This window comes from Chroicocephalus ridibundus, chromosome 1, assembly GCF_963924245.1.
Source record: "Chroicocephalus ridibundus chromosome 1, bChrRid1.1, whole genome shotgun sequence".
Taxonomy (NCBI): Eukaryota; Metazoa; Chordata; class Aves; order Charadriiformes; family Laridae; genus Chroicocephalus; species Chroicocephalus ridibundus.
This window is the reverse complement of record NC_086284.1, coordinates 76,233,722-76,354,083: the sequence shown is the minus strand read 5'-3', so window position 1 is coordinate 76,354,083 and position 120,362 is coordinate 76,233,722. Positions and strand designations below refer to the sequence as shown.

At 41.9% G+C, this 120,362-nt stretch overlaps 4 protein-coding genes across 10 annotated transcripts; 1 reads left to right on the top strand and 3 right to left on the bottom strand.

Moving 5' to 3' along the window:
- The first annotated feature begins 3,196 nt into the window (after positions 1-3,196).
- On the top strand, positions 3,197-86,084 carry CYFIP1 (cytoplasmic FMR1 interacting protein 1). Of its 3 annotated transcripts, none has more exons than XM_063340148.1 (31): positions 3,197-3,419; positions 24,016-24,139; positions 24,307-24,396; positions 25,794-25,871; positions 26,673-26,774; positions 28,003-28,184; positions 29,443-29,539; positions 29,679-29,807; positions 31,140-31,244; positions 31,419-31,510; positions 32,749-32,866; positions 34,664-34,786; positions 37,239-37,364; positions 37,654-37,820; positions 39,200-39,347; positions 41,219-41,372; positions 42,602-42,758; positions 43,501-43,597; positions 43,950-44,026; positions 44,118-44,226; positions 44,789-44,908; positions 46,053-46,252; positions 53,252-53,339; positions 66,205-66,348; positions 67,967-68,057; positions 77,981-78,111; positions 80,678-80,750; positions 81,931-82,025; positions 83,192-83,430; positions 84,335-84,482; positions 84,964-86,084. In XM_063340148.1, exons 2-31 carry the CDS (start codon positions 24,023-24,025, stop codon positions 85,126-85,128), a joined length of 3,762 nt encoding a protein of 1,253 aa, XP_063196218.1. In that variant the 5' UTR covers positions 3,197-3,419; positions 24,016-24,022; the 3' UTR covers positions 85,129-86,084. The 3 variants fall into 3 exon arrangements, with proteins under 3 accessions (XP_063196218.1, XP_063196226.1, XP_063196236.1); XM_063340156.1 differs by lacking the exon at positions 41,219-41,372 and adding an exon at positions 40,767-40,914; XM_063340166.1 differs by lacking the exons at positions 3,197-3,419; positions 24,016-24,139; positions 24,307-24,396; ... (10 more) ...; positions 37,654-37,820; positions 39,200-39,347 and adding an exon at positions 39,378-40,914.
- On the bottom strand, positions 57,134-62,891 carry LOC134522186 (fibronectin type III domain-containing protein 9-like). 2 transcript variants are annotated; one of them, XM_063349594.1, is made up of 2 exons: positions 62,510-62,891; positions 57,134-59,898 (listed from the first exon to the last, which is right to left on the bottom strand). In XM_063349594.1, exon 2 carries the CDS (start codon positions 59,760-59,762, stop codon positions 59,091-59,093), a length of 672 nt encoding a protein of 223 aa, XP_063205664.1. In that variant the 5' UTR covers positions 59,763-59,898; positions 62,510-62,891; the 3' UTR covers positions 57,134-59,090. The 2 variants fall into 2 exon arrangements, with proteins under 2 accessions (XP_063205664.1, XP_063205743.1); XM_063349673.1 differs by having other exon boundaries at positions 57,134-59,864.
- Positions 86,085-87,909: 1,825 nt separating the features above from the next.
- NIPA2 (NIPA magnesium transporter 2) lies at positions 87,910-98,683 on the bottom strand. Of its 4 annotated transcripts, none has more exons than XM_063340195.1 (8): positions 98,446-98,683; positions 95,696-95,752; positions 94,340-94,400; positions 93,768-93,990; positions 91,998-92,054; positions 91,131-91,221; positions 90,335-90,495; positions 87,910-89,465 (listed from the first exon to the last, which is right to left on the bottom strand). In XM_063340195.1, exons 4-8 carry the CDS (start codon positions 93,904-93,906, stop codon positions 88,828-88,830), a joined length of 1,086 nt encoding a protein of 361 aa, XP_063196265.1. In that variant the 5' UTR covers positions 93,907-93,990; positions 94,340-94,400; positions 95,696-95,752; positions 98,446-98,683; the 3' UTR covers positions 87,910-88,827. The 4 variants fall into 4 exon arrangements, with proteins under 4 accessions (XP_063196265.1, XP_063196271.1, XP_063196277.1 ...); XM_063340201.1 differs by lacking the exon at positions 98,446-98,683 and adding an exon at positions 98,170-98,352; XM_063340207.1 differs by lacking the exon at positions 98,446-98,683 and adding an exon at positions 97,919-98,082.
- Positions 98,684-101,767: 3,084 nt separating this feature from the next.
- NIPA1 (NIPA magnesium transporter 1) lies at positions 101,768-117,362 on the bottom strand. The gene is given in 9 exon segments (XM_063340179.1): positions 101,768-107,073; positions 108,356-108,516; positions 109,755-109,845; positions 113,715-113,762; positions 116,982-117,147; positions 117,149-117,214; positions 117,217-117,297; positions 117,299-117,319; positions 117,321-117,362. Coding segments are annotated over 9 exon segments (1,188 nt in total). The 3' UTR covers positions 101,768-106,561.
- Between the last annotated feature and the right edge of the window lie 3,000 nt (positions 117,363-120,362).

The window sequence follows — 120,362 nt, the reverse complement described above, 5'->3', positions numbered from 1 at the left end:
GTTCCCATTGAAGCTCTCAGGCTGCTGTGGGATTGGATTCTTCCATGGATTCCTGTGGGCTCTTGCGGAAGTTTTTCTTTCATTGACTTTGTATAAATACTATAAAGCCCACAGAAAGAAATTAAAAATAAAATGAAAATAGCTGGAATTTGGGAAGTAGACTTGTGGGTATATGTGGCTAGCACAGTGTCTTGAACAAAGGCTTTAGCTAATCTTCAGACAATTGCATTAAGCTTGTTATCTGATCTTCATCTGGTATAGGTGTAAGGTACATAAATTGCCAGGAGCGTGATACATTAGTGTTATAATCTCACTAAAGATTGTTGACAGACATGGGTTAAATACTAGGTTTAAATAAATACCACCCAAGAAAGGGCTGTTTGAGATTCTAAGTCTAGCCATTGGTCTCATAAAAACCACACCAATCTTCCCGTGGATAGGAGATCAGTTAATGGCTTGATGAGGAATACGTGGATACATACATCTTCAGCTAGGCCCAGAAGGCCCACGTTGAGCGTGGCAAGGATAATTAAGAAGGGTGATATGGCAGAGGGAGAAGCAGGTCATGGAGGCCTGCTGAACCCCTTTAATCAAGTACTGTTACTGCAGTATGTAAATTGCACAAAAGGGGAAAGAGGAGGGAGTCATGGGGGCATTACAGAATTAAGTCAAGCAGCTGGAATGGTGTGATGTGGGCTCTTCCAAAATAGTTTTGATAAGCATGCCTCAAGTTACATGGGAACATAGATGTCCAGATGGTAAAATGCGATTGTTCTCTAATTCCAATATCAAATAATGGGAAAGCAGCACAAATCATGACTAGCTGCATGTCATCATCAATTATCATCAATATGGTTTCTTTTATCTGACCTTATGGGTAGCTATAAACATGAGTATGGGAATGTCGGTAAAGAGCAGATTGCTCCAGCAGCGGGGAAGTCACTCCTTTACCCACTCAATTCCTTTAGAAGGAGCACAGCAAGACCTGGGGCACCAGCCAAATCCTCAGGACGAGCTGTCATCACTAGGACAGCACAGTGCCTGTTGTCAGCATCTTGCTTTCCTGCAAAGCAGCTGCTCCTGGCACCAGGTGGCTTTCGGCAAGGACGGGAGCTGCAGTGGCAGTCTTACACCAGAGCACTGCAAAGCGTCACCCATCTGGGGGTCAAGCTCCTGTTCACCAGATCTCACTGGGAGCTTTTGACTTTGCTTGGGGCAAGTTCCCCATCCTTGCTGCTCCTCCATGGCTTGATAATGGAGGTCTCTCTGCTGTTGTTGGTCAAGTGGCCGCATTAAGACAAGGCTGTTCTGAATTTGCACCTACCCAGGACAAGGAAACAAACCTGATCCTGCGTTATGAAGGTGAGTTGTTTTTTACTTAAGCAAGCTCGTTGCCCCGAGCAGGGTTTGTGGAAAAGGGTGCGGGATGGATTGTGCTGAACAGTACCAGCTGTCGTTTTAGAAAATGAAGCATCCAGCTCTGGTTGTGTTTTACAGTTTTGTCTGAGCTGGGCTTGGAAGCTAGGCTGATACGGAGCTGTGATGGGGGAAATTCATTTGTTTGGTATATGCACTTGAAATATACAAACAGTCAAAGAAGGATAAGTAGCCACATCCTAGAAAATAAATTGTTTCACAGAAAAGACTATATTGCAGCGCAGGGGAAAATATGACTGTGAAGATGTGCCTGTGATATGATGAAATGGTAACAATAACATTTTGAAATGATGCGTAATTCTCCACAAGCTGTGGGAATTCTTGATGATATGATTAGAGGATTAGAGACTACTTGAAATAATGAGAATTAGGGGGTTTAGCAATTCATGCCCACTTTCCAAAGGCCTTCTTGTAGATGCTAGTACAAAAAGGCTATTTAAGGAAATTTAATACAGTGGAAATTTGTTTGGAAAAAAACAATAGATGAAGTAAAGGACTAATTATTCTGTTCTCAGCACAAAAATCATTAATAGCACAGTGTCCCACTAACAGCTGTTGAAAACAGAGACCTAAAATTGCTTGCTGCAGCCATACTGTGTAGTTTGCTGATGATTAGAGAGGATTTTCAAGAGTAAATAAAATGCTGGGTGCGTTAAAGCAGTCAAATACAAGCAAATAGGCTTTGAGGAAAAATTGTTTGGAAGTTCCCATGCGCTTAGCTCACTGTAACCCCTACATATTGTAGATTTGTGCATTCTGTCTGCCATAAAATATTGGATGGAAAGAACAATCTTGACAAACTTCAGTGAAAAAGAGCTGGCAGTTTCACTTTGTGGTACAGCATCAAGTCCATTAGATGAATCTTGAAGCAATAAAAGAAAAAACTTTAAATGGGAGAAAATTCCATGGACAAGGTAAGCAAAGTTTAAAATGAGCAAGTACGTAGAATCATAGAATGGTTTGGGTTGGAAGGGACCTTAAAGATTATCCAGTTCCAACCCCCTGCCATGGGCAGGGACACCTCCCACTAGACCAGGCTGCTCAAAGCCCCATCCAGCCTGGCCTTGAACACTTCCAGGGATGAGGCGTCCACAGCTTCTCTGGGCAACCTGTTCCAGTGTCTCATTGGAGTGTCTCTGGGCAACCTGTTCTGGTGTCTCACTATGTTTTTCATAGTGAAAAATTTCTTCCTAATATCTAACCTAAATCTACCTTCTTCCAGTTTGAAGCCATTACCCCTCATCCTATCACTACATGCCCTAGTGAAAAGTCCCTCCCCAGCTTTCTTATAGGCCCCCTTCAGGTACTGGAAGACTGCTATAAGGTCTCCTTGGAATATACGTGTTTGTTGTGTTTTACAGGAAAATAAAAGCGGGAGGTTGTCAACAGCCGGTGGGAAACAGCCGTTCTTTTTTTTTTTTTTTTCCTATTTTTATTTTCAGTGAACAGTGGCATTTCGGATACGAAAAGGAGATCCGTGTGCACCCTCTAGAGGACATTTTAAAGGCTCTTTCCTAGGGGATACCCTTTGCTGCTTCCAGGTTACATCCCGGGGGGCTCTTTCCCTCGCCATCCTGCCAAAATTGTGGAAATTAATAACGCCGGGACGCCGGTTTTCCATGGCGGAGCGTGTGTGTGGGAGGACGACGGCTCTCACGGCGGTGCCAGAGGGAACTGGGGTTCTCCGGGAGGAGGAGGAGGAGCCGGAGCCTGCAGGGGAGGGAAGGGGGCGGCAGGTTTGGGATGAGGCGGGAGGAGGAGGAGGAGCTGGGGCGGCAGGAAGGGTGTTTCCCTGCGCAGCTCCCGGTTGAAGTGACTCAGGCAGGAAACTCCCCGCCAGGCGCGGCCCAGGGAGCGGGAGCCGCTGGGCCGACCGCGACCCTCGGCGGCGGAGGGGCCGAGCGAAACTCCCGGACGCACGGACGGACGGACATACAGACAAACAGACGGGACGGGACTCCTCCTGAGCCGGAGGCGAGCGGGTGAGCAGCGCTTCCCCGGGCTCGGAGCGGCCTGCCCGCGGGGTGGGGGCCCGTCCCTGAGGCGGCGACGGCGTCTTCACCCACCCCCACCCCCCCTCCCTCTCCGTTTATAGGCGCTTTCTCTGAGGCGCCGGACGGTTCACCGGCCCCGCCGAGCCGGCCCGGCCCCGGGGAGGCCCCACAACCCCCGCGGCGGGGCGGACCCGCCCCGCCGCGGGGGTTGTGGGGCCTCCCCGGGCCGGCTCGGCGGGGCCGGTGCCGGGCGTCGCCTCAGAGGCGGCGGCGGGAGGGGTGCCTTGTGAGGCGTCTCGTCGGCGGGGCCCTCAGGCGGGCCCCGCCGGTGGGGGTGAAAAAGCCTGAGGGGTTAATTAACCTGCAAGTTATTTTTTTTTCCTTTTTTAGTCCATAACGCAGAGGTGGTGGGAAGTCTTAGGCTGTCTGGGAGCGGATTAGGTGGGGCGGGGGGGAATAAAAATAAAAAGCCCCTATGCAAGTTCGTCCCGCTCTTCAGGTAAAGGAGATGATCCAGCGTCTGTCTGCGGACATCGAGTAATTTCCTCTTGAGGAAGTTGACTTTTATCCTGTTGAAACAACTATGTTTTAGTGAGAGCAGCAGTGTAAGCAGGGAACTCCCCGGATGGATGGTCCGGTAGCCCTTCCCTCTTCAATGAGCAAAGAAATGAAGACAGACATGTGCTTATAGAATCATAGGATGGTTTATGTTGGAAGGGACCTTAAAGATCACCTAGTTCCAACCCCCCTGCCATGGGCAGGGCACCTCCCACTAGACCCGTCCAGCCTGGCCTTGAAACCTCCAGGGATGGGGCATCCACAGCTTCCCTGGGCAACCCATTCCAGTGTCTCACCAGCCTCACGGTGAAAAAATTCTTCCTAATATCTAACCTAAATCTGCCCTCTTCGAGTCTGAGGCCATTACCCCTCGTCCTACCACTACGTGCCCTAGTGAAAAGTCCCTCCCCAGCTTTCTTATAGGCCCCTTTCAGGTACTGGAAAGCTGCTATAAGGTCTCCCTGGAGCCTTCTCCAGACTGAACAACCCCAACTCTCTCAGTCTGTCCTCGTAGGAGAGATTTTCTAACCCTCTGATCATCCGTTCCGAGTATTCCTGTAGTTCATCAACAACTCTGCTAACCGTCATTGCCTTTCAGTCGGCACTCATTGCCTTGATTTTTTTTATTCCTGCCCAGTTTGATGACAGGTTTGAGTAGCATTTAAACATGTAAATGGTTGTTTGTGCCAGGGAAGCTGTTAGGAGGAAGTTGTCTTTGTGGGATGTAGCCAGTCTGCCTGAAGTGATGGCTGGAGAGTTTGCGTTGGAGGGGGAGGAAAGCTGTCTGAGCGAATTTCTCCTTAATTAGAAGGTCATACCACGCTTTGCTGTAAACTGTGGGAAATTGAAAGCTTAGGCTAATGAGCAGCTCCGGTCCTTATTGCATTCCAGTTACTTATTTGCCATAACTTCATTACAATAAACTTACTGAACACGTACACATGCAGTGTTGCTGGTTAGCATATTTTTCAAAATGGAACTTCTAATAATACTGTAATGCAGTTCTGTGATCTCTGGATTATGTTTATATTATTGCACTTATACAAACTGTTCCATGCTCAGACTGAGTATCTCTGAGCTATATATATTGAAAATGCGTTGTTAGTCCTTATTTCAATGCTCTGGTTCTTGACTTTATCTAACTCCTGCTCTAGCTTTTTAAAAACTCTTTGGCTTTTTAAACACTGAGCTTCTCCTGATTTAATGTAAAAGGCTCTTTTAAGCATTCCCAGACGACTGGTCTGTGAAGTCTATCTGGTGTAGGCAGCCAGTGTCTCTGTAGCTGTGGGGAAGGAGGTGGAGGACAAATTCGTAAGCAGCCCGAACAGCATTGACGTACAGCAGGAAGGCTTAGTCCCGGTATCATCAAAGCTTGCTTGGCTTGCCCTCTCAGAAATGTACAGTAGTCTTTCTCTGCAGAAGCTTACTGTTTGTTTGGTGGGAGTTTTATGGTTTTCTTATGTTGGTGGGTTTTTTTGTGCTTTTTTTTTTTTTTTGTAAAGGATGATGTGATCGATGGAATATCTCAGTTGTACTTTGTGGTTTTCAGATTGCTACACCTAACTTACTTATATATTTATTTTGAGAATAAACTTCTTGAGATCTTATAAAAATAAACAAGGCACCCTTCAAATTGTGCTGCTGAAGATGAGTAAGACTCTGTGTGTTTTGCTTACAAACCTTGGGTTTGGTCAAGTCCTGTTGAGGGTTATGGTGAAGAGGGTGGAGTGGTGCTTGAAATGTGTTCAGCAATGTTAACTTAAAAATTCTCACTTAATAAGATACCACAGTATTTAAACTGAAGAGGAGCTGAATTACATAAGTTGTTTAAAAAAAAAATAATCTACATTATAAGAAGGGGAATGTTCCACAAACAGTCAAGACTTTTCAGTTCTTAACTCCCAAATGTATGATTTAGAAAAGCTGCTAGTCCTTAACTGATGTACCCGCAATATCCAAAGCAGTCATTAATAAAATTCTTGTTTCTTCAGTTTGCCTTAGGTGAAAATCAGCCCCTGGGCTTGAACACACAAATTCTCTTGACCCATTACACAGACTTCAAAGCATAATTAAATATTTAAAAGATACCTGTTCCAGCTGTGTGTTCTATGTTAAAAGTTTGCCTGATATACTCCGTAAGTTTTGCTTAGTGCTTTGCTTATTCATTCTGTGAGAGAGGTGCCGTGGACGGTGGCTCGCTCCCGAGGGTAGGTTTCACAATCTTGTCGTAACTCTCGGAATCATCTGACTTTTATTTTGTGTTTTGTTTCTTGAAGATTTCAAAGATATTCAGGCTGAGGTGGAACCTTCAGGGTGGTTGGATTTGAGCTGCGAAGTTGGAACAAAAAGATGGAACAAAAAATCCCTACAAAGCTCCTTTTGTTGGATTCAGTTTTATTCATTCTTTGGCCTGAAAGCTGCTAGAATTGCTTGCAGTGCTACATAAGAGAAAATTAACTTTAGCATAACTTCCACGCATATTTTATGCGTGCATCAAGATAGTTTCATTTTGCAGTCATTGCTCTACGTTCTCAGGGCAAGTTCTTCATGTGGTTCCTTTGCTGTACCAAAAAGTAAAGTAAACTTTAATGTCAGGCCACGTGTTACGTCACAGTCAATCAGAAGTCAGCTGTATGATTGACTTCACTTCTCTTGAAACAGTGATGCTGTGAGTTTCTGAATTTTTGTTGTTTATATATTTTTAAATAGCTGTACTTACTATGGCAAGCCCCAACTTAGTGAGCAATTATTCTTGAACCAAATTAAGCGCTTGTTTACCTAGGGGTGCTGCAGGAGCTTGACACAAACCAGGAGTGAATGGCCAGTGAAGTGGTTTGGGTGGATCCATACCTGCACTTGGGAATGTGATTCATTTAAACAATCCTGAGCTTCTGTTTGGACGTGCTCTCAGTTAGATCGTACAGAGAAGGAGTAGTAAATATAACAGATTCGGAAACTATTGATATTTAGAATATGTAATTTGTTACAAGTAGCCTGTGGCAGACCTTACTCCTGTACGGCATTTTGTTAGTTACTGGCTACAGTGTTATTTGAATGCATAACAAATGAAAGCTACTTACATTTGTCCTTTTTTTCATGCTTGTGTGCAGATCTGATATAGTAACATGAAATAAGGACATTTCAACATGGTGAAACATGGTTGTATACCTGCAAAAACTTACTGAGAATTTAGTAATGATACTTACATTTTAAGCTACAGACATCAGTTTAGGATTCTTCTTTACTATACATCTGCCCTTAGAAGCTGACATTTGTAGGGCTTGGTTACACTTTGCTCTGTAATACTGATAACTGAGAGTGTGTATTGATTTGCTTGTTTTAAGTATAATTCCATTAATCCACATCACCTGTCTTTCTAGTGGTAAAATTAACATACAGTGCCTCTATGAGTCTTGCTACAGGAAGGCAGAGGGTGCAAAACAGCAGAAAATCTTTCTGTCTCTTGGCACCAAAAATGTTGTAACTAATCTTTTGGGTAGCTGTTTCTTATCTCTCCTAAACACACCAGCAAAAAACACTGAAGCTTGTTTTCTTGATAGGACTTAAAAGATTTTCTCTGTGTCAGTATGTATTGTTTATGCTCTACCTCAATTATGTCTGTAAATATATGTGCGTTCGTAAATGTGTGCATTGTGGAGAAAATACTTTCTTCAGAAAGTTCAGTATTTTGGGGGAAAAGTGTCAGTCTGTGACTTCTAACTGGAAAAAGTAGGACGGTGGTAAACGTGGGTATGGCACAAGTAATTGCCAGGCACTTACCACCTTGGTAGCAATCCCTCCCCTCAGGCTGATCGTCAGCAGGACAGCAAGTGGATTTACAGCTGTGTAGCCTTTCTAGAGAAAGACCGTTGTGGGAGAGGTGATTTAAGGTTGTGGGCAGCAGACATGAGAGCAGATCTGGCTGGGGGTGCTGGGGAGGGAGCCCAGCTCTCCGAGCCTTACTGGCTGGGAGGTGGTGGTCCTTGCTCCCGGGGATGGCTGGGAGCAGAGCTTGTGCCCTGGTGCCACATTCTTTCCCAAAATTTTCTGTATCTGTTTTCATCCTGCCAGACCCCTGCTCCTGCTGGCAGAGACCCAAATGGGGCATCAGTGCCACAGCCCAGTGAGGCCCTGAGCTGAGGGAGGGCTCTTAAGGTGGAAATCCCTTCATAGCTAAACGAGTTGTTTGCTGAGTGCTCCCTGTTTGGGACTCAGCCAGGTGTAGATTTGCAACCCTCCAAGTCAGGCAGCAAGGTCCTTCTTAAACTCTTCTCAATAACCAGAGAGAACTGAAGGTGAATGTGGTGGCCCTTCAGTTTGGTGGTTGCTCTGTGGTTCTGTGGGTGGGGGTGTGGGTGGGTGTGGGTGTGGCTGGGACAGGTGCCCTGGCATAGGCACAGCTTAAAGTGAATGTCCCGTGCAAGAGGGGAGGTTCTAACTGCTAACTTTAATAAAGCTTTTCTTATTTCAAGTAATTGGGTAACACATGAGGAACTGATACTTCTGTTCTTGCTTTCATTGCGAGGTAAATGCCAGGGCAGCAGGCTCTAGTGCCCCCCTTTCCCTGGGTTGTGAGTGGTCCTGGTTTACAAAGCAGTTACTTGTGGAGTGAAATTGCATGATTTCTCCATGTTTGGACCAGATGTTGGGAGATTTCCTCAGCTTAATGGTGTGTCTCCTAAAAAGCCTCTCACAGGGCTGGTTTCTGCAGGTCTGCTTTTCAGGAATGTTGGTCAATAGGTAGTAGAATGACCAAGCAACTTTTTAAAGCCAAGGATTACTAATTTGGAGCAAAAAAAAATGCCATTCCCCTTCTCCTCCTTCCACCAAAAGACATCTGAAGACTTCAGACAGCGTGTAGACTTATGCTTGTTAGATGACATTCCCTACAAATGATTATCAGGGTTGAGTCTCAGTAATGTTCTTATGAATGAATACAATAGTAAATATAAGAAAAAAAAAAATAAATGGCAGTCTTCATTTTAGAAACAAATACTCAGATTTCAAAACCAGTGCTGTGGTTTTATTGTTAGGAAATGAGTCCCAAGAGTTGACATGCTAAGTAGCACATCCAGTTGTGTAAGTGGTACAAAGAGCTTTCAGAGATGCTTGCCTTTATGCACTACAGGTATGCAAGAGATTTGTTTCCAGGGTCTAGGTAAAAATATGGTATTGCTGTATGTCACTTTAAAATACTTCAATTCTGGTAGGGACATGGACACTTTGTTGGCAGGAAATAAAAATGCTATAGACCTGAACTTGATTTGTAGTCTTCTTTCAATATAGCTCTAATTATTTTAAGTGGATTCACTGACCTATATTAAATCAACGAGGACAGTGCACTGAATTATATGTTTTGGATGTAAAGTTCAGGTAAACTATCATGACACATTGCTCAAGATAGATGTGGATGCTTATCAGGTGATACCAGAAGTAAAGCTTTTGATGAATTTTCACTGAAACTGCATATTTTCATATATAGTATAACAAATGAAAGTATAAAATGTTATAGATGATGAACTCATTTAGAGGAAAAAGAAAGCTGAAGAAACTGAAAGCTAGTTGCTTATTTCCTTTTTCTCCTTCACCCTGTCCTATAGTATTTCCTTAATTTTTTTTAAGAGAACTATTAAACTATAACTTGCTTCTTGTCTGATTCTCCCCTTCCTCCATGAAATGCATGTGGTGGTACATTTTTTTTTTATAACAGCTTCTGAAGACACTCTTTTTTTTTTTAATACTCTAATTTTGCAAAAAATTGTACATTACTTTTGAACTGTGTTGGATATGAAATAAAAATCTGCTTTTAAGCATGAATAAGTACAAATTTGCCTAAAATATCTTCACACCTATTTTTCAGATAAAGCAGCATACATTTTTTGCTTCAGTGAAAGTTGAGGGACTTCTATTGCTGATTTTGGTAAATACTTTCAGGTAGAGGGAAGGAGTAGGAATGACAGCACGCAGCCTCTGTTTTGAAGAGTCATTATTATTGAAGCCTTTGTTCATGTTTTAAACTTAAATTTTAAGTCAGTGCCAAAGTCAGAGTTTCACCTGCAGGTTTGCATTGAAAAAACCTGCTGGGTATAATTAATGCCTGCCACGGCATTGGGGGCTTATGCTGTAAGATGGAGATGGATGTGTAATGTGGAGGCACTATGGAAGGGAGATTTGGGGGGCTGCTGCTGGGCTGGCCCAGAAGTGGCGAGACTGACCCTGGAGCGACCATGTCTGGAACTGGGCTCAGGAAGAGAGTGCTATCCTCACCTCCCCTGAGAAAACAATGTTTTCTTCTTTATTTCTCCCCAGTCTTGTGAGATGAAAGTACAGCTCAAGAACTCGCATGCTTAAATAAAGAGCTTGTCTAAGGCTGAGGGGTTGCATTATTGCTTAGATTGAAAGACGCCAGACTCTTGTCGTTCCATCTTTGTGGCTCATCTCCTTCACCTGTGATGTGACAGACTGGTGCTCAGCCCAACATCCACTGCTCCTTTCAGCATATGCACACAGGTGTGCCCTTTTTGATTAAAGTAACCGCATTCCCCCCCACCCCAAACATAAAGGACAACCAACTAAACCCACATTGAATAGGCATGTGGTAGCAGTCTTTCTGCAGCCTGAATGGTGCTGTGTCTGAGCGATGCCAGGCTAACTCCATGTGCACATGCTTTCTCCTCTTCTTTCTGGCGTGGCTATTGGTCTTGCTTCTTCCTTCCTTGTTCTCTGCAGAATCCTTACACTGTGAATCTTACCTTTGCTAAGAAATAAGAGCTTTTCACAACTGCTGAACATGCCATAAGTGCTGTGCTGCAGTGCTGAACTTAAGTCTTGCCCAAAGCAATGCCATGGAGCATTGCTTCAGAACACACCCATGCAGCAGCAGGAAGAATCAGAAACACAAGTATGGAAGAAATGTGCCTTGAGGACAGCTGCAGGAGATGACAGCAGCAGCGCAGCAAAACAAGAAGGTTAAACAACAGGGGAGGGGAGGAGTGGACTGGGTGAGAGGAGAACAACATGAAAAAGAGAAGGGGAGTGAGTTAGTCAACAAGCAGTAAGAAGAAAGAACTGGAAGTTGAAGGACAAGCAAAATGTAAGTTGCAGTTGGTGCAACTCAGAGATGTAATATCAGGGAATATTAAAGGGCTGAGGCAAATAAGTGTAGCAAAACAGATCTCAGCACACCTAATCTGGAATGAGACAACAGTTAAATCTTTAACTTCATTCCAGCCTGGAGAGAGGCCAAACGTTGCAAAAGGGGTTTTAGTACATATATAAATTTAGGATTAATACTTTTTTCCATGTTCACTCAGAACTAACTCAGCTCTGTAAGAATTAATTAGTAAATCAGCACAAAACCCCTCAGCCATCTAGCCCCACCAATAGATGATTTTATATTGGCAATTTATATGTTGGGGTTCAGGCTTAGATACACAGATAAAACAAACCAAGCAAAACCCCTCTGTGCATTTTTCTTGTAGCACAAGTGCCATTGCAGAGGGGGTTGCATGCTGCAGACCAAGGTGCAGTGACAGCCCATGCCATCCTTGGGGTGCCTTTGGGGCAAACTTTGCAGGGTTAGGCTTCTCCCATATAACTGTAATGGATTCTCAAATAAAACAAGCGGGGATGAGCAGAATCAGCTTCCCATTTCTGAAGTGTGTGCATCGCACTACGCTTGAGATTCCTGCATGGGGATAGCACTTGACGCTGCATTTTACCATCAGGAAGTCGCATCTCTCCTCCAAAGCTTCAGGATGTGGAATGGTACTGCACATGCATAGCACTAGCCGGGCTGCCCATCAGCGTACCTGGTGATTGCTAGCTGCATTGTCCATGCATTTCTGCTGGCTGCTAACACAGCAGGAAAAGATAAACCCACTCTTGTGCTCACTTGCTCGCAAGAATATAGTGACTCCAGCCTTGTGCTGTGATACAGGAGTGCTAGGCTTACATGCTGTTCTCTAATTGTGGGAGAGTTTTCCTACTGATGCTTTAAAAGGGAGTATGTAGTAGACCTGTACCTGCTGGCAGGCATCAAGAAAGGCGATTCTGTCCTACCGTGGCTCACCAGTCTTGGTGTAGGCTTTGTCCAAAGAGCCTGAGAGTTTCCGTTCGTAACCTGTTGTGACAAAAGGCCTTCCTGTCATTGGGAATGTGCTTGAATTCATCCAGGACATTGGAAGGGAACACCTATAGTTACTTGACAAGCGTGACCGCTTGTCATCTGAGTGCTGGTGGTCAGTGTGTCAGCGAGCCATTTCAGCTACATGACAGCATCATTAGGAGCGGTGTCCTCCTGACCTTGATTATCTTGTGGGAGGGAGGAACAGTACTGACTCATGAAAGCGTGGCTTTTAGGTTTCATAAATGGCGCTGCCATTGCTTACTGAAGTATCCAATACTGCACAGAATTTGGTTTTCGAGGCGGGTGTATCACTGAGCGCTTGAACCTTGGTTGCACAGTTATAGCGTAGGTATTGCTTGTGTAAATAGACAGGGATTGCCCGTCATGATGTTTCCCTGCAGGGGACAGAAGCTGGACAGGTAGCAGTGTAGGCTGCTTTAACGAAGAAGGTTGCCTGAAAAATTCACATATGACTGAATGCAAAGAGCTTTTAGTTCGGGAAGTTGAGTTTTTTTTTAAAAAAAAAAAAAAAAAAAAAAAGAATTTTCTGCCCTTTAGCCTTACATTTTCCCCCAAATCTGTGTCTGCTCTTGGAAGCCTGCTTCCTCCCCTGCACTCCTCCAGTGGCAAGACAAAGCAGTTAAATGTGAGCCACATGGCCCCATAGGAGTCTAATACTAAATTAATTGTTTCTATTCTATGGCCATTCTTCTGAGACTTGCTATGGTGCTGGGATAATTCAGTGCCGGAATTTTTGTTTTCTCTTTTTCTCTTCTTGAGCCTTTTTTAATTCCAGTCGCAGATGTATTTTTGAAAGCTTAGCAGTATGTAGATCTGTTGCACAAAGGACTGTCAGCTGCTGTTTGCTTTCTCCTGTCTTTTACTTCAATCAGGCTGGCCAGTAAATGATGTGAAAAGCATTTTTCTTTGCTCCTTCAGTTTATGCAAATCTGTTGCTTAGGAACGGAGAGGAGCTCCAGTCCCGAAAGGAACATCTTACGCTGATCCCCTTGGCAAAAAGGCGGATTGTGCTGTCCAGAGCATGGAAAAAGCATTCAAACGGAGAAGATCCAGCACATCGCTGTTCTCTGAAGCACTTTAGTTATCAATCTGTTAAAATGTTTTCTGCTCACTTTGAATTGATAGGTATGCAGTTAAATGGCTGAGGCTTTTGAAGTTTAATTAAAATAGAACTAAAAGGGATTTTTTGAGAGAGATCTTGGAGGCTTGAAAGAAAAGTGAATATTATAGTAATCACTGTGCTGTTCTTGGAAGAGAAAATCCATTCCTTTTGTTAACTCTTCCCTTCACAAGGGTCTTTTGTGATCAGTTTATGGTTTAACTTGACTAGGAACATTACACAGAATATTGAATCAAATTTTCTTCATAGAAAAATGATTTAATTGATTTTCTGCAAGCCAGTAACATAGAAGAATGGCACAATGGAACAGAAGAAACCTGAAAATGTTGTGTTGCTATAGGGATAAAACTTAACTTCTGCTGCTGTGCAGACCCAGTCTGTTCCTGTGGGAATGTTGTCATTAGTTCCCATGGAGTTCACCGAGATTGGACCTATAGACCCCAGTTCAGCAGGCCATTCAAGCATCTCTTTAAATTTATCTCTCTTTTAATTTCTCTCCTTCTGTGTATGGACTATAGAATGCCTTTGTTCTGCCTTTTTGAAGGATATGCTTCTCTTCTCCCTCTTTAACTGCTGTACATAGAGTTTTCCTGATTCTCATCATGGTGTTCTGTCCTGTAAAGTAGGGTAAGCTTTGCTTTATTTATTTATTTATTTATGCCTGTTTTAAAAAGACAAAACAACTCATGTGGATGCATATTTCAATTTATGGATTGCACAGCAATTATAATCTTCAGTATCCATGCCAGGCTTGAGATTTTGTTTTAATTTAAGATTCAAAGATGCTTTTGCAGACATAGGAAAGAAGAGAGGCAATGTCAAAGGAAGTGCTGTTTAAAGTGCAGACAGACTTCCTCTTTGTCTTATTTTGAGCCTGGGAACATGTACTAGCACTTGGAGATCAAATGCATCTATTTAAAAGCAAAATGAAAAATATGTGTCCAGTGGACTGCAAAAAGGCACAGGACATCCCTTCCCAACACCTGTTTTCAGTCAAATGAAACAGTGTTCTCATCTGCAAAGTCATAAAATATTCTAAAATTTCTGTAATCCAGCAGATCTTTGTTAGTCGTTTAAACTCCACCTTAATTATCTCACTCCTTGGCATGATCCTTCGCCATTTTTTTGGATATGAAAGTATTTTTTCCACTTACAAATTTCAGTGTTTGAGATCTTTTTGGGTTACGTAGAGCATGGTCTTAGCAAAACCAATTCCCTGAAGATCCCAAAACACCTCTGCTTTCTTGGGCTGTATTCTCACACTAATATTAGTGTGTGTTTTATTGGTGTTGGATTCAAGAGCTTACATTGTACCAGGTGCACCTGTGGCCCGTTCTGTGCAGCAGGAGGTGGGGACTGCCGCAGCATCTCTTCTTGTCCCACTTGTGCGGTTGCACTACCACATTGCTGAACATACTGTGGGAACTTCTCCCGCAGTGGTGGAAGAGAGAGAAACAGGTCAGGCTTTGCTGATCCCAACTTGGAGCCTGTCCTGCGGCCCCCGGCTGCCAGCTGCAGCCCCAAACTGCTGACCCAGCCTTTTGTGACCCCGGGGGCCCCAACCTCTCCTCTCGAGCGGTGGGAACTTGCCCTGCAGTTATGGCGGCTGTAGGATATGTTTTTCCTGAATTGTGTTCAGGCCGTTTGAAGTGTAACTATCTGCATTTTGAATAGATTTATGCTTCTTTTAAACATCAGGTTTTCTTGGAGCTTGTGGTTAAACGACTGAAAAGATAAGCTTTTGAGAATTTCTTAATTTTGTTTTTTCTGAGATGTGATACTTGTGTCCAAGAATGGTGAAGTAAATGAGTCCCTGTGGTCTGACTTGTACAGTTTGTAAAAATGAAGAGTTTATGATAATTTCAGTGCTCTCTTTTGTATCTGAATGGTGACTTTGTTTTATGCTTTGTTCCAGGAAAAGCACTTGCACTGTCTGTGTTGGGCTCTTGTGCTTCTCTGTGCTCCCTGTTGCTTTTCATTAATTACGGAGGGAGGTTAGCCAGTGGTGCTACTTCCCTGTCTCTTCCCACCCTGATATTCAGCGTGGCTCAACTCTTTACCCATTTAGCTCTTCCTACCTGCCCAGCCAAGTGTTGCTGGAGGTACCGGTGTGTGTGTTTGGGGCAGGGAGGGAGGGGTTCGGTCAAAAGAGAAGGCAGCGGTAGGTGGGCTGCTCTGAAGAGGATGGGGTTTGCCCCATCAGGAGCAAAACTCAGGAGAGGTTTGCTCTGCTGCGGCTGCTGTGGCGACAGCCTAGGCAGCTGGTGGTTCGTTCAGGAGCAGATGGGATATGTCTCATTTTTCAGCACCCATTTTCAGAGTCCATCCAAAAAGTGACATTGAACGAGTGGAGGGAAGTTTTTCATCCATTGCTTTTTCATCTACCACTACTAGCATGCTGCAGCACTTTATGCCAGGGTGGCTTGAGGACTCAACTGAACACAGCTGAACAGTAAACTTGTTTACTCTCAGACTATTGGGGACATTCTGGTAATTGGGCTGAAGTTAAGCTGAAGAAGGTGCAGATCTTTTATGTCATTGTCTCATTCATACTTTTTTTTTTATTGGAGGTTAATGATAAAAGGAAATCATCATCCATGAACAGCTGAGCCGTTGCTTAAATGAGGTGAGCCTTTGCTCACCTTATCAGCTTGAGTGCCCTGGGCGGCGAGGTTGGCTGCTGTGCCTCCATATGCGATATCAGTGCTGGGGAGAGGTTCGTTCCCTCTCCGTGGCATTGCCTGCTCACTCCTCAGGTCTTCCCCTTGCCGTGATATCAGCTAAACCCTTCTTTTGTTTTCCATTAAAGTTTACCTTCCAGGGCACGAGATGAGCATGTGGTAGCAATAGACCTAGTTGTGTCCATCTCCTGATCTTTCCGGTGTGCAGCAGTATGGCAAAAGATGTGCTGTAAGGCGCTGACAGTAAAAACCACCTGGAAATTACCCCCCGCCATGTTTCAAGTGCTGGCTTACAGCTCTACCAGTTGTGCGAGGATAAATCCTTAAAGATTTCAAGGTGTGGGTGCTTAGGTGTTCTCAGGTTGTTGAAGCTTTGAATGAGTGATGCAAAAGCTAAAATGCCTGTCAGCTATAGGATTTAGATTTTAATTATTTTTGTTTATTTGAGGGAAGTTTAGTATTGTTATTCCTTTTTCCAAAAAGGAGAGCAAGGATTGCCATAAAGTGAATGCCTCTGCTTGCTATGTAATGGTCTAAATCAGTGTCTTTTGAAGAAAATTTGCTTTTGCTGTAGCTTGATACTCTACTTTTTTTTTTCTTTTTTGACCAAAGGACTGAATTGTACTATTTATCTGTTTTCTGTGGGAATGGTCACTTGACAATCTCAGTCCAAGGAATAATGCCAGTTTGCAAGTAATTTAAATGGCATATGTACTTGTACCTATCCAAGGAATTCCTTCTTATTCTTTATCTATGTATTTTCAGGATACTCAATATAGCTTTCTATTTTTTAAAATGTTTTGTGATGACATGATACCATCCCTGTTATCTCCTGATCTTGTCTAACACAGCCGTTGAATTTCATCTGATAATTTTTATGGTGAAAGGCTTTATTTTTCACCTGTAAGTAGATATTATCAAACCCAGTTATTTGAGGTTGAACTTTTATGTTGGAATCTACATCTTTTTAAAGCTCAGCTGGGTAGATTCTTAAGGCCGTTGGAGGCTGGTTTTGGGGAAGTCTTGGCCAAATGATTGTGGCAGAAGCTAAAGAGGAACTGCGTGGTAATTTCTACATTTACAACAAGGTCTCAAGAAGCCTACAGTTACCTAAGTTCATTTGCTTTAGCCGCATTTATTTTTTTAAAACTTGGTTGCTAGTTACAAGTTGGATTGTTTGTGCCGTTGCTGAACACATGTAAGAACTATCTCCTATCATCAAGCATCATTTTCCTGTTTTAGCTATTTATAGACTGAGTGCCTGAGTTGCCTTTTGATCTTCTTTTTGATAAATAATTTGACCTGCTTATCTCTGCCACTGGAAGAAATCTTAAAAACTCAAAGTTTTTTTTGTATCTACTCAATTGCCTAGAATTTGGGGGAATTTTTTTAAACTTTGATCTTGAGAGATGAATGGCGTTACAGCAGTCCTTTTTCTCTCAGAGATTCTGAAGTTAATGCTCTTTTCTCTACTTTTTGCTCTCTCAGTCAGTACCTTCTGTTTTATTATTTCTTCTGGTCACTTTTTAATTTTTTTGTCCAAAAGACTTTTTGCCATAATTTGCCCTGTTCATATTTTTTTTTTACAAATAGTCTGAAACCTCAGGAGGCCTAAAAGAGCAAGGCTGAGAGGTGCATGCTGGGTGTTTTCTAATATGCTTGGAATTAAGAATATAGATTTTTTGCAAAGACTTCAACATTATTCTGTAAGGAAGGAGATGTGAGAACAGTGTTTTTACTAGGATTGACCTCCTCTTGTCTAAATACGAGAGCAATGTTGTGAGCAGAGAACTGCATAACACGCAGTTGCACAGCTTTGAACAACAGTACAGAATTATGACATTTTAAAAAGAGTGGCAAATCTTTTGTCTGAGTATATTTCAATAATAAGCCAGCTCTGAAGCTAAATCAAAATGTAAACAACGCTTAAGAGACTTTGAGGTCTGGTGCCTTTTTTTTATTTTGTTTTTCTTGTGGACAACATGATGGAGGTGGCGCAGTGAGCTTCTCTGCAGCCCAAGCTCTTCTGAGCAGTGTCAGGCTCACTCAGTGCTCACCTCCTTTGGAACCAAAGAAAAGGAGAATGTCTTAATTTTAGCTAGCCAGTGGCCTGCATTAACTAACATACTCAAAAGTTTCCCTAAAAACCCTGTGATTGATACCTCTGATCCTTGGACACGGTGGGACTTGGCATTGTAAGGCTGAAGCTAGTCTGTGCAGGAGACAAGGATTTTCTTGATTTGAAATCCAAAAAAAGGAGCTGAGAATCAGCACAGATGCTACTGTCTCCTGCTTAGAAAGCTGGGTGTGCTCATCAAACACCAAAATTTAGCAAAACAGCATGCTGGCATATGTGATTCTCTGTGCTGGAGAGAGGATGTCAGATAATGAATGGTATTTAATTAAGTTGTGTACATCCAGGAAAATGTGTTCTTGGAGTGCATTTTGACTTTGCTGCTGTAATGACGTGTCCTGGTACAAAGATAACAAAAAGAAAAGGAGGATTATTTCAGAAATAATTCTTATACGTCTACTACCTGAGAAAATCCATCCTGGAAAATCTCAGGTAGGTTCAAAGCTGAAACGTTGTAGAATTTAGTAAGAAAGTTCTTCTCACAGCTTGGGTAAATTTACTAGTATAACTATAATTATCAGTATGACTACAGCGTTTTAATCTGTTCTCATTTAGCTAAACTCCTAATCAGAGTGCAGCTTCTGAATTTTTTAAGTAGGTCTTTGAAGTTTCTGATGTTCTCTGCCAAAAAGGAGTCTGTTAAAGTATTAGCTCTCCAGCCCAGTAATTTCACCTGTAAGAACTCATAATGAAATGACTCTTAAGGAGACAAAACTATCTAATTTTCTGTCTTTGGAATTTTAGTTTTCTTAAATTAATTTTTATGAGACTTAGGAGGAAAAAAAAATCTGGTTTTGCCAGCCCTCCATCGTTGTACACTAGAAACAGACATCTTTTGGAGCTGGTTTTACTAACAACAGCAGCAGAAAAGAAAGGGGGAAAAACCCCCAGACTTCAAGGAAATCTTTTCTGTCCTGGTCCCAGGGCTTCCACATCAGGCGCGGATGTGGCAAGGACCTTGTGGTGGTGTCACCTGGCTGTGGGACATTGTCTTCCGGCTAACATGGTGTGAGCGTGGCCAAGCTCCGGCTGTTTCACCACTGCCGCTGTTGTCAAACCTCGGCTGCTCACTTCTTGGGGCAGAGGGGAAGGGTGAATCATGCCCTCACAACATTTGCAAATGTCTTAAAGCTGGGCAGGAAGGAGATGCTTCCTCTTTCACGTCTTGTGAGGTACAAGGGTGAAAAAGCTGGAGAACAGGAGCATTGAACTTGGCCAATGAAACACTGAGCATGTGTATCCCTTTGGCAAAATTACAAAGTGGAACTGTCAGTGAGCAACCTTGAAACAAGAAGGCTTTTGTAACAGTCTGTGCCCAATTGCTTATGTTTTCCTGGTTTGAAAAATGCTGATCTGTCTCTGGGAAATCATGCCGAAGGGCTTGGAGAAATGCACCTTCCCCTGTTTCTCTTCACAACCCATAGGGCAGCGGGGAACTTTTGTTTCTTAGCTTGTGCCTCTGGCCTGGCAACAGGGGTTTTCCAGACTTGTGCTATTGAGTAGATAGCAGTTTAAGTGAGATGGGATTTTGGTTTTGCTTATGCTTTGGTTTCTATTTTTAAATTTTTTTCCAAGTATTTAAAAAAAAAATCCACAGATATTTTAATGTCTGATAGTCTGAATTTAGAAAGCTGATGCTGGAGGATTGCACTCCTGTGCAATTGTAAATATTGAGGCCAAAAGCGTGCAGGTGTGCTTTCTGAAATAGCACGTAAGGGGATTAAGGGCTTCTGGTGCTGAGGAGACACAAGTCAGGACCCGGCTTTTGTGAATGCCCGGCTCTCTTCTGGAGCAGGGATCTGAGTCATTGATGGACCATGTTTTGGGAATGTGTGGATTGGGGAGAGGGTGTTGACACTTTCCTTGCACTCAATGACTGCTCCCCTTTATGCGAATAGGTGCAGTAATTTTTGGTGTAGAATGGGCAGCCATTTTTAGCTATGGTTTTTGGAGCATGGGTAGAGCAGTTTTTTGTAGCATGCCCCTGTTGCTCTTGCTTGGAGCTGCCTAGTGGCTGTGTGCCTGTCCTGGGCTGCAGCAGGGGAGAGGACTATGGGCCCTTTGGTCCCACCATCGACATGTCCCACAGTAGCCACACAGCCAGGTGATTCTGCTTTGCTGGAGAGGCTAGAAGGAAGAAAAGTTACAAGTTGGAAGGAGCCTCTCAGTTAAACTAATTCAAGTAATGTGTTGTGTTATTTCCTTTTTTCGCTAAAGCTTGATCTATAGATACTCAGACCAAAAATTAAAATATTATTTATTTGAAATGACTTATTGGCAACTCTCTTCCATTTTCTCTAGGATAAAACTGTTGAGTGTCTGACCTCTTCACAGGACTTTTGCTCACACGTAGAATTTTTTTGGCATTTGTTTATTTATTGAAGGGAGGACTCTGGGTTTTGCTGCTCTCTAATTTGAGAATAACTGTGGTTCTTGTGAAGGAGTTTGAGATGGGTGTAAGCAGGTGCTGGGCAAGCATCCTGGAGCAGGTCTGCCAGCTAGCACTCCTGTCAGTCCAGTCCTTCCTCATTTTTTGGCAGGGATCATAAATTGCACATTATGGGTGTTTATTTATTTATTTTAACCAAACCGGATATGCTCAGGCTTGAAGAAGGGTTTGGGCTGGGGTTTCAAGAAGCAAAAGGACCCTGCACCATTTTGATGGTGGTTGTTTGAAGTTGTTGGTGAGCTCTCTCCATACCTGGTACGCCAAGCTTTGTGGCGATGGCTTGGGATGCAGGGTTGCTCTCTGAAGGTAGATGGATAATTACTTCTGGCTACTTCCTTCCCTTTGCTTTGGGTTTTGGTTCTTTTTTGTCAGCTGAGCCTCTTCTTGGTGGTAAAGCTGTTGTTTTGTGGGGCTTTCCCCAGGAAACCATAATTAGGTAAGAGAAAGTGAGGAGGTTTTTCTGCCAGGCCACTACAAGTGCAGCAAATGGTGGGATTGCCAGCCTGTCCTGGGAATCTGATGGTGAGCTATCAGCAAAGCTGCGGCGAGATCTGCTCATCTTCCCCTGCATGTGGGGATGGCACGGCTCCGTGGGGGTGACATGTGCTAGGCAGGGTCCTGCTCCTCCAGAGTGCAGTGCTTGGTCTTCCTGCCCTCCTGGTTAGAGCCAAGGGCAGTGCTTGACTCCTCCTTTCACAGTAGGTGCATTGTTTTACTCTGGTAAATGTGGGAAAATAACTTGCAAAGCCCTATAGAAAAAAAGAGACAGCTTGATTAGAGGTGTTACCTTAAAAAAGAGCATTTTTTTACTTCACCGAGGAAGATGAGTAGATCATTATACAAAAGGGGATGATTGAGTTGTACTATCCCATGCTTTCTTCCTAAAATTTCTTCTTGTTGCCGTTCTTGATTCAAATCCTCCATGCAGTGGCAGCAGTTAGAGGTTTATGGAGATCATAGAAGCATAGAATAGTTTGGGTTGGAAGGGACCTTTAAAGATCATCTAGTCCAAACTCCCCTGCAATGAGCAGGGACATCTCCAACTAGATCGGGTTGCTCAGAGCCCCATCCAGCCTGGCCTTGAATGTTTCCAGGGATGGGGCATCTACCACCTCTCTGGGCAACCTGTTCCAGTGTTTCACTGCCCAGTTTTTGTAAAAAATTTCTTCCTTCTCTCTAGTGTAAATCTACCCTCTTTTAGTTTAAAGCGATTACACCTTGTCCTATGGCAACAGGTCCTGCTAAAAAGTTTGTCCCCATCTTCCCAGGCTGGATGGGGCTTTGAGCAACCTAGTCTAGTGGGTGGTGTCCCTACCCATGGAAGGGGGGTTGAAACAAGATGATCTTTAAGGTCCCTTCCAACCCAAACCATTCTATGATTCTAGGCCCCCTTTAAGTACTGAAAGGCCGCTATAAGGTCTCCCTGGAGCCTTCTCTTCTCCAGGCTGAACAACCCCAACTCTCTCAGCCTGTCTTCACAGCAGAGGTGTTCTATCCCTCTGATCGTTTTTGTGGCCCTCCTCTGGACCTGCTCCAACAGGTCCATGTCTTTCCTGTGCTGAGGACTCCAGAGCTGGACACAGTACTCCAGGTGGGGTCTCACCAGAGCAGACTAGAGGGGCAGAATCACCTCCCTCGACCTGCTGGACACGCTTTTTTTGATGCAGCCCAGGATACCGCTGGCTTTCTGGGCTGTGAGCACACGTTGCCAGCTCATGTCCAGGTTTTCATCCATGAGTACTCCCAGGTCCTCCTTCTCAGGGCTGCTCTCAATCCCTCCATCCCCCAGCCTGTATTCATACTGGGGGTTGCCCTGACCCAGGTGCAGGATCTTGCACTTGACCTTGTTGAATTTCATGAGGTTCAGAGTGGCCCACTCCTCAAGCCTGTCCAGGTCCCTCTGGATGGCATCCCATTCCTCAGGTGTGTCAGTCGCACCACTCAGCTTGGTGTTGTCTGCAAACTTGCTGAGGGTGCGCTCAATGCCACTGTCTATGTCATTGGTGAAGATACTGTACAGTACTAGTCCCAATACGGACCCCTGAGGGACACCACTTGTCACTGATCTCCATCTGGACATTGAGCTTTTGACCACTACCCTCTGGATGTGACCATCCACCAAACAGTTTGCCCATCAAATCCATATCTCTGCAATTTAGAGAGGAGGATGTTGTTGGGAACCATGTCAAAGGCCTTACAGAAGTCCAGATAGACGACATCCGTAGCTCTCCCCTTGTCCACTGATGCAGTCACTCCATTGTAGAAAGCCACTAGGTTGGTCAGGCAGGACTTCCCCCTGGTGAAGCCATGCTGGCAGTCTCAAATCACCTCCCTGTCCTCCATGTGCCTTAGCATAGCTTCTAGGAGGATCCATTCCATGATCTTCCTGGGGCAGAGGTGAGGCTGACAGCTTGGTAGTTCCCGGGTTCCTCCTCTCTACCCTTTTTAAAAATGGTTGCAATGTTTCCCTTTTTCCAGTCACTGGGGACTTCACCTGACTGCCATGACTTTTCAAATGTCATGGAGAGTGGTTTGGCAACTACATTAGCCAGTTCCCTCAGGACTCTGGAACGCATCCCATAGGCTTATGTATGTTCAGGTTCCTCAGGTGGTCACAAACCTGATCTTTTCTTACAGTGGGAGGGACTTTCCCAGTGCCTGCCCTGTGGTCCATCCACTCGAGAGGTGTGGGGAGAGAGGTTGCCAGCAAAGACTGAGGCAAAAACGTTGTTGAGTACCTCAGCCTTCTCCTTGTCCATTGTTACCAATTTGCCAGTCTTGCTTATCAAGGGGGGGATACCCTTTCTTTGACCTTCTTGTGTGGGGGTGTGTGTGTGTACACTTTCTTTGACCTTTGGCATGACCCTGAGGGGTTTTGTGCTTCTCATGACTTTCTACTCAAAGAGGATCTGGATGTCCTAGAACATGAAACAGTGGAGACTGCCAGCACCTTGTGACAGCCAGGTCTCCTGAAGATGGGCTGGTAGTATCCTTATCTGTAGATAAGGGTTTGAAGAGTCGTCGGCCCAAAACTGAATCCTTACAGGAAAGTTTTATACCTGTGCTTGTTACTGGATTTTTCTGTGTTTATTGTAACTGAAGAAGACCACAGAATAACTTTGCCTCTAGTTTAACCAGAGAAGGTTACATAGCAGTCTTCCTTTCTTTACTGTGTGTTAGATAGATGTCACCCTTTCCTCTATTTTTTGTGTATTTCTGGTGCGTGTCCATGGGGGAAGAGGAACATTTCTCAACTCATAAAAGTAAGGAGGAGGATGTTAGTCCTAAAAGTCTTTTTTGAACTTGTGTACTAAAACCAGATGGGTTTCAGTTTGACTGTTTCCCTTCTGTTATGGTTGAAGGGAAACTGCACATTTCCCACAACATAAGTTGCTCCTTGCTCTGCATATTACTCATTTGTTTTCTGTGGGTATAATAACATATATGTATGTGTGTATACATATCTATATGTACGCATGTATTTTTTAACCAGGTGCAAAATGACTGCTCAAGTAACACTGGAGGATGCCTTGTCCAATGTGGATCTCTTGGAAGAGTTACCATTGCCAGATCAGCAACCGTGTATTGAACCCCCGCCATCATCTTTGCTTTACCAGGTGTGTTGTCCTTGCAGAATTTTTCCATTCCCCATTGCTGTTAAGAAAAAAAGTATGTGCTTTTAAAAAAAACAATAAACGATCAAACCAAAGTGTGTTTAATTTGCAATATATATATATTTTTTTCCCTACCAAGGATTAAATTCTACATTTTGCTTTCTCTGCAGCCAAACTTCAACACTAATTTTGAAGACAGAAATGCATTTGTCACTGGCATTGCAAGATACATTGAGCAAGCTACTGTCCATTCTAGCATGGTAAGTAGATGTTCAGATGTGTACTTTTGTGTTAACTTGGAGTAAAAGGAGAGGAACATATCTTCTTGCATTTCATTATAAGAATTGTGATCACAGAAAACCAGAAACCAGGTAACCTACAACACTTCCAGGAGGCAGTGAGATGAAAAAGTGTATGGCTTTTCTTTTTTTCATACATGTACTTCTTGATAATTTTTAAATGGTCTTTCTTCTTGATCAGACAGTGTTGCTTAAAAGTCTCTTGCTTTCATTGTGCATTTTTCCATTATTCTGAGGTGAATTGGTTGTATTGACAGCTAACTGCTGTAACTTGAGTGAAATATTACCTACCATCCTCCCAAATATCCACTACTTCTCTGTCAGTTTACTGGTGTTGAAGGGTTTTGTTGGCTTCCTCACTGTGGAGCGTGTATGTTGGTCATTTATTGGCACGTTTTTGTTAAGGTAGTCTGTGGTTTTTAACAGTTCCACAGTATAAGATAAGACTTCATATTAGTAACTCCATCCATCTCTGATGGTGGTGCTGCAGGAACTTTGCAGGCTGCAAGCACTGGTCTGTACTGAACTTGTCGTTGTTTCATGCACTCTTGGAAAATAAGGAATGATATGTCTTGTAATTCTAGAAGCCAGTTCAGAAAGAGTTGATTGAGCAGGTTAAGCACCTGATTACATGCTACTGAAAATTATGTAAATTTACACCAATCTACTCTTAAAATTATCTGACAACTCCTTAGCTTGTTTTGATTGTTTGGAGATGTAGGCCCTCTCCTTTGACATGTAAAAAAGGATATTGCTCTGCATGTGCTGACTCTTTCATCCTTGACCATTCCACCTGCAGTACTGGAGTTTAAAAAGAAAAACAAATATTCCCCCTCCCCCCCCCCATCTCAGATTAGCATTTTTATTTCTAGATTGCAGTGTCTTTAGTTTTGGGAAGAAAGAACGACACAAAAAAAAATATGATCTGAGGAGGTCATTTTTGTCATTAGGTAGGCATAATTGCTGCAGTTGTTGATTGGTGATCTGGTAGATGTTTGTTGGCTTACGGTATGAAGATGATGACGTGAATTCTCTCAGAATTAGGTTGGGTGCTAAAACAGATGACTGAGAATAAATGAAATTTTTTGTAGCTGTTGGGTTATAGCCAAGCTGGACATCAGTAACTGGTCAGGTCTAATACATATAATATGCCAGATGAGGCTATGAATTATGGTAATATTATTTTACATACATACAGTATGATGTATCATTCAGCTTGCAATATATTTGTGTTTGTACATATACATTCTGATAAGAGAAATAGGTTTGTTTGGACAAGGTTTTGGAATGATGTTAAGACCAGTGGATTTAACCCTTTGTATTACAATGCTTAATTATGCCCAGTGTCTTTCTTACAGAATGAAATGCTAGAAGAGGGTCAGGAATACGCAGTCATGTTATACACATGGAGAAGCTGCTCAAGAGCCATTCCTCAGGTAAAGGATGCAAATTAAACTGTTGTGCATTTTGTGAACTTCTGTCTTGTTGTCGTCTTCTTGACTCATGAATAGGCAAGCTGGGCATGCCATAGTGTCTTTTAGCACTTGGGGTCTAGTTGGTCTCTTTTTAAAGTTAAAACATTTAAGTTTCTAGACATCCTAGGTAGTAATTTTCTGAATGTCAGAGCTATGCAGTGTTTTATTGACCTGTATGCAAATTAAGACCCTGTGAATAGGTGAGAAGTCCATAGGCAGCCTCAGGTGTCTGGGAATGGTTGTATAGGGGTGGGGTGAGAAGAATATTAAGATGCATCAGAAAACTGAAGAATATTATAGCCACAATCTGACACCTGACTGATTTATAAGGAGTTTGTAATGCAGTTATTTTTGTACTGAAATGCAAGGAAGGATTATCCTGTGGTTTAAATATTTAGATTGGAAATCAGGTAATCTGTTTTAATTTCTGGTTTTGGCCCTATTTTAGCATATGACTTTCAGCAAGTGACTTAATAAGGTGGAAAAAATATTGTCCTAACGATACAGAGGTGTTTGAACACTAAATTATTTGCCGTGAGATTTTCTCTCTATTTGTAACAGAGGGAAAAATCTTAGAATTTTTTTTTTTAAACACATACAATCTTAGAAGACTAGCATAAAATTGCCAAAACCGGCAATTTATGCCTTAAGTTTGTCTCTTTAGGATGATAATATGTTTTCTCAAGTTGTCATTGGGGATCTTAGTTTCTGAGGCTTTATCAGGAAAAGTTCCAAGTGTAATATCTCTTTAATTGTCCTCAGGTCAAGTGCAATGAGCAGCCTAACAGAGTAGAAATTTATGAGAAAACTGTGGAAGTTCTGGAGCCAGAAGTCACAAAACTGATGAATTTTATGTATTTTCAGGTAAATGGAATGGAAACAAATTTGTCAGTAGGCTTGTATTTTTATATTCCTGTTTTGTATGCTTGATATTGTGTGCTCAGATACCTAACCTAGTCATTATACTTGGAAAAAAAAACACTAACGCATATTGTCTCACAGAAGGGCAGAATTTGTAATGCCTATCTTAAAAACTTCAGGCAATCTCCATTAAGACTTTCAGCATAAAATCAAAGATAACTGCATATGGTCCCTAGGTAGCACATGGGGACAGTTCTGGCACTTTAGGAAGAAAGGAAATAGAAAAATGATATGTTTCACATGTATATATAAAAGCGTCTTGGCACAGAAACCATTTGTTGGCGAGTGAGGGATCCACAAGTCTGGACACCAGAGCAGCAGGTGCAACTTTGCTATGGAAATTCATAACTGAGGCAAGCTCACCCAGTTGTCGTGACCCGCCAGCCACCCAAGCTACACGGGGCACTGGAGAAAAGCAGTCTGTCTTGCTTTCTCCTCCCATGCTGGCAGCTTGCCATTTGAATATCAATGGACTGAAGATGTTTCCAGGCATTAATCGGTGGGAGCCAGAGCAGCTAGAGCCCCCAAGCACACAGGAAGAGGAGACTGAATGAAATGCACATTTCCTGTCCTCTTCCCCAACTGGCGGATCTTACTGACTACCAACAATCTCCTTTTGTTTAAGGAGATTAGTGCTCTAAGCTCAGAACAGGTTCCTCTTTACATTCGAAGTTGCTGTGTTTTTTTGTACTTGTAATCTTTATCTCAGATGGCCCTGATGTGCTCTTGGACATAAGCCCTCAAATAAACATGTGGCAGGATGATTTTGCAAGTTGGCACGTACTGCTATTAATCAGTGTGCTGTGGGGTATTTTGTTTTAAGAGAATATACCTACAATCTGCCTCTTAATGCATGTACGCTCTCTCACTGAAGAAGATGAAATCACTTTTTTCAAAGGGATTTTCAACTTTTATGACTTCAATTTGCAAAGAATAACTTTGCCCCTTGTGCCAGGCAAGCTCTGTGGCAAAAATCACTGGTGACACTTGTAGCACACAGCAAGTGGAGCTGGAAAGTCTGTGCTGACGCCTTGTTAGCTTTGCATGCTTTAAACGTTTTTCTGCTTCAGTGGCACTTTTCATTGGACTGGCTCCAGTTACACGATGAAACTTTTTTCCTGGAAATCTCATGGCTTTTATTCCTTATTTCTTCTCTTTTTTACCCCATTAGAGAAATGCGATTGAACGATTTTGTGGGGAGGTGAGACGCTTGTGCCACGCAGAAAGGAGGAAAGATTTCGTGTCTGAAGCATATCTGATCACGCTGGGCAAATTCATCAACATGTTTGCGGTATTGGATGAGTTGAAAAATATGAAGTGCAGCGTGAAGAATGACCATTCAGCCTACAAGCGGTAAGTGGCAAGGAGCAAGAGGAGCCGGGTTTCTGCTGCCAGGATACAGGCCTCCCCACGAGGTGGCAGCAGTTGCTCTTTTTCTGACAGCTTTCTCTTCAAAAGTAGTCTCTTCGTGTGTGGGACAGATTACCTTGAGACTAGGGATGCAGTGTACACTAAATGTAATGAGTATATTTAGCTCAATAAAGCTTTTCTTTTTAAGTTTGAGAGGAAACTGGCTTTCTGGTTGCTTCTGGCACTTCTCTTCTGTTCTGTCCTATCCTGTCGTATCCTGTCCTAGGCATCCACTTTTGACATTTGTAGATGAGAGTTGTTACACTTGTTCTTAAGACGTTTCAGCTTTGCCATTCAAGGTGGTTGTGATCACAGGTGTAGCAGAGAGGAGAGGAGGGTGGGATATCAGTGGCCAAGTTTTGTGCTTGAGCTGCCAGATGGTATTGGGTGTCTTTCGTCGAACACGGTGGTCAGAGCAGCAGGGGAAGCTAGTCTGTGCCAGCTGTAGCATCTGTGGTCTTTCATAAAAACTATTCAGGCAATGACTAGCCAATTTGATCTGTGCTGCTTCCACTTACATGAGATTTCATTTCTACCTTTACCAGTAGTTACCTTTTGTAGTTGTTGTTGTGCCTGGAGACCTGTTAAACTTACTTGGTTTGCGTGTTTTTTTTCTTTGGAGACATGCTTCTGGAGGACAAACTCTGTTTTCTGGCAGGCTGACTTTTCCTGAGTTGTTGCATGGCTTGGGTCTACAGAGCCACTGCTGCCCGCATCAGTTGAGAGATATCCCAATGGTTTTTGTGTTGGGTTGGATTGAGTCTTTTAACTAAGGTGCAGTGGGAATTTGGGATTAATTAAGTCCATATCTCTCTTATAGTGAACTCTCACCTGTATTTTCAGCTGTTTGCCTAAATCTTCCCTTTATGTTTTATGAAACAGGCTCTTGATACAGATTTTTCAAGTCTGTGTTTGGATAACTTGCTTTTGTAAAGCTGTGGCAAAAAAGTACTGGCTGTCTCTTTCTCTTGTGTTCTCTTTCTGCTTGATTCAGGAGTTTGGAGATGGGAGATGCACTGAGGTTGACAATCCTGTACGAGCAGTGAATAATATACCACTGTACTGGCAATTAGAGATGTGCTGACAATTTACAGTTTCCCTTGTAGATTTGGGGACGAGTGTCTTTCTGTTAAGAGGGGACAGATTTGGTTACAGGCAGTCCTGCTGAAGGGAAATGCTGTTTTTTCTTCTGTTTTCAAAGAGCCGCTCAGTTTCTGCGGAAAATGGCAGATCCTCAGTCCATTCAAGAATCCCAGAACCTCTCCATGTTCCTTGCAAACCACAACAAGATAACACAAGTAAGCTTTCATTGACTTTTTTTAACGTACCCAATGCTTTACAAAACTATTAAAAGAAAACTCTTCCAGTTTGGTAGTAACTGTTGTTCCCCAGGGAGTATAACTAGTTGACTAATATCCTTTTCTTCTTTTTTTCCAGTCCTTACAGCAGCAGTTGGAGGTGATCGTTGGCTATGAAGAACTGCTTGCAGATATTGTAAATTTGTGTGTGGACTACTATGAGAACAAAATGTATCTAACGCCTAGTGAGAAACATATGCTTTTGAAAGTAAGTTTCTTTCTGGTACAAAATTAAAAAAGAATTGTTCAGGCAGGACACAGATGTCTGAATTCCTGGGGTGTGTTTTGTAGGTGATTTTTTTTTTTTTTTTTTTAAGAAAAAACCCAAACGATATTAACCAAATAACTCAATTTATTCCTTTTTTCTTTTTTTCCTCTCCATTGCCTTTTTATTGTATTGCACGTTAGAACTATTTAGAAAGTTTCTAATCCATTTTTGTTTTTCATAAATTGAAGTTGTCCCAATTGAAATGCAGCCTTGCTAGGAAAACGGTTCTATGGAATTGTGTTTCTATGAAGTATGATAACAGAAAGGAACTACTACGTTTTATTTTTAGATATGTGGCAAGTTTGTATAAAAAGCTTTTGGAGGTGAGACCGTGTATCAAAGATTTCAGGGCACAAGTATTTTGAAATTAGGGATAGTAGATAAGTTTAGTTAGCTGGAGTATATACGTGTAATAAGAGAGTGTTGGGCAATATGAAGTTGAATATGGTTGATCTTATCAGCTGCATGTCTTGCAGTGGAAGAAAATGTATAGAGTAAGAATTGAAAATTTGCCTCATGACAAATATTTTGAGTCACTTCAGCATTTAACTTCTGAAGAGCTCTGTTTATTAGGACCAAATGGAAGCATCCTGAAACAATACATGAACTCTAGAACATTTGTATTCTATCTCCAAGGATGTCCACCATGTATTTCATATTTAGGCTTTTTGTTCGCTAAACGTGTGCTTAGAACGTATTAAGTGGCTAATGGTCAGCTCCTACTACTGTGAATACTGAATTATAACTTTATGTTAATGAATAATTTGGTCAAAATGTAATTAGATTTTTTTTGGATGCTTCTCAGCTCTTGTGTGTATAATTCAGAGATATGCTGAAAGCCGTAAAAAGCAATAGCTCAGAGATGATAGGCCTAAAATTCTGTTACAGATCAATTTGCACATACAGAATTTTAATAAAATGGAAGTGGAAAAAAAACCTGTCTAAAAATAGCCAGACTCTAGTTTCAGTGAGATTTTTTTGTATGTTAAATCTTTATACAAACAAGTATAACTGGGATACAAACAAGGATAACTGATCAGGCTAATGTTAATGTAAAAACTTATAATATACATAAAAGAATACTACAGAAAGCTATGTATTTGAAAATATATTCTGTTTGAAGGAGGGTGGGTGTTTCAGGACTTTTCAGGTCTTTTGAGGAATAATTTCAAACATTAATTTTTTTTTTAATGATGTGAAGAACGGTCTTACTGCAGCAGGTTTTTCCCTCTGAGGTCCTTTTGCAGAGAGGTTTGTTTTTTTCTTTTTCAGGTTATGGGCTTTGGATTGTACTTGATGGATGGAAGTGTCAGTAACATCTACAAGCTGGATGCAAAGAAAAGGATAAATTTAGCCAAGATAGACAAGTTCTTTAAGGTTGGTTAAGATTCGATCTTAATATGCAATTTCAAAGGTAATTCCCCTTTCATTTTAAATATAATTAAATAGAATAAAGATCACTTTGGACTAAATTATAGGTAAATAATGTTTTCCTTTCACTAAGATTTGTGTTTAATAACTTATCTAATTTGATTTATTCCCTGTGTACAGCAGTTGCAGGTTGTCCCACTGTTCGGTGACATGCAGATAGAACTTGCAAGATACATTAAGACCAGTGCCCATTACGAGGAAAATAAATCCAGGTAAGGACAAGAAGGAAACAAATAGGGGAGTGTCTGGGCTGGGGAAAGTCAGATCCTTGGAGTATATTTTCATAATCATCCATTAGTCTGTGGGTTTGTGGTAATTGCTTTAATAGGATTTTCACTTTGGTCTACTTTTTGGCGTGGGTATTTCCCTATTAATATACTTCGTGTAATAGATGCAACTAAAGAAACAAGTTGTTTAAAGAACTTTCTTTGCTGCTGAGCTCATTCTTGCATCTGTGACATTTCTTATCACCTGGGTTGGAGGAAAATGAATTTTAACTTACACTAATTTCATTTTTATTTTTTCCTTTAAATATGAAACTTTCTTTAAAAGAAATGAAGGATTTTACTAAGCAAGGTGAGCAGTAGTAGTGCATGGGTAAATAGGCATGTGTATATTGTATATGGAGCAGCAACTTAGCTTTTTCCCCCTCTTTTTTGTTTGGCGAGGCGTGCAGCACAGCAAAATGGATGGAAAATGCAGCCAGGTTTTACATAAATGGTTCCATGGTTTATGGTTATTGCTTTGGTTTGGTGAACATTTCCATGCTCCTCCAAGACCTTCCCTCCATGCAGTTACATGAATTTAGAATGCGGTGCTTTGCATTTTAATTCCTGCAGAAAAAAAACACATAACTTGCATGTAATTGCTAAGAGAAAATCAACAGCAGCGGGCCTACTGAGCTACTAAAAATATAAGGCTGCTTAACATGACATTCCTGGTAGCATGTCTTTTGTGTCCCTCTTGGTAACATGTTGATAGTATTTAATAATGCCTTTTTTTTTTAATAGTTGGGAGCATACTGTAGGTTCTTCATAGTTAAATAAGAGTAATGAAAAACAACCTGAAGGTAGCTAGATGTATCTTGCAGCCTATACCTATACTTCTGCCCTGCCTTTCAATACTTTTCAGTCCTGTCCCTAAGTGTGCGCTCCTGAACAGAGGATTATTTCCTGTATTTCATAGCAGCAGCCTTTAAAAATACAGAAAAGAAAATAAAAAAGGTTCTTTTTAAGACTTGGAAGAAGTACTGTTTGAAATCAGAAGGGCAATCCATAACTAATGGATTGTGAAGGGACAGAGGTAGAGATGTGAGGAGAGGAAAGGCCTCAGATAGAGAAGGAAGATATGTTTTTTAAGTCATGCATTGTGATTCTTTCTTTGCAGTATCAGTTGTACTGTTTATTGCCTAAACTGATTTAGATGGGGTGTTTCTTGTCATCTTAAACAGATGGACATGCACGTCTTCCAGCAGCAGTCCCCAATACAATATATGTGAACAGATGATCCAAATCAGAGAAGACCATATGCGTTTCATATCAGAACTGGCTCGTTACAGCAACAGTGAGGTGTGTGGGATTAGAGCTATTTATGCAATTTTTACGTCACTGATTAACAGTTTTTGTTAACTATCTGAAGAGCAGGTAAACCTCAGGCTACGTAAATAACACAGCTTGATCACCTGAATCAAGAAAAGCTGACTGTAGGGCTAGGACCCAGTCTCTGCATGATATTTACACTCTTTAAATTTACAATAGTAATGATACATCATACAAACTGCAGTATTCTTCTGCTTATCTATCTGTCTAGGATATGTATCCTAGAACTTTTGGCATGTCTCTTTTGGAATAGGTTGTCTAGCCCTTACTCCAAATGGGTGCTCATAGCAGTTTAAATGAAACTAAAAGTTAAGAGATTAGCTAAAAATAAAAAATTGCATATGTATATACACACATCTATACATATATAGAACCTATAACATATATATATCATTAGTGTCTTGAATTCACCTGCAAATCACAGAATGGTAGGCTTGGAAGGGACCTCTGGAGATCATCTAGTCCAACCCCCCTGCCAAGTCAGATTCACCAGCAGGAATGCGTCCAGGTGGGTTTTGAATGTCTCCAGAGACAGAGACTCCACCACCTCTCTGGGCAGCCTGTTCCAGTGCTCTGCCACCCTCAAAGTAAAGAAGTTCCTCCTCATGTTTAGGTGCAACTTCCTATGCTCAAGTTTGTGCCCATTACCTCTTATCCTGTCACGAGGCACCACTGAAAAGAGCCTGGTTCCATCCTCCTGACACCCACCCTTTAAGTATTTATAAGTGTTGACAAGATCCCCCCTCAGCCATCTTTTTTCCAGACTGAAGAGACCCAAATCCCTCAGCCTTTCTTCATAAGAGAGGTGTTCCAGTCCCCTCATCATCTTGGTAGCTCTCTGCTGCACCCTCTCCAGCAGTTCCCTGTCCTTCTTGAACTGGGGAGCCCAGAAGTGGACACAGTACTCCAGGTGCGGCCTCACCAAGGCAGAGTAGAGGGGGAGGATGACCTCCCTTGACCTGCTGGCCACACTTCTTGATGCATCCCAGGATGCCATTGGCCTTCTTGGCCACAAGGGCACATTGCTGGCTCATGGTCGTCCTGTTGTCCACCAGGACTCCCAGGTCTCTTTCAGCTGAGCTGCTCTCCAGCAGGTCAGCCCCCAACCTGTACTGGTGCATGGGGTTATTCCTCCCCAGGTGCAGCACCCTACACTTGCCCTTATTGAATTTCATAAGGTTCCTCTCTGCCCAGATCTCCAACCTGTCCAGGTCTCTCTGTATGGCGGCACAGCCTTCTGGTGTGTCAGCCACCCCCCCAGCTTTGTGTCATCAGCGAACTTGCTGAGGGTGCACTCCATCCCCTCATCCAGGTCATTGATGAATATATTGAAGAGGACTGTGCCCAGTACTGACCCCTGGGGAACACCACTCGTCACTGACCTCCAGCTAGACTCTGTGCCCCTAATCACAACCCTCTGAGCTCTGTCTTTCAACCAGTTTTCTATACACCTTACTGTCCATTCATCAAGCCCACTCTTCCTAAGCTTCCCTATGAGGATGCTGTGGGAGACCATGTCGAACGCCTTGCTGAAGTCAAATATTTTGGTGATTAGGGGTACCAGTGGTTTCCATCACTTGACCAAAGTCTGTAAAGTTTTAACTATGTAAGTCTCTGGAAGAAAAAGCTGATATTAATGCAGGTGTTGGTACCTGATGCTGTTTTAATGCTTAAAAGAAATCTATGTAGAAATTTGTCTATGGATGCTGGATACAGCATGTTCTGATGTGGGTTTGGTTTTTTTGTTGTTGTTTAACAATGTGCTAGGTGGTGACTGGGTCTGGTCGACAGGAAGCTCAAAAAACAGATGCAGAGTATCGGAAGCTCTTTGATCTCTCTCTCCAAGGCCTGCAGCTTCTCTCCCAGTGGAGTGCACACGTCATGGAAGTGGTATGTTATCTGGGGAATAAAGCCAGATGAAAAGGAGGCAGTTTGGTGAGGTTGGACAGGCTTTGCTTCAGTGGCATGAAAAACGTGTGTTGTGTTTTGTTTCCTTAATTCCCCTCTTCCTTCTTCTTTCACTCCTTTTCTCCTCCTGCTGCAAACCACATTCTCAGAGGAAGGCACATGAAGTTCTAAGAAGCTATGAGTAATGTCGCTGCTTTGAAGCTCCAGTAGCATGTATGATCTCATACAGTACATTCAACTTGTTATATTTAAAGGATAGGTGATCACCTGTAAGCCTTGACCAGGTGCTTTTATTTTGCTCTTGATACTTACGTTTCATAGACTGACTTCATTATTTTCCTCTAAATGTTGTTTAAAATTATGTTCTGTTAGAAATATCCATACCAACATTCAGTCACACAGGAGGCAATAAAACAGCTTCACCTGGCTACGTTTAGACATCATCGCTTAGTAAAATGAAGCATGTAAGGTCTTAAACAAAGGCACAAAAGTGAATGGAAAGGCTCCCTTTGGCTTTAGATTAGGCTTTTAGTCAAAAGGAAAGTAAATGTGGGGAAAGGAAAACTTGAGAGGAGATAAGGGAGGGGAAATAAAGAACCTGCAGAGTTGTTTCTCTGTATTTTAGTAATTTATTTTTAAAACAGATGCCAGTCAGAAAAGTGACTGTTTTTATTTTTTCAATAAGAAACTGCTTCAGGCAGAAACTGAAGAGGAGGATGCAGGAGTCCTTTTTGTGCTGCAGACACTTAGATAAACGCTGCATCTTACCTGCACCAAAGTGTGTTCTAGGAAGGGTTGAAACAGATGACGTATTGTATGAGAGAAGCCAGACGTGCTCCTCGTCTGCCTCTGATGTCTGAGGGAGCATCAAGCCATTTGTACTGCGTGAATCCAGTGCGGTCACAGTGGGCATAGATAGAGACACGGTTTTCTTTCTCTTCTGTATTTTTAACTGCCTTTTCTAAAAGCCAATAGATGAGTCATGCTTTTTCCTGTATTATTCTATTCCTATTTAAATCAACAGTGTGTTTTATGGTGAAAATATTATTCTCCTTTTCTCCTTCTTAAGAGAGGTTGCTGTCATCTATTTCTGGCCTCTGCCACTTGCAGACTTGCTCCCTTTATTTCTGTCACTGCAAATTGCTGCATTCAGGCTTCTCTTCACAGTGACAGTCTTTCTATTTTATTATTTCTCTGTAGAAATGATGTAGAAACTCTCTCAGCTCTGTTTTAATCCTTCCAGTTTCAGCACATACTTTCTCTGAGGACCACAGCAGGGTTTTTTGCCTGTTATCACTGCTTTTCTTTGTCTTTCTGATTTATATGGATTCTCTTAAATACTTCTCACATAAGTTCGTGCTCACCTTCTCCCTGTCCTCCTACTGAGGATTTATTCTGATCTGGAGTATCCTACTTATTTACCTGTCTTCTGCATTCACTCAGAATCCATGAACCTTGTTACATGCATCATGTTCAGATAAAAAGTTTCAGGATACATTTGATGTCCAACTTAACCCTGTGAAGTTGATGCCCCCAAAATACATAATCTTTGTTTAATAATTTCCCCAGCGTCCTCTGTGTAGCGCTTGGGTTGCAGGGTGTGGTGCTCTTCTTTGCTGTAGGCAAATTGGTGCAAATACTAATCCATTATAGCAAGCAAATTTATATTGCTCTGTAATCTAACACTTATGCAAAGATAATATCAGTCAGACCTTACTATTTGCTGAACTCAAACTGTGAGAAAATTGTATTTGAACGTGACTAGGATTTTTCAGTGGATGTACCCTGATGGATATTAGATCAGCCTGACACTGCTCAGGAACATTTTGAGCTGTGTTTGCAGTGACTGAAAAGGCAGTATTTAAGAGAAATGCATGCTGTGCAGATGATACTGTCACAGATAATGCATCTCTTTCCGTGTCTTTAAGCCTAGTAAACATTAAAAAAAAAACCCCAAACCATGTAGTTTTCCAGTTGTCTTTTGAATTCTATATGTGAATATTCGGCCAAGTTGGAAGCTCCTTTTTTTGTGTGTGGGTGTGATGGATTTTTTTGTTATGCTTTTGAGGTGTCTCTGTGTTTCTTGTGCTTGAAGTGGAGAAGAAGCTTTTGCCTATGCTAGCATTTGCTCAGTAAAAAATACTCTGAAGTGCATTACCTGATGAGTGTGTATTGCATTTTTTAAGTTAGTACAGGATTGCTGGCTTTAAAGAAAATTTGTTAGGCAAATTATTGTTTGGCATTTCCACTAGATAATAGTTTCAGAATTTATGCAGGTTTTGAGAATAGTACAAAATATTATTTTTCAGATATTCTTGAAAACACTGAAGTATTTCTTAAAGTATGTTATTTGTGTCCAGCTGGGTTTTGTGTTTCTCAGTCCTTTTATTTTACCCCCATCTTTTTTCTCCCTATTCTGCTGTGTGAACTGCAGTATTCGTGGAAGCTGGTACACCCAACTGACAAATATTCTAATAAAGATTGTCCTGACAATGCGGAAGAGTATGAAAGAGCAACAAGATACAACTATACTAGTGAGGAGAAGTTTGCTTTGGTTGAGGTAAGATAAACCTTTTTTTATGGGGATTTTCCAAAGATTAATTCTATACAAAGGAGAACATTCTCTACAAGCGTTTTCTATACCCAGTGCAAAAAGACAGCATGCCCTCTGTTGACTCTGAAAGAGCATTTTTTCCTCCATTCAATATGTAGGAGGAGTACAGAAAAACTATCCTTTATCTTTTGGAACTTGTTAATTCCCCTTTTCTCATTTTCTGTATTTAAAAAGGGGGTTTTAAAACAATTATGCAAACAAAATAAGAAAAATACACATTTTTTTTTTTTTGCAGGTGATTGCCATGATCAAAGGTCTTCAGGTGCTGATGGGAAGGATGGAAAGTGTTTTCAATCATGCCATTCGCCATACCATTTATGCAGCTCTTCAGGACTTTGCCCAGGTCACGCTTAGAGAGCCGTTAAGACAAGCCATTAAAAAGAAGAAAAATGTCATTCAGAGGTAGAATTCTTCTTGTCATCTTCTCCTATATTCTTTCTCGCAAATCTTACTATGTTTGTTGCAGAACTGCACAGCTGTTAAATTTTGCCTCTTCAAGTCTGTAATCCCTTACTAGTCTGTCTGGTACTCAAAGTTAGCATAGCTGAATATCTATTGGAAGCTGAAGAAATATGAAGTCAAAAATGAATGGCTGCCAGCATGGGTACAGTGAGCGTCCAGGCTGTCTTTAGCCCTCTAGGAGTACTGCAGGAAGCCTTGTGTTCCTTGTTTATTTTTATTTTAAGGAAAGCTAAGTACTGTAACACTGGAAGCAAGACTAGTATTTTTATTTTGAAGAAAGGTGTTACTGCCTACCTTCTTTATGATTCCAGTGTTTCACACTCTGTAGTCTTATCTCTGTGCTCTTAGCATCCTGCCTTCTTTCTCAGCCTCTGCTGCTTTTGGCTTATTAGCCTTACACTTCTCTTTCAAGTGCTCCATCTGCCCACACTGATTGGTGGCATTTCCTGACCTTATCTTTTTGTCCCTAATTGTTTGCTTGTAATCTTGACTTGTTTACTATTTGTTCGTTCCCACATTTCATTGCAAAATTCTTAGAGGTGAAAGTCTTCGGCTAATTAAGCTATTGCTAAATGCTCCGACTGCCACAAAAATCCAGTCAGAAGCTAAAAATTACTCCAAACAAATTATTCCAAAATCATCAAGTTTGCGGGGAGAGTCTTTTTGTGCCAGGGGCTTTCATGAAATAGGGAAGTAACACTTTCTTGCCTGCTCAGATCTGGGAGGAGACATTTGCTTGATCATTCAGCACGCCACAGGATATGGCTGACTGTGTTTCTGACAAGTATGTGAAGCCCAGTTCAGTATTTGGATTTAGAAGTATGAAGCTGTTTGTACAAATTTTCGCTGAATTCTGGAGTTCTGCTGGAAACAGGAATTCTGCTGCTTCTTTTCATTTCAAGCCAGAATTGTCTCTCTCTTTAGTTTGGTTAATAATCTGCTTTGGTTTGATGGAATAATCTGCTTTTTGTGGTTTAGGAGAACAAACTGGCTTGATGCACTTGGTAGAGATCCCAGAGGTGAATTCATGACAGGTGACTTTTGTCTCTGGTGAACCAGTTTCAGAGGTCAGTTTTCTTCTGACAGAGGAGAAGAGCTCTGGACCATCCTTTTTGATAAATAGTGTGGAGCGATTGTTTGGTGGATGTGGCGTTCTTGAAGTTGTTGGCGAAATCATTTGTGGTTGCTCTGAGTTACTCCGAGCTCCTGAATGCTCTTGCAAAGTTTCTGTGCTTTTGGAAGAGTGCTTAAAAAAAAAAGTAAAATGTTCTCATCAGTGCACTTGGATACTGGTCTAAAGTAGTGTGAATTGTGTTCAGTGTTTTGCAGGCCATCAGAAAGACAGTGTGTGACTGGGAAGCGGGTCATGAACCGTTCAATGACCCAGCTCTAAGGGGAGAGAAGGACCCCAAAAGTGGTTTTGACATCAAAGTCCCAAGGCGTGCAGTGGGACCCTCCAGCACTCAGGTATTTTCCTGTCTGGTGGTTGTGGTATCTGTCAGCAATTATTGCATGAAATGTTTTCTCTCTGGCCTGAGCTATTTAAAAATCACAGTTTTGGGTTGTTCTTTTTTAAAGCTAAAAGTCTACTCTGATTAGATTTATATTTATAAAATTATATATACTTAACCAAAATCCTCTGTTGCTGTCATTTTCTACTGACGCATAATTTTTCCACTGTTCAGTCTCTTTAATTTGACTTCCTGGGAAGAAATATTTTCTCATTGAGCTCATAATGTTTTTTAAATAATATTTTTGAACTATTTGAATTATTTATTGACTGACTCCCATCTCTGGTATGGCTGATGGATTTTTTTTGTTGTTGTTAAATCCCATTACTCAATAGATGTCTATGTAGTTTTAAAATGTGTTTAAAACATAAATGATTGCCTGTAAAATATGGGAGAGTATTTGACTTCTAACAAGATCCCTCTTACTGTTCAGTAACGAATGATAAAACTGCCCCCTAAAATCTATTTAATCTGCTGCTGCTGCTAAAACAAGGTATTTCAAGTGTGTTTTCTGTGGTAGTCGTTGAAATCCCATACCTAGAGGCTCGTTCTTGTTACCTCCATATAATTATCTTTATTTTCTTTGTGGATTTGTTTGGAGAGTGTATGGTCTGGTACTCATAGCTCACCTGAGAAAATGAGGTACTGAGCACTTTGGGTGAAAAATTGAAGGCAACTGTGGTTTGTAAAGACAATTTCTTAATACCTAAAATCTGTGGGGAAGAGAGCATGTATGGATAATAATCTTGGGTAATAAAAAGTTGCTTAAATTATGGTATGATGGGTTTAATGAAGATTTTGTTCTGGGAATTGGAAAAAAATGGTTTGCTTTCTAATTTTCTGGGGGGAAAAATTAAATATCACCACCAGTGCTTCTCCTGTGCTTGGTACATTTAAGGGCTTTGTTTCACTGGCTGCAACAGGCTGTTTGGGAGTACATGGTTCTGTCTGCTTTTTCTGCTCTTGGGCTGGCACACTCGTTTGTCTTGGCTGACAGGAGGAAGGGACGTCAAATATATGGATTTTAGATAGGTTTTTTTCAGTTTCATGCAGTTCTAAAATGGCTGGTAATGAATGAATGAATTGGTAATACTTGGAAATCTTCGCAAAATCATTTGAGAAGCTAATGGCTCTCTGAGCATCCTCTAAAATGAACGGGAACTTTTCCCTTCGCTTGAGGGAGCGCTGGATTGCAGTGATTATTCTGAACAAAGAAACCCTTCTGTATGTCCTCCTCTGCATGCTTACTGTGCTGCTTTTCATCTTTAACAAACTAACACGTTTTCTCTGCTTCTGTTTCCCCTTCCTTATTCACCCATGTGTTTTTATTAACGGATTCTCTCTCCCCTGCCTGCCCCTGTCTGTTGGTTTTTAGCTCTACATGGTTCGCACTATGACAGAGTCCTTAAACTCTGCTGAGCTGTTGAAGCAGCTCAAGTCTCTGGGATTGGAAAAGCTATTGCATGTGACACACAAGTTTCTGAGGCAGTCCTACATCTATCCGCCTCTTTTAAACTTTGGTGGTAAGACATTACTTATTACTTTTACTTTTTGTGGTGATGTGAACTGTTCCACTGCAAATGGTCTGCTGCTAAGTGTCAGTGGAGGTCCCCTTGGCATGGGTAGGTGTTTGTGCTGGTGTGTAGGCTAGCGTTGCATCTGTTCCTCTCGCCTGAAAGGCTTTTACCCACACAGTGCCAGTTTTCAATTTGAAGTGGAGCAGTCGCTTACTGATAGTAATTCTCAGTGTTGCTCAACTAATGTACCATGTGTATTTTCCTTTTTTCCCCCCCCTTTCCACCACAATTGTTTCCTTTAATGATACAGCTTTACATGGTGAGAACTATGTTAGAGTCCCTCATTGCTGACAAAAGTGGTTCCAAGAAAACCTTGAGAAGTAGCCTTGAGGGGCCCACCATATTGGACATAGAAAAATTCCATCGCGAGTCTTTCTTCTACACTCATTTGATAAATTTCAGTGGTAAGATACGTAGATGATCAGTGTCCAGCTTAGCATGTCCTAACACCTCTAACACGACCTGGAAAATGTTTCCGATTGCCTAAGTCAACTTACCTTTGGTCTATTTATCAAAAGCCTTGGTCTGTCCAAACTTTTTCTGAGACGTGATATTCAATATTGTGGTGGGATTTTTATTTTGACTTGTTATACATTTGTTTATAACGCGTCAAATTTCATATCGTTACCTCCCTTTTCTATTTTTTTTAATGTACATATTTATATAAACAAGGGACAGATAAGCCTATACACATTGAAATTTTAAAAAGGAAGTAGTTTTTGTGTTTTGGGTTTTGGGGGATTTTTTGTTTTTGTTTTAAGTGCAGAGGCAACAAATTCTCTGTTGTGGTAAATTTGATGTCATTTCACTACTCTTACTATTCAGTTAATTGTAATCGGAAACATGCTGTCCTAAAGAATTCACCTACTGACATTGAATGTATCTAGTCTTTGTCATCACCATGCTGTGTTGTCTTTCATTTTTGTTTTGCTGCCAGACTTCTTTACCCTCAGAGAAGGGGGAGCCTGTTAATGTCAGTCATAATGCTACTGGGGAACAGCGCTTCAAAAGGTCTTCAGAGAATCTTATTGTAAAAAGTTAACTCCAAAAAAGTTTCAGTTTTCAAGTCTTCTGCAAAAGAAGGCTTGTGCTGAGTGTTTTCTGGAGAGGTGGGAAGCACACCTCCGTGCCCTTGACAGCAGCCTTAGAAACTTTTTGTTTTAATCCTTCCTTTGTGTCTCTGTCTGCCATTTCCTGCCCATCTAATCAACAGGAAGATGTGGAACGATTCAGTCCTCCAGAGATGGTACTGGTGGATCTGGTACAATTTTGTCTTCTTTGCCTGCTGCTTCCCAAGTTCAGTGTACGACTTTCTCGGCTCCCAGCTGAGAAATTAAACGAGAAATCCCCCTTTACTGGTGTACATGGTTTTTCTGTTTAACTGGTAGTCTGGCCCACTTCCACATTTTGTTCTGTAATAAGGCACCACTTTGGGGGCCAACATGGAGTTTAAAACTCTTTGAAAATGTCATGGGCTTTATGTTTTGAATTTGGTTTACATATTTGGTCTATGTATAGCTCTAGTGACTCACGCCTGCTTTTTTTGTTTCACATCGCATCATCAGAATCACAGTTGTATTGTTGCTGATGTATTTCTATAAGAAGTGTAATTCTCCCTTATTTATTCTAAAAGAGACTCTGCAGCAATGCTGTGATCTGTCCCAGCTGTGGTTCAGGGAATTCTTCTTAGAGCTAACCATGGGCAGAAGAATCCAATTTCCCATTGAGATGTCCATGCCTTGGATTCTGACGGACCATATTTTGGAGACTAAAGAAGCATCAATGATGGAGTAAGACATATGCTCTTCCACTCAATGATTATTCTTAATGATTGCCATTCCTTATTACGATGTGACTTTTTTAATTGGTTTTAACAGGCAGTCACTGAGAAGGTATTTTAAACCTTTATAAAATTCTCCTCTTACATTTTCCAGTTTCCAGATTCTCAGAGTTTTCTTTTTGAAGTGAATAATTGAAATACGAAACCTTTCATATAAGTATCATTGCACCAGTCGAATATGTTATTCCCTGAGTGAGTTCTCCTTACTGACTCCTCAAAGATCACAGAATTGGAGGGGTTGGAAGGGACCTTCAGAGATCATCTAGTCCAACCCCCCTGCCAAATCAGATTCACCTGGAGCAGGTTGGACAGGAATGCATCCAGGCAGGTTTTGAATGTCTTCAGAGAAGGAGACTCCACCACCTCTCTGGGCAGCCTGTTCCAGTGCTCTGCCACCCTCAAAGAAGTTTTTCTTCACGTCAAGATGTCAAATATAATGCATAGTGATAAAAGCATAGTTCCATGTTGATTGAAAGCTACATCTAGAAAACAAGTTTCAGGCTGTATACTTATCTCTACAATTTCTTGAACTAACAAAAGACTTTCTTAAAGGAGAAATTGTGATACTTTTTATATAAACTCAAATAAACATGATTTACAATATTGACTGGCTTACATCATCTTGACTGCACCATCCTAAAGAATCATAATTTCTATAGACATGTAACTTTTCTTTATTCTTTTTCATTCAGGTATGTTCTGTATTCTTTGGACCTTTATAACGACAGTGCTCATTATGCACTTACTAAATTTAAGAAGCAGTTCCTCTATGATGAGATTGAGGCAGAGGTAAAGTAACCTTAGCTACTGGAGAATCATAGTCTGTACCCGAATGTGAAAATGATGCTAAAGGCCAAGACCTATTATAAGAGATTCAGAACAGTTGGAGATAAAAAAAAAAACTGAGAAGAAAGACCGGAAGATGGGTAACTGGTGGGGTGATACGTTGTGAGGAAACCTGTAGACCTGTGCAAAATGCCTCACATGAATGCTGAAAACTGAACATCATCTTTTCTTGTACTGGGAAATTTGGATGCATTAACTATCTTAATTACATTTGATAAACAATGGGAGGTCTTGGATAAGCTCCCCTCTTAATTTCAAGTATCTCTAAATGCACTTTTTTTCTCCCCCCCCAAAGGTAAACCTATGTTTTGACCAATTTGTCTACAAGCTGGCAGACCAAATATTTGCGTACTACAAGGCAATGGCTGGCAGGTACGTATTCCAGTAGAGAATTTTTATTCATGCATTTCTGCTCTGCTTTCCTGTCTAATGTACTTTAAGTGTTTTCTTCCTTTCTTAATAGCCTGCTTCTGGATAAACGATTACGTTCAGAATGCAAGAATCAGGGAGCAACCATTCAGTTGCTACAGTCCAACCGCTACGAGACACTGCTGAAACAGAGACATGTCCAAGTGAGTTAACTCATACTCTGTTGTATTCGAGTCGCTTGGCAATTTTCCAATGGTGTTGATTTATGTAGGTATATAAAACTCTTTCTGTGCTATATGTTCTGTCATCTATGTGGCATAACTGACATTTGGGATCAGCTTTTTTGTCATATGAAGGATAAATTAAAAAAAAACTTAAAAGATCCTGTTTTAGTGCAAATGTCTGTTGCAGTTACGCAAACACAAGCCAAATAAAAATGTCACGTTTGGTAGCGTTGCCTTCCTAGTAGTGTCTTTCACCAGTTCTCAATATATTGTCAGCACAATGTCATGGTAGCATAAAATGCTATATAAATACTTAGATGTAAATGCAACGTATGATTTTACTTCTTTTTGTGAGAATTGGGATGTAAATTGTAGTACCTCATTTGTTCGTGAATTTATAATTTTTGTCCATCTACTTTGTTTCTGTGTGTTTGGAATCCAAGTTCACCATAGCTGTTAATCTTTGGAGTCTCATATCCTTGTACAGCTTGTCTTCTAATTTGACTTCCAGTTTGAAACTTCATAGCGTTTTTTTCTTTAGCTTCTTGGTAGGTCAATAGACCTGAACCGATTGATCACTCAGCGAATTTCAGCAGCCATGTACAGGTCAATGGAACTGGCAATTGGTCGATTTGAAAGTGAGGATTTGACTTCCATTGTGGTGAGTGTTGTGTTGCAGTTCTGCCAGAGCGCTAACACTGCAGTTGGGGTCTAGGCGCTATTTTGGTTTGGTTTGTTTTAATTTATTTTAATTTAATTTAATTTTTATTTCTTTTATTTGCATTGAGAATGATAGGCATATAGCTTTTTTTTTTCCCTCCACTTTAAATCTGTATTTATTTTTTAATGGCAGAAGCAAAAAAAGTTTTCTCCAGTTTTGCTAGAAGTCCTCTAAGTATTCTCTCAGCAAATAGTTGTACAGTCACTCCTGAAAGGAGGAGAGGCTGAATGACTAAGAGGCAGACTTGTTTTATCCTACACCTTAGTTAAATATATATAAATGGGAAATAATTTAAGCAGTGTTATTAGAAAAATAACAACACTTTTCCCTCTTGTGTTTTGTTTTAATTTTTCTGTAGGTGTGAAATCGTACAATGTTATGGTAGACGTTTGTTTGGTTTACAAAATCTAGATTGACAAAACCTCTTAGCAGAGAAGCAGCTTAGTCTTGCAAAAGGCATTCTTTTAGTCACCTTCTTGTCAAGAGGAGAAACATTATAAAAGGCATGGTTGTGTAGTCTGCAGCTAGTGACTTCCTGGATACCTTCACAACATTTGTAAAAATCTGGTCTGGTCTTTCATTGTATCCTAGTGCATTCTTCCCTGGAGTAAACCATGAGAAGAATTTATGGTAAATATGGTGTTATCCCTACTAGTACAACTACATAAGTTAGTTCACCAGTTGTCCTACTGAGCAGAAATCACTTCGTGACAGCTTGTAAAGTAGGAAATGCAGAAGATGCTTCTTGACCGATGCCTGAACCCATTTGAATGTTGGATTTTTAACTTTTTCTCAGTGGAAGAAGGTTTGGCATAGATCTGTGTTTGAGACCCATCTGCAGAGTGGAACAATTTTAATGAATACCCTTGAAGTCTCAGGAGGTTTTGGTTGGAGATGGTTACAAAACAATCCCAAGAGCACTGATTCTTTCCAGCTCTTATCGTTAAAGTAAGAGACTGGGGGAGAGTCAGTTGTTCATTTTGACTTTCTAGTCTTCTATTTGGTCAAGGTTATTGATGTACTTTGTTGAGTTCTCCACTTTATTAAATGCACTGCTCACTTTCTCTCCTCTTGTTTTTTGTAGGAGCTGGATGGCTTGATAGAGATAAACAAAATGACTCACAAGCTTCTGAGTAGATATATGACCTTGGACAGCTTTGATGCCATGTTCAGAGAAGCCAATCACAATGTGTCAGCCCCTTATGGAAGAATCACTCTTCATGTCTTTTGGGAACTCAATTACGATTTCCTTCCAAACTACTGCTACAATGGATCCACTAACAGGTTAGCATGGCGGCCTTTTGTTTGCAGCAGTTCTTCTATCACCCTCCTGCAACTTTTTTCCTAGCAAATGCCGACAAGTCCATCTCCATTCATTTAGTGTGTTTTTCATTTCTAGTGCTTTACTTGAAACGAAGGAGCATGAGTCATTTTACTAAGTACTGTCAAATGTATGAAAGCCTGTTATTTGTCCACAGAAGTAGTCAAATGTAACTGCAGCATCCAAATTCTGACATTTTAATGACTTAGCTATGATATACTGAAAAATAAAGTGTGTGCAAAAATGCTGTAAAGTGTGTGTCAGGAAAATATTTTGGTAAACAGGATCCTCAACTATGAGGTGGTGGAAATAAAATTATATTCCTGATTCTGTGTTAATGTGACAAAAAGGATTGTTTACTGGAAAAGGGAAGAGTTCAGTGTTCACTGCAACTATAGTTGCAGACTTTAAGGACAGTGAGTAATAGAAACAGAAAGGTAGGATCTAAAGTTTGAATGAGTGGAAGGCGCAATCCTTGAGACTTTGCATTTCTGGGCTTCCTGTTTGTGTGTTGTTTTTAAGATTGATGTTGCTTTTAGCCTTTACTCAGGTTTTGGTTAAAGCACTGTGAAGTGACAGTAAAGTGATATTGAATAATTGAGGTGTAGGAAGAGGAGGAAGCCTGTTCTCATCTTTCACTGTCTCCTTGGAGAGTTTTCCCTGTCTGACATCTTCCGTGATGGTTATGTTGCATTTTAGATCCAACATTCTGTCCGGGGGGGGCGGGGGTGGGGGGGGCGAAGTGTGTTTTTTGGATTAAGTTTTAGGCAAGAAACTTCTGTTACATGAATCTGTCTACATAGGAGAGTTGAATGGATTTCCGAGGAAGCTACTGAGCAGTTGATGTATCTGGAGATCAATGCTGGAATATTCAGCGTGATGTATTAAGAATCATACAAGCATAATATTAAAAGAAAATCTTGATGAAATGCTGATCCTTCACCTGTCAGCTTTAATGAAAGACACTCAACAGCTCCTATAACAGTCCAGTCTCTGTTCATCTTAGCTATAAGGAGTGCCCTACTGCAGACCACAATGCTTGGGAAGCGAGCATGGAGCACTGAAGGAAACTTTGCAGGATCCTGTAGGACTGTTGCTTGTCTATTTAAAAACTGTATGCACAAATCGAGTTAGGCTGATACCCAAGCACATTGGGTAATTAATTCAGGATAATTTATTTAAGAAATGATAAAGGGAGCCAGATCTTAGGCAGTGTGTGTACCACGTGTCCAATTTAATCACAGAATTGCTTTGGTTTCAGTCAAAACCAGCAGTGTGGAGAGAATGAATGTGTGTGGTGCACATGCTATGTGCTGCCCTTTGATATTTTTGCTAGAAAAGGGAACAGGGAGTTTCTAGCCCTTTCCTAGTTCTTAAATACAGTCATTATATCTATTGCTGCCCTGCTGTTAGCATGAACTTTAAATTGATGAGCTCTCTCTGCATTCAACTGTACAGGTTATTGTGTGCAAATACAGGAACACGCAGTGAGGAGCTCTGTGAGAGCTGCTAGTTTAATTTGTGACTCTCGATAGGTAATGTCTTGCATGAAAGCTATGTGTAAACAAGGGAAGAAAAGTAACAATGAAAGGCTGGAAGAGAAATAAGTACGATGAAAAGCAGAGAAGTTGCTCGGTTGGTGAGGGGTTGGAGGTAGAGCTCCTGGGAAATGTGTTAATACCTGTGGCTTGCTTCTCATTAATTTGACCACAGCCTAGGTGTAAGTGTCCTTCTTTTAAAGTTAGCGTATTGGCAGATTAACTTGTATCCAGTACCTTTTGAAGCTCTTTTCCCAAGAATGCATGAACGTGATGATTTCAAACATTTGTAAAAGAGTGCTTAGAAACCCTGTAGGTTTGATTCAAAGGCAAGGCTATTCACACAGAAGTATTGAAACATGCTGCATGTTTAATTATTTGAGATTTAGGAATTTTTTTATATCCTATAATGTATTGAGATTAAACAGTGAGTCTGCTATTAAAAGCTTTAGCAATTTAATAATTGCAGTTGCCAGTTTTCTGAAATTTAGTCTCGTTAGTGCTGGCCAGCTGCGCAGACATGTCCAGACTACGCAACAGTTGTGGAGAAGGAATGGGGAGATGAGCGAAGGGACGTCTGCAGATGGGCATTAGCAGTGAAATCTAAAGGTGTTTTTAACCCACCTGTTGTCAGTCAGGAAAGAAAGAGAACAAACTTTTGGAAAATGGCATGAGAATATGAACTGCAGGTGAGGTCAAAGCCCAGTGTCCTGGTGCTGGCAGCAGCCGTGCAGAGGCCGAGTATGAAAACAAGGGAGGATTTTTCTCCTAGGAAACAGGCCAGCCTCTAGCAAAGATCAGGCGTTTAGTAAAAAAAAATGGTGGGATGTTAGTGCATTTCTAGCCCTTTACAGTTAGGGTTTTTTTCCCTCATTGCTTTGTCCATACCTTTTTTAAAGCTATGTGATGTTTTTGGCATTCATGATGTGCTGTAGTGAGGAGCCTGCAGTGAAGCTGTGTGCTGCACAAAAAAGTATCTTTTTTAGTTTGGTCTCAGGCTGTTGACTGCCAGTTCTCCAACCAAAAGGGACCACGAGCAGCCGTTTCCCACTTGTTGCGTTTTCTGTGCAGCTTGGGAGTTTTTTAAGAGCCCTCAATTGTGTGTTTTCCCAAGCCAAAGGTCTTTCCGCACCAGGAATCTCTTTCATGCTTATGCCCACATCTGTACTTTTTTCATTCCTCTGTATCTTTATGGAGTTGGGAGGACTAGGGCTATCCAGAGGGTTCAAATGACAGGACAACTTCCAGATTTTTATTCTTTGTTCCTTTTTCACTCTCTGTAGTGTTCCTTTTTCTGCCTTTTTTTTTTTTTTACCAATTCTAAGCTGGTCTTTTCCTTCCATGATAGTATGTTTTGTTTTCAGGGCTAACAGAGGAGCAAGTTGTGAGACAACCTAGACGTTTATTTGAACTGAGGATTTTCTGTGCTTTCTTGACAGAAATAATACAAGCTTCTGGAGACAGTAGTCAGACTTGTAGCACCATTTCCTCTCAACACAGTATCCAAATCTGTTTTCTGTGCTAAAAATTCATGTGTATAGCACTCTTCGAAGTGCAGTATGGCATATTTCTTCTGAGGATACAGATTTGTCGCAGAATGAACAAAAAGACCAGCTTTTTATTTTTCAGCCTGCCTGCCTGCCTTCCCCTTCCTTTCGCGAGCTCTCTGTCTCTCTCATACTGCTTTTGAGACTAGTTTTCACAAGAGAACAGCTGTGTCTTCTTGTCTTGCGTATACTCTGTGATAGTCACTCTTCAGAAAAAATTTTCAGCCCTTAGAGACATTGCTGGAACAAATCTGAAAAGCAGCCTGGCAGTGAAAACTACCTAATTTCTGCTACAAAAAGCCAAATGGTGCAGTTTTATAGTCTGATGCAAAGTAGGGGTGACTGTAGTCAAGTGCTCCATCAAATTTGACAACAAGCACTTTATCTTTCCTCACCTAAAAAAAAAAAAAAAAAAAAAAGTCTTTCTACCAAAAGGAAAGGTGATAGCAATGGAGTGGCAGATATCTGTTACTCTTTCGTGCTCTGTTTTGTCTACTGTTTCTTCACACTTCAATTTGTAGCCTCCTGTTCTCTCTATCTTGACATTCATGTTCAAGAAGGGTGAATTAGATCCTAGCATTCACTAAGAGAGGAGGTGTGGGGGCTGCTCTAGATCTGTTAGACAGGACAAGCTAATTTGAGAAGGCTGGAAGTTAAAAGTGTTCATACCAATTAGGCAGGGAAGTGGAGAGGGACGCTTTCTGTAGGAGCAGGAAGAATTTTATCAGTTCTGTGATGAAGCTCAGGAAGAATGAGATTGTCTGTCTCATCTGGTGCCTGCAGTAGCAATGCAGCGGACTCATTGACTAAAGTGATCTCTTTCAGATTTCTTCTTATTTTCTTAAATAGATCATGGTGATTAGAATCACATAATCATCTAGGTTAGTTTGTAAAGTGCTCACTATGAACAGCTTCCTGGTAGATATCACAGAAATACAGACATAAAATTATTTGATCCCTAAAATACTTGCTTTGGGGCTCATGTTGTCCTTTAGCAATCACTGTTGTAAAGCTTTGGTAAGCCATCAGGCTTTTCATCTGCTTAATCTACTTTGCTTACAACTTGCGTTGATTAAAATGGGTAAATTGCCGTGAGATCATCAACACTGATTAAAAATGAAAATAACTGATTATCTTGGAGTATGCCAAAAACCTGCATCCATCAGTATCTGAGGGAAGGTAAAAATTTGCCTAGATTTAGCATTGATATTCAAAGAGAGGTTTCTGTTTCTCAGAGGAGGAGCAGGAGGAAGCCAGCGAGCAGGATATCAAAAAGAAAACACACGCACACATTGAAAAAGTTTGAAGAATAACAGATGATGCTGAACTGTAAAGGTTTCTATATAGCCCTCGGTTTTGATCTCTAATATTTATCTGAATTATATATTTGGATTAGTCACATACCTTCTAGAATGATGCACTCTGATTTGCCTGTTGTATGTAGCCATAGCCCTGCCAGAAGATACCAAGTGACTGTACCTCTTGCTCCTGCTTCCTTAACCTCTTTCTTCCTCTCTCGGAATCTTTTCCCCACATCCCTCAAGAAAGTATAAAATGGGTGCTTTCTTCAAGTCTTTAAGAAACCTTTAAAGTTATTTTGCTACTGTTCTAAAACATTAATGATGGAGAAACCCCCAAGAACGTAGAGGAGCACTGAGGAACACACAAGAGTTAGTTGTGTTTGTACAGAGCTAATGAAACTTAGGAGGCTGTGTCTTGGAAGTATTTCTCTGGTATTTGATTTCTGAGGCTGTGATTTCTTCTCAATCCAAATGCAGTCTGACTGGTTAGCTCCCAGACACTAATGACACTGTAGTTCAAATATCTTCGTAATACCTTTTTGAAAAGAGAGAGAATAATAGTTACAGCTTCCCAAGTCATGGGATGCACCCACATTTATATTCTGAAACACTCTTTTCGTTGTGAGGCTTTTAACTTAGTGATAACGAATCAGCTCTTGCCCAATACATCTGCACACTGAAACCCAGTCTTATCTCAAATGACACGGTATCTCTTTTGGTCTCTTTCATTTTAGAGATTTTTCTTAGGGCTTGAAAATTGGTGTCTGTTTAAAAAGGAATAGGATTTGGAGAGAAGGAAGAGGGAATAGAGTAATCTCTGGGACTGTCATATGTCGCAGATTACTCTGAATTGCACCAAATGTTTACATCATCTCTGGTAAACTCATTAATTAAGTATCTGTGCGAGAACAGGTTCAAGTAATCTCAAGACGAAATTTTCAGTTGCTATGTAAGTGAGAGAGAAGGGGGGAAACTTGTCAGCTGAGGAAATGTAAATGTAAGGAGACATTATATACATAGTATCAAAAATAATACACATAAATGGTCTTTTTTTTTTCCTCAAAAGCTCTAAATGCAAGCACTGTCTGGATTTCAGCAAGTACAAGTACTTTTGGACAGACAGGGCTAAAATACATATAAATAAGTAGATGAAACTGTGGGTATACCTATTTTTGAGCAGGTTAAAAAAATATAGAAAGCCTTGTCCTGGAGTTAGAGATTCTCACAAAAATGATTTAGATTACTCAGAAATAAAACACAGTGGAAATAATGGTGCAGTTTATATGTGTCTAGGTGAAATAATTCTGTATTAGTGTGTCTGCTTTTGTTTCCAGCTAGGAAATGGATGTATTAAAAATAGGATTTCTATGTTCTTTCCAGGAAAAATTATTAATAAATCATTTATTTTGTGTGTTGATTAAACTCAAACATGTTTTAAACAAAACCAAATCAAGATATAATTGTATCTTATGATATTATAATGTACTGCAAACTTCCTTCCCTGAAACCTTTTCTAGATGCATTTATTTTACTCAGCTATCGCTCAGAACAGCCTGATCTGATATAAAATTTGATGTACACTTCTTAAATAGCTGGTTTTCATCTTCTCCGTGTATATACAGCTTTGCACCATTTACCAAGAAATCCTTTTTATCAAGTTAAAAAATAAAGTAGCCATCCAACCTTGTAAACACACGCACCGATAATTTTGCTCGGCTTCATGAAGTTAAGCAGAATCAGAATTGTAGTAGGTGTTGATTGACTTCTTTCTGCGCTCAAACTGTAGTGCCACACAATGTGCTTTACGCAGTTAACAAGCAACATCAGGGGAGTAGGTCTGTGCTGCTTGTTCACGAGAGGACTCATGCCTGCAGAGTTTGGCCCAAGCACCGTTCTTCAGGCGCCGGTGCCCTCGTTTGTTAGTGGGCTGTTTGATCCTATCTTTTGCAGTATTCCATAGCTTTGTAGTTCTCTTGTCATCCTCCTAACAGTATACAAAAGGTAGAGCTAAACATGATTTGTATTGGTACGTGTTCACACTACAGTATGATCACTTTTGAAACGTTAGTTTTGCTACAGGGATTATACCCTTCCTCCTGATTTTTTTTTTTAAAGGTATTAACCTAAAGTATTTGTGAGTTTCTTTTGGGGGGAAAAAGCTTCAAAACATTAAATAGAAATGTCATGTTCTTCTCTGAAGGTGTAGTTCATTCTCAAGGACTTTATTTTGGAACACGGGGAACTTCCTTACTCTGTGAGAGGCTATTTCTAGTTTGTTAGTTGCTTCTCTTTTTTCTGGGCTGGGCTAGAGGAGAGGTGACAAATATTTTGGTACCCTGCACACCCCTGGAAGACCAGGGTCCCAGTAAGTGATGGAGAACTGCATAATGATTTGTGTCCTGGCTTTTGGGCAATGCAGGCTATGTGCTTCCCCAGTTTCAACTTGGGCTGAAAGGCTACTGGTCTGGCTTTGATTTTATATGTAGACAAAAGCAGTATTATACAGGGTAAGGTGTATTAGGTGCACACCTACTAACGTGAGTATAATTAATGTATTCTTTATTTTGTTTTTATAGATTTGTTCGCACCGTGCTACCATTTTCTCAGGAGTTTCAGAGAGATAAGCAGCCTAATGCACAGCCGCAGTATCTCTATGGATCAAAGGTTGGATCTAATTCCCTTTATATTTATGGTTTGCTAATGTTTAAAGGTATCTTTTTTAATTATAGAAATCACGGAATATGAAAGTTATTAAAATGGACTCAGATACATTTTGTGGTTATTTTAAATTCAACAGATGGGTTTTTTTCCTGACGTTGCTGTGAAGCTTACCATATTTTTCAGCCAAAGAGCAAGTGATTATTCTGATGGTTAGTCTTATCTGCCATAGCTAAAAATAAGTCCTTCTCTCAACCACCTTGCATTGCATAGTTGCTTATAGTGGCAGAGCAGACTCAAAGAAAAGATTAATTAGTCATCTGGTGAAGTGAGAACAAGAGCCCATCTTGAGTGCAGCTGCTCACTTGTTACAGGAATGAAGACTGTGATGGCAGGAGAAAAGGGAACAGCGAGGAAAAAACTGCTTCAGATGTTATCTGACTTAAAAGGAATATAGATTCTGACCATCCCAAACTATCAGATACCAAACCGCTCAAATTATTTATTTAAAAAAAAAAAAAAAGTAGCATTTCTTTGGCATCTTCAACCCAAGGACCTCAAAGTTCCTGTGATGAACTTGTCCTTCTGACCATCTTATCTCCTGTATTAGCATCATCTTTCTTCCTTTGTGGATTAGGAGCGCCTAGAAGGTATATGCAAGTTTTCAATAGAAGTGTACATGATATGCAGGCACATACTCTGTGCCTTATGGCAATGCCCAGTACTGAGGTTGGAAAGGAGCTTACATAGGTGACAAATTGAAAGAGTACTTGGCACAAGAGAATAGTTGTGGGCTTTCTTGGAGCTATACAAGTGAGGAAAGTTAGCCTGTATTCACAGGACCAATGCTATGCTCATGTGTGCAGTATTGTATGTTTGAGGGATAGATTTATTCTCCCTCATCACTGCAGATGTATTTTCTTACATTTCAGAATTATTACCCGAGTCTTAACAACAATTAAAGGCATAGCATGTTATATATATCTGCATTTTTAATATCCAGTCAGAAATATTAATCTACTTCCAAGAGCAGTAAAATTCATTTGAGAATATTTAACAAGATGTCACTCTTAATTTTCCATTGTTTTCTTGAATATCCGTTAGGCAAAATGGAAGTATGGAAAAGATCAATAAAAATATAAGGATGAAATGAGAGGATCATTGACTAAAAAAAAAAAAGGTTTAAAATTATGTACTTAGCTATCCTCATAATTTATACAAGTGCGCTGTAAATGTCACTTTCATGTCTAGCTACTTTCATTATCTAGCTCCTACTTAAACATGAGCATAATTAGTGCTTATCGTAGTGTTATTTTCTGCACATCATACCCTAGTTATACAGTGCGATCTCTGTGAAGTGATTTGCCCAGCAAGCTAGTTTTTGAGAGCTGAAAAGATAGCTCAGAAGTTACAAATTTCAGTGCTAATGTATCTGCTGCATTTGTAAAACTTCCATGCTTTTAAAATGTAAAGGGGATGGAAAAGGATTCACATGTCTTTAATGTGGAATGTAACAGCTGATTGTCTGGTACTGTGAATAGTGTTTTATATAATTGTTCTCCAACAGGGAACAGTAAATTATAGGAAAGTGGGATTTTCTTGCATTAGAGTTATTGTGTTCCTTACTATTTTAGGAATTCACCAGATGCAGTGTAAAGAGCAAAAACCCCACTGAATTTAGTAGAGATTGCTAACTTAATTTATCTAAGTGATGATACAGTGGGGATTAACTGAGGAACCCTTTTTTTATCAGTCAGGTTACATTATTAAAATGAATTTAGTAGTCTTTACTCTGAGTGCTATACATTTTCAGAAGTATGTTTATTTTTCTATATAAGCAGGAGCAATCAAGGGTGTTCTTAGATTCATTTCTGGAACAAGTTTAATGACTAGATATGCCTATATTAGCAGATATTCCTGACTCAATTTTTACAAGAGTATGTTTTTATTCTTGAATCTAATGTATTTTGGAATTGAGGATATCTGAATGGAATTTTAGGAGGACATTTCTACTGTATCTAACAGATAGTAATTCTTACATGATAGAGCCTACACATTCTAGTGTGTGATATAATTGCATGATATTATTCTCTGTATTATGTAGCCAGACTTGTCACAGAGCACATCCTTCTTTGGCTCCTTTAACAGTTACATTGTTGAATTGCCTCCTGGATGGATAATAGTGGGCTATGGAGTAGATACGTATTTTTTACGTTGGTTAGGTTGGGGTTGGGGTGTGTGTGTGTTTGGATTTGTTTTTTGTTTGGGGTTTTTTTTTGTTTTCTTATTTTTTGTTGTTTTTTGGTTTTTGGTATTTTTTTAGCAATCTGTGCTGTTTATTTAGGTCAAAACAAGAGCATTGTGGTGTCTCCTGCATATGTACACTCTTATATGCATGTATTGAACTATTGAACTGTAACAGCTAAACACTTTCTGTGCAGAAGCTTTGCCCAAGCAGTGTGCTTGCTTAAGAGTAATTAAAGGAATTTTTTGTTTTGATCTCAAAGCATTCACATATTCTTAGATATTTCTAAATGGATCAAAGCACTTGGTCTATATTAATGTGCATTGTTGCTTGGCATAGACAGTTGTGTCCAGATTCTCTGTTGCATCTGAAGTTTTCTAAGTGGTATCTTCATCCAATTAGCAAAACAGAAACCCACGGATACCAGTTACTTCTCCTGGCTGACATGGGAGCAGAGCTGTTAGGTGGGAAGGAGCTGACCTGCGAAAGCTCATTAGTCTTTTAAGTGAGCTGGAGTATTTTAAAAGCTCATTGAGTGTGGTTGTTGAAATCTCTTTACTCAGGTGAAGTGTGTGTAGGATTAATGAAATGAATGTTAGCAGATTGAAATTTGGCAACATGGGATGGGTGCATAAAATACTTAATGCACATACAAGAAAGAGTCTCTTCTGGGGATTTGAAACTAACTTTGCACTTTAATGAAGTACTTGGTTTTATAGAGGTTGTGTAGACCAGAATTTAAGAGCTTCCTTGCTGGCTTATACAACATTTTCCAAAGATTTTCATGTTTGTATGTCTTCTGCATTTTGTAGATGCTAACTCATTTGTTTTGTGAAAACAGACCCCTTTGGAAAATACTTCTCAATGTGAATATAATGGTTTTTACCTCCTGCTGGTGCACAAATTAACATCAGTTTGCATTATATTGCATCTTGTTATTGGTTTAGTAATCGCTTAGAATGCTTGCCTCTTACTAGAGCATGCTTAAAACTGGACAGTGAGCTACAAAGACATTGAATTGCCGGGGTAAACCTCAATGAATCTGTAATAAAACTTTCTGAGCAAGAGACAAAGAATCGCGCAGCACTGTGCTCACATGTGTGATGACATGAGTGCTTCACAACCAGTGACAACTAGCGACAACTTCAGGTGACATTCTTCATGCATTGCTCAATTGCAGTGGGTGCAAGATGGTCCGTTCCTCGTGAGGTGATACGTTTATCTAAGTAGTGCACAGTAAACTTCTTGGGTGGAATGGTTTTATTTTAGACGAGGTAGATCCCATTCCTGGGAGCACTTCCATGGTAGCTCCTTGCCTTCCCAATCTGATACATAGATGTGTCTTTTTGTATACATGTGTTTGTGTATAAATAACAAAATGCAGTAGGTGAATTGCCTCAAAACTGCTTTAAGACGGAACTGCTCCCTGTTCTCAGTATGGTATATACATGTGTGTATAATATATAAATGCCTGTAAATGTATGTATTGGACTGCCTTAAAACCCACGTAAAGAAACAGAGATGCAGAGAAGTAAACAGATTTTCAAGAGTCCAAGATGCTGGCAGAGATGAGAATATACGTCTCTTGGCTCCATCCCCTTAACATTAAAATAATCTTTTCTCTTTCTGATTAAATCCTAGTCAGAAAATTGTTATCGTTAATTTGATTACAAAATCATTTTAGAGCATTTCTTTGTGTCCCTGCTACCCGGCCACCCCTTTTTGGCAGTAATCCTGTAGTGTTGGCTTCATGCTCTGAAGCGAGTTTTTCAGTGTCTGTTTCATGAAACACCTTCATTTGAAGCAGCAGTAAACTGTTGTCATCTTCACAGTTTGTTTAAGACTGGTGTGTAAGACAAAAATGTGTGTCATCTAGAGGAAATGCTATCTATATAGGGACTGGAGGACACACTATTGCTAACTTAACACTATAAACACGCCTTTTGAAGTGTCTTCTAAAAGTAATACTCGCCCCCATTCAGCACGCGTTTCTGTGGGTCGTACCTATCCTAGTAGAAAAAAGTAAAGACGACGCATCAAACTTATGCCAGTTCCTGTCTTCCTAGCAATGTGAGAGTTGACGTCTTTCACAAGTTGTGGGAAATGTTGTCAAAATACAGTAGCTGAAAAGACCCACTGCCTGCTGGGAAATATTTGGCGGGTGCTCTCTTGCCAAAACTGTACACTCCCTCGGCTTCCCAGGTGCGGTGGGAAGGGATGGCAGCTGCCCAGCCAGCAGTTCTCCAGCCTTTACTGATAAAACCGAGCTGTGTCAGCCGGGGCTGACTTTACGCATACATTCCTATTGATAGCAGTTTAAAATGCCTGCTGTCACAGTGTATCTTAGTTTTTCAGACATACCATACTATACAGCAATACTAACATTTATTACATTTTTATGGAACAGAAATGCACTTAAGGGATTTAAAACAGGGTGACTTATACATGGAAGCCAGGTGAGACACATTGTATTGTGAGGGCGAACAAATTTCTGTTCCAAGGGCCTTTCTTGGCACTTTGCCATGAAGCTCAAGGCAGAGTGAGATGATCGGCAGGTTTGGTTGTTACAAAAATAAAATGTGTTTTGGCATGTTTTTAGTTCCTTGCCCCCTTCATTACACAAAACATACTCTGTGGTTGGATAGAAATTTGCAGCTGGTGAATGAGTTTTATCATTAAAACTGAAAGGGAAAGGGAGAACAAAGGGCCAGGAGTTACTTCTCTGAACTCCTGTTTCCTCTACAGGGAGTCACTTGCCCGTGGAGCAGAAGGTGGCTTGTGGTGGGTATGGAAGAGTGCAAAATACGATAACTCAGGATATTTCCTTAGTTTCATTATAAGTGTCTTTAGAGAGTTGCTATCTTGCATATGTTTTTAGACCAAGGGGAAATTTCAAAGATGGGCGAAAGGGTACCAGTAATATCCTGGTGAGTTTAGCTTACACGCTGAGACTCATTCAGATGGGAGCTTTGGAGAGTACCATGGTCGGTGAAGCGTGTAGTCTGAGTGTAGTAGCTTGTAGTGTGTAGTTCGAGAAGCAGTCGGGATTGTGGGGGTGAAACTCACACTGGCAAACCACTGCACTTGGAGTGTACGTTCCAGTTGCCTGTAGGTTAGCACTCTGGGGTGCCATCTGAAAACTTCTGCTCAGTTTCAATTTATGCTAGTAAAAAAAAAAAAGTCCCTTGGTCACTTTTGATGCGTTTTTATATTTGTTTGCTGTTTTAGGCTAAAGAAAAGTAACCAAAAATTCCCCTCAAAATGTAACCGGATTATTTGCTACATGCTTCATTTTTAAATAATAGAGTGGTCAAAGTTCTCACTTCTTGGGAATCTGAACCTTTGCCTCTGAGTACCTCTGGCTGCGTGCGGGCTGTTGGAGAGGGACGTGACACCGGAGGTACAGCTGGGAATGTTGCGGTGAGCAGTCAGAGCTCCCCATTGTGAGCGCTGACAGTGCATGCAACATGGTTGAAGCAGTTGGGATGTCATATGTAGTAAAAATCTCCTCTCTAATTTATGGCAGAGCACTGTCTTGTCGTTGACACGCGTTCACGGCTTTTGGAAGTCGGCATGACGGGCTCCTTGCATGCTGAGGGATTCTCTATGATTGTGGCCAGCTGGATGCCACCTGGATGCTTTTCCTCAGTGTCCTGCATCAGTTGGCTCTGCCGGCCGAGCTCCTCTGAGTCCTGCGCTGTGTTTTTGGTCCACGCCTTCCCGTGGTCTTGTTTGGAGGTTCCGTTTTGCCCTCGCAAACGCTCGCATCTCCGGCGGCACAGGATGTGCAGGCAGCCGTAGAGGAGGATTGCTGCGATGATGAGGAGCAGGACGCTGCTGGTGAGCCAGATGCCCAGCGCGAGCTCTTTCTTGGTGTTGCTTGCAGATGCCGGGTCTCGTTCTAGTGTGTTGAAAACTCTGCACTGGTCACTGGAGGGGTTGGCGGACTGACAGGTCACGCACACGATGTACGTTGTCAGCGGAGTCAGGTTTTCAACAACAAAGGAGGAGCGAGTGGTGGGCACCCTCTCTTCCTTCTGAAAGCTCTTTCTTGAGTAACTGGATAGCATGCTGTTCCAGTTAGGGTGGTACATGACGCTATAAAAGGTGTCGGCACAACTGGCCATTTTTGGCCAAATTACCATTGCCGTGCTTCCAGTGATGTTTTGGACGGTTATTCCCATTGGGATGTTGCTTAAGTAGTTGTTTTTCCTCTCTTGATGCTGATCTCGCTGTGGAAAGGGGAGGTGTTCGTTTCCCAGGGAGGTACCTGAGAAGCTGCAGCACTGGAGATGTTGTGTGGATTTTAATCGTAATGCTCTGTAATTTAGGAAAGGACTTTATTAGGAAACTACGCTCTTATTGTTGGTACTGCTGTGTCAAAGGGAGAGCTGGGGTAGTTCATGAAATTTGGAATATTTTAAACTGTGTACTTTTTTCCCAAGTGAAAGACTAGAGCTATGCTTACAGGAACTCAACTGGAGCTGCTGCCTGTCCAGGTGATCGGTTGTATGTTGTCTCCATGAGGCAGTGTATTTGCAGAATTTGCAATTGGGGAACCATTTCCATTCATGGGTTTTTTTTCAGGTGACTGTGTGCTTGCAGCAGGTAGCAAGGGGATGCTGGCCCTCAGCATCCCATTCAAAATTTGACTCTATGTCAACTTTGGTATACAAGCTGCCTGCACATTTGGGACAGTCCCTAGAATAAGGAATTTGTGGTTAGGTAACATTAAGGAAACAAAGCCTCTTCAAGAGTCTAAAGAGGAGAGGTCAATATGCTTTGTACTTCTGAAATATATACCCCTCCCGCAGGGAAAAACAAATGATCAGAAGTTTAAACAGAAGCGTTAATAAATGCCTCACTCCTTTGGAGCAATGCTGGAGTATTCTTTTCAATAGAACAAACATTTCTAATAGGAAAAAAACGTTAATGTTTAACATAACTTTATGTTATGAGTCAAACTGTCATGAAAAAATATCATTGAAATCTAAACAGAATTGAACTGCTGTCTGCTTTGGCATTAAACTAAAGACTGACAGATTGACCATCCAACTAATTAACTCTTTACCTGTCACACAAAATACTTGCCTACTGAGTGTGTTGATAAGTGGGGTTTGGATTTGTTTGGTTTTTGTTTTGTAAAGGAAAGAAATGCAGCATTTGCTTTTCTCTCTAGTCTGAGTATCTTGCATTTTATTTTACTTGTTTGGTGTTTTCTGTAGTCTCAAAGCTTGCTTTTGAGACCAGTGAATTTTCTTATGTTAAATGGCAAGTGAACAGTAGCAGGAGTGGATCTTGAGGGATAAATTCCTCTGACCATCCACAAGTCTTGATTTTTTGCCTGTGACAGTCAATTGAAAAACAAAACAGCACGTGGAAACACCACTAGATATTCTTTTGTCTCTAATACAATTTTGCATTAGTTTCTTATTGCAGATATGCTCTGTTTTTTGCTGGTGAGCTGGCACACCTGTAGCCACTGCTAGAGCAGAGGCTGTGATGATTGTACATTGGTGGCCTCAGTATCACAATATATATAGTCTTGATGCGAGTCAGCCTCTTGGAGATGCTTTCTCAAGCCAGGCTTAATTGGTGAAGTACAGTTTTCACTATCGCATACCCTTCAGATAGATAGAGGTTTTTTTCAAAAATAACTGACACTCTTTTCTGTGCTGATTGTATGTGATTCCATAGTCTGTCTGCCGTGAACTAATAGTCCTCCTCATAATAAAATTAACATTAGAAAACCTACCAATATTTTGAGATTCTAAGTTTATGTTACCACATCTATTTTCTGTGATTTTCTAAACGCTTCAGTTAAAGCATATCTTCCTTTCAGGACGAAAAGTTGGCTTCTGTCTTGGTAAACTTTTAATTAAAATTGTTATTTTATGACAAAACAAACCTTAATAACAGACAGTGTATGTTTTTGTTCATTTGGCAGGGGTTTTTGCTTTTACTGTTATGAGGGTAACTTTTTCAAAAGAACCTACCTCAGCAATTTAATCTGATTCTCTTTTAGTTTAGTAGTCAGTTTCTAGTGGCACTCGTGAAAGCTTTTTCCACTGTGAAAGTTTCTTACTTTTTAAATGAACATAAATGCCCGTGACAGTAACACTGTGTTTCATTGTTTATGACTTCATTATAAAAACGAATTAAATTTTTTTATGATCAAGTTTCAGATGTTAAGTCTTCTGGCTAAATAACAATTGACTATTGAAAACTCTCTTGATGAAGAAAGCTTAAAAGATTTGCACATAACATATTCTTAAATTATTGTGTAATACTTTTATTGTATTTTATACTAGATAGGAAGCTGGCAAAATATATATTATTTTTAGTGCAATTTTGGTAGTTACATTACACTAATAGTAAGAATTCTGTGACTTTATGTATCAAAATTGTTGGTGGAGGCTTTTGGATTATACTTACTGGGAAGTGGGAAGAAAAAGATCTATGTTCATTTTCATTACAATGTAAAACCTTAGATATGACTGATCTGCCGTTCTAATTGTGTGTTAAGTGCAGCCTTTTTGATACAGCAGCAGTATAAAGGAAGTGAGTTTGCTATCAAATAAACTTATTAGACAGACACATTTTGGCATTTACCCAACTTCTACAGATACTAAATTGGGCACATCAGTAAAATCAGAGCTTTTGCTTCCTCAGTTGTCTTCTCTTTAGCTGGTAGATCCCAATTGCTTTAAAATTATAATTTATTTTTTATGGAGCACTTCCTAACACAGTCTAGAAACAATAGTTTCATCCTTGTAGCACTTTATAAGTAGAATGTTTAGATTTTAATTAAATAACAATAGTACCTTTCTATTGTTACAAAATGTCAGTTATTAGAAAACACATAATTACTGACATGTAAATATTTGGAAAACCCATTCGATGTTTTACAGATTATAAAGTCAGTACTTACCGTCACTTCCTGACGGAAATTTCAGAACAGAATTTTCATATGGTGATGCTGCTGCGAAAATGACATAAACACTAAATTTTCTGCGTCCTTTTTAACATGAGTTATTTGCTACCTGTTCTGTCCTTGTCAGTTTGCTTTTTCCTTCCCTCAGATTCCCTGGGCTGAATTCTTATTGCTTGGTGCTTTCAGTTTTTTTCTCTGACGCTGATGGTGGCATGGTTTCTTTGTCTCTTCCACTTAAATTCGTGCAAGAGCACATCTCGTCTCAAGGTGCTGTTGCCTTGCTCTTCAAAGAACATACAGGAGAAAAAATAACGTCTTCTCTCCCCCTCTCTTGCTTGCCTCCCATTGGACACTGTACTCCCTGAACATCCCTGTTATATGCTCTTGTGCCTCCACCAGTGATGCTGTGAGTGATTAATGTTAGCACTTTGATGACATCAGCAACTAGCAACTCTCTCTCTCTTTTTTTTTTTTTGTTTAAGTAGGGGAGGGAGCAAACATAACGTAAAAAAAAAAAAAGAGCTCCCTCTCTCTTTCCTTTTTTTCCTCCCCCCCCCAACTTTGTTAGTGGCTTCTTCCTGAAGGATTTTTATGCTTTTGTGCATCATGGGGGGAAGCAGTGGTGTGTGATGGTGTTTTCTAAATCCCTTGTCACCGTTTGTAAAGCTCTGCTAATCCAGCATTTACAGGTGGACCATTTTAGGTACTTCCCCACGAGGATAACATTAAAGAAGGATGTATTTTTAGATTGGCTGGCTTTTTATTGTTATGTACTGGTGAGGTTTTTAATACTGAAATCATGTTTTTAGGGCTTGCTTTTCCATGACAAATTTCTGCTTTGTGAAGAGGAGTTCCCTCCCCTTAACCTCACGGCAGTAAAATGTTTTAACCTACTGAAGTAAGATTCTCCTTGTGCTATTGCTGAAATAGATAGTTTGGATGCATTTATTGTTGAGACTTACTTGATCGAAAACACTAAAAGTGAAAGGTGAAATCTCACCTTTTATGGACAACTGTATGTATGCTTCATGTATTGGGACATTTGTCTGCACGTGTTTTCGTAAGGTTTTACCGGTTCTTTCCCCTGTTGATGCCCCAGACCCCATTTCTGTAAGGGTAGAGCTACTCACACGTTGTCTTAGAGGGGTGCAGCTTCAAGCTCCCTAGCCAGTGGAGTGTGTTTGGAGTTTAGCCTTTTAGCCAGTTCTGACCTAATATCAGGATTGCGTTGCATATTAGGAGTCTAATCATTAGCCAAGTGTCTATGTTAGTTTGTGTTCACAGAAAAGATACCTGAGAACTTGAAAACATCACTCCTCCACAAAATCAACACAAGCCCACGGTCCTTAAAACAGAGCTTCCCAGACTGACGGATGGCTGAGGCCGGGGGATGCTCCAGAGCAGGGTGACCTGCAGCAGGTTGCTCAGGGTCATGTCTGGTCAGGTCTCAAAAGTCTCCAAGGACAGAGATTCCACAGCCTCTCTGTTCGACCACCCTCACAGTAGTGAAATTTTTTCTGATGTTTAAATGGGATTTCCTGTTTGTGCCCATTGCCCCTGGTCCTGTCACTGGGTGCTGCTAAGCGGAGTTGGGTCCCTCATCTTTACTCCCTCTATCAGTTATTTACGCACATGGGTGTGATCCCCCTGAGCCTTCTCTTCTCGAGGCTGAACAGTCCCAGCTCTCTCAGCCTTTCCTTGTAGGAAAGATGCTCCAGTCCCTTAATCATCTTTGAGGCCCACTGCTGGACTCTCTCCCATACGTCTCTCCATGTCTCTCCTGTACTGGAGAGCCCATCACTGGACCCCAGTACTCCAGGTGTGTCTCACCAGTGCTGAGTAGAGGGGACAGATCACCACCCTCAACCTGCTGGCCATGCTCTGCCTGATGCAGTCCTGATGGCTGTTGGCCGTCTTTGCCACGAGGACAGGCTAGTGGCTCGTGGACAGCTTCTTGTTCACCAGGACCTTCAAGATAAGAAAAACGTCCCCTCCTGAAAAACCCACCTTCTGCAGGTCAGGCTGTCCTGCTGTATAGTTTCTTCACGCAGTTCGGGCATGTAAGAAATATAACTAAACCTTCAAGTAAATTTCAGTACTGGCAATTTCTTGAATTTTCACATTGCAGAAATAAATTGCCAGTTATAACTATGTGTGGTTGTTGAAGCGTAATAAAATTATGTAATTTTCTATGTGTATGTGATTTAATAACATATGCAAAGTTTCTCACTTAGGTAAGAAGTTGCCTGATACAGAAAATTGGGTTTGGATCTCTATTTCTCTCTTGTTATGACCTAGATGGTCTCTTCTGAGCCTGTGCTTTCGTGTGCTTCTTTCATAGTGCAACAATTTTTGACTCATGAGGGTTTGTGAACTACATCTAAGGCATCCACAAAAGGTGACCAGGAAGTGTTAACCTGTTGCCAAATTTGCATTTGCTATATATCATCAGTCTAGAATCCAGCTTTTAAGTTTCTAAGACCACAGTTCAAATCGTGTTGGAAAGTGGATGTGTATCTTCTATCCTGATCTCTTCTAAAGATGATTTATAAATCCTTTCCTTTTATGAGACTAAAATCCTCCAAGAGCTTGATAGAGTTCCTGAACCATTCTGTGATTCTGTGTGTGACTTGAATTCCTAGTAGTTTCTTTGTGCAATGCCATGTATCACAGTATTTGGTATTGACTTCCATGGATAATCGGGGCAGGGCCTGCACTGGAGGGAAGGTCAATGTTCTTCCTGGATACTGGTGAAGGGAAATTTTCTGTTACAGCTGATTTGTGTGGAGTTGAAAGCCTAACAGTAGTTCATGCGTATGCATTTCAACAGTATGTCTTTCATGTGTGAATTAGAATGAAAACTACAGAAAAGAAAAGGAAAGAGACCAGAACCTTCTGCAAGGAAGGTTGACAAGATTCCCCTTTAAAATTAAATTTCAGGATATTAGGAGAACATGCAGAAATGGAGGATGTTAAGTTAGTTAATTCTTCTTTGATCTGTGGCTTCAGCAAACAGTTCCTAAATCCCTACACAGCATCTGTCTTGCAGTTGTGTTCAGAAGAAATAGTCATTAATATGGCAAAGCACCTGATCCTATTTATGCAACTCTGCAATAATTTTCATGAGGTTACATCCCAGACTTATATTAGCTGTACACAAGATCAAAGCAAAGGGGTTTGGAAAAGAGAGATCATTATTAATTAGTTGCAGAGAGCAGTAACTGCAGAAGACTGGCTTTTTGTAGTTGAGTCCTCAGAGTCTTAAAACACCTATTATGAACTGAAAATTGAAGTAACTTCTTTCAAGATGTTTTGTACATAAAATGGACGATATAGGAATAGAAGCTGTGATTTAAATTCAGGGATCTGAACATTGGCATTCACTGTTCTTGTCCTTTTTTACCTGAGTAAATAGTACTGAGTAAAGTACGAAGGAGGAAATATTCATGGCTTTAGAAATGGTAAGTGGAAGATGCCTGGTGAAAAAAAAGCGTTTACAAGTTTTTCTTGCTAATACAGAGTTTTTGGTTCTGCCTTAGAAAGGGAAAGCTTTGTATTTTAACTTGCTGGAGAGAGAGAGATAGATACAAATTTATTCTTTTAATATGCTTTAAAATGCTGTTTAAATGAGATTATTATAAAGGTACAGTCAGCTGAAATTCTCATTAATCCTATCTGTTATCTTGTTTTAGGCGTTGAATCTGGCGTATTCCAGCATCTACAGCAACTACAGGAATTTTGTTGGTCCCCCTCACTTTAAAGTCATCTGTAGACTTCTTGGGTATCAGGGTATTGCTGTCGTGATGGAGGAGCTGCTGAAAGTTGTCAAGAGCCTGGTATGCCAATTGTCTTTCATTTTCTGCTATTCTTCTGATAGAAGATGTCTCAAGAAGAACAAAGTGAAAATAAGATTTCAGATAAAACTAATTAAAATGTTACTTCAATTGAATTTCAATATAAGCTGTGTTTGAGAGTACCCGATGTCCCATGAAAGCAATAGAAGATGTGCCTTGGTAGCCTGAGCAGTGTTTTGAAAACCTTGGATTCTGCATGAATTTAATTTGTGTAGACCTATGCTGTTAGGTCCTGGGCAAACTCTGGAAAGTATGAACATTTCAGATTAGTTGATTTCCACTTAAAGATTGCACCGTAAATTCACTTTCTCAGTATTTTTTGAGAACAGCTGGAGTGTGCTTTCTGCCTTGCCTAACTTCAGGGCTTTCATTAATAACATCAGTGACAGATGATGCCTTAATAACAAGGAAGGCTTAATCTCGTGCTTAATCTAGCAACGGATAGCATCAAGCCTATTGAGAAGAGTGCTCAGACCAGATGTTGAAGAAGTTATCCATACAGGCCGGGTATCTCATATTGGAAAGGACCTTTTCTGTAACTAGGAGGAGGCTGAGGAGCTGCCTGTTGGTATATTGTATATGTTTATGGGCATAATGCATTGCAGTTAAGTTTAAGCCAAAGAAATGGTCTTTTCCTCCTGGTCCCTGTTGCCTGTAAGGAGCATGCTGACAAAGTAATCCAACTGTACCAGGGGATAGCTGTAGTATTCATAATCTCACTTCAGGCACTCGACACATTTAGCAGTTTGTTTACAGTAATTTTCACAGTGTTCTAAGTACGTTTTTGATGTTCTAAAAAGGCTGGAGTCCTCTTGAAGGTATGCTGTGGTCTAGTCTTCAGGGAAAGAGGAAAACACAGATATTTTTCATGCTTTGGAGTCAAGTGTTGGTTTGTTTGTTTTTTGGGGGGATTTTTAAAATATTATGTATTTAAGTGGTAAATTGTCTTGATTCATTAAAGATTGCATTGAACACTTGGGCATTTATTAAGGGGATTATTAAGGTTAAAATGCCTTTATTAAGGTGTTTTTTAAGGGCCTGTGGGGAGGTATCCTGCTGATGCCTGATGCAGATGCTCCAGATGTAGGGAGACAGGTATGAGTTAGGTCTCTAGTGGGAGGAAGGCAGACTGTAGGCTGGTGTGGACTGTCTTAACTGGTGTGGACTGTAGGCTGTGAATGTGTCTTAACTGGTATGTCTGGAGTAGCCAGTTTGAGCTGTTACAGACATACCTAATGCTAAGGATTTTTTTGTTGTTGCTTTTGAAAGCATTCAAATGCAACTTTTTTTACCAAAAGTCTATAAGTTGGTTAGACAAAAGAGACAGTCTGCAAGAGAGGAGCGTGATTTCCTCTTTTTTACCTTCCTGGCCGTAGCTGTTGTGCCACTCTTCCTGTAGCAAAAGGTGGCTGATGCCATATGAAGGAAAGTGCAACTGTACTCATTTGAAAAAAATGCCTTTTTGAAGATGATGGCTGACAGAATTTAATACAAGATTTTTAGAGCTTGTTCAATTCATGTGTAGTTTGAATGCAATTTGTTGTGAAGCTTCTTAGTTCAAATAAGACTGACATGTTTACACACGTCTGTTTTCTCTTAGTTACAAGGGACGATTCTTCAGTACGTCAAGACCCTAATGGAAGTGATGCCTAAGATCTGTAGGTTACCAAGACATGAGTATGGTTCTCCAGGTTAGTTCATGTTTGGTGTTACCATAGTAGCCCTAATAAGATGATACTAATCACTGTCTTCTGGATTATGGGTACCTTTCTCTTGCCCTCCTTCTCTTCTCTCTCCCAGTAATCAGCACTTAGTCTTTTTTGGTTTTTTTTCCATAACAAGAATCATTGAATGCTGGGCTTTCTGAAAGTACTTAATAAAGTTTTAAGACTTCTATGCTTAGGGCAAATCAAAGGATGACAGTCTGTATATGACATATGTATGACAGCCTTATGACAGAACTAATCTTGAGCTGGGATGTTCACAATAGTTTCTATTTTTAGTCTTTCTCATAAACATGTTGAGCTTTTCCCTCTGCAAGTTAGCCTCTCACACTTGTTCTGTTTAAATGTCTAATTTAGATAACCCCGATTCTCTGGAAAGCCTCTATTCCCTCTTCCTTTGCCCTTATCAAATATAAGATAAAAGGATTGCTACTGCTGAGAGGCGAACTGGTCCTGCCAGAATAGTTTGAGGCTTGTGTGGGGTGCATCGTAGCCACTTAACAGGAGGTGTGACAGTTGCAGAAGAAGAAATGACTTTGAAAGCTGCTTGCCACTATGGAGAAATAATTGGCTAATTAGTGTTTATCACATTGTTCACTGAAATTCTGAAACTGCTTTCCTCCCCCCCCTTCAAAATATTCCTCCTCCGCAATTTCTAATTAACACAAACTAATCCTTCCATGTGCCACCCACCTCCTGAGTATATCTTTATTTTTCCAGAGTCGCTTAGGTTTATTAAATGCCACTCCAACTGGAATGAGGTTGGTTTTTTTCTGCTTCCCACAGCTTGCTTGACGCTCATTACCAATGTTAAACGAAATCGAGGACTTACTAAGTGTTTCCTTCCTGTTTTTCTCTCCAGAGCGTAGAAATGGATGAATCATGATAGTTAGCAGTATAAAAATAATCTATCTGAGGTTTTTAGCCACTCATTAAGGTCTGACCGCACAAGCAGTAGGTATTCTCAAATATAGATCATGCATCACCAGGGTCTGCGATGCTGCAGGTGACATTAGGAAGCTCATAGTCTCTTGCCAGAAACACTCACCCGTAAGGAGTAAGTATTTGGCAGGGGATGCCCAGGGACTTAGGCAGAAACTTTCTCTTGAGGTTAAAAGGCAATCTGTCCTATAGGAAAGGCAAAACTTTACTTGTGCAACGGTAGCCTTCACAGGATTGATTAAAACACTTTAAAATTCTTCATCACTTTCCTGTTCTGTAGAGATCACAAACTGCTTTGACCTCATATTTACTCTTTCAAAAGAAATCCCGTATGTTTAGATGCCTACTGTACCAAGAGATCAGGGTAACTCTTGGTGTTACGATGGAAGATCATCGCAACTAGATTTGGACTGGATCTCAAAATCCAGCCTGATTCTGTGCTCCTTCACTGCCCCTGTTCCTAACAGGTTTTGTCTTGACAGGTGTATTTTTCCTGTTCTGAACTATTTCTAGCAGTGGACACTTAATAACTTCCCAGAGAGTCTCTTCAAAGAAATGGCAGAGACAACCTTTATAACCCTTGTCCCTTTCAAAGACACTAGACAGAAAATGTGTGTGGAAGCTCAGGGCACCTCCACCCCCCTCTCACATCACTAAAGAATCACGTTGCGCTCTCTGATGCCTTTCCGTCATGGAGCTGTCTGCCCTTGGAGGAGCTCTGACTGAAGAAGGAAAATGTTCTCTGATGGGGACGTGCTGTAGATTGTACCCCTCATCTGGCATCTTGAGAGGAACTGCCAGATTGTAGAAGGGCAGGCAGTTTGATTTGATTGATTGGTGTTTGATTTGAATCCCTGTCCTCTCCTTTCTGTGCTAAATTCTCCTCTGTAGCAGTCTTTGTCACACCTTGTTTACTTGCTTCCCCACAGAAAAAGCAAGCTAATACTCGCCAACTGTTGTCTGTTCCCTCCTCTGCCTCTGAAGGCTTTCTGCAGAAGTTAGTAGTTGTAGTAGTAAGCTTGAGTGTTACGGAGCATGTCTGTATGCTGCTCCTATTCTTTCATAACAAATCATTTAATCATTTATTTATAATTGGGACTACCTACGCATAGAGACCAAAACTGTGATTCTGATCTACAAATTAAAAATGTAGACGCTCATCTGTCTTGATATAACATGCATTTATCAATTCAGAATTAATTTCCTGAGTCCATTCTCTGTGTGCAAAGTGATTTAAGTGTGCTCAGTAAGTAAGCCTCTAGCTATTTCATGCACTTCAGACTTTTCATTTGGAGAGCTTTCTTTGCACTCTGTGGATTGCAATTACTTGAGCCCTACCTAATCAGCCCTCTAGACTTGTGGATTTCTAAGCGGTGATTTATTCCTGCTAAGAGGAACAGGGTACAGACAGTGTCATCAGAGTTGTTAGGGAGTCCTGTTCGCCAATGGGTTTGTTTCCATAGGAACAGTCTAAAGTAGTGGGGAACTTGCTCATCTTGTAGTCATAAAAATATTTGTCTAAAAATACATTAAGCATAAGGATTTTTAAAGGGACCTTTTAAAGTCACTAAAGCTCTTAAAGGAATATTGGCCTATAAGAGTTTAAAGTTGAAATTTCATCTTGGAGGTAACATTTTTTTCTGCCATTTTTCTACTATTTGAATACAGCATTCCTGCCTTTGAAAAATGAGTATTTCACGTCCTGTCACTCTGAAATGTCATTGGACACGATGAGGAAAGTAATTTGTCAGCTCTGCTGTGAGATGAGGCTTAGATTTTTGTCACTGGTATATCACCCCTCCCCGAAAGAACTTTTTTTTTAAAAAGGCGATGAGCTTAGCAAGATATAAAATCGGTGAGAATGTAACCTAATTGTGTATTTTTTTTCCTAAGTATAACATTTCCCTGTTTCTTCTTAAAAAAAAAAAAAATAAAAAAATCAAGGAAACAAATCACCCAAAGCTGGTGCAGGGGAAAGCATTCATTACACCAGGTGGTGATCTCGTGAAATCCCATGTGTTCCTATGGCAGTTTGGGGGAGCCTCCCAGTGTCCCCTGCTGCTGGCTGCTGTGTTCTTGTCTCTCCCTGGGATGACTGTGCTGCTGGCAATACCTTCTGAGCTGCTTCAGCACAGCAACTTGACAAAAAACAGTCTTTCACCTCTCCTTTTTCTGGAGTATTTCGGGTCAGGATCTAATAGGAACTGGAGGTAGCCTGGGCTGGGGAGCGTGGTGGAGGCCAGGAGTGGCTAGAGGCTGCTGGGGAAGCATCGCTTGGGGCATAGCAGAAGGGCTAGTAATGCTTCCCGTTATCCCAGGTTTTTGATCAAACTTGGATGAGTAGGATAATAAGTTAATTTCTTGGTGGGAGTGCGGTGGCTTGAGTCTTTGTAGGGAAGAATATGAAGGGTATTTATTCATAGGTTTTTCTGGAACCTGTCCATTGGAGAAAGATTTGGGAGGGAATCACAGACTATTTGAAAGAATTTGGGAGCAACCCAAATCACCTATATGACTGTGAAAGGACAGTAAAGACTGATTAGATATGCAGAACAGTAGAATATTTATTTCTAGCAATATAAATAAAGTGCACTGGCTCTTTGATCATAATTCCCAGATACACGTATATGCTTAACCCTTACGAATATTTCTGTTAAAAGAAATGACGTGATGCTGATATGCAGAGTTAATGACATCTCTTGTGAGCCAAAAACATATTTGTAGCTAGCATTTGAAGGTCTGTGTGAAAGTGAACATAAACTAAAGGTCATTATAGCACCCAGTTTCTTGGGAATAGTTTTGCTGTTGCAGATCAGCAGATTTTACTTGACAATAGTCAAGTGAGTACTCTGCAGAAAATAACCCATAGCACAAATAGACCAAGAATTATATTCAAGACTTAGTCTGTTGTTAGTCAGCAATTCAGTTCTAGAATTAATACCCAATTTTTGTCCTAATATTTTACGTGCCAGAATTGTTACAAGCTCCGGAACATGTTTGATTTGAGTCTGTAGGTGTGAACTGAGATTGTTTTATAGAAAACGAAAGGTAACCAAAGTGAAGAAATCCAACCAGCTTTGCGTTGCATGTGTTGATTTGTTCTGACTTCCTAAATTAATTAGTGTACAGACCGCACAGCTGAAACTTGGCATCTGCTGTTTAAGTCTGTTGAGATAGAATTTTGGAAGCAGAGATGGAACCTAATCCTTTACTAAGTAATCTTCTATACTTTACTGGATCTATTTTATATCAATAGCCTTTACTTCTGTTGAGATCTGTGTAAATCAGAAACGAGGATTATAAGATCAATTATTATGACACCTAATGTCATCCCATCTGCAGTAATAGAGGGGTTTAATTAAATTTGGTTTCTTGGAGAGAAGGACCAAAAAGCCTTGACTCATTTGCCTTGCAAAATGCTATGTATATATAACTAATTCGGTAATTTACAAATTGCACCAACAAATAAAATCAGGGGAAAGAGGAAGGTTGCATGCAGTTAAGTGAAATTAACTTTCCTAAGACACTTGTTCTTTTTCCAGGGCTTCAGTATGCACATGTAGTCTTTCATAAAAATACAGTTCTGTGTACTGTACAGTATAAGGAGGTGTAATTGGGAATGCCTTTGCTCAAACGTTGATGAAAACATGGTGAGGTATTTCTGCCACAGGACTCCACTGAGGAACAGATCATGCTTTCAGTGTCAGTTCTGTTCCGTCAAAAATAGCCTATGTAGCTCTGACAACTTTGTCTGTTTTGCCAGTAAATCAGGCCCTTCATCTAAGAGGACGCAGTGCACCGTTGATAGCAGCATTTGGAACAACTGCATGCGAAATACCGGGTGTCAGATTTTCAAAATAATGACACAATTTGTTCATGAATGTATATGTGTGGGTGTGTGTGTTTATATGTCTGTATATGGAGACTGGGGCTTTCGGTGAAGAAAGAAGGATCATTATTAAGGACTTTGATAGGAACTCCGTCACCTGGAGTGACTATAAAAGACAACATGTAGTATTTATGGTATGAACATCAAGCCTCTTTGACTTCTATCCTGCCGCTTTTGGGTGCGCTTACTGACTTGCTTTGGTTTCAGTCGCACCTTCTGTATGGGTTTAGGTAATAGCGTTCCTTGTTGCCAGTCACAGTCCTCTCTGCTGCTCCTGGTTTCTCTTCTGTGCCATCCTGCTCCTTTATATTTGCTGTAGGCGACTTGAGTTATTCTCAGAATTTCACTGCAGAGCTGCCCATATAACACTGGTAAAACTTTCTCCTTGTTTTTCTGGACATCAGTCTCTTTTCTGAAACTCTCCACAAAATCCACGGTCTGGGTGGGGGACTGAGTGAGTGTGACATGCCCCCACCCTTCCACCTCCATCATGACCAATAGTTGTTTCCATGTTGTGACAGCAGAATCGTCGTCCTTGCTGCTCTGCTCAGCTTTTATACAGGGAGAAAATTAGGAGAGCCAAAGCGCAGCTAGAGCTCAACCTAGCTACAGCTGTTAAGGATAACAAAAAATGTTTCTATAAATTCATTAACAACAAAAGGAGGATTAGGGAAAATCTCCCTCCCTTATTGGATGCAGAGGGAAACATAGTCACAAAGGATGAGGAAAAGGCTGAGGTGCTTAATGCCTACTTTGCTTCAGTCTTCAGCAGTGGAACTAGCTGTTCCCTGGGCACCCAGCCTCATGAGCTAGGAGAGACAGGGAGGGGAAGCTGAATGAGGTCATCACAATTAAAGAGGAAGTGATCAGTGACCTGCTACACTGCTTGGCTGCGCACAAAGCTATGGGACCGGATGGGTTACATCCAAGAGTGCTGAAAGAGTTGGCAGACGTGCTCGCCAAGCCACTTTCCATTATCTACCTGAAGTTATGGCTAACTGGGGAGGTCCCAATGGACTGGAGGGTAACAAATGTAGCACCCATCTACAAAAAAGGCAGAAAGGAGGATCCAGGAAACTATAGGCCTGTCAGTCTGACCTTGGTACCAGGGAAGGTCATGGAGCAGATGATCTTGAGTGCCATTACAAGTCATATAATGGACAAGCAGGGGATCAGGCCTAGTCAGCATGGGTTTATGAAAGGCAGGTCCTGCCTGACGAACCTGATCTCCTTCTATGACAAGATGACCTGATTATTGGATGAGGGAAAGGCTGTGGACATTGTCTACCTAGACTTTCGAAAAGCATTTGACACTGTCCCCCATAGAATTCTCACGGAAAAACTGGCAGCTCATGGCCTGGATGAGCATACGACCTGCTGGATCAAGCACTGGCTGGATGGGTGGTCCCAAAGAGTGGTGGTCAATGGAGTTAAATCCAGCTGGTGGCCGGTCACAAGTGGTGTCCCTCAGGGCTCGGTGTTGGGACCATTTCTGTTTAAGGTCTTTATTGATGACCTTGATAAGAACATAGAGTGTATCACCAGCAAGTTTGCAGATGACACGAAGCTAAGCGGGGGTGTTGATCTGCATGAGGATAGGGAGGCTCTACAGAGAGACTTGGATAGATTGGACCGATGGGCCAATGCTAATGGAATGTGCTTCAACAAGGGCAAGTGCCGGGTCCTGCACTTGGGCCACAACAACCCCATGCATCGCTACAGGCTTGGGGCGGTGTGGCTGGAGAGCTGCCTGGCAGAAAAGGACCTGGGGGTTCTGATTGACAAGCAGCTGAACATGAGCCAGCAGTGTGCCCAGGTGGCCAAGAGGGCCAATGGCATCCTGGCTTGTATTAGAAATAGTGTGACCAGCAGAAGGAGGGAGGTGATTGTCCCCCTGTACTCAGCACTGGTGAGGCCACACCTTGAGTATTGTGTCCAGTTCTGGGCACCTCAATATGAGAGAGATATCGAGGTGCTGGAGCGAGTGCAGAGGAGGGCAACGAAGCTGGTGAAGGGCCTGGAGAATAAATCTCATGAGGAGCGATTGAAGGAGCTGGGACCGTTTAGTTTGAGGAAGAGGAGGCTGAGGGGAGACTTCATCGCTCTCTACAATTACTTGACATTGTAGAGAGGTTGGTGCTGGTCTCTTCTCACAGGTAATTAGTGATAGAACAGGAGGGAATGGGTTCAAGCTGCAGCAGGGTAGATTTAGGCTAGATATTAGGAAAAAATTTTTCACAGAAAGAGCGGTCAGACACTGGAATAGGCTGCCCAGGGAGGTGGTGGAGTCACCATCCCTAGATGTGTTAAGACTCGTTTAGATGTGGTGTAAGGGAGAACTTTGTAGAGTGGAGTTGATGGTTGGACTCGATCCCAAGGGCCTTTTCCAACCTAAATGATTCTATGATTCTATTTCTCACCAAATTGCTCCTGACTCGCCACACAAGATAAAGGGAAAACATCCCCGTGTCTGTTCTTGTAGCCAGTATCTTACTTGCTCAGATAGTGCTTTCTCGCCATGGTAACTATGGGAAGTCTACTGTTACCCACTGGGTTTCAGGGTGTCTTCCAGCCCTTTTGGCAGTTCACCATCAATCTCTGTACATGCCATGGATGCTAAGACCAACAGCACTGGTAGATATTCTAGTTTGATTTCCTCTATGGCACAGACCTAAGTCCAGGATAACGCCATGGACTTTTGCTTCTAGAAAGGCATCCAGTCTTGGTATGAGAAAAATATTTGTCTTGGCTTCTAGCAGCTGATCCTCAGAAGATCTTTCTTGCTAGGTGTAGAAGCCCTTCCATCGACAGAGAAAAACAAAGGAAATACTAGAGCGCGTAATGAAAACATGCTGTGGACTTGTGGTAAAGCTTGCTTCACTTCCCTCACTCTGCATCTAGCATCAAAAATTCTATGTGAAAAATTTTCTGCCATACCAACGTACCTTCAGTCTCATCTTTAAAACAGGAATCCCAGTATTCAGCGCTGCAGCATCTCATTGCCACGGTGGGCAGGCGTGTTTAAACAGCAAACACAAGTGCTCGCTGCTGCTCGACCACCTGGGAACTGCAGCTGGCCTTTATACCACAGCACTGAATGGACACGGACAGTCTTTTGCACAGCTTTTTCATTGTGTTGTCCCCGTGTTATGGGAAGGGGGGAGTTGGTGATGCTCTGGCATGACTTCTTTGCTTTTTAGTTAGATTTAAATGCTTTTTCCTTCGAATAAATCAAGCTCAGCAAGCACTCATTACATCTGACCTATCTCCATTAGTTTTTCAGTTCTGCCTTTCTATTGAGTCACTGAACTACTCAAGTTAGGTCTGAAATTTATCTCCACTGAATGTGTGTGGGAACACTACTCATTTACTGCAAATTTTCTATTGACAAACAGTTCTTTGAGATGTAACAGAGCCAGCCCTGCGTCCCCTCACCATGCACTTTATTGATGGTTCGTGTTACTAATTTTAATGACGTGAGGGTTTCTGTAGAATTGTGTGGGTTAGCTGTACCGCCCTTCCTTCGCTGGTATGTTTTCAAGTTATTCGGCTGAATTTGAGGGATTTCCTTGGCATAGATATGCTCCAGGCTCTATTCTATGTTTCCATACTCCGCTCTCGGCCATTGCCTTGCTGGGTAAATAACGAAGTCTAATCTGCATGGGAAGTGTTGGTCAGCTGTGCCCAAGGAACACATGAGAAGGTGGTGGGGGCGCATCTGTGCTCCCTTTCCTTGTCTCCTCTTAATTGCTTTAGATGTGATTGAGTGGAGATTTAACTGTCTGACTTAATTCATTGTAATGGAAATTAACTGCTATACCTAGCATGCAATTTGAAAGCTTTTCAGGATGTATTTTCTTCTGTCATCAGTCGAGGGTTTTGGTGGCTTTTTAAAAGAGCCAGGCTTGTGCAGACGGATGGAAAAAAATGCTGATAAAAATTACCTTGTAAAAAAGCCAGAGAGCTGTCTGACCTGCTGCATTTCTCTATCCTTCCTCGCTTGTCCTTCACGTTGCTTTAACCTCTGCAGTGCTGACCAGCTCGGGTCCCTGCAGAAACTGCTGAGCCTGGGGTTTCCTGGGCTTGTCTCTAACCAAGGGACTGCGCAACCTTTTTGGGGCTAGGGGAGGAAGGAGCTGGAAACCCACCAGCACGTTACACATCACTGTTGTTTGGGAGAGGTTTGGTGGAAAAGACATATGTTTATGTAAATTACGTGGTTTGAAAAATCATCATTTTAGCGGTTTTTTTTAACAGTTTTTGGCAAAACTTTAACGGAAACAGTCTTCTGACTGTGCTTGTCAGCAGGATCCGATGTACCCTTGCCAGCAGAGCATGACTTGTGATTTCTGTATTTAATTGTTATGTGAGGTTGCAGATCACCTCTGGCTGTCTGTGGCACTGTCAGAGTCATGGTCTGACACCACCCCTGTTACCTGTATCTTTAGCACTCTGCTCCTTGCTGGCTCTGTCATCCTGGAAAATAACAGCTGCAAATCAAATGCGTTGGGTGGTGCAGCAGGTTGGGGGACAGCAGCTGGAACAGGACTAATAGCAGATGAGAGCCCAAGTCTGTCTTCCTGCTCCTGGAAATTATTTTCTTACCTCTCAACACTGGCTCCCTTTCCCAGGAGGGAAAAGCTAGGCACTCCATTGTGCATGATTTATCCAGTTAAGAAGGTCAGCACACCACTGGCTTAATGCTTCATAACCTCTGATTTTTTTAATGTATGCTCCTTTCAGGTTCTCTAGACTGCATGTCTGGAGATAAAAAGTCTTGTGTGCTGATACGTGGAGAGAGAATTCCAAACCTGCACCCTTCATTAGTTGTGCTCTGATACAGTGCACGTTCAGTGCAACCTTTGAATAGGCAAATTGGTTAGAAAATTGGTGTGCTTTTGAGGCAGAAAGAAAAATTAGTCCTCATCTGTATGACTTATCCACATGACCGGAATCCTTTGTCTGTTTTCCCAAGGTAGTAAGTGTGCCTGTGTGACCATCGCTAAATTTTGTTCTGGCTCCCGAGATTTAATTTTTTTTGCTTCTCTTTTGATTTCAGGGATCTTGGAGTTTTTTCACCATCAGTTGAAGGACATCGTTGAATATGCAGAACTGAAGACTGTCTGCTTCCAGAATTTGCGGGAAGTGGGAAATGCCGTCCTGTTTTGCCTCCTCATTGAACAGAGTCTGGTAGGTGCCTGCTGTGCTAGTTTAAAATCCATCTGTCTCTCAAAATGTACTCTCCAATTTTTGTTACTGACGTCACAAATAACGAGGTTGAAATCTGCGAGTTTGCTATTGCTGATGGGCAGATGGATAGAAACAGTTCCCTGCTCTGATCTCTTACAGTCTTGCAGGGGCAAGACTCCTCGTGTCTGCGAGATAGCAGGGGTGCCTGACTTTGCCTTGTGTGCAGTACCTGGGGATCAAATATTATGACCTTGATCATAAATTACGATCAAAGACATTATTCCTGCAGTCTGTCACAGAGTGGCTACTCTCTTTATGTCAATGAGTTGTGCATCTGGTACTGTTATTTTCCTTTCCTGCTTGTCATTCCTGGTGTCATCTGAGACACTGCAAAGTTAACATGGACTTCTTGGACATCCTTCTTGCTGCTTGGATGGCTGACAGTGGCATTCACTCTGCCACACATTCGTCTGTCTTAGCTTGAATGGAGCTGTGAAACATGTCTGGTCTTTCAGCTGCATCCTATATGCTTAGCCTCTACCTTACGGCATGCAAAGCTGCCTGCTGCTGACAGCATGGGCTTTTCCCACTCTTCTTCCACATTATTACTATCTGCTGCTCAAACAGAATGGCCACACGTATAATTTCTTTGTCTTCATGCTTTCGGGTGCTTACAGAGGGAAAGGTGGGCATTGCTTATGGACCAGAAAAGCAACAAGTGTGCAGTCTTCCCTTTCTTTACCTGCGTTGTGCCTTCAAGAGCTGGGTGGGGAGTCTATCCCCTGCCTGTGAGTACAGGTCGCTCTGCCCACGCTGAGGCTGGGCTGCCCATCACGTAGAGATCTTTGCTGACTGCGAACCAGCCACGTCATTTCCTCAGCAAGCTGGCTGGGGGCCTGCTGCTGCACAAAAATAAATCCTCACGTAAGAATCCTCCTCCAGGGTGTATTAAAGGTGTTGATGTTAGATAAGGTGATGGAGACATGCTGTTCCTCAGCATCCTGTTCATGGGGTTTGAACTCTCCCTTGTGGTGGAGAGTAATTGGAGGGGTGGGTGACAAGCAGTGAACCCGTTATCCAGTAATGGGATAGCTGAAACAAAATGAAAAACTGGATTGCCTTGTATTAGAATCATAGAATCATAGAATGGTTTGGGTTGGAAGGGACCTTAAAGGTCATCCAGTTCCACCCCCCTGCCATGGGCAGGGACACCTCCCACTAGACCAGGCTGCTCAAAGCCTCATCCAGCCTGGCCTTGAACACTTCCAGGGATGGGGCATCCACAGCTTCTCTGGGCAACCTGTTCCAGTGCCTCACCACCCTCACAGTAAAGAATTTCTTCCTAATATCTAACCTAAATCTCCCCTCTTTCAGTTTAAAACTGTTACCCCTCGTCCTGTTTCTGCACTCCCTGATAAAGAGTCCCTCCCCATCTCTCCTATAGGCCCCCTTTAGGTAGTGGAGGGCTGCTATAAGGTCTCCCCAGAGGCTAACAGGGGACGTGGTGAAAGGCCAGACAGGTGAAGGGTCCTCACTGCTTCCGGAGGATTGCTTGGGAGTGTACCAAAGTGACACCAGCACTAGAGGTACCATCTTTGGGATGCCACTTGGGTGACACTTTCTAGTAATGCACCCCTGCTTGCTGCCCCTCCTCTTGTTTTTGCCCTTGGTGGTGCCCCGGTGTCCTGTCACGTGTTTCAGTATTTTTCTATTGTGGTCATCATCACAACTTACCTGGACTTTACCCCAGTGCAAAATGTAGGTCTGTAGTGTGTCTCTGCTAGTGGGTGGGTCTCGTTAGTCTTGACTGCCTACCACATGCATTTTCATGGTGTTGCCATCAAGGAATTAGACCTAGGAAAGGCATGTGAGCTCTGGTGCCCTGGCCTTGCTGAGGGTATGGCTGTGCACATCTCTCCTAGTACTAGTGGTGAGCATAAATGAGCAGGGCCTCTGCTCTAGAAATGAGGAGAGGGGCATAGCAAAGTCATGCGTCTGCTTCTGGTCATCTCTGCATTTTCTCTGCACATATGGCAGCCAAGAAACAGGAGACATCTGTCTCCTCCCGTTGTCCCTAAAGATGTAAAATACTTCCCGAGAGGTGGTTCACTGTTGCTGTCGTATGTCTCAGCCCGCCTGGCGGGGAGATGCTCCCACCACGGTAATGGGTTGTGGGAATAGCGTTGGTAAAAATAACCAAGCAGTGAATCATCATCCTCACCCCTCTTGTTTGTCTGCGCGGGAACCGTCTGCCGCTTTCACACTGAAATTATTCATTCTGCATTAGTCTTTTTAATAAATACCCTGTCCTTTACAAACTGCCAGCTGAGGGTGGGAGGAGAGCTGCTGGGGTTTATTTGGGAAGCTAAGGTAACCTGGTGAAATCAAATCGTCTTTGGGGGCGATCCCATGAGGAGAGCGAAAGCTTGGAGCGGCTCCGGTGGCGGAGGCTTGGCTGCCCTCTGGTGTTTCTGCGAGGGCGTGCTTTTGGAAGCCCGTTTTGGGGATCTGGTGCGGTTTGGGGATTCTTCGGTCCTAAATGCATCTCGTTTCCTTCTCGTTCCAGTCCCTAGAGGAGGTGTGTGACCTGTTGCATGCGGCACCGTTCCAAAATATCCTGCCCAGAGTTCACGTCAAAGGTATTGGCTAAGTGAAAACACCTTCCTTGGTTAATGCTTTCCACTTGTCTTGCCTGCTGCTGCCGTTTTGGTGACTGTTCCCAGTCATCCTTTACAACACTGCTGTTAATTATGGGACAGAAGTAACAGACTCGGGCCTGTTTGCCTGGCTGAAAAATAATGTGCTTCTTGGTGAGGCTCAGTGCAAATTACAAGAGGAAGAGGAGGAATACCGTGACGGAGAAGTGGGATGGATACCCAGGGCAGTATTATCCCTCTATATGCATGTGGTGAGAGGCTTTTCCGAAGGTGCTGTTTAGCTTATATGATTGTCAGTTAAATGGGGTAGGCTTGATCATGCAGGGTATAGGAAATCGGTCAGCAAAGTAAGTAAATACAAGTGGTCCCTGGTCCTAGTAGACTTTTCACGTGCCTTTTTACTAAACTGGGCATGCAGTGGTGAATGTTTGCAAGATTGCTTCCTCTCGTAGCTGCTTTCTTCATCCTTCATCGTCAGAAAGTCAGCTTTTTTTTTTTTTCACGCTTCGCTTCTTTCTGTATTGCTCCTCTGCCTCCTTTCCTTTCCATTTCTTGCTGACAGAGTGGCTGATTTGTTCTGCTCGGAGAAATCCATCAGCTAAAAACCTTTGAGAATATTTCCAGACTTACTGGAGCTACTTGCATCTCTGCGTAAAACTAACCAGACCATTGTAAACAGTATTTTCCTGTTTGATGGAGAACATTTCCTACATTCCCGTGACGAGGGGGTGTCAACTGCTTTTTAAAGCCTTGTTATACACAGAATTTCACCCTCATTTTACCCCACCTTCTAGAGTCAAGCATTTTATGTATGATGAGGACAATTCGTTTGGCTTAGGTCAAGTGGGAGTCGAATGTTAGCAGCAGCAGCGTAATAGAGCCTTATATTCGATATTCAATTTAGTTAATGAAATGTATTCTACTACAAATCCTTAGTTTCTTTCTGTTTGCACATACAATGCAACATTTTTAAATATATATTTTTCTAAAAGCACATTGAAGATTAACCAGCTGTTTAGACCCATGAAAATAACTTACCCAGTTTTCTACTGCACCGAATAAAGGTTGTGCAAAAATAAGAATTTTCTTTCTTAATTTCAATTTATAAAATTAAGTCAGCTACCATTTAAATGAATCAGTGCTCTATTTTTTTTTCTTTCAGAGGGTGAAAGACTCGATGCTAAAATGAAGAGACTAGAATCAAAATATGCTCCGCTACATTTGGTTCCTCTCATTGAAAGACTGGGAACGCCCCAGGTAATTAATCGTTCTCATTTGTATCAGAAATTCCTGAGCACTGGGAAGCCTGTCCTTTCACATGTGCTGACAGCTGTGTCACAACTTCAACCTGCACATTCAGCAATAAGATATTTTCCTATTTCCTTCACACAGTAGGATATTTTTTTTTCAGATCCATGGATTTGGTAAAGCTGTTAAAGCTCAGAAGTTTAAAACATTTGAGACTGGGGTGGAACAGACATGTTTTAGGGAAAATGCTAATTTGTATGTATGTTGCTATGTGATACCCTCTCGGTATAAAGGCCAGCCTAGAAGGTCCTAGTGCAAATTCAACCAAAAGCAATCCGTTTTCTTGTGCGTGTGTATATCTGTATCTATTTTAAAACAAACTGCTCCTCTCTCAGCCAGATGAGTAGAAACTCTTGGAAAATGAGCTGAGTTGAGCTTCCCTGAAAACATGGTGATCAATGAGAACGTTCTTGAACTGCCTTTACAGCTTCAGCACTATTTTCCTTTTCTCTCAGTGTGAGGGGTACATTAATTCCCCACTAACCGTGGCAATTTACAAGTGATCGAGGCGCGAATAGTAGAAACTAAGATTGCGGTGCTCTGGAGCAGACCGCAGGCTGCTTTCACTGTCATACGTGCTGCAGCTCGGTAGGTGCCTGTTGTGCTGTAGGAGAGGGCTCTCCTTGTGATGGCACAAGCTGGGACAAGCCCCGACGGGCATTGCCATCTCTGGGTTTTGCCTGAGCCTGTTCGTGGAGCTTTCCCATCTCTAAGAGCCGCAGCTGAGGGCCATACGCAGGAGAGCGCAGGCAGGAGCTACAGCCTGTACTGGCAGCCGAGCGCTGAACTCTTTGGTTTTGCTTTCTGCCCCCGTCCAGGCAAAGAATTCTTTAAACTTTCCTGGGACTAGTCCAGGATTAGAATTGCCGCAGTTAGCGTTACTTGCTTTCAGGCCTGTCTGCTTGAAAAGGCTTTCAGGATTTTCTCTGAATGTTTTTTCCCACTGAACTGAACCCCAGGTTAGTGGCCTTTGACCTCACTTAAACTCAGGAGATATTTCTCCTAGAAGAAACCGAGTGAAACTGAAAAACGTGTTATTGTATTTCTTTTTAGATAAGTTCTCATAGTCAAGTGGCTTTTACCAGGATTTTGCACTTTCTTTCTCCCCGCCTTAGCAAATAGCAATCGCAAGGGAAGGGGACTTGCTGACCAAAGAACGCCTCTGCTGCGGCCTCTCCATGTTTGAGGTTATCCTGACGAGGATCCGCTCCTTCCTGGACGACCCCATCTGGCGTGGGCCCCTGCCCAGCAACGGGGTGATGCACGTGGATGAGTGCGTGGAATTCCACCGCCTCTGGAGCGCCATGCAGTTCGTCTACTGCATCCCCGTGGGAACGCACGAGTTCACGGTGGAGTACGTACTGCCAGCTGCCCGCCATACTCCTGCCGGCAACAGGACATTGCTTGTCCTCCCTGTCACTGGGGTGGGGGGCCCTAGAATGGAGGCATTTGTTTGCCCGTCTGCAAGAGCTTAGAGCGAAAACAAGGGAAAGGGCTGCGATCGCTGGGAGGGGCTCATCATCCCCGAACACAGATATTATTGTATCTTTAACAAAAATAACCCTCTATTTTAAGTATTGCTAGCGTATAATGGATGATCTCATGACTTGCAGGCCCTAGCATGCCTCCTTCAATAGCCGTCAGACCCCTGCGGGCACTGAACTTAAATAAAATAGCTGAACGTCGGTGGATGTATTTCTAACAAGTATATCCTTCTCTGAATTAGGAGCAAAAATGAGCACTTGGAAGTTAACATGATTAACAGGAGTTAACCAGAAACTCTAGTTCTTGGTTGTGTTAATTTTGATAATATCCTTATTTTGAAAAACCGTTGAGCTGTAACGTGCTTTTCAGTGAGCAATGGTGGAGGCAACAGCATCGGACGTAGGATGTTTGCTTCCTTGCTTGCCCGCAGCCCAAAGGAGCGGAGTGATGTTGAATTCCCACTTTATTGTTTCCTTTGGAAATGACATGTAATGCCACTGGAGTCTAACAGGGATTAAATGTTTCTGGAGGTATTCTGCCCTGTGTAAAATTCGGAGGGGGCTTCTGTTTTTTTGTTAAGCACCCACTTGCATCTCTGAAAAGAGAACTTAATTTACTAGAGATCTTGCAGTATTTCCTAGCTTAATGTCTTACGTACGCTAGAGTGCTGTATGCGTAGTTTAGTATAATGGCTGATTCACGAGCATTTATTGTGGTTATATTTCTGAAGGTGTAGGTGAAACGTGCCTTATGCAGTGTGTTCCCTGTTTCAGGCAGTGCTTTGGAGACGGCTTGCACTGGGCTGGCTGTATGATCATCGTGCTTTTGGGACAGCAGCGTCGCTTTGATGTCTTGGATTTCTGCTACCACCTCTTGAAGGTCCAAAAGCACGATGGCAAAGACGAGGTCATAAAGAATGTGGTGAGTTGAAAACATCTGTTCTGCCTTCAGTGTAGTAATAAAGACGACAGTAAATCAGAGCTGCTTGTACTCGGGTGCAGTATAGATGTAGCAATCACTTTTTAGGCTGAAATGCTGAAAATGAGGGCACCAGGGTTCTTAGGAACAAAAGATCAAGGCATTAATACTGGAGTTTGAAGACTGGTCAGTGAGAATTCCGATTTCCTGACCATGTGGGATTTTCTTAAAGCTTTCCATCTCTCGTACGTGCATTCAGATTATGACAAGGCTGCTGTAAATTGCCCTTTTTTGTACAAAAAGCAGCAGTGTCGAAAACGAAAATGCAAAAATGCACCTTGGGTTTTCAGCCGTGTAAGGGAAACATTCGTAACGTTGCTGGGAGAGGCGAGGTCACAGCATTTGCTGCTTCTGTGTCTAAGGCTTTTTATCTCCAAAGCTAAGTCCCGTGTGTCTGGTTTTTTTTTTTTTTTGACGTTTACAGCCTTTGAAGAAAATGGTTGAGAGAATTCGCAAGTTCCAGATTCTGAATGATGAAATAATTGCTATTTTGGACAAGTATTTGAAGTCCGGCGATGGCGAGAGCACACCCGTGGAACACGTGCGCTGCTTCCAGCCGCCTATTCATCAGTCCCTTGCCAGCAACTAGGCTTCCCACCTAACGATACTTTTTGCACCTATTTAGGCTAAAAGTATGAGAAAGGAAAAAAAAACCAAAACAACAAAACAAAAAACCAACCAGAAACCCCACCGACAGTTTTAAGGAGTACTCTCGTCTGCGTTTTTCAGTATGCCTGTGCCATTCCGGTGGTGCGCTGTCCTCTTCGGTCTCCCAAGCACAGTAACTGTATACAATCTATACTTATTTTTCTAGACTAAAATTTTATACACTTTGATTAAAAACCTGTGACTGTAAAAGATTTTGGAAATCTCTTTGCATTCCTGTACGGAGGTGGCCGTTTCAGACTGGACTGGCGTGATTTCCCCCCTGAAGCTATCACAGTAATAGCTGTGGAGGGTAGGAAACTGGGTTCTGTAGAAAAAAATTTTTAGAAATGAATTCCAAATTGTTTGTATTAGAGCATTAATTGCTTAATTAGCCTTTATTAAAAAAAAAAAAAAAACACAAAAAACAAAAACCCAACCAACAAACTCTGCTGGTGCTTTGTGAATAATTTTTCCTCGTCAGTTGATTGTTTTTCCTCTTTGCAAAACTATTCTTCCGGATCAGTCATTATGGAAATGAAGGCTAATTAAGGTTGATTGTTTCGAAGTTATTTAACAAGGAGGTGTCTGACAGTATTCTGACGTTTTTAAAAGGCAGTAGTTTGATTGATTAGAATGGGGACTGTTTACTTTTTCCTAATGAGAGCTTCTAACACAATTTATATTTTGGTTGGCGATACGTACCTGTGTACCAAAACACGTTTACAAGCGATAAGGAATTCTTGTTTACAAGAATCTTGACTACGGTGATCAGGTGTAATCTGTCCCAGTACACAAGCTCTAACGATGTTAATCATGATTTACTTATGGAAAGTATTTGTTTAATTACACTAACTGTATTCTGCAAACACGGCATCAGTAAAATTGTTTGTAAAACTCTGCAGCTGTAAAACTTGAATTTTAAAGCAGCCTGTTCAGCCAGAAGTAGTAACTCCTGCACGCTTACTGCAGGATCCTAACGGAGATTTTCAGTTGGCAATTAGGATCAACCCAAAACAAACGTGAGTTAAGACGTCTGGAGGAGACCCAGACAGATAATTACATGTTTTACCCAGGATATGGATTTCTGGAGTTGTTATTTGGTTACTGTTTCTAACACCCACTGTGACACCAAGAACGCATCCCTTTGAGAACCTGTTTTTCTCCCTTCCCTCTTGCTGGTTCAAGGTTACAGCCCATCTTTTCTCCTGCTCGGCTCCTTTCAGATGTTTCACAGCAACAGAATCGCGTCCAGTAACGGGTAGAAACAAGCGTCTGACGGAGGAGATATGCAGGAGACGAGAAACGTGTAGGTACTGGGGTGGCTGGGAACTGGATTTTGAGGAAAGAAAAGAAATTAACTGTGAAATTCCATGGCAAAACAGAGGATAGAGATTTGCCAGCCAATCTATAAGCAGATTTCCACCACCACAGCTTTTCCCAGGATGCCTGTGCTCGAGAGCTGCCAGTCTGGAGCGCTCCCTGTTGTGGCGAGAGCGCGCAGGAGGCTGCCCGCTGTGTGGGAGACAGCAGCAGGCAACACTTGTGCTTTGTTACACCAGCTTGTTCCAGGACTTCTTTTACAAGATGCTTAACAGACAGTTTTCTTTAAGAAATGTTTCTTTTCTGTCCTTCACAGCACTGTGCAAAGATTTCTAGTCAACCAAATGGTATTCCCTGTGCTTCAGGCTTCAATTAAGGAAATTAACAACCTTCGTAATTTGAGATAATCATTGGTTTAGGGGTAAGTCTCACACCTGAGGCTTTGCCTTGGCACTATGGTGGAGAAATGGCTAATTAATAAAGACCGATTTTTTTTTTTGTTTAAGAACCATTTAAAAATAACTAATCATGGTGTGAGTAAAGTAAGTTCTAATTCTTACTAGTTAGCTGACATCAGCAAACAGAGTCATCTCTAACATCTTAAAACTATTAGCATTAATATGCATTATGCACTTTTTTCCCTTTAGCATGAGTTTAAGAGAATTCAGACATTAGGCCTATGAGATGTTTGCTTCACATTTTTCAAAGGTAGGTTAGTGTTTTTTCAACAGGATTATTAGACTTGATGGGAGCTAAAACCTCTTCACCTGGTATAACTGCTTCTCCTACCTCTAAGGAAAAAAGCAGCAAGGTGCACAAAAGGCCTAACGTTTTCATTTTTAATTATTTATCATCAAAACCCGGTGCGCCTGGAGGCCAAAGTGCCTATCACAACATCAAGTAACAGACTCCACCATGTGAAATTGTAACCTGCTCTTTGGATAGGCTGGTGCTTTGGTACCACAAGTGACAACCCGGCGTTCAGTGACTCCTCGGCAGTTTGACGACTTCCCCGCTGCTCCCCGTGACAGTCCTCTTTGTTGTGCAAGCATTAGAGGACACGTTTCCGTGACTGAGCGCTGCTGACATGATGTCCCTTAAAATCAGGTAGAAGTTCAAATCCCATTCTTCAACCAGAATTTAAAGAACCGTTTTGCGGCTTGACATCTTGGCCCCTCCTGCACGTGTGACACGCTGAAGGAAGGCAGCAGAGTTAGTTACACTGGTGCGAACTGTTTTGCCCTCGTAGTAATCTTAAATTAGACTCTTGAACAGTAAGCACTAAAACTGACAACTTACAGCAGTAACTATCTGTCCCAAATAATATCTAACTTTCACAGCTATGGTAGAAATGGTCTTATAAAAATTGTATCGCTAACTTTTATTTTCTGCTTTTGCAAACTTAAATTACCACTCCCCTCCCTCACCCCTTTTTTAAGCAACAATGTTATGTTCTAATTTTTTGGCCATTTTTTAAAAGCTTAGTGTCACAGCCAGTAACCATGTTCCCGCAAACAAAACTGCAATTCTGTGTGTTCAGGCTGTACCCGGAAAAGCAGGGAGCAGCTACAGAGCCAGGGCAGGGCAGCAAACAGACCGGACCCGGCCTCTCTTACAAAAGAGGGAACAGCTTTTTTGCTGCTGTTAACAACTCAAATTCTTCCTCCTGCATAAACTGGCACTGCAGGAACTCCCGTCTCACCTACCCAAGCAGAGAAGCTCCTGCTTTGTTGCTGCCAGCCAGTTACTCTGATTTGGTACGGTTGGGGGTTTTTTTGATGTAAATCCTGCAGAGGTTGAAGTTTAACATACAGCTGTAGTTGAGCAGCAGCTTTAGCCTGCCTTGGTTGTAGCTTTCCCTTTTCTCTTTTCCAAACTGGGACAAGAGCACGCACTTACTGCAGCTCCTGCCATTTACGGTCACTCCGTTCAGCCAGGGCACAAGTACAAAGGATCCAGGTTCACTGCAATCTTTTTACCACCAATGCAGAAATAAAGCGATTTATTTTTGATAAAATTGTCATTAGTGCAATACATCTTAAACCAGAAGAATGAAATGAAAGTATTTACACATAACTTAAGCAACAAAACCAACTGTGGTCTGAGGTCATTTTAGTATTTTTTTAAAGTAAAAATAAGGCAAATAAAAACCCCTTCAGTGTTCTTTATCCAAACTAATTGAACATAAAAATTAACGATTGTCTACACATACTGTTAAAAAGTACATGAGTTTCCAGACAAGCTCAGACATTTCACAGCAGAAAAAAAATAAATTCCAGAGTTACAGAATCGTCTTTTCTTAAGTAACACGTAGATATTTTCAGAAGGCTGACAGACTTCCGTTTCTCCTGGCTGAGAGGCTCTCAGTGGATTGTATTTCACCCAGACAGGCAGAACTCTCTTCGTCATGATTAAAGCAGTCGTATGTGCTCAGCAAAGTGCCATTCGCTGCTCTCTCATCTTTCCGCAAAGAGAGGGGCAGATTTGCTAGGGTGAAATTAACATCTTTGAAGGCATGCAATAAAAAGATCCCCACAATAATCGTCAGGAAGCCACTGAAGGTGCCAATAATGTCATCGGCTGCCATATGTTGCCATTCCTTGAAAAGGATGGCAGAACAAGTTAAAACGGATGTCGTAAAGATTACATAGTATATTGGAGTCACTATCGAAGTGTTGAATATATCCAGAGCCCTGTTTAAATAGTTGATCTGCGTGCTCACACAGACAATAAGGCTTAGCAGCAGAATCCAAGACAAGGGATGTTTCAGCACTGGTTTTCCTGCAAAAAGTTCCTTTATAGCGATGCCCAAACCTTTTACACAGGAGACCGATAATGCTCCAATTACAGAGCAAATTGTTATGTACACGAGAATGTTGGTCTGTCCATGGCGAGGTCCCACCACAAATATTAGAATTAAAGACACAATGACAACAAGAGTTGCGAAGACCACAAAACCTGTGGTTGGGGGGGAAAAAAAATAAATCTTGTTATTTACGTATGCTAGCAAAAGCATCTTAGAGGTACCAAGAAAACACACATTAACACTGCTAAGCTTAAACAGAAGAGTTCAGGGTGTTTCTCATTACTCCTCCAACATCAAAGTTAAAACCATTTTAGAGTGAGCTAGCTAAAACAAAGCATGAGACTCGGGCATGCTGTATTTTTACCATTCTACAGGATTAGATTGCCTCACGTGCTGACTCGCTGAGGTGTAGATGCCACTGGACACAGGCTCCTGTCTGAATGCTTTTTAGGGAGGTACGTTTTGGCAGGCTGCTGCATTCATCCGCAGATTTCCAATTATCAGGTAATTCCTTAAGATCAGTTTTTTCATCTCAGCGCTGGCTATTTCCTCATGTTTAAAATGGAACTTGGCTTTGCGTATGCCGTATTTTGCAGATGTGTACCTGTGCGTGCCTTATCTTCCACGTACGCATAGGAGCTAGTCTCCAGGGTTGCACTTCTCAGCAGACACCTACCACAGCACCTACTTTTTCATTTTAAGGATAGCTTAAATTTGGGCTTAGAGACTGACACATGTCCATTAAAATTTATAGAAGTTGTGTTTATCCAACCGTGCTGCTGCATTTCGTTTAAACTGTCATCTTAGTGGTTCACATCAAGACGCTTTGTTCAAGGCCAGACAAGTTCACTGGCATCATGCAAACCCCCTATGGAATTATGTCACAGAATTGAAATCTCTACTTCATTTTGACAACACGAAGCAGACACGGGTTATCTTCCTGGAACCTGAAAGCAGCAGTAATGAAACTATAATAAAGAAATGGTGGCCTGCGTATGTGTCAAGCCAGCGTTTTTCTTACCTGGATCACCTAGTTTGTGGGACATTTCATTCAAAGTTTCTACTTCCTCCTCTTGTGGAGCGTGAATTACCATCACAGTTGATCCCAGTATACTTAGCAAACACCCTATTTTTCCATGTAGATTAAGTTTTTCATTTAAAAAGAAGGATGACAGAATGGCACTAAGAATAAAAAAAAAATGCACCAGGAAACATGGAATTAGTAACATCATCTTGATTTGCTCATCAACTTACAGGTTGCTTTGACTGTAGAGGTCACTAGCATACAGAGTGTGCAGCTTTTGGTGAACGGGAACACTATGAATGTCCATACGTCAGTTATGGTAAATCTACTAATTGAGCATTTCCTTAAAATAGCTACATAGCTCGTTTTCTATCTCAAGATACTTGTTATGGACAGAACTACTGTTAATATTTGTCATCTTTCCCCAGAATGCCTTTTCTTGTGCTGCCTCCCCAAAAAATCAGTATCTAAGCACTTGTAAAAGTTATTTTAAAAGACAAAAATCTGAACTGTAGTTAAGAATTAAAATACTACTGTGTTGTATACGACATGTTTTTGAAATGCTGCAGGTGACAGCTTTTCACAGATCAAGGTGTAGATGCATTGCTAGGACCTTTTTAGAGCACGGTCACTTCACATTTGGAGAAACTTAAAGTTACTGCTGATGTTTATAAGCACACTTTATGTGTAGTTAAGAGCAAACCACATTTATCACAGCATAATTCAGTGACACATTTCTCAATAAATATTTTACTTCTCTCTCCGAAGTCACACCGCTGGTAGTGTTTCTTACCTTACAAGAACACTGAGAGCTCCTAAAGGAGTCACTAACGTAGCTGGTGCAAAAGCATAGGCAGCAAAGTTAGCTACTTCGCCAGCTCCCACTGCAGAGTAATAATTAATAAAAAAGGAGTTAGGATGCCTTACGCAACAAACTTGTGAGTCAGTGCAAGTGTTCTTGCAGACACAAACATGCAGTAAGGGAACAATGGAAAATTCTAATTATAGAGTTCAGCGAACAGTACTACTAGCAGAACAGCCCGTACCCCCGGCCCTAATATTATATTTTAAAACCGGGCCAGGGGACTACAACAGGTATTAAAATTAATTCAGCCAAATTAGAAAGTGTTTTATTTTGGTGTCTATGTTGTAGCTCCCCAGCCTGCAAACCTGAGTCATGAACTTCTGCATGGAGAAATCTGCAATAGCAGGATACAGGGCAATGCATACATTAAGCCACAGTTACCTGAACACAGCCAGAGAGCAGAGAGTTTAAGGAATTAAAAAAACTTCAGGAAATGGACATCACCCCAAAATATGCTTCCCTCTAATGAAACCTGTATATCTAAGCACTTCTCTGCTAAGACAAAAGCCAGAATGCATACGCTAGCAAAGAGATACAGGAAGACAAACATCTACCTAGTTCCACTGCCCAAAGAGGGCAATTAAATTAATGAAAGGACTTCTGGTGTCAGAGAAGTTATATTAGAATTGTTAAGCTGCACCCATCAAATCACCAGACAGCATCACCATACCTTGTTGAATCCCCACCTCACTCCTTTTTTGTAACCATTGCTGCCATCGGTGGCATAGTTATTTACTGAAATTATATAATGCAGATTGTATTTTATACTAACTTAAATACATTTTTGATACTTACTTGAAAGAAGTCCAGCCCACCACAGCCACTCCTTAAGGTATGCATGACCCCCTTGACCTAAAATTGAAAGAATGTTTGCTATATACAAACATATTAACATTAAAAACATGTATCAACAAACAGTAAGCCCTGTCATTGATAACATCGCCATAACATAAAATCATTTTTGCAGTCCATGCCCTTAATAATATGGACAGCCTTTTCATACTTAGGCTTTATAGTTAAAGGGGTTGAAATAAAATCTTCAAATTTCTGATGTGCATATGCCTCCTACAGCCTACTTGGAAAACAAGTTACTTTATTTCTTTTGTATTAGAAATGGCACTGATGACCATATCTTCATGACCCGGAAAAACAGTTCTTTCAATTCAGTGTAATGACATGAAAAGCCAAGTTAGATGCCTCTTACAAGAGTGCCACTTTGTGGAAATCCTGTGTGGCTTCTGTGGTTGATTACACATACTAACGTGTGAAATGTAGTCACAATTTCCCATTCCAAACCAGGGAGCATGAATTACGTATCTCAAGATCAACCATCTTTTAGAAGCACAGATGACAGGTACTGAATGAAAACTACTTAGATTCAGCCGTCTGAATAATCTGAGAATGCTGCAACCATCTAATCTAAATCTACCCTCTTTCGGTTTCAAACTATCGCCTCTTGTCCTGTCACTACAGACCCTGGTAAAAAGTCTCTCTCTGTCTTTCCTATAAGCTGCCTTTACGTACTGAAAGGCCGCAATAAGGCCTGCCCAGGGCCGTCCCTTCTCCAGGCTGAACAACCCCAACTCTCTCAGCCTGTCCTCATAGCAGAGGTGCTCCAGGCCCCTGGTCATCTTTGTGGCCCTCCTCTGAACTCGCTCCAACAGGTCCATGTCCTTCTTATGCTGGGGGCTCCAGAGCTGGACACAGAACTCCAGGTGGGGTCTCACCAGAGCGGAGTAGAGGGGCAGAATCACCTCCCTCGACCTGCTGGCCACGCTGCTTGTGATGCAGCCCAGGATACCGCTGGCTTTCTGGGCTGTGAGCACACGTTGCCAGCTCATGTCCAATTCTTCACCCACCACTACCCCCAAATCCTTCTCAGGGCTGCTCTCAATCCCTCCGTCCCCCAGCCTGTATTCATACCGGCGGTTGCCCTGACCCAGGTGCAGGACCTTGCACTAGACCTTGTTGAATTTCATGAGGTTCAGAGAGGCCCACTCCTCAAGCCTGTCCAGGTCCCTCTGGATGGCATCCCATCCCTCAGGTGTGTCAGTCGCACCACTCAGCTTGGTGTTGCCTGCAAGCTTGCTGAGCGTACACTCGATGTCACGGTCTACGTCATTGATGAAGGCATTAAATAGTATTGGTTCCAGCATGAATCCTTGAGGAACACTACTCGTTACATGTGATTATTGCATGTGATTTTTAGTTTTCCAAAAGTCTCCTGACACTCAAACGCAGTTAACATTCTCCTAAAGTCACTCTTTCAGGGGCACAGATTTAGTTAAGAATGCTGGTTCCAACTTCGATTTGTAAGTACAATTCAGACTTAGCTGACGTGCGAAGGAATCCTTCAACAAGTGTCCCTAGAGGGCATTACATGCAAATTAAATAGTGTGTATCCCACACGGGGTTAGGTGTATCTGACCCAGAGGAAAAAAACCCACGATCTCTATGTTTTAGGTTACATATGCCTGAAACAAACAAAAAAGTCAAACAAGTTTAGTAATATTCTGTTAAACAGCAAAACTTAAGTGTCAGCAAATTTCTTAAACGTGTATTTACCTGCTCTCATGGAGCCTTTCCTAGCTAACCGGAGAAGGCCTTTCTTTTTCAGGATGAAACTTCCTCCAATGAAAATGCTGGAACTCATAGCCAACACGAGACCAATACAGAAGTCATATTTCCCACGAGTTTGGCTCATCTCGTAAACTACTAAAGACTGTCACATTGATCAATGAACAGCAGAACTTCTGTTACTCAACACAAGATGACGCAACACTGAAACCTGAGCAAAATAAACACATCAGAATTAAAGCAGTACTATATAAGAAAATCTCAACAGCTTATGTGACTGGTTCTGCTGTGAGTGTTTAAGCAAACAAACAAACAAACAAAGGCAATCTTTGAAGCACGTGTAAGCTTGAACCACAGATGAGTAACTAATGAGTCTGAACACACAGAAAAAGGGGCTTCAGACCCAGCATATAAAAAAGTGAAACCTGAACAAATCAAAGTTCTTTGAAAAAAGTTAAGGATAATTTAAAGGCTTGTGATTTATTTTTCTTTTCAGTAAGTACGCAGACCTATGTCTGGCACACCATATAACTGACGATACTGATCAAACAATTACTTACATTGAAATCAGTTTGTAAGAGAGTTTGAGAACAGCCACAGCATTTCTTCCATATAAACTCACTAGAAAAATGAAAAAGAAGATTAGAATGGGTGTTTAATCATATAGTAATTTCCCTAACACAAACAAGCTTGAGATGTACGCATGTGCACTTATCCTGTAACAAACACAGAAATCCGGAACACGAAATAAGGCATCTGTTTGTTGATGTATTTTTCAAAGAACTCCCCATACCTATACGAAGCATCTTTTCAGGTCAGCTACAGTAACTATCGAGAGTTTAGAGTTTACACTCTTTCACTGCTAAGACTCCAACTTTCCTTAGGTAAGACTTTCAACAACAGCTTAGCAGAAGACAGCAAGTTTTAGGCTAGAAATCAGGATTTTACATATTCAACCTCCAGCTGAAAAAGAAAATTTATTTCAGTGCATCTTCTCTCCTGTTACACGCTGCAATGAGGATATCCCGGACTCCATCTAACACATAAGATTTTGAATTTAAGGTATCTCCATAAATAACTTCTAAACTGAAGGAAAAAAAAGCTCAAAGTACTGTCAAGGTGATTAACCTCTCTATAGTATGACGGGAAATGAAAACTATTTTTAGGCTTTGATTTCAAGACAACTGATAATTATGACAGCATAGAGAACTGTTCTAAAGGAAGAAAACATCTATAGATAAAACAATTTAGTTCCCTAAGCAATTATTTTCCACATACTCAGAAGCATGGTATATGACGTAAGTTGCATTAACAACCTTCTCATCTAAAAGGAAAAGGAGAGGCAAAGAAAAGGGGGTGGAAACATTTCTACTTTAGTGCTTATTAGAAGCTGAACACTGAGATATAGCAGCAGGCTCCTCAAGCAGGAGTACAACGCTGGTGTGAAGACACTGCGACACCGAGCACCCTCTCGCATGCCCAGGCTCCAGCAGAGGTGGACGCACCCACTGGGAGTCCAGGACTAGATAAAATCATATTCCTGTCAGCCACGCCAGTTCACAGTTCCGATTCCTGCACTTGTTTCTTCAAACTCTGTTTTCTTCCAATACTACCCTTCCCTGTACATTCTTCCTTCCAACTATGATTAATTTGCTACACCCCTAGGAAAAACCTAGCAGAGCGCTCCAGGTAGGTTAATGTTAACACTGAACGCAGATCCTCTTACTTGCTGTGAAAAAGCATAGGAAAACAGTCCCATCTAATAAGCACGCAACATGGCACCGTTCAAAGTGCTGCAAGATCCACAGCTCAAAATTCTCAAATCCTCTTCTCTTAATCCTCGCATAGTAACAACAAATAAACAACAAAAATGCAAATGTTCAGAGATGAGCCTTTTGAAGGCTCATTATACATACCAATTTTGTTCCAAAATCCAGAGGCATTCACTTCTTAAGTATTTCAATGTTAGGTTTCTAAAATATAAGTTAAAAATAACATTAATTGGCATTTTAAGAATTCAGCTAAAAAATTATGTCCATCATTTCCCGTTAATTTCATTTTCATACATGACACACAAGACCATATATTGTCTCATCTGTGCTTTAAAAAGGGACAGGATATTTGTTTTTAAAACACTTGAATAACAAAGTAGTGTAATTTTAAATTTCATCTTCCTTAGGTATGTTATAGTCATTTCATCCCTTTGGTTTTCACTTTACTAATCAAAGAAACTAGTCTGCAATCTAAGCTATTCTTTGCAAGGTAACACGCTAAAGTTTAACGGAAATACTACCTCGTCCTTTCGGGTTTTTTCTGCAATTTAAGTGCTAAGGCACTTTTATTACAAAAACTAATATAAAGTTTTAATTATAGGCTTTGGTATGGTGAGTTTTCAGAGGACGGTTATATACAGAACTCTGGGGTGGCGGGGAGTATCAAAACAGAAATACTCTCAGCAAGCTTATTAAAATCCCCCAAACATAGCTAACTCTAATCCAAGTCTTCCTCAGTTATGTTCTGAACATATGTTTTAAACATAGTTATAGGGAGAACACTGAAGGGACAGATGTAACATAGCATTAAGATAAAAGAGCTGCTGGTTCAAAACTTAGTCACGTCCATCTTTAAAACACCAAGAGGCACGCATAGAGTACCCAAAGATTCTGTATACATTATTTAGGAAGAGAACCTTCAATTTTACACTGTAAGTCTGCCCCAATACAGATACAGTTTTCCAGCTCTGTCAAAGTTAAATGAGCGTGCAAACTTGTACACATAATTATTTACATATTACATATGCAAGTTAAAAAAAAATTATGTTGTATATATGCATATATATAATATAATGTTAGAGGCACTTAGCACAAGTAATCAGAAAGCAAAACATACATTAACAGTTCTAAAGTTGCCTATTTTAAAAGTTTTAGTTAAACTTATCCTTTATAGCAGATTTCTATTGATAAAGTAAAACTAACAAGCATTCCATCGTAAGAAACTGGCCACACTAAACTTTTTTGTACATCTTATTCTTTGTGTTTGCTATTTGTAGTTATTCTCTCTTCTAGAAGAAGAATGCTCTTCAATTAAAACATTTTCACATAAAACTAAAAAGTAACTTCACTAAAACAGAGTGTTATTTATTACCTAAACACAAACTACAGCTTTAGAAGTAACACTGTATTGACTGTGTTTCCTGGAAGTATATCAAAACAGACCAGAGCCGATGACATGACTTGCTTCATCCTTGCTGTACCTGCTACCCTAGCTCCATGCTCAGTAGGGTGAGTCACCAGCACAGGTTCACTGAAGTTCCACCTTTAGGATTTAAGATAGCCGGTTTCAAATTTAAGATAACCCAGTAAATTGAAGTCCAATCTAGACATTAGTCACTGTTTTTCCTTTGATGTGACTGATAATCTGTTATAGCCTGCATTGTATTTGCTGGGATTTTATCCTGGGAATTAGTAACTTTAACAAAACCAGAACCGGTGTGACACTAAAATCCACGTATAATGATCCTGATGAAAAGTTATGCAATAATTTCCTATCAACTAATTTTTTAAGTTGGAAGGGAAAAAAAAGCTAACTGTATACAGTGAGACACATCAAAAGCATTCATAAAGAACCACGGTGACTTATGTTTATTGTACTTTCATTAAAAATAATGTTTGCGTTACATTTTTCATATTTATAATGACGTTTTCATTAAAAATAACGTTGCAGGAAAACGGAGAAAGTTGACTGGTTGAAAAAGAAAAGATCAGAAAAAAACAAATCAGGGACTAAAGAGTCAAACCCAGCCTATATCTTCACAGCATAAGAATGAACACAAATCATCATTCTGAACTACAGTGCAAAGCTAACATTATTTTTTTTCCCCCCTCAAACTAAAGCACTGCCAGGGCTCTGAAGTTCTGCGGAAGCTGATCTGGAACCAAGCTGCACAGCCCTCAGCCCCAGCTGAACTCACTCCTGAGCCAAACGGAAGACAAACTGGTTTAGCTCCCCGATTAACAACACACACACGCTCCATGAAGAAGCACCACAGCTCCGGAGCTCTGGCAGAACTCACGTACCGCAACTCGCCAGTTGTGCCCAGCCGGAGCGCCTAACAAACACCCAGATTTTTATATTTTCACCTTGGTCTTCTGAGCCCAAGCCACTGCAAGTTTCCCCGCTACGCGGAAACCGACCCGGCCAAGGTCTCCGTGGCCTTCTGCGAGCAGCTTCAAACGGCCGCAGCCCTGACAGCCAGGCAGCCCCCGCCGCCCGCCCGGAGGCGGCACGGCTCGCCCCGGCCTGCCCGCTCCTCTCCCGCGGCGCCCAAGGCCCCGCACCTTGCGCGGCTCAGGGAGAGGGAACGAGGCGGGGAAGGAAGGAAGGGAGACACCTGGCACCGGTGGCATCAGGAGGCAGGCGGCGACCGGGAACAGCCGGGAGTCCCTGGGCGGCGAGGCCGGCCCGGAGCCGTGGGCAGGGCCGCTCCCGGCGGCGGGGGCCTCTCTCCGGCCGGGCGGCCGCACGCACCGCCTCCCCTCCGCCGCCAACGGCCCGATCGCCCCCAATCGCCGCCTCCCCTCCTCACTCCGCCCTCCGAGGGGCCGGCCGGGCCCGCCCCCGCCTCCCAGCCAGCCCCCGCCACCGTCCGGGCCCCGTCCCCGGTTACCTGCGCTCACCGCCCCTCACATCCCCGCCGGGAGCGGCACCGCCGCCGCCGCGCGCGGACAAAGAGGAGGAGAGGGGGGAGGGGGAGGCCGGAGCGGGCGCTCCACCGCCATGAGGGAAGGGGACGGGTGACCGGCGGCGGGCAGCGGCGGCGCCAGGCAAGAGGGCAATCGGCGTCCCGGGCCCGGCCGCCCCCCCCGCGCTGGTTCCGGCAGCGCCCGCCGGAAGGGGCGCGGCCCGCCGCAGAGCGAGGCGGTAGAGGGCGCCCCGCCCGCCGCGGGTCACGTGCCCCTGCCTCTCCGCCGCCGTTAACGGCCGGTAACCGCCTCCCCGCGGCGCCCCCCAGCGGCCCGCCTGGGCACCGCCGGGCCCCGGGACGGGGGTAAACGCTCGTTGTGGAAACGGCTCCGCCTTACTCAGCGCTTGCTTCGGCCCTCACCGTGCCCTGTCACGGATGGCGGGCGGCGCCTCAGGGCGACCCGCTTTCCGGCAGCCGGCCTCCCTCGTACCCCAGGTACGGCCGGCAACCCCCCCCCCCTCCAGTTTTTACCGGGTAAGTACCCATAGCCATGACAGTTTAAAGGAGCTAAAGGAATCAATGAGCTTGTGATCATGCCAAATTCTGGAAGCACACACATGTATATATTCCCGAGTTAAAATAATACTGAAGAGAACAAACACCTGAAAATATTAACTTGACTAATTTAAGCATTACAGACTTTTTGTGGGACTTAAGTCATAATCTGTTAGTCCTCCTCTTCATGTTTCTTCAATTGCTAGTTCCACTTAACACGCTATCATCTGTTTACACAAAATACAAATTTTTTAGTGCTCTCAATTTGGCACAATAAATGAAGAGATTTCTCCTTAATGAGAAGGCAAAGAGATGTGTCTTGTCCTGTGAGGACAGGCTGAGAGAGCTGGGGTTGTTCAGCCTGGAGAAGAGAAGGCTCCGGGGAGACCTTAGAGTCTTCATCAGGGAGTGTAACGATAGGACAAGGGGTAACAGTTTTAAACTGAAAGAGGGGAGGTTTAGGTTAGATATCAGGAAAAAATTCTTAACTCTCAGGGTGGTGAGGCACTGGAACAGGTTGCCCAGAGAAGCTGTGGCTGCCCCATCCCTGGAAGTGTTCAAGGCCAGGCTGGATGGGGCTTTGAGCGGCCTGGTCTAGTGGGAGGTGTCCCTGCCCATGGCAGGGGGGTTGGAACTGGATGACCTTTAAGATCCCTTCCAACCTGAACCATTCTATGATTACCTCTTTAGTTTAAAGCCAGGGGTTATGATCAGTAACAGAAAATACTCAAAGTTTATCTCTCAATAATTTGCAACAGCATGGTATTTCAGGCATGTTTGCAGAGTATTTGGAAAGAACTCCAAATACCAGAACAGTGGTAACCTGCCTAACCCATTCTTGTAGAGTAGCTCAGCAGCACAAGCCATCTTTGTGCTCAAAGAATTTCACAAGAGAGGTCAGGCAGTGTACGTACTTTTGCAAGTCAATGGACAGGATTTTTTAGGGCACAGTATCTACTACGTGTATAAACATCTCATAAAGTTTAAAAAGGACAAAGGAAAAATGCCACCCACACAGCCTCGTGAAACATTACCGGGTTAGCAGGTAGTCTAGCTTGTGTTACACACCAACAGACCCTTGTGCAGTGATTTTCAACTGCGTACAGGCAGTGAAGGGGTTGCGATGAAAGCCACCATGTGCCGGCTACCCAGAGACGCTCTCTGGTACATGGTCCCTGGGTGGAATGGTGCCAGCTGGCAGTTTTAAAGGAACCCACCAGGGTGGTGAATCCAGCGAGCTCTGTACCTGGCAGAAAAATCGATCAGGGAATCGGGCAGCTGTAACAAAGTCTCTGGTGGCCACGCCCCTGTTGCATTTGTTTGAGTGGTGATTTGGCAGTGTTAGGGTGATGGTTGGACTCGATGATCTTAAAGGTCCCTTCCAACCTAGACAATTCTATGATTCAACGCAGACAGCTGAGCACAACAAAGAAGCCGTGTCTGCAAGTATACTCATACAACAGTTGTGCTGTCCCTTACAAGGGATTTAAGACACTCTGCTTAAGACTTAAGATATTAAACTAAACATCAGAAAAAAATCAATGGGACTTTCCCCCCCCCCCATATTTTAGTCTTTAACACTCTTCCCATACGAACTGTGTGTGTGAGATACATATGCTCAGGATTGTTTATATCCCAGACTTTCAATAATGGTGGCATAAATGGCATACTTGATTTTACCACAACGCTGCCATAGAGGCCTAACTCCAGAGATGCACGAGAAGAAAATAGAGAGTTGAATTTTCCTGCTAAAAATGTGTTCTCAAAATACATACTCCTTATCCTATTTACTTAAAGATCAGAGATGCTGCATGTAGAAAGAAAAGCCTCTCTAGTTTTCTGGCCTATCTTGTATGTTGCATTAATATCATCAACACCTTTAAAAATAAAATTGCAGTGACATACCCTGTAAAGAATCCACGCCAATCTTTTCCACTGCGTACAACATTTTATATTGGAGAGAAGCTAATTTCCTTGTTTAAAAGTTAACTTTTAATTTTGACCAGTAGTAATACTGATGCATCCTCCAAAAAACAAGCACAAAGACTAAAACAGTTCTTAATCATAAATCCCACAATTAAAAAAACAAAAACAAAATCCAAACCAAAAAAACCTCAAAACATGCCTGAAAGTCATGTATTTGCCAGTACCTGATGTGAGGAGCTAGGAATTTCAGATGAAGCATTAGATGGGCAGCCACTGTGATTTTCCAAGTGATTCTTTCTGCAGGAAGCTGTTATGACAGTAAATTAGACTGGTGACACAGACTTCCGTACAGCTGTTGCCGCTCAACACATACCCAACTGTGGAGCAGCATATCTTGAAATAAAAGCTGTAGCAAGCAGCCAACGTACAGCAACGCACGAACAGAGCACATGGTGACCCTTAAGACACAGTTTAAAGCAGCTCAGCCCCCAACAGACATTTCTACCAGAGAAGCGGTCATTTTACCTGTGAGACAACTTCAAAACAATGAAGAAATTAAGTCTACAGCTTGCTGGTAGACACCTCTATACGACAGCTGAGCCCTTCGTGTGGCAACTGATCTGTAAACACGAAAGAATCCACTACTCTTAGTAAAAGCAAGGCTGCTATTTTATTAAAGGGTAAGGGAAATAGTTTGGGCTTAGGAATTGAGATCAGGCTGTACAGCAGCTAGTTGTGTGGGAAACTGATTTTTATTTTTTTTCCCCTGTGTGATAAAGAGGAGTCACTAAACAAGCATTGAGCTAGAAATAAATCATTTATTTTAAAACAATACAGGTTAATAAATAGATTAGTTATCAGAAAACTTAATAAATAGCCTTTTATAATTTACACAAGGCAAATACAACATGCCTATAACTATTTCTTAAAAAGCAAAGAGAGTAAGCTTGACTTGTAAGCCATTAACAAATCTATATATACATTATTTGGAAGCTAATAAAATAAACCATTTTTATGTAATCTGTAGTAACTATATTGCAATAGCATTGAAGCAACCAAACCTGACACTGTTATGTTTGTTGCCATCCACCTTTTCCCCATATCGCATTAGAACTATTTTTTACATTCCAGGAAAAAAAAAAAGTAGTCATTAAAAAAAAAAAAAAAAAAGAATGTTCCACAGTTGAAAAAGGATTTAACTTAAAAATATCCCTTTTGTGTAATATTTTCCACTCTGTAGAGCGACTGTCAAGGGAAGGGAGGGAGGGGGGGCAGAACACAACAAAAACCCATAAAAAATTATTTGCAGCTTTTAAAAAAAAGATTTCTTAATCCATAACATTTCAACTGTGCTGTCTGAAACACTTGGGCAGTAGTAATAATAACTGTTGACATCGTTGGTGCCTAACATGGTGCACGCTAAATTTATGCGTCACTTAAGCCCATATTCAATAGCACCAAAGAATTATTACAAAGATTAATCTCCGTAAAGAAAACAGGTGATAGATAAACATTTGAGAACATTTGATTTAACAGCAAAACTTCAGCAGTTACACCATCTCAAGACAACTGACAAAGATCTGTAGAATCCTTGGTGGTTTATATTTATGAAACAAGAAGGTGAGAAGGGTGGAACACGCAACAACGGCCCATTTTAAGCACCCCATATTTAATAACCCCAAATCTTTCTTCAAATAGAAATCCTCTATTTTTAAATAAAAAGGAAAGCTAAACCTCAGATTCTAGTATTTCAACAAATAAAATCCAGTGTTTTCATTTTTCAGTGCTAGTTACTTCAGAAAAATACGTAAGTTCAATATAAACTGAGATTATTAATAGGAAGCCTCAGTTGTCAAACTGTGATATAACAGGTTCTTATTAATGTTAGTTGCAGCTCACTAATAAATAGGCTCTATTTACACATACAGAGTCCTGGAAAGTCAATACAGCAGATAACTTGTTTAGATATTTTTCTTTTTTTACAGAATTATTTAAGGTGTATCAAATTTTTTTTTGGTTGTATCAAAAAGGTTTCTATTCTCCTACTGAATACTTGAGGGATTCTTGTGTTTGACACCTAATAAAGATCGTGACTGACACATGTAAATCCTCCATACACTGAAGGGATAATGATCAAAGAGCTGTCTTCAAGTGAGTACCAAGGAAATGTGTTTGACAAGTATAATAGAAGCCAGACATACAGTGTGAAACACCTTTCAGATGGATTTGAGTTTCATTCAAATGCATCCCACCACTGTAACGAGTCCACTTTTTGTTCGTGTAGCCTCTCCCGCGTCTACTTTGGAATCAGAACCGAAGTCATCTGGCTCGTAGCTATCGATAGATGTTATGCAAAGAGAAGGTGAAAAGGGCAGACCCATGAGGGACACCAAAGCTCAGGAGACAACTATGCACACTTGCTCCCTGAGATGATGGAATTCAAATATCTGTCTTATTCAAAGTGCTTACTTGTCAAAGGGGTGGGAAAAAAAAGAAAAAAGAGGGAATGGCTAAAATGCAAATTCAACAGTGCCTCCTTTTAGATCAGAAAAGCAATGGGTCTAAAAAAGGCAGAACACCTAGAACGAGGAGGGCGTGGGATGGTGGGGGGAAGAACCATACCAACAGTGACAACATAAAATGTTAATACATTTCTAAAGTTAGAACTGAACTAGATCCAGGTACAGCAGAACTGCTGCATACTGAATACAGTAGCAAAAATAAAGGTTTCCATTATTTAGCATTCATGATGTAAAAGGCTGCAGATAAAAATGATGTGCAAGGCCACGAGAATTTCTTTCACTTTATGTGCTGGCTTTTGACATCTCTGTTTTAAACTACAAGGTTAACTAGGCATCTCTAGAAAGCTCATCACAGATGAGGAGCAGCTGGGGAAGAAGAGAAGAAACCTATGCAGACATGTACTAGCTGTGAAGATGGTTGGAGGACCACAGAACACAGCTGCTACTTTATTCTTACTCTGCATAGTGAGTGCTTATCAAGTCAACTTGTGTGTGTGGTGCAGGAAACGGCAAGGTTTAGACAGGGCAGTCAAATTTTTCTAGATCTAATGTTTACTAATAATTTGCATATGCACCTAACATATTAGGATAGGCACTTTCTAAATAAATAGGAATGAATTTTAGAACAAAACAAGACAAAAAAATATGGCCAGAAGAGGACTAAGATGAGACCCCAATCATTTCCATTTTAACCTAAAGATTTTCACAGAAGTCTTCAGAGATTAAAGGCTAGTACAAAACCAACATGCAACTCATGAACTCTGAACCAGAATTTTGAAAAGACAACTTGACTGCTTCAGAAAACAGCTAACATTGTTTTAAAAAGTAGGTCACTACAGGTCTCATAACCTATGTACAGCTCTAGTTTTAATCAGAAAAAGGGAATTAATATGACAAAACGTAACTGTTTGCTGACAACCAAGACACCATCTTCCAATCAATAATCGACAGAGGTTAGTTTTAACCAGCTTTCATAGTCCAATTCCCCTCATCTACAATTCTCAAACTTTCTAGAAACCATACGCAATATTTGAAAATCCACGAAGATGGCCTTTTCTCTGCTAGTGCTATTTTATTTCACCAAGATACGCAATTTCTGTGCTGGTCTATAACAACCTGCATTTCTGCCAACTCAGAGTCATTCCCCCCCAGTTTGGAGTTATAAAAGAAGCTTCCAAATAACATAGTGGGTCCCTTCAGAATACTAAATCTTTAGGATTCACTGTTCATGATTATTGCTGCTATCAGAAGGGCTTGTAACATTCCTTTTAAGTGAAGGTGGAGGCTGAGTTTTAAGGTAATTCAGGTCAACAAAAAACGTCATGAGAGTGGACAGTATTACTCCCCATTAATCAACATCCGCATTCCTGCCAGCCAGCCCCAAAGCTACATTCATGATTTCTTGATAAAGCGTCAGGGACTTTTTTCAAATGCTGTCTCGTAATCACATTGGGTATTGTTGTTTGTTTCAAGAGATGTTCTGAACTAGAGATGTTGAGTTCCACCGTACCTTTCCTTTTTTGTACTTAAATGGAAACCAACATTCATTAATTTTCAAGCTTTCCTTAGAAGTTTTTGACTCATGATGTTTTAATTACCAAATATAAGTACAACATGAAAATTAACTGTTTCTGTCTTTGACACAGCAGTATTCTCTAAATGGTTTAAACTGAACAGTTCAGAATCATTCCAATCTTAAAAGCTTAAGGTTATTGTAGTACTTGTCAAAATATTATTGCTGAACTGTTCACATAGGTCTGTAAATTACTGGATCTGAATGTATATCCCTGTTAGTTATCTGAAACTCAGCTCTCTGAATGCCTGTGCTTTTTCAGTCTTAAACCTCATTTTCCCACTTTACAAGAGGATCAAACCGTCTTTGTTTGAGCTATGACAAATCTCATTGCTCTTCTCTCTCTTACATTTCTTTTTTTTGTGGTCGCTGCTTATTAGCCACTTCACAAAATGGTTTCCTGTACGTAGTCACTTAACTAGAATACAAGTATGCTGGACTGCTTTAAACAGTCCTCTCATAGATTACCTCTTCCTATTAGGACTGTGGGTTTTTCAGAAGCTGTCAAGGCATCTGAGGGTTTCAGTTCAGGTTTGCAAATTCTTCCAAAAACATATAGCTCCTTCTGGATGCTTTACCTGTTTAGAATTTGAATACAATCCAATATTATAGAGAGTGAAATTGAATTATTAAGCCAGTATAGGCCATCTGAAACAGATACATTCACATGTATGCAGTATTTTTGGATTACAAAGGCACTGAAATAGTTCTGAGCTGCTTACAAGTAAGCCACCGTATAGGCAATGAGTCTGTGCATCATTTCCACATCCTTCACAGTCTTGCTGTCTGCTCCCAAATAAAAACTCTCAGATGAATGCAGTATGTCTTAATGCACGTAAGTTACAAAGAAAAATGCATACCTGGACACTACCATCAGCTGATAAGTAATTAGTGAAAGATTTTTAAGGGTCCACTGCTCTGTATAAAGAATTCAATTTAAAACTCCCCAGTGTCTTCACCGCATGGCAGACCAAGTTGCCGAGACAGTCTCTAAAAAGGACAAATCTGCAGTCTGTGGGTCAACCAACATTTGTCTCAGAATTCACAGCCTTGACGGTGAACACATTGCTATATTAAGATTAACAAATTGTTCCACTCACTTTTCCCCCCCCATATTTTAAGGTATACGTCACTCATGAAAGGTGTCAGATTGAGTGCATTAGAAACTGATGTTCTCTGCCCACAGAAACAGTACCTCAAAAGCCACAAAACAAGCTTTCACACACAGGTCTGTCAGAACATCCCCCGATCTTTTCTGATGGATTACCTTTTACAATAAGGAAATACATCGGTCTCTATGCTCACTCAATCAGTGGTTCCAATTAAGGTCATGTATTGTGTTGACTGGGGTACATGGACAACTGTTCCTTTGAAACTGGATGGAGGCCTCCAATTCATTTCACGTAGGCCACCAAATCGTCAGAGGGTGACTACCAACCTGAATCATAATTGAATCAGTGACCTAGAAATGAAAGGCTCTGCGTCCTTCCCTGAGCCATCCAGTTTCCCCTCAAAAAATATTTTAATCTGTCTTCATGTTAGGTTTATTTAAATCCCCGATATTGAAGTTGAATTCCTTGAAGACTTGTATAAGAACAATTCCAATAGATACTGTGGTGAATCCACAAGCCATTCCCAAGAAATCTACCACTCCTACATTACTCCATTCCCTGAAAAGGATGGCTGAAGCCAACAGGACTAGGGTGGTAAACACAACGTAGTAGATGGCACCAAACACAGAGGAGTCGAAACATTCCAGTGCCTTATTGATGTATCTGAACTGAATGATAATGCTACATCCTAATACTGCCAGAAGGACCAGACAGAGGTACAGAGCCCTTTGACTCGAGGGGTTATTGTGAAAGATATCTTGAGCAGCCAGCCCAATGCCTTTTGTGCTGGGAACAGTGAAACTGCCCAGCAGAGAGCAAATACTGATGTAAACCATGATATTAGTAGGTCCATGAGCTGGAGCTATCCAGAAGATAAGCAGGAGAAGCATTAGCAGCACTATGCAGAGATAACCCACGAAAACTGGAAAACAAAAACAAGATAATAGCAAGGTGAGAACTCTTGGTCTTCGAAGGATTTTAGCAGGCAAATCATGTCATACCAGTGAACTTCACGTATACATCATGATTAAGACTTGCTTTTAGAGATGAGGGGGGCATATGCAACTGATGATGTAGCCATGTTCTTGATGTAAAACAAATCATCATGTAGTAAGATATACACTGTTGCACATTTGAACTGGATTTAAGATGGCTTTTTTTTTCTTTTAATTCTCTCTTCCATCAGGATTATACTCCTTAAAGTCCCCTGTGACAGACAGCAGTGATAACACCTCATTCATAACCAGTTCTATAAAGCATGGTGTGTGGATCCAGCAGAGGGCTTAAACATAAAGTTAGATCCCATTAAGGTGAGTAGGGAGAGCTGGAAGATCTGGGAGGCTGTATCATTTACATTACAGCATCAGGACACAGGTTGGACTGGTGAAAAGCATTTCATGCTTTACAGCTTTAAACAAATATATTTCCAATTCATTCTGGTCAGGTTGAAATGGTAAATTTAAACCAGGGTATTTGTTTTCTGTTCTTGGTTTGCAAATTTTTTGGATAGCTGCTGTTATTAGGCTTGAGTTCCTCTCACTTAAAGCAATTAAAGAAAATAACAATAGTTGGCCGTTTAGCTCTTATGCAAGAAAAACAGAAGTGGGTCTGGCACTTACTACCACTAGTACGTGTCCTCCAGGACATTCTCTGTGAGAAAGAGCAAGCATTTCAGCACACGTCTCAACAGTGTATTTCTACACACCTTTATTGTGCAAAGCAATCTGCTTGGAACATAACTGGTATCTAGTATAAACTTTTAATTAAAAAAATTTAATAAATAAAATATTTAATAAAATTTTAATAGAACAGAAGACAATCAGCATTTTTTTGTTTTGTATAAAACAACTTAAATTGAGATCCTAGAATCATACCTTTCATCTCTAGGTAGCAAGATATACTTTTTCATCACTTTAGAAAATTACAAGTTCAAACTGCCATCGTTCTGGGTTTACTGTGCAGGATAATGTTTTCAAAAGCATTCGCATTTTCCTTTCTGCACACATGTATCAACAAATCTGTCAAGCTCCAAGTACAGCAAGTCACAGTTTTACCACACACAAGCTGTACTGGTTTGCCTCTGTCACGTCATGGTTTCTTCAGAAGTCAATTTTCCTACCTGATGGAAGCGGTAAGCCTCTTCCTCCTGCGTGCTCTTGATCAATCCCACAAAATCATTATGAGTTAATAAAAGAACAAAGTACCTGGATTTGTAAGCTTCTCTTCAAGTTCAGCCTGAGTCGTTACACTCTCGGACTTTGGGGAATGGATGATGAGAACAACAGACCCAGCGCAGCTCAGCAAACACCCCAGCTTGCCAAGAATGTTCAGTTTTTCTTTCAGTAAGTAAGATGCTAAAATGGACCTTTCACAAAGGGGAAGAAAATTAAAAGTTTGACTACATCCTGTTAATAATGCTCCAGCAGTGATGTGCCACATGAATTTCCCTCTTAAAGGAATAGTACCAAATGTTGGTGGATCCTCAAAATGCATTTCTGACTTATCTTAGGAAAGATTCATCCAGTCTCAGTCTTACTCAATCCTTGATGTTTCATCTCAGGAAAAAAACCCCAAAACAAACAACAAAAAACCCAACCACAACACCCCAAAAACTCCGCCACATCACCACCTCCAAAAAAACCCAAACCCCCCAAAACAGGCATCTGACACCCGAGGCAGGTATCTACCCGTTAGCAATCTGGTGAGCTGTCATGAAGCCCCATTTTATAGGTGCCACGCAGTCATGGGATAAAAGTGGCCTTTGGTTACAAAGATCACAGGGTTCAGCTCAGACACGTAGCTGACCAAAACACACAAAATTATGTGGCCTAGGATAACATAATAGCTGTGCTTCATAGAGTACAAAACTAAAGACAGACAAGAAACCCATACAAAGCAATTTACACTCTGTAGTAGATGACCAGTGCAGTCAGAGACACAACTCAGCGGACAACAGTAGGCAACAGAAAAATCTTGAAGCAATGCCTAGCTTTGTTTTTAAATAATTGTACTTTTTCACTGCAGCAGTTACACAATTGTAGTTTAACTATTCACAAAACAGTCGCATATTAAACTCCTTTTAGGAACACTCACTGCCTTTTCTGTTTCCCGCCCTCCCCCCCCCCGCCATGAACATTCAAGAAGCTGTGGGTATGCATATGCAGGGGACTCCCTCGCTTCAGGAAATGGGGCCAAATGCAATTAAATGAAAATCAGCATTGAAACCCACATGTGGGCTGTGGATAGCAGGGGAGAGAAAGAATGTGAGACAAAAGGAAAGATCCACATAGTAAGGGAACTGTGAATAAGAGAATAGGCAGAAGTGTCTGGAATAATCACAGTGAAGGGAGAAAAAAAAAAAGAAAAAAAGAGATTTTTGTCTGTTCCCGATCATAGTGATAGTTAAAGCAGAAGATACTCAGGAACCCTTTCTTCACCACTGCCTCACCTCCGTCGCCTCCACACTTTGCTGGTGAAAACAGGAATAGGTGACGTTGTAACCCATCGTTAACACTCATAAGCCTTCAGTGATCACTGAGTCTATCTGACATTTTATTAAGTAGTAACAACATTCAGATAAGAACAAGAAAAGCAAACTCTTACCCAAATGGAACACCAAGAGCTCCCAAGGGCGTCACTAGCACAGTTGGGACTGCAGTGTAGGCCAAGAAATTCCCTATTTGACCCAGAGCCACTGTCAAGAGAACCAGAAATAAGCCTTTAAATCCCTTTGTAAAAAGAAGTAATGAAAACTTACCCAATACTGTTTGGGAAAGACTGGAAAACAGATGTTACAGATTTGCTTAGTTCTGTTGATTTTGCACGTAAACAAAATGGCTGGAATTTTTCTGTATTTTTAAATTATTTTTTAATACAGGATTTATATCTGCCACACATGAAGATGCAAGAGCGCATAGTAAATCTGATTTGTGACTTCTCTTAGTTGCATATAAATAAGACTATGAATTAGAAACACTCATGGATTACACTCAAATATTCATACGAAGAGGGCTAAAAGTATATATAACCCATGATTTCTGCTTTAGAACGCGCATACATGTAACACTATTGCGCTTGATTATAGTTCCTAACAACAGTGCTGCTTTTTGTGGGGAAAATAAGGACAGTGCTGAGGAAAGGAATCTAACAATGAAATACTAAGCACATGCATAAAGGCTCTTCAATATATAGCAGATCGCAATAAATTATCACAACGCTATATAATATTAAAAGTAATTCCTGACCGCTATAAAAAGAAGTCACAATAACAGCCTCACAATCTTGGTTTTTTCTTTCCCCCAATAAAAGCAAATTCCAAGATGTGCCACCCTATTGCACATCACAGCTGCGATAAACAGTTCATGCGGTCAAGTTTTCAGTTAAAAAAGAAAAACTGGATGGTTTCGCAAGTGCTGGCAAGTTTATAGTAGATCAACATGATGCTTGCATAGTTACAGGGTCTGTGGCAACTGGCAAGAACCTTGAGATTGAACAGAAATTACACACAGCTTAAATTTCCAGTTGATTTTAAGAACCATTATCAGCATTTAAAAACATTTCAGGAATCCAGGCTGTCTTTATGCTCAGGCTGGCATTGCCTTTGACTATCAAATATCATTACCATCATCCAGTTCTTTACATCTGCAAAACACTGTGCAAACATTAATTAATTTACCAAATTAGCTCACATTATCAGTAGAGCTGAAGACCTGTGTAACCTACAGGAAACAACGAAGGAGACAAACAAACTTAAAAAACTGCAGAGTGTGGCAAAATTATACTAATTCAATTCACTGCGGCTTTCTCTAAGTGCGGGAGTGAGCCAGAAAAGTTAATGAGCAGCATTTCTAGAGCCCAAGAGTCAGTGATGGTCTCCCTGCCCCTGGGAACTGAGTAACTCAACTACCCGCCTCGGGCTTGATTTCCAGCAGATGTATGTAGCAACTTTGGCATTATCTTCAAGGCATCCCAAAGCACTGGGCCAGATCTTGCACGGAGGACGGAGCACAGCCGGCACACCGTGTTTCTGCAGATTACATACATTTCCAAGTGACTCTGACAAAAGGTTGCTTTTTTTGGAGGTCAGGTGCCTTAACTTTCTGTTGGAAGAACCCTAACAGATGGCACCAACACCATAAATTAGGTCTCTGAAGCTTCAGTCAAACTGCACACATTGTAAGGCAACTGAACTTATCAGAGGTTTTCAGTATCACCATGGAGTAATAGTAACAGTCTCTTACCACCACCACCAACAGACCAGGACTAATTAAGACCAATTTAAAAAAAATATTTCAGTAACTGTTACCATCTATCTGATGTTGAGGACCTTTGCTGCCACCCTATCCAGTCCTCTCTGCAGAGAAATTCCTCTCCAGATACATTAATGCTGTAAATCAAGACATGGCTTCAGTAAATGCAGACACGGTTTCAGTTCTTGAAGGCACACCAAGCTCTAAACTTGCTAAAGGAGTACCGATATCCCCGAAGTTATGGCAACGCAAAACTTGATGCACACTGACACGTCTACATTAGCAAGAGGACCAGGAGTAGATGCATACAGCAGAAGATGCCTGCTCTGTGCATGTCAGGGGTTTTATTTCAGACTAGCTTCAGCCTGCTCCCACAGACTGAAAGTCTGTTTGCAGCTTGTGTGCATTAGGCGTGTTCCTAGAGTGCATCTTCCAACCTAGCTTCATCTTAAAGTCCAGTTCAGAAGCAGCTCCAACAATGCTCCACAATGTGAAATAAAGCCCAATCCATGGAGACAAACAAAGAGATTCGCTTCACAAGTGCGTTCCCCATCTGCAATAACATAGATGTATCCACTATAAAAGCCAGCCACATCCACGCTGCTATCAAAACCTGCACAGAAACTAATTAATTAGCCAATTAATTAGTTTAATGCTCATTGGAATACCTGCACGCATGCTGCAATCACTCTTTTGGCTAGAGTGTAAGAAAAAAGTCCCTTAGCAGAACCTGTGGGCCTTCCTCGGAAGTCTCCAGTCCTGCAGCGGATCCCAAGGCCCCACACGGGTTAGGCAGTGTTGTGCTGAGTCAGCACGCCAACACCAAAATGCTTGTTCACCATCTGAACAAATATTGTGGAAACAAGTTGACAGAGTTTATGTGGGGTTTGTTAGTCATCCAAACTCCAAAATCCCTACTTGAGAAAATGATGTCAGCTGTTATCATTTCACCCAGATAACCGGGGATATTGCTAACTCCCCAAACGTCACCTTTCTCTGCATCCCAGAGATGTCTGCCTGGCCCTCGCTATTGCTGTTTGTGACTCCATTGCAATTCTGAATCTATAATATCCTTAAGCAATTCTTCCCGTGGTTCCTTTGTAAACTTACTGAGGCTTTGTTTTGAAATACCTGCACCGAGCTACTGGACAAAAGCCAACTGATACCATTCCCTTCAGCTATTTTGCCTTCATTCAATTCAGTCAGCTCTTTTAAGCATGAAATCGCTTTCTCTGATTCACCAAGATAAACTCCTGTAATAAAACCTCTCTTATTTTAACTCCTTCTGCTTGGAGATTCAAGACAGGAGCCTCACAAGCGATAACAGTGATTAATGCACAGATTTATTGGTACTTAGGCAGTAGTGATCCTGGCAGAGGAAGCTGACAAAGAACTACTTAAACTCAGGTTAAATTAGCTGAGGACTTTCCTCTGAAGCTCTGTTGGCTTCTACACTTGCTGTGAACTTTGTCCTTCAAGAGATCTATCAGTTTCCATTTCTTTTGCACAGCTTGAAGACAACAAAAACAGCGACCTACCTCACTGCCGTGAAACAAGGGGCACAACTGGACTCCTATAGTTCTCAGAAACAGCATCAGAACATTTCCAAATAATTCACAAAAGGCTGGACGGAAGTCTTAAAGTGGGGTATGATTTTAAACTCGTGGGTAGAACTAGGCCTGAACTGCAAGAGGAGAAAGCTAACTGCTCCCCCTGCTCTGGATTCACATCAGAGAGTGAACTTGGCCTAAGCAGAGTTTACGAAGATACCAAGAGCAAAATTACACTGATCTCCTATCAGCACCACGCAAGGCTTCCCATTAATCTTGTAGATTAAAAGCAAAACTGAAACTGTATCTGTCAAACTAGAAATCAAAAAGGATTTTTTTTTTTTAATTGAGGCTGGCTAAGTGCTTTCTGATCTAAAAAATAACATGTCCTCAATGAGCCCTTTTGTGCAGAATGACAATTTCTTATTCAGCTTTGACTTTTATTAAAAACCGAGCGGAGCAGCGCAATCCAGAGACACAAACCGTGCAGGAGCCCAGAGTCAGAGCAGCACGTGGCTCCCAAGGGCTGCAAGTACCAAGCGGTTTGGAAATCTGGAAAGATGTCTGACTTGGGATTGTCCCAGCTCTTCGCCTTCTCAAACACTGAGAGTTTACTAAAGGTGGGATATTTCTGAGGGATGCGAGCTTCCTGGTAAGTGAGCGTGAGATTCAAGACGAGAACCCAGATTTCATGATGTCTCATTTCACCATCTAACCGCAACTTCTCCCTTCAAAAAAAAAATCAAACCTTTTAAGATACTTACTTGCAATAGTGCCAGACCACCATACTATATCTGTTAAGTACGAAGTACCTGAAAGAGGAAGTATAGGAAGATGTATTAGAAAAATACGAAATCGCAATATTGGAATTACAAAATAGAACTATTTCAACAGTCTCAACTATTAAGGACCTTCATCTTAACCCTGTTCTTCAAGGCAACTGAGTGGGAGGAAAACAAGAGAGAAGGTGCTGGATTTGGCCTAAGTGTCCAAGCTGGACCTTAAAACAACATATTCATCAGAAGTTCTGTTTCCAGTGAAGTACCTATGGGACGCTAACACTGTGTTACTTAGAAGAGCATCCAAAATGTCACCAAACGCGTCTGAGGGTGACAATGAAACATACACGTTAGAACCACTACTAGGAGAATGGGAAACCTATGGAAACAAAACATAATTTGGATGAATTAGTTTGCTAATATAGCCTCAATGAAATTGCATTGGAGAAATTCTAGCAGAGAAATTGTTTTGGCACGCAGTTTTGGCAGTACCATAGCATGGACTGATCCTCCTGCATTTGAGCATTGGAAAGTGCTACAGCCGAAGCCTCTGAATTCCCGACATACCGTCACGTTTCAAAGAGAGGAGTAAAAACTCGGGGTTGTCCCTTAATGTCTCCTAAACTCAAGGGTGGTTATTTTCATTGTCAGATTAGAGGCTCTTGGCATTGGGATGCGCCAGCGGAGCCTGGGCACCACTTTTTATCAGTTCTGCTTCTGTACAACATCAAGGCTAACGACTGCTTACTAAACTAAAGCCTGGCCTCTGCTGAGCATGACCTTGCCATCACGTTTTGCTCTCACGTTCTGCTCCTCTTTCTAGCAATTCAGCTCCGCATTTATTTGGGAAGATGCTCTCTCAAGACCTGCTGGAGCAATAGCCAATATTGTACCCACTCTGAAATCCCAAGCAAAAGAAAAACACAGTAATCTATAACTCTAGAGGCATATAAAATATTAAGCGCTTGGAAATCACACTATATAGTTGAAATGAGATGGAAAATGACTAATGAAAATGGCCAGCTTTAGAGTGGGTGTAATCGTTTTTTTAGGCTTTTGTTATTGCATATAAAATAAAAACACTGTTGGGGGCACAAATTATAGAAAATATTGACTCAAGTAAGATAACTTTGCAAAATATTTGTCACCCACTGCTGTTTCTAACTAAGCAAAGATTACTAATTGCATCGATACTATATTATTGATTCAATAGAGAAGACAGAAAAGACTTGAAGTGCCTCCTTGTTAATTATACAAAACCTACTGAAGCCAATGGAAAAAAGACATCATCCGACACTGACGATCTCTGGCTTGCAGCTCCAACTGCTAGATTCAAGGCAGAACCGCACTGCTCTACAGTGTTAGATAGAGAGAAACCCCAGGTATTTACCTGGGTGTCTCCAAACTGAGCATGGCAATAGGAAATACTGCGGATCACTAGGTAAGACACATAAATAAACATCCGTAATATCTTCCAAACAGGATATTTTTGAGCTGCCAGTGCTGAGAAGGCAGGCACACACCCAGCACCCCCTTAACCCAGTGCTCCACTGAAAGCTCTTCAGGAGTAATTAGACCCAGCTATACTGCAAAATGGAAACTTCTCCAACTGCCTTGGGATGGAAAGTTATTCCTTGTGTTTTCTCATTGTTTCCCTTACAAAAAAAAAATAAAAAAAAAATTCATCTTTATGATGCAAACATGATCTCTCTGTGGACAATAAAAATGGATTACAGCCATCTTGGAAGGAAAGGGAGACTACGCTTGCAAAACAGTAGTTTGTCTGAGGCCCTTAACCATAAGGTCACTGCAGAAAAGGCAAAATAAACTTGTTGGATCAGGCTGCCAGCTGGTAGTAACATGGTTGCAAGCTCACCCTGCTCCGCTGCATCCCCCCTGAACATGCTAGATGCAGCAGGCAGTGGAACGGCACTGCTGCTCTAATGCTAATCATCTCAAATACATGTATGTGTACACCTATAGTGACATACACGCATGGATACAGAGAAAATCCCTAGCACATCCTGGTCATTAAAAAGGGTCTTGCATAAGAAAGAGTTCCCAGAAGTTATCGACACACACTCACACACACAGATACCGTCATCTGCAAAACAAATGGCTATTGACCACAGAAATACAATTAAAAGGTCTCATGCAACCCACGTTTACAACTTTCCCCTCACAGAAACGCAAGATTAAGAACAAATAAATGTATCGCATTTTCCTATATTCAGAGCATCAAAATGCAACTACCAAATGCTGCCCGGAGGCTGCATGCTTTGGGGAGCTCCAATTTCAGAATAAAATACAGAAAATCTTCATACTCTGTGAATTTACAGCTTTGTTTCGGTTAAACTGTCTAGACAGCACAGTCAGTTCCTGAATGCGCTCATCTCAGAGAACAATAATGAGGTATGGGATTTCATTAGGAAAAATAAAAGAAAGAAATGATTTCATGTTCCTGGTGTGCTTTTCTTCTCCACAAAAGGAAACCACCACGTGACTGATGTAACTTGTCGCGTCTGTCCATGGAAGAGCGAGAATTAAACAAGTGACAAGACCTGCCGGTGCTGTTCATGGCAAGAAACTCCACGGGCCGGAGAAACGGATAGAAAAATCCCACAAGTATGTGAAAATACCGCAAGAGAAACCTTATGCACGGACGCGCGCAGGAGTTGCCAGCGGCGTGTTCCAGTGTGACAGCAGACCCGCGCGCAGGCCGAACGCGGGGAAGCTGTTGCTGATGACAACGCTGAATATAGCCCCATTGCTCCCCACCTGCCGTCCCTCCTCGCTGATTTATCTCCTCCCGCACGCCGCGCTCCCGTCGTCCACCTCCCATGTCAAACACGCTTCAGGTGACAAACTAAGGCCGCCTCCCCCCGTTCAGCCGCCTGGAAGGTGTCCCCCGCTCCAGGCGACACCGTCACCTCCCCAAGCAGAGGGTCTACCAAGGCCCGGGGGTGCCTGTCCTCCCCGCGACACCCCAAACCCTCCCACCCACACGCACCGCGCCCGGGCCGGCCGCCGCCGCAGCGCGGGGTCCGCGGGGGAGAGGGGCGGGAGCGGCGCCGGGGGAGGCCGGGCTGCTGCCGGAGCTGGGGGACCCGTCCCGCACGGCGCCGGGAGCGATGCTCCGGAGACCGGGGAGGTGTTACGGGAGGGGAGAGGGAGGATGGGAAGGCCCGGGGTCGGAGGCGGGGGAGAAGCGCTCCCGCCCGCCGCCGCGACCGCAGCGGCGGGGGCCCCTACCTCGCCCGCGGGCCCGCACGATCCCCTTCTTCTGCAGGACGAAGGTGGAGCCGTTCACCAGGCTGGAGACCACGGCCACGCTCAAGCCCAGCGACACGGCGGCGGGGCCGGGGCTCTGCGCTGCCCCATCGCCCGCTGCCGCACCCACCGCCATCCGCATCGCCCCCGCCGACAGCTGCTGGCACGGCGGCGGCGGCTGACCGGGCCCAGCGCACCCGGCAGCGGCTTCTGGTCCCGGGACCCGCCCCGCCCTGCGCTGCGCCGCGCCGCGCCGTGCTGCGCGGCCCGCCCCGTCGGGGGGCGGCTCCGGGGCGGGCGGCGGCGGCAGCCGCGGCTCCTTGGCGCCCGTCCCGCGCGGGGACGGCAGCAGGATGACGTCATGACAGTGGCATTGCTCTCCCTTCACCCCACCCCAACCGCCGCTCTGACGTCACGGCTTTTGTGCCGCCGCGGATGGGGGGGGGGGGGGGGGTCGAGGCGGCAGCGGGCAGAGAGGTGCCGTGCCGGCCCCGCTCCACGGCCGCGGCTGGCGGCGTTTTGGGGCGCGGGCGGGGGGGTCCCCGGCGGGGGGAAACACGGAGGGGAAGCTGCGGGGCCCGCCGGAGGGAGCTGCGAGCGCCCGTGGGCAGAGGGGCGCGGGAGGACGGGCGGGGGGATGCGGGAGGATGTTCAGAGGGATGCGGGAGGACAGGGATGCAGGAGGACAGAGGGATGCGGGAAGATGTGCAGAGGGATGCGGGAGGACGGGGGATGCAGGAGGATGTTCAGAGGGAAGCTGGAGGACAGAGGGATGCGGGAGGACAGGGGGATGTGGGAAGATGTGCAGAGGGATGCGGGAGGTCGGGGGGGATGCAGGAGCATGTTCAGAGGGAAGCTGGAGGACAGAGGGATGCGGGAGGACAGGGGGATGTGGGAATATGTGCAGAGGGATGCGGGAGGACGGGGGGGATGCAGGAGCATGTTCAGAGGGAAGCTGGAGGACAGAGGGATGCGGGAGGATAAGGGGATGCAAGAAGATGTGCGGAAGGACGTGGTTTGCGGGAGGACAGAGGGAGCCTGGCCAGGGTTTCTGGTGTGGGAGCAGCCCTGCTTTTCAGCGCTCTCACTTTTCCCTTGGGGTTTTTAAAATTTGTGTCAGCTCCCTAGTCCGGCCGAGAGCACGGTGTGTTGCAGTGGCAGGGCAGAAGCAAGCCGAAGGCCAGGCGGGGGCTTGAGGCCACCGTTGAGGCCCCCACCTGTGGCCTGGAGCTGCAGCTCCATCCACCCTGCCACCGGCTGGGTCAGTGTGCCAGGCAGAGCTTAGTCTCTCAAAGCATCAAGTGCTGAGCTGAAAGCAATCTTCCTCACTAGGCAGAAATATTTTGTAGTGCATATATTTCATTGCAGTTCTTACCATTCCCAGATATGTGTTGAAATAAATCAGTCCATAAATGGATTACTGTAGCAATATCCATCGAAGGAGATGGGATATCTTGACTTGGTGTAAAAGAAAAGTGGACATTTTTGTCATTCGTAACCATTGGGCATACTACGTAATGTAAATTTTAGCATTCCCAGGAGATACGAGTTTAGAGAAGAAGCAGACTCCCGAAAATGTTTCTCTTGTTAGCATATTTCTCAGTTTGCCTTACACTGCTTGAGGCAGCTGTCCTAGGAAGGCACAGGAAGGCTGCAATACTCTTTTGTTTAGGTTTAACAGCAAGAAGAGGTAACAGTTATTGCAGTGTTGCCCCTATTTTCACCTAGGTTGCTTCACCAGGTCATTGTGTAAATACTTAATGCTATGGAAGAGAGAGGATTCATCCTTGTGAGACTCACAAGACCTGCAAAATGAGAACACAGGAGGTGGAAGAACAGTTATCCATAGCAACCCTTGGAAACAAAGATAGAGGTGAAGACAAATACAGGCTAATTATAAATACCCATTTCTGATCTATATACAGCCTAGTAACATGTACAGTGACATTTATTACAGGAAATAATTTATGCTTGCACAGTGGAATAGGGATATATATTTAACAGCCTTTGCATCTAATTATCAGGCAAGTTTCTAAACAAAGCTCAAACCTGACCAATTTTTATACTCAAAATCTCTCTCCGGTGTGGTTGAACCAAGACAAAACCAAGTACCAGAGATCTCAAGAAAACAGTTTATTGCTCTCCCACCATGTCATTTTAATCTCCTAATTGTAAAACTTACATATGGCTTTCTAAAGTATGTATTCGAATAGGTAATTCTAAATACACTTAATCTGCCTTATTCAGTTAGTTACGATTACACTTGCCATGTAATAGTTGTAGCGTTCTTAAGGATTAGTCATAGACTAAAGTAATAAGCACAGTGCTGATAAATATTAAATTTGCAAATACGTTAAAAACCAGAGCCTTACTTCGCTAATGTCTTATAAGGTCACTTGATGCAAAAAAATCTGCATTATCTAGTTTACAAACACTTCGGACCAAAACATAAAGGTACCTTCAAGATAACAGCTGTTACCACTACTTGAGTGGAAATCAGATGACCTTCATTAAACCATTACATATATCCAGTATATAAACTCCTAAGGTCCACCTAGTCTTCTGAGACTGTTCCGTTGTGATAGCATCATTCCTCCTGCCGAGGTTGTGTCATGATGTTTGTAACACTGCAAAACAACATGCTTTGGGTTATTTTGCCTTGTACGTTGCAATACTGCAATATTACTGATGCCACAGCCGTTTGATGTCTCATGAACACACAAATTGCATAGGAGGAACCTCAGATTGATATGGTGTTTCCTCCAACAAACTCTGCTCCTCTCCGTCTGTCTTTTCCAACTCCAATCTAAGCACTTGTAGTACTTCTAGTTCCTCACTTGTTGGCCACTTATTGCTTAATTCAAGCAATATGTGAGAGCTGGTATAAAAAATGTACAGATTGCTGTATAGAAGTCGCTAACTCTACTCTGGTAGAGTGTGGGTGGTCACGATCAGTCAAGAGGTGTGAGCAGTATTTAATAGACTTCTGTAGGGCTCCTACGGAGAGGAAGGGATGAGTGATTGAGGTAGGTCTCTTGGAAGTGAGTAAGCAAATTTGGTAGAGGGTTCACCTTTTTTTTTTTTTTGTGGGAGTGATGGACCTTTTCTGGTTAGGATGGGTTTTTCTTTACTGTGAGGGTGGTGAGGCACTGGAACAGGTTGCCCAGAGAAGCTGTGGATGTCCCATCCCTGGAAGTGTTCAAGGCCAGGCTGGATGGGGCTTTGAGCAACCTGGTCTAGTGGGAGGTGTCCCTGCCCATGGCAGGGGGGTTGGAACTGGATGGTCTTTAAGGTCCCTTCCAACCCAAACCATTCTGTGATTCTATGATTCCCTTATCTGAAGGGGAAGAAAAATGCTTGTGC

Coding starts and splice junctions, on each gene's coding strand:
- CYFIP1 (XM_063340148.1), top strand. CDS start 24,023: ATGACTGCTCAAGTAACACTGGAGGATGCCTTGTCCAATGTGGATCTC. Junction 37,821..39,199: donor AAGAAAAATGTCATTCAGAG/GTAGAATTCTTC, acceptor AATTGTGTTCAG/TGTTTTGCAGGCCATCAGAA. Junction 78,112..80,677: donor TCCTCATTGAACAGAGTCTG/GTAGGTGCCTGC, acceptor TTCTCGTTCCAG/TCCCTAGAGGAGGTGTGTGA.
- LOC134522186 (XM_063349594.1), bottom strand. CDS start 59,762: ATGGGAATAACCGTCCAAAACATCACTGGAAGCACGGCAATGGTAATT.
- NIPA2 (XM_063340195.1), bottom strand. CDS start 93,906: ATGAGCCAAACTCGTGGGAAATATGACTTCTGTATTGGTCTCGTGTTG. Junction 92,055..93,767: donor GAAAGGCTCCATGAGAGCAG/GTAAATACACGT, acceptor TTTCAATTTTAG/GTCAAGGGGGTCATGCATAC. Junction 90,496..91,130: donor GCTCTCAGTGTTCTTGTAAG/GTAAGAAACACT, acceptor TTTTATTCTTAG/TGCCATTCTGTCATCCTTCT.